General features: G+C 37.7%; 8 protein-coding genes and 2 long non-coding RNA genes across 12 annotated transcripts; 7 read left to right on the top strand and 3 right to left on the bottom strand.

Annotated features, from left to right (window-relative positions):
* Positions 1 to 6905: 6905 nt before the first annotated feature.
* LOC113358522 ((-)-alpha-terpineol synthase-like) lies at positions 6906 to 8515 on the bottom strand. Its single transcript, XM_026602119.1, has 5 exons — positions 8142 to 8515; positions 7841 to 8059; positions 7627 to 7765; positions 7277 to 7525; positions 6906 to 7190 (listed from the first exon to the last, which is right to left on the bottom strand). The coding sequence occupies exons 1-5, from the start codon at positions 8513 to 8515 to the stop codon at positions 6906 to 6908; spliced, it is 1266 nt and encodes a 421-aa protein (XP_026457904.1).
* Positions 8516 to 12059: 3544 nt separating this feature from the next.
* Positions 12060 to 14619, bottom strand: LOC113358526 ((-)-alpha-terpineol synthase-like). Its single transcript, XM_026602120.1, has 7 exons — positions 14476 to 14619; positions 14133 to 14394; positions 13302 to 13668; positions 13001 to 13219; positions 12787 to 12925; positions 12437 to 12685; positions 12060 to 12344 (listed from the first exon to the last, which is right to left on the bottom strand). The coding sequence occupies exons 1-7, from the start codon at positions 14617 to 14619 to the stop codon at positions 12060 to 12062; spliced, it is 1665 nt and encodes a 554-aa protein (XP_026457905.1).
* A 5725-nt stretch (positions 14620 to 20344) lies between these two features.
* LOC113312694 (E3 ubiquitin-protein ligase WAV3-like) lies at positions 20345 to 29286 on the top strand. The gene is made up of 13 exons (XM_026561435.1): positions 20345 to 20607; positions 23415 to 23517; positions 23947 to 23985; positions 24119 to 24220; positions 24414 to 24475; positions 24565 to 24660; positions 24780 to 24894; positions 25658 to 25782; positions 25967 to 26735; positions 27090 to 27183; positions 27293 to 27888; positions 27980 to 28320; positions 28407 to 29286. The coding sequence occupies exons 10-13, from the start codon at positions 27129 to 27131 to the stop codon at positions 29077 to 29079; spliced, it is 1665 nt and encodes a 554-aa protein (XP_026417220.1). The 5' UTR covers positions 20345 to 20607; positions 23415 to 23517; positions 23947 to 23985; positions 24119 to 24220; positions 24414 to 24475; positions 24565 to 24660; positions 24780 to 24894; positions 25658 to 25782; positions 25967 to 26735; positions 27090 to 27128; the 3' UTR covers positions 29080 to 29286.
* A 13282-nt stretch (positions 29287 to 42568) lies between these two features.
* LOC113335543 (E3 ubiquitin-protein ligase WAV3-like) lies at positions 42569 to 44649 on the top strand. Its single transcript, XM_026581583.1, has 4 exons — positions 42569 to 42707; positions 42866 to 43422; positions 43512 to 43852; positions 43942 to 44649. The coding sequence occupies exons 1-4, from the start codon at positions 42662 to 42664 to the stop codon at positions 44429 to 44431; spliced, it is 1434 nt and encodes a 477-aa protein (XP_026437368.1). The 5' UTR covers positions 42569 to 42661; the 3' UTR covers positions 44432 to 44649.
* Positions 44650 to 47362: 2713 nt separating this feature from the next.
* Positions 47363 to 50849, top strand: LOC113335553 (uncharacterized protein sll0103-like). The gene is made up of 4 exons (XM_026581589.1): positions 47363 to 47465; positions 47641 to 48194; positions 48283 to 48595; positions 48683 to 50849. The coding sequence occupies exons 1-3, from the start codon at positions 47420 to 47422 to the stop codon at positions 48526 to 48528; spliced, it is 846 nt and encodes a 281-aa protein (XP_026437374.1). The 5' UTR covers positions 47363 to 47419; the 3' UTR covers positions 48529 to 48595; positions 48683 to 50849.
* A 13496-nt stretch (positions 50850 to 64345) lies between these two features.
* On the top strand, positions 64346 to 66200 carry LOC113335560. Of its 3 annotated transcripts, XR_003353404.1 has the most exons (6): positions 64346 to 64682; positions 64899 to 65124; positions 65227 to 65325; positions 65723 to 65797; positions 65940 to 66038; positions 66174 to 66200. It is a non-coding gene; the product is annotated as an uncharacterized LOC113335560 (long non-coding RNA). The 3 variants fall into 3 exon arrangements; XR_003353403.1 differs by lacking the exon at positions 65723 to 65797; XR_003353405.1 differs by lacking the exon at positions 65723 to 65797 and having other exon boundaries at positions 65943 to 66038.
* A 16-nt stretch (positions 66201 to 66216) lies between these two features.
* Positions 66217 to 67968, top strand: LOC113335571. The gene is made up of 3 exons (XR_003353406.1): positions 66217 to 66360; positions 67100 to 67198; positions 67298 to 67968. It is a non-coding gene; the product is annotated as an uncharacterized LOC113335571 (long non-coding RNA).
* A 4805-nt stretch (positions 67969 to 72773) lies between these two features.
* Positions 72774 to 76233, bottom strand: LOC113312700. The gene is made up of 5 exons (XM_026561439.1): positions 75447 to 76233; positions 75045 to 75230; positions 74618 to 74887; positions 74023 to 74471; positions 72774 to 73541 (listed from the first exon to the last, which is right to left on the bottom strand). Exons 1-5 carry the CDS (start codon positions 76168 to 76170, stop codon positions 72888 to 72890), a joined length of 2283 nt encoding a protein of 760 aa, XP_026417224.1. The 5' UTR covers positions 76171 to 76233; the 3' UTR covers positions 72774 to 72887.
* A 16129-nt stretch (positions 76234 to 92362) lies between these two features.
* LOC113335576 (probable E3 ubiquitin-protein ligase WAVH2) lies at positions 92363 to 94500 on the top strand. The gene is made up of 4 exons (XM_026581606.1): positions 92363 to 92552; positions 92738 to 93294; positions 93387 to 93727; positions 93815 to 94500. Exons 1-4 carry the CDS (start codon positions 92432 to 92434, stop codon positions 94281 to 94283), a joined length of 1488 nt encoding a protein of 495 aa, XP_026437391.1. The 5' UTR covers positions 92363 to 92431; the 3' UTR covers positions 94284 to 94500.
* Positions 94501 to 134977: 40477 nt separating this feature from the next.
* On the top strand, positions 134978 to 137050 carry LOC113335582 (E3 ubiquitin-protein ligase WAVH1-like). The gene is made up of 4 exons (XM_026581609.1): positions 134978 to 135102; positions 135205 to 135767; positions 135863 to 136200; positions 136301 to 137050. Exons 1-4 carry the CDS (start codon positions 135042 to 135044, stop codon positions 136878 to 136880), a joined length of 1542 nt encoding a protein of 513 aa, XP_026437394.1. The 5' UTR covers positions 134978 to 135041; the 3' UTR covers positions 136881 to 137050.
* The last annotated feature ends 7129 nt before the right edge of the window (positions 137051 to 144179 follow it).

Here is a 144179-nt window from a genome sequence, read left to right on the forward strand (position 1 = left end):
TACTTGTTTATCCCTTCCCAATCAAATAGTCACTTAGACGGGTATACCACGTCTGCATGATTGTTTAAATCAATAAGTGAATGTTCTAGTGTAACTGCAAACACACTTTGTAGTTTAGAGTTATTCGACTTGGGAAGCAAAAGGCCATCATACACTTTTGCAAATATCTTCTATCTCTTGATTTTTTCAGAAATACGTAACAACCACATGCATATGCTGCATTTCAAGTCTTTTCTTAATTACCAAGCTAACTAAGTAGCGGAACACTATAATGTTCATTACAAGAGAACAATTCCAGGGATTTGTGAGAAACCTCGTGCCACAAGGCGAGTCTTTGTACTTTAAGACTGCTTTCTTCTCATTATGCTTTGTGACAAATTAATCATGTATGTCCCACATGCTTTATACTAGGTTGGTTAGCACTACCACACCAAATACCTGTATCTTTGTCAAAGAACTAAGTTCTACCTGGATTGCATAGGCTAAATACGCTATTTATTTGAAATTAATCAAAATAAAGCATGGTTCGATCTCATTGTGCTCTACTTCTGGAGCAACTATTTATGGATTATATCATCATTGTTCACGCATGATCCTTCCATTGAATCATGTGCATTCTCATAATCCATTAGGATTTCATTGTTCTCTAGAATCATTTAAAACTTCGGAGCGTCCTCCAGTATTGATTCGTGGACATAGTCAGAGACAATCAAATGAGATGATTTCATTAATGATACAAATTAGTTTGTGCCTTACTCATCTAATTCCTTTCTAAGTGAGCATTGATCGAACTTGGTGGTCTCTTCATATTCCTTTATGGAGCCACAGCAGGAACTACAGTTCCACCAAGTGTAATTGCAACACCTTAGTTTATGGTCTACCCCATACTGAGGATTTCTAACCTTGCAGGAATATTTGCAGCCAGTATGTGTGATCTTGTCATGTTGCCGATATCAGTGCACTTTTTAGCATCGATTATTCCTTGTCACTTCATATTTACATTTGTGGAGTACAACAATCAATATGAGACACAGTGGGAAAGCACCACGACAATTCCTGTCGTTCCCTTAGAATACGTTTTTTTATCTTCCCCTAACGACGTGAAGACTGTCTCATTAAAATGACAACCCGCAAATCTAGCGGTAATAGATCTCCTTCCAAAGGTTTTAAAAATGCGGATAATTGTTGGGAAGTCATTTCCAATATAACTACTTAACAGTTTTGAAGACCCATCATAGTACGATGTGGAATCGTAATGGCACATGTATAGTGCAACGAATAATGCGTAAGAACATAAATGTTAGTCTTAAATCCAGTTATCAAATGGTACGCAAAAAAATGTTGACTAATATTGGGGTCTAAAAATTATTTAAGTAAAGATGCGCGTAATATTGCATATCCCCAAAGCAATAAAGGTAGGTTAGTACGCATAACCTATTCCTTAGACATCATCTGTAACATTTGATGGTAGTCTGTGTGAGACCATTGGTTGTAAGGTGTTTTACAATGATTCTATTAAACATGCAATATTCATCAAATCCTTTTGATGTACACTCGCTAGCATTTACAATGGATGGTGAGCCCTTACATGTATTATAAGTGCTAGTAATTTTCCATACACAAAATTTCTTGGGAACTATAACTAGTTCAAAATGTCAAAACATTCACCAGAACCATAAGTCACTTTAATGGTCCGCATTCTGTATGAATATTTTTCTAAATTTCACCTTGTTTTCTTTGTAATATAGGTTGTTTACCATTTGCATCTTCGGACGGTCTCAATCCTTTTTACAATAGACTTTGTATAAATGAGTGATGTGCTTCCTTACTTAAAAACATAATGGTAAGGGGGGTTGTGCATCTAGTTCTTTAGAAAACACTTATTGAGAGATATGCCGTCATTTCGCATTCTACCAATCTTTTTCCCGTTTTCGTTCACTCAAACACAGTGATGTACGTATGAGTCCTTTCAAAACGAAACATCATGTCACAACCAAAGTTCCTTTATGGTTATGTCAAAGTTTGTATGAGTTAATTTCCAACATTTCATCGTCGGAGTCAATATGGATTAAATAATCCAAATTAATACTATAGTGATTTACATTTCATTAAATTGACTCCTTAGTTACTCTAAAGTATATTTCCTTCCAAATATATTAGAGACTATAAAAGATGCAATGAATTACATTCTCATCATTGTGAGGTTCCACATGATATCCAAGGTGTGATTATCTCTCGGTACATGTAGAGATTTTATGACTTTTAATCTTCGTTTCATATTGGAAACAAAGTTTGAAGCAATGTTTCGCCCAATGATCTAATCATCGTAGTCAAATTATAAAGAATTAGTTCAAAAACTAGTGTATATTCCTTAAATTAGTGGGAGAAAAGCCACAATCAGTTAGACATTGAGTCTTAAGAGATTTAATAAGTGGTGTGGCCTTATTAAGTAACAAAAATTGGATTCACCTCAATTACTTTAGAGTGAATATATGTTATGTTTCATCCAGAGATATCTTAAGTACTTTAGAGAATATATGTCTCGTGAAAATGATGTACTTTGAATTCCACAAGCGCAGACATATGATCTAGTTCAACTGAATAAGATAGTTAATTGGCCAGGGAAAGTTCTTGTTGCCATTAAAGTTGATGTGAAAATTGGTTGCTACTATGATACACATTACATTATATATATCAACACCAATGACCCGGTGCATTTCCAACTATTTCATTTATGATGGTAGCTAGAATTATATCTTAGCTTCATCCCATATTCAACTGATACTGGTACTTTGGTGTCATTAGTACTGGGAAAAATACATTTATGTCTCATGATATATTTGTCCCTTTTCACATGCTTTATATGAGTCATTACGTCTAACCCTTATCATTTCGGAGTTCTTTACGTTTTCAATGTTGCTTCATTTAGCTTAATTTGAGAAATTTCTTTATCTCAATTGGCCAAGAGAATCTCACTACACATGTCAACCACTTACTTTAGGTTGACTATATTATTAAAAATAGTTAATTCTCTTGTTGTCATACTTCAACATATACTATTTTGTTAGTATCATGGATGTAGTAGAGAAATGGAAATTTTCTGACTCATACCTGCTTTTCTGAGTTCTTCCACAAAAATTGGAATACATGTGATTTTATTTGAACGTACGTTTGAAACTACTGACAAATTAATAGTCCAGTATGTAAATTACATTCCACAAAACATTCAAATTTTAGGAAAAAATATCAAGTATGCAATAATGGTGCTCAAATACTTCTAAACCCCAAATACATATATTTGAAATCGAGTTGGTACAACCAATTGTACAAAAGACATCATTCATCTATAGCCAATATCATATTCAAGATTGAAATTGACCTTTTATATAATATGGACTTATCTAATAAACAAAATGTTCTCAAACAAATAAATAATCCCAATAAAAATGTTCCATTAATTACATACCTCAAACTTTGGTTCCCAACATACACGGAAAGAACTAGAACGGCATTGGTCGCGCATGGCCAAAAACCAGAGCAGAAGAGGATAGCAGCGGAATATGACAGGCTGGCCCAGATCGGATTAAGTGTGTTGGACCGGGTTAAGTGGGATGAACCGGACCAGGTTAGATGGGCTGAACCGAAGCGGGTTTGGTTTATCCTTCCTGACTTAATTTCCTCTTCCTCCTTCCCCGAGGATCCCACAGTTAATCAACCGCCGCACAGCACCAAAAAAAAAAAAAACGATGTACAACAGGCAAGCACAGATTGCAAGCAATCTTCACCCACAAACAAACAAAAATGAATAAATATATTATTTTATCTTTGTTTATGATCACGGTACAGAACAGGGAATTAAAAAAAACAAAACAATTCCAAATTAAATAATTCATCATCATTACTACATGCCCGGTATTGTACAAATGAATTCCTCATCATCAACGATTAATCAAAATAATTCCTAATTTTTTTCATGGTAGATTTAATGTATTCAAAATTGAAATCACAAAACAGGATAGATTTCAAAAATGAAATCAAAAATAGGGACAAAGGAGGAAGAAAAAAATATATACGGGACAAAACAGATCCAACTTATCTGATTTGACAATGACGATTCCATTGACTCCATCGCAGTGTATTTGATAGCAACCCAAAAGAAAAAAAGTCAAAATCCATTACATGGTAGAGCTGTGCCTGATAATGTTTTGCAGTAGTGGATTATGGAGAAGAAGATAAAGAGACAGATAAGGAGAAGGATTTCTTATTGATATGAGTAACCCTATTACGTATCTATAGTATTCTTTGTATACAATAGGAATAGAACCCTAGTTATTATATTGGGCTATACATCCGTGGGCTAAAACCTTACAACACTTAACATAAATTAATTATTTTTATTCCTTATAATCATACAACTAACACAGCAAACTCGTGCTGCCTATTAAAACCGGAGTGCACATTTCGGGTTGGATTTGTTGTTTATTAGTTTGGTATGTGCACTGGACACATAATATGGTGGTTTTGGCTTTTGAGTAAAAGTGGAGAGACACAACTGATCACTCAAAGGTATCAAATAAAAAAGAAAGAAAGATAAGATCCATTTTTATTTTCATCATCCTGTATATATGTATCCAAGTTCTGTAAACCCGTGCAAATGCACGGGCTAGTTCACCAACTTACGTAAAAGAAGAAGTGATAAATGTACGTAATCCACTGTCTTGGTTAATTTCATGCATGGTAACATAAAAAATGCTGAATAATTTAGCAGCCTACAAATTAGAATTGTGGCTGGTTACTTGCGCCTACAAAAATGCATATACCACATTACATTGCAAATGATTTGCTGAAAATTCACTGAAAGGTAAAAGTTAAACTACATACGAAAAGAAATGGAAAGAGAGACAATCATCAGTGCTCGTGAAAAGATTCTCATTGCACCTAACACTGGAAAGATGGTTTGTTGGTTATGATTTAACCATCATTGTCTATCCTGTGAACGTGCAACAAACATCATATTCTTACATTATAAATATCCAACAATACCTCTGTCTCTAGAATTTAAAACAGGCCGCAAAAAGATACGAGCCCGTAACTCCAGACCACCATTTTTTACTGTAGTTAACTTATAAGTCCAGAATTTTGTCATAAATTCTTCTACGAAATGCTAACCCAACTTAGATTTAGTTGGGAATTGTTGGAGAAAAAAGAATGCCGCATAACTGAATATTTACAGTGTAAGTTGATTCCAGTAGCTAAAAGTGATCTTATTCCCGTGAGAAACAGAACCTAGCAGCATCAAACAACAAAAAAAGGCGTTCTGCTTAAAAAAGAAAAAAAAATGCAATCAACAGTAATTTCATCTTAATTCACATGTGCCTTAATGTTTGAGTCAACAGTGAACACTATGTTTCCGCTAAATCATCTATCTTTAAGCTTCTCTAATGAACACCTTTAAAGAATTGTGCCATAAAAGATTACCGAAACTTAGGATAGAACGTCTTTGTGATATTTCACCAAACAATTAGCCTCCAGTCTTCTCTTCACAGCCCATATCCAAATGTTATAAATCCTGTTAACAGAAATCCAATAAGTGTTATCACCCTGCATAGGGAAGTAATGAGCCAAGTAACGTAACCAAGAATTCAGCAAACTAAGCCAAAGGTAAATGATGGGTACTTACTTTAGTGCTTGAACCTTTACCTTCCGCTTCTTGAGACTCCAAAACTATGACATAAATCCTTCCTTGGCGACTGAAAATCAATAAGTGTTACTATCCTGTAAAGGAAACATATGTATCCAAGTAATTAACCCAACCAAGAATTCAAAAACTAAGCCAAAAGAAGATACTACATTATCGTACATTACTTTATAATGTTTGAACACCTTCCACTTCTTGAGATTCCAATACTAGGTCACATCGACAAAGTGATTTCCATTACGTTGGCAATATGAGTGCAAATTGATGTTGCAATGAGAACAATAAAAAAGGACTAAATAGAGAAATTATTACAGTGAGTCCGAATTATTTCAGTTATTTTTGCTTAAAATTGCCATTTTCTCACTGTTGCTTTGAATTTTATATGGTAAAAGTATTAGTATGTAGTCCCTAGGACTACCATCAATTAAAGGCATGGTAAAAAGAATAGGCATCGTAGATGAACAGATGATATCAAAGGCATATGAGATATCTATACCATAAAGCAACCCAGCAGTTCGCTTACCAAACCTATTGGCGTTACGGTTTTTCCTTCTGCCTACCGAAAACAAAGAACAATTCTCCCTTCATGTTGATGCTACCAAACGAAGCATAAGTTTCTGGACATGGTCAATCTTTTTGGCCCCCGCTTGGTTAACCATACACAGGCAGGAAGAAGATAACGGAAAATAAGATTCTTACCTGTGCAATATGCGGATGGACTAAGACTCTCTCGAAGGATTGGAAAATTGCCCAGCTACCCAGAACTTTATCATGAAATTGCAACAAACTTTTGTTTCCTACTAATCACTGCAAGCGATACTGCATCATCCTTAGACATTAAAGTTCTCCTTGATAATTTTCAGATATTTTGCCGTGAATAAATACGGTTTCCAAAATAAAGAGTCGTAACTCTTCAAAAATCTCGTGATCGTTTTCAAGTGACTCTTGAAGAGGTCGTGTCTTTTCATGCGATTGTTTCTGATTTTTTGTTTAAATATAATTTTCCACGTGGCATCATAATTTGAGAGAGAATATCAAATTTAATCTGGTGCCGCCACATCAGCCTCAACATCCTCCTTTATATGAAGAAGTATTGATAGTAGCTAGTAAAAAAAACATGAATATAAGGGCAAATCATATTACGAGGACCGAGATCCTAAGACCAGTTTAAACTAAAGAAATTACTAAATGAACGCTAATGCCACCATTATATTGGATTAACAATCAAAGATAAAACATGATCTTTACTTTTACCGTCTTCAACTCCAAGCCCATCCCCATATTGATAGAAAAACATTGCTGTTCGTGCAAGATTTAAAGCTATGCGAATAAAAGGAAGATCGAATGTTGTGTCGATGATAGACTCGTTCATTTTCTTCCATGTATCCATGATAAGTCCACTTATATACAAACGTGCATCCTCTACGGAACTGCTCATTTCACGCATGTAACAATGTACTGATGAGGAGACATCACCTCTTTCTATCTCCGCCTGCATGACCATTTCAAAAACATTAAGATCACCCCATAAAATTAATCTTGTCAACAAAAATGTTACGCTAACTAGAATTTTCTTACCGACGAAGTTGCAAGATCATTGGAAAGTCGGAAAATCATGGAAGCGCAATACAAAAGATTATGATTGTCTTCTAGAGCTCGTAGAACATCAGTTGTGATTCGTTGTTTGGTTGCGAAAAATGCATGAACTAGAAACACCGAACCAGATGAGGAAAGCCAGCCGTTTGACAAATATTCCTCAACCGTCGGTGTATATCCCTTGTTACACCACCTCGCCTCTACTAGCATCGCTTTTATGAAATTTTCCCACTAAAGTATCACAATAGTTTTGTCTTAATCAGTACTTCTTGCATCCCTTAAAAAGTGATACTTTTATTATTCGAGAGTTGTGACATTAAGAAGCAACTTACTGATTTGGTTAAGTAAGGTAAGATGTCGTGGCCTTGGTCTTTCAGTACCTCAAAAGCCATTTCGTTAGTTGTATTGTAAAGCGCTAAGAAACATATTTTCATATAGATCGGTAGCTTTTCCATGTCCTTGGTATTCCACCTGAATGCAATATAAATTGATGATAAATTTGGGCGCATGATAAGGAAGTTTTAGACCTTCATAACATATTATTACCTTTCAACGACATCGGCAAATATCTCGAGTTCTTCTAATGAACCATGAACGTCGTATATATCATCAATAATTAGCACAAAATTCATGACTTTTGTGAGCCATTCTGTGCAACGTTGGCTCTTTGCCTCTGCTGAAATCCCAATGCTAAATAAGAAACTCCCAACTAGCCTGTCTCTTGCGAAATTCAGTTTGCTAGCGACACCGAGACTCCTCCACCACCTAGCCAAATAGCAATATTGTGTGCATAAGTAAATTTGGAAGCTATGTCCACAAAGAGACATCATCTGGAGTATAACAATACCTTGACATATTTCGAAGATCTTCCTGGTGTGTGGCTTGGTATATATTGAAATTTAATTCAGCCAATTTCAAGAAAACACGGTTCATATCTTGTGCATCTTTATATTCATTGATGGACCACCTAGCTTCTGATCTCTCCATCCTCCAATGCAATGGAATCTCCAGGGAGCTTTTTACTTGATTTCTAAGTTCTACATTGTTGTTGATCCCTTCAGAGAGTTTTCTTTTTGTGAATAGTATGGTCTCCTCTAGTATGCTTTCACCTTCTGAAGCTAAATGTGCAGCTTCATATAAGCTCAACATTCCCTTGACATCCTCACTCAGGTGTTCCTTAAAACCATTTGTGTCCATGTAGATAGTAAACACATCTGTCATAGAGTGATCCAAGGACTCAATGTTACTTACTATGACAATCTATCTATCAATTAATAATGCAAACTTTGAAACAATCCAATGCAAACACGTAGCACAATCCCTAAGTGTTACGAAACTGTTTTGTTACAGTTATTGCTAATGTTTTGAAACATATATACAACCGTTACTAAGTTTTTATCTTATGAATCAGCATCCCATTTTAGGCGTATTTTATCTTAATTTACGAGCTTAAAACCCCAAAGTCCAACCAAAAACGCTTAAAATTTTTAACGTCCTTCGGCCGCATAGACAGTTCAAAGTTGTCGCGTTAAATATATTGACGTATCTTCCCCTAAACTGAAAATATAATTCCGTCTTTGATTTGATAACCTATATAAAGGCCTCATATTTTAAGTTGCTTGGAGCACCCCAAAACGGTAATCAAGGACATCAGCTATTTTCCAAAGGGTCACCATGTTTGTTACTATTCAGCACACGTGTAGTTTTCTTCACGTGCTAATCACTTGCTAATGTGTAGTTTTCTTCACGGCACGTTACCATTGAAGAGATCTTGTAGTATTCAATCTAGTTTTGTGCGTGTCTATATCTTCTTCCTTTTACTCGTATATCTCAGCGATGGCAAGCAAGAAGATGACTGAAATTATTGTAAATGTTAATTTGTAGCATACTGCAACTAGGGGTAAGATGACTGAAATTATTGTAAATGTTAATTTGTAACATACTGCAACTAGGGGTGGTGCAGAAAACCACTTGGGTTTGATGGAGGCATCTTTTTGTGAATCCTTGTTATTATAGGGTTGAGGACCTTCTGGTTGTTGTTTAGATTAAATATGTAAAGAAAATTTTGAAACATACATCTTTAACTCAAATTCATAAGCAGATAGGATGTTGCAAGGCAGGATAAATTTGTCCATTACAGGAAACAGATATCATAAAAAGAAAAAACAAAAAAAAAAAAAAAACAATGGAAGATCAGTATTGCTATGCCAGACCCAGTAGGCAGTAACGATATATCATGGGAGCGGCGGTGGCTGCAGCAGTGGGTTTATAGTAAGTTGCTTTCATACGCAACAAGAGCAAAAATGATCAGTAAAATAGTCTAAACCGACGGCTTCAAGGAAACTACCACTGCACCGTGTGTCACTGAACCCACTGATAAGACCTCGTGAGACGTAGTCCTGGCAACTAGTCTCACAGTTATCACAGGTTGATACACCTATTTTGCGATTATCTTCGTTATTTTCATCGCAAAGCAAGACCCAAGCACTAACAGTTCTGCATAAAAGAGATTAAGTACGATAAGAAAATACAAATTGGGGTATCAGGAAAATGAGCTAATGTGTGACTTTTTATTCTATAATGCGGTAAATAATAAGTTAGCAAGTTAGCGGATGCGGAAGAGAACTATCAAAACAAGAAACTAAAGTGAAATGAAGAAAATGGTAGATTGATTATAAGTTACCCGAGATGAAGTGCCACTAGAACAATCACAAAACCGATGAAAGCAGGAGAAGAACTGAAATGAGCTTTTGCCATTTGTTTGAAATTCAGTTGATTGCTATACTTTTGATCCAGAAATTTCTTTTTATTTATAAGGAACCCAAGTTGATCTACAAAGTCTTCTAAAGGTATAAACAATCGAAACAACTCCATGTGATGCGCCGCTTGTTTGCGAAATTGGTGCCTTTCGCAAATGCAGTTATTTTAGTTGATGCTGCATTAAGCCCAGTCCATTAATCATGAATTCTTATAATTTAATTATTGATGATCAAGTTGAGATTTACTAATTCAAAAATCGCCATTATCAGATTAACTAATATAAAGATTATGTATAAAAAGTTTCATCTGTCATTTTCTTGGAATCCCGGAAGCAACCTGTTAATTTCACGGTAGGTGTTCAGAAACTTCGCATTAATGAGCACCCACATGGATATATATTATAGTGAAAAGTGGATCTACTACCTGTAATTTTATCTTAGTTCTATGATCTTTATACAAGTTAGACAGCAATTTATATTCGGTGATCTAAAGTTCCTGCTTGTCCCCTTTTTTTAATAGTTCTGATAGCCGGTAGCATGTGTTCATTGAGTGTGATTTTGCTGGCAGAATTTGAAATGATATTGACTCTGATTTATAGCAAATTGTGCAAAATGTTCATTTTGATACATGCTTGGTTAATTTCAATTTTATAGCATAATGCTTTAAAAAAAACAAAACAAAAAACTATTAGACAAATTGTAACAGTTATAATTGTACAGACACCATTTTGTAACAGTAATATAGTAATACTTACAATTGTTAGTAAAGTGTATGTATGAACTATAAATGTCACTAATATTTTAATTTTTCAAATTAGTAACTAATATTTGGGGGCTTATTTTATGACAAATAACAAATTTACAAACTAAAATCTAACCAATTGTATCCAATTTATCGCTTAGATACATAAATTCGTCCCTCAAAACTAAAATTCTAACCGTACCTTTGACTTAGTAAGAATAAGTCTCACGTTTGCCTAGAGCACCTAAAAATTGTAAGACTGCCCAGGCTTTGGGTGCTAAAATTGGATTTACTCTTTGTCAATATAGGAAAGACAAATGTATCGTATTGTTTGAATAGCTCCAAAATCAAACCCAACAGGTTAGAAAACTAATCAAAGATGGGTTTTAGTTTTACGCCGGAATGGAATTCTTCTGGTAACTCAGCAGCTAGGTCTACAAGCTTTGTACAATTTTTGTTTTTCCTAGGTCCTGTAATAGTGTGTAGATCATAAAACATGTACACCCTTAACAAAAGAAACCAATAAAAACTTCTTTTTCTAAGACCAATGCAAAATCAGATCAAACGTACACCCTTACTACTTATTTATATTTTGAATAAAAGAAAAGATCAACTCAGTGAGGGAACCAGGGGGTGGGGGACGATAACAAACAGCCCCCTAAAAATTTAGTGCTTAGCCCAACCTATTGTTTTAGCCACAAAGACTTTCAATATTGCTTTCGTCCATGGATTAACTACACCTACGCTAAGTGAATTTCAGTTAATTAATTATTTACGTACCTGGAATGAGACCCTACCAGTAAATTAGACCAATCTAGATTTTTTTTCCTTCATTTTTTGATGCTTAAATGGACGTCTGATTCGGTTCATATTTCTGACTTATTATTTTGAGTCCGATATAATTTTGTACTTGATTAGTTACCGATCCAAAATTAAATAACTCCTGAGAGATTTTTGTGCCAGACGATTTATATTATTTTATTTTATTGGCGCCAAATGATTTATCGTGTCATGCAGTTCTCGGATCTTAGAGTGCTTGAACGGTAGTGAATGGGCTAGATAGAGTAAGAGTAATAGAGGTTACAGACAACCTATATATAACAACCCCAACTGACACTCGATTCGACTTGACAAATAAGCCAACCACACGTATTATAGAAATGTGGTTGAGAAATGTAATCCAATGCCATAGATGTGCCGGCATAATACACTCAACAACCCTAGTCTTTAACTAGATACCGACTAAATGAACGGTCATACCACTCTATATCGGATTAACAATCAAAGATAAAACATGATCTTTACTTTTACCGTCTTCAACTCCAAGCCCATCCCCGTATTGATAGAAAAACATTGCTGTTCGTGCAAGATTTAAAGCTATGCGAATAAAAGGAAGATCGAATGTTGTGTCGATGATAGACTCGTTCATTTTCTTCCATGTATCCATGATAAGTCCACTTATATACAAACGTGCATCCTCTTCGGAACTGCTCATTTCACGCATGTAACAATGTACTGATGAGGAGACATCACCTCTTTCTAGCTCCGCCTGCATGACCATTTCAAAAACATTAAGATCACCCCATGAAAATAATCTTGTCAACAAAAATGTTACGCTAACTAGATGTATAATTTTCTTACCGACGAAGTTGCAAGATCATTGGAAAGTCGGAAAATCATGGAAGCGCAATACAAAAGATTATGATTGTCTTCTAGAGCTCGTAGAACATCAGTTGTGATTCGTTGTTTGGTTGCGAAAAATGCATGAACTAGAAACACCGAACCAGATGAGGAAAGCCAGCCGTTTGACAAATATTCCTTAACCGTCGGTGTATATCCCTTGTTACACCACCTCGCCTCTACTAGCATCGCTTTTATAAAATTTGCCCACTAAAGTATCACAATAGTTTTGTCTTAATCAGTACTTCTTGCATCCCTTAAAAAGTGATACTTTTATTATTCAAGAGTTGTGACATTAAGAAGCAACTTACTGATTTGGTTAAGTAAGGTAAGATGTCGTGGCCTTGCTCTTTCAGTACCTCAAAAGCCATTTCGTTAGTTGTATTGTAAAGCGCTAAGAAACATATTTTCATATAGATCGGTAGCTTTTCCATGTCCTTGGTATTCCACCTGAATGCAATATAAATTGATGATAAATTTGGGCGCATGATAAGGAAGTTTTAGACCTTCATAACATATTATTACCTTTCAACGACATCGGCAAATATCTCGAGTTCTTCTAATGAACCATGAACGTCGTATATATCATCAATAATTAGCACAAAATTCATGACTTTTGTGAGCCATTCTGTGCAACGTTGGCTCTTTGCCTCTGCTGAAATCCCAATGCTAAATAAGAAACTCCCAACTAGCCTGTCTCTTGCGAAATTCAGTTTGCTAGCGACACCGAGACTCCTCCACCACCTAGCCAAATAGCAATATTGTGTGCATAAGTAAATTTGGAAGCTATGTCCACAAAGAGACATCATCTGGAGTATAACAATACCTTGACATATTTCGAAGATCTTCCTGGTGTGTGGCTTGGTATATATTGAAATTTAATTCAGCCAATTTCAAGAAAACACGGTTCATATCTTGTGCATCTTTATATTCATTGATGTACCACCTAGCTTCTGATCTCTCCATCCTCCAATGCAATGGAATCTCCAGGGAGCGATTTACTTGATTTCTAAGTTCTACATTGTTGTTGATCCCTTCAGCGAGTTTTCTTTTTGTGAATAGTATGGCCTCCTCTAGTATGCTTTCACCTTCTGAAGCTAAATGTGCAGCTTCATATAAGCTCAACATTCCCTTGACATCCTCACTCAGGTGTTCCTTAAAACCGTTTGTGTCCATGTAGATAGCAAACACATCTGTCATAGAGTGATCCAAGGACTCAATGTTACTTACTATGACAATCTATCTATCAATTGATAATACAAACTTTGAAACAATCCAATGCAAACACGTAGCACAATCCCTAAGTTCTGTTCTAATTTAACCTTTTTTTTTTTTTTGCTTTTATTTGCACATTGTTTCAAACAATCTTTTTTATGGATCATTTTCATGTGACAAATTTAGGATCGGCAATCTAGAGAAGAAAAATTTGTAAGCTAATTATATTGTTGGAATTATTTCTTAAAGACTTATGAAATGAATATAAACTTTCCTAATCATATACATTTATTAGAGTAAAATTTAAGAACACTAAGTATAAAAAACAACTATATATTCATATACAAAAGAAAAATATCACTTAATTTAGAACAAAATTAAGAAACAAAAAGATCACTTTATTTTGGGACGAAGAGAGTATATTTGAAGTTTTATGTATTACCTTGAGAGACCTTAAAGCCATATTGTCTGAGGAGCATAAATCTGAGAGCACTAGCATGTAAGTTATATATTTCCCCACCGTTCGGTTTGTCCTTATATATGTTAACAAGCATTTCCTTGATCTCCTCCTCAAAGAGATACTTCATTCCTAGCCTTTGAATGACATTGATCATCTCAAGTTGCGCCAAGGGTGTCGCAGCCTTTTCAAGCATAGTGGTCGCCTCTTTCTTCAACTTCTCTATTTGGTTTATGTATCCGTGGCCCTGCACAATAAACATTATTTTAGTTGCTCGCGAAACTTGGCATGACCAATTAACCAGAATACTGATGTACCTAGTGTTTACCTTGTAGTTGCTTTGAAGCGACTCGACAAAAGTGTAATCCCAAATAGTGGGCTGGTAATAAACGTTTCCCTGTTGCTTACTAACAACCACCGGATTATACTTCGGAGAGATTAATGTACATTTGGTGTATAAACGGTAGTTCATCTGTGAAGTGTCCAGTCTATTTGTTTTTATCAAAGATTTGGAGGAAATGAAGCAGAATTGGGTTTGCAAATGGAGAGAAAAAGCCATTTCGGACTAGGTAACAATGATAGAACAATTAGAAGGAAAAAAAAAACAATAATACAACTTAGAAGAGATAAGAAGAAGATTGAATGGAGAAGTAGTACTAGCTAGTATTTGTGTTAAGGAAGTGGAAGTGGAGAAGAGAAAGGTAATCGGTTGCTTTAAATGGAGGAATATAGTAGTAACCTAGTAGGAATATTAAATAGAGAGAAGTTGAAGAAAGAGGCAGCACCCAAGTAGGAGTATTTGGTATTGGGGTTTGAAGTATTTGGTACTGGGGTTTGCAAGGTGTCTGGGTGGATTGCCTTCGTATTATAAAACTAGACCTATTTCTTGTCTCTAGCGTTTACTTTCAATTGTTTTAAATTTCACGTTAGGTGTTAAAGAGTGTCACTAGGCATTAATACGTACTAATAATCTAGAAAAAGAACTTAATACGTGACCACATGTAGAAAGATATACTACTAAATTCAAATCCATTACTTTTCATTTTGTCTTAGGCTAACCCTTATGGTAATCAATCTGCCCCCAACTCTTAGGTTTATTTTTAAGCATTTTGCACCAATTGTTTTGGCACGGAGAGTGGAGTCGTTGGATCATTAGTCAAATGCGCTAATCCGATGGCTTAGATTTTCTGCATCCAATGATTGGGCAGAAAAGTGGGAAACCATTGAATCACCAATATATAGTTGGACACGAAAATTAATTTGTTGGTTTAGCGCACCAGCCATAAATTCACCCACCATCATTTTGCCTGATATATGTCTGCATGTTGAGGTGATATCTTAAGGTAGCCATAAATGATAAAAAATACTGTAAGTAAATTGAGGAAATTTTATGTTTTCCCTCAATTCACTCAAAGTTAGATTTGCCGGCTTTCACTTCATGTGATGCCCGATTACGAAGTTAAACCTTTTCTGGAGATAGGTACAGAGGATATCGTCACGACTGTATTGGCGGTTTAAAATAACAATAAGCAAATTGCTATGTAGCTCAGCATTATGTCATTAGCTAGCCTTATCTTGTCAGGAGGTATGTAATGGGATTTAAATTGTTGTATTTCTATACTCCATTAAACTACTGCCACCTAGTCATTATTAGTTTTAAGTTACGTGCCAACCCACATGGATTCACTACTTCCTATTCAGTTTTTCTTAGTTTGGCATCTTATCTGATATATGCACTTCGTCACATCTGTCCGCAGATATAAGCCGGGTTTTTGCCCGCAAAATGTTGAGCAAGTCGAGCCGGGTTTTTCTCTTCTACGCATGAATATATTTCCTTTCCATGGTGGAGCTAGCAGGAAATTTTTTTGCTCTAGCACTGCTAGATCATATTCGATCTAGCAGCACCAAGGCCAAGCATGTGACCATTCTTGATGTCACCTAACCCATTCATTAACCTCAGTTATACCCAAACATAGTCAGCCGTATTTTAGATCACCCCCGACTTTTTAGCTTCCACAGATTTATTTCTTAACTGTTATTAGCTATCTCTTTCCCCTAACTGTTTTTTTAGTTTGTTTGACACCACCCATTCTTCTCTCGTTCTTAATTAAGATCAATATTTCAACCAAAATGTGGACAGTCTGTGCAAAGTTCTTATAACTGTTTTGTTATATAGCTAATCACCATCTTCTCTCTGTAATTCAAATTTTTTTCTCCTACCAGCTTCTCAAACCGATGAAGAGCTGGATATGTGTGGTTCAAGATTCATTCAATTTGCTATAGTGATAAAGATGAATCCTAGTGGGATATGATGCCGGGATAAAACAAACAATGAATGATCCTATTTTGACTGTACTGTATAACTAAAGCAAAAAAAAAAAGGTGTTTAGGTCGTTCTTCTTTGCAAAGCAACAGAATAAACGCCAACAATATTAAAACTTTGCCTTCCTATGAAGACTATTGTTTGCTTCACAGTTCGTAGATCATATATTACCAGCAGTCATTGGTTTTTCTTTTGATTTTTTCTTTGCCATTGCATGCTTCGTCCAGAGCTGTTTTTTCTGCTATTTCTTTCTCCACTGCAGGCTCGTGTTGGGCATTTCTCTTTCTGCTTGCCTATTGGCCGGCAGTTTAATTTAGGTGGATTTGTTCGCCGCCGGTTTATATTTGTAGGTGATCTTGAAGATTACTGGATATACTAATTAGGTGTCAGATGCAGTTAACGCTACTTTAGTCTTCAGTTTTGCCAAAATAAAATACTGGATCTCCTTAAAAATACGTTGAATGATTTTGGTAGCAAAAATTCGCTCACATATAACTGAGGTTAAAAGTGTTGCTTAGCTGACATCAGAAGTGGACGCATTCTTAGTCTTGGTGCTGCTAGATCAAATATGATCTAGCAGCGCTAGAGCAAAACTTTCTCCGAGCTAGCATCCATAAATCCAGATGTTACAATGCATTTATTTTTGAACCTGGCAGACCCAGAACTTCAACTTGAAGGGGCCTAAAGAAAATATTTACACTCAATATTTAAATTTGAGTTCCAAATTATGAATGATATTTTAGTTCCAAATTATGAATGATATTTTGGGGAACGTGGTTTTTTTTTTTTTTTTTGGATCATTAAGTTATTAGGCCAGCAATTGTTTAGGGATACGGATGTCCTAATAAGAGCAATGTCTAAATTGTCCTTTTACTCAACTAAATTTTTATTTTTTGTTTTTGTTTATTTTAATTTTCTTTTTTCTTTTCTTTAATTTTTCTTATTTTAACTTTTTTTTTAAATTTTTTCTATTAGGTATTATTTGGCTAGGTCTGTTTTTTTTTTCTTTTCCTCGACGAACTTCAATTTGTTCTTCATATGTGACTTTTTGTCTATAAAACCAATTGTTGTGTTCGGTTAAATCGAATTTTTTTTGTCGTAACCGAACTTCAGACCATAAGAAGAAAATGTTGAGTTCGATTCAAGTTGATTTTTTTTCCTCCTAACCGAAGTTTTCTCTGAAAACCGATGTATTGAATACTTTATGTCGCAATATCTTTCTCCTAACCAAAATTTTCTCCGAAAACCCATATATTGAGTTCGGTTACGTTCCATTTTTTCTCCTAACCGAGCTTCTCTCTGAAAAACTATATGTTGAGTTCGGTTACATTGCAAATTTTTTTCTCCTAAACAAACTTTTCTCTGAAAACAAATATATTGAGTTCTGTTACGTCACAATTTTTTTCTCTCAACCAAATTTTTCTCTAAATCCCTATATATTGAGTTCGGTTAAGTTGCAGTTTTTTCTCCTAACCAAAGTCGGTTGTGTCACAATTATTTCTTCTCACACTGCACTTAGTCAATATATTCGTTTACGTCGCATTTTTTTCTTTGAAGTGAACTTTCTTCGAATTACGTTCATAAAATTCGGTTAGAAAAATGGGGAAAAAAAAGCTAGGCGAACGCGACTAAGAAAAAAAAATTAGAACCTAACTAAACCTGATAAAAAAAATAAAATAAAAATAAAAAATAAATTAAAACAAATAAAATAAAGTCAATTTTTTTTTTAAAATTAACAACATTAAATAAGAAAATAATTAAAATAATATAAGGGTATTTTAATTATTATAATAAGCTACCAGAAATAAAAGAATGGTCTTCTTTAAAATCTCCATGGTTCCAAAAAATTCTATGAAATTAGTGGCATGGGACCTACAATTGGTATGTGGACTAGGGTTATTGAACTTTACTTCATAATGAGCTACCAGAAATAAAAGAATGGTCTCCTTTAAAATCTCCATGGTTCCAAAAATATGTGGACTAGGGTTATTGAACTTTATTTCATAATGAGCTACCAGAAATAAAAGAATGGTCTCCTTTAAAATCTCCATGGTTCCAAAATATTCTTTGAAATTAGTGGCATGGGACCTACAATTGGTGGGAAAAATTCTAGAAATCAGAAGATAATAAAGGACTTAGGCTTGCTTGCTTTAGTATCAATTGAAAAAGTGAGGGTCTAACAACCTCACCCAATATTTCGCTTAGCTATCTGTATGGACTAATTCCAATATACTTTTAAGAGAATAACTAGACAGTCAAACTCAATCTTAATAAAAAGTAGATCAAAGAGTTATATCTCAAATTCTCGATTCAATCCTCACTCAAATAAATAGGAATTTGCGAGCCTGATTGAATATAAGAGAAATCACTTGAACGGTATCAAAGACCAATGTTCAAGGATCAATCAATTTCAATAACAACCAAAGACTGGATTTACCAATTGATCGATTATACGCACAACCTGTGATATTTCAATTATATAACAAGCGGAAAAGAAATAACACAGGCACCAAAATTTTTGTTAACGAGGAAACCGCAAATTGCAGAAAAACCCCGGGACCTAGTCCAGATTGAACACACACTGTATTAAGCCGTTACAAACACTAGCATAGTACAAACTAACTTCGGTCTGGACTGTAGTTGAATCCCAATCAATCTCACATTGATCCAAGGTACAATTTCGCTCCTTATGTCTCTGATCCCAGCAGGATACTACGTACTTGATTCCCTTAGTTGATTAATCTGTCTCACATAGAAAAGTCTATAGGAATAGATAAATCTGTCTCCCATAGAAATACCTTCGAACAAAAACCAATTGATATACCGGACTTATATTTCCGAAGAACAACCTAGAAATATCAATCACCTCACAATAACCTTAATCGACTAGCGAAACAAGATATTGTGGAATCACAAACGATGAGACGAATGTGTTTGTGACTACTTTTCTATCTTGCCTATCAGAGATATAAATCTCAAGCCAATCTTACGATTGTACTCAATCACGATAGAAACAACAAGATCAGATCACACAACTACAGAGAAAATAGTTGGGTCCGGCTTCACAATCCCAATGAAGTCTTCAAGTCGTTAACATATAGGGTCTTGAGAGAAACCTAAGGTTAAAGGAGAATCAACTCTAGTTTATGAAACTAGTATCACACAATAAGTGTGGGGATTAGGTTTCCCAGTTGCTAGAGTTCTACTTTATATAGTCTCCAAATCGGGGTTTGCAATCTAAGTTACTTTGGTAACGAAGCATTCAATATTCACTGTTAGATGAAAAATTAACTTTCACATTTAACTCCTAAATTAACTTCTAAAAATTGCACATCTATTTCCTTTTTCACATTTTCATTTCTTTTTTTAATTTAAATTATCACATATCTATTTTACAACAACCTCGAATTTGGTTTCACAGAAAAAAGAAATATCCTTATGAGACGTTTTAAAAGATAGATTTATAGTGAAAAAAATTCAAGACAAGATTGAATTTTGCCGTGAGTTGAATGTTCGAATGGGTCAATTATTTATAAAAGGTAGAAACTAACCGTTGTATGATTCGACCATTGTCGCATCAATATGGACGGTCGTCCCACATTGACCTTCTCGGCTTAATTTGTCGTGAAGAACGTTTTCCCCGTTGTACAAAACTCAATTTGTGTATCCAGCTGGACAAGTAAACCGACAAATTTGATGGTGCCTATTAGAGTTGCTCTTAACGAAGCCGCCGTAGTAATTATTAGAAGTTGGGGCTGAAATATCCATTTGGGACTGAAATGTCCAAAAACGGTACATTTTCCCAATTTCGGTCCACTTCAAGTGTTTTACTCCTGTTTTTAGTTTCCTTCCCTCCCTCCCTCCCTCCCTCCCTCCAAGCTTGACAATCGATCTCCATCCACCACTGCTATTAGCTTCCAATCTCATCGAAATTTCATCAACCAAAATGAAGAGTGATATACCTGTTTCTATTATTCATTTCTGGTATCACATTTCTGAAATTTTGAGAGAAATTAAGTTTTTAGGGCTTTTAGGTCAAGTAGAAGACCTAATTTCAGGAAAAATTAGTCTTGTTTTTCGCCCAAACAGGAAATCTTCGAAGGCAATGACTGCTGTTACATTGAATTACTTTGCAAAGTAAGTAAGTGAAATACATACTTCATGTTTGTCCCCAAATTTTGATTCAAGTTAATGATTGTGATAGGTATATATTGTCAACTGAAATAACATGATCAGATTGAATCTGATATTTATAATTTGGAATTGACAATACACAGGCAGTTATTGATTTCATGTACAAGACTACATGCTCTGCAGTTTCTAAGATGAGTCCTTGGGCAATTTTCTAAAATTATAGGCATGAGATACATTCAACTGGTTTATAATTGCAGTATTGGTCTAGCTCCTTGTTGATTATGGTATATGGCGTTAGTATGTGAACTTCGTCTATTACATAGGGTCTGGCATTTTGAAACCGTGTATCTCAAAAACACTTGTACCCGTAAGTAAATTGGAAAACTGCTAATTTAGTCTCATTAGAAAAGCAGACCACCATCAGAAAGACTAAAGAGAAGATTATTAGTCATAAGAACAATTCTGTACAAGTTTCGAGTTCTAAGACTACTCATGCCTGTAAAACATTGATTTAATGGGTTTGAACTCTGGAATATGTTTTTCTGTCTGTTGACCGTATTAGTGATGTTATGATAAGAAAAAGATGAAAATCCTACATGTTTTAGTCTGTTAGGTAGACTTAGGCCGTTTGTGTTAGGTATTGGGGACACATCACCAAGAATTAGTATCCTTGTACTCGAGTATGCTTATCTGTTTTTTACATGAAAGTTTGGTACAAAGATATTATCTTGACTGTCTAAATCAACATAAGTCAACTCGCTGTCTGCTAACTGCTTAGCCTTGTATCAGCCTTGTCTAGTTGGGTATGGTGAAGGCACCATCTTTGTATTAAAAACTAGTCCTATTCTTTGTCTGGTGTTTACTGTAAAGCTTTCAAAGCAATCAATTTAAATTTGCGGCAGATGTTAAGAGACTTCAGGCTAATATTTGTTATCACCCACATGAGTAATACTGAAATGTGCTTCTAGTAAGTAATTTCTGTTTCCGTATATCATTTTTTCTTAAATTTACATCTCCTATAACAGAAAGCATGACATTAAACAAAACCCAAATCGTATGTTTCACCAATCAAACTTAAATCATGTCATAATAAGAGAAATCAAACTCATATCCATGTTTTAAGAGGCCATGAATCAACTAAACAAACACATAAAATTGCAAAATCTAGAGAGATTTGTTGACCAGAGAGAAATAACAAATAAGGAACTAGGTTAGAGTTTATACTTGAATATTAAATCTTCATGTATTCTTGCACAGGGACGAATTTTCTCATGCGATTTTCAAAGATAAGACTAGAAATTAAATATCTAGGATTTAAAAATTAAAAATGGGCATTTGAAGATCGCAGGAGAAGATTCGTCCCTGTGCAAAAATAAGTATAAACTCTAACATGGTTCCTTATTTGTTATTTCTCTCTGGTCAAATTACTGAATCAACAAATCTCTCTAGATTTTTGCAATTTTATGCGTTTGTTTAATTGATTCACGGTGTCTTAAAGCATAGGTATGTGTTTGATTTCTCTTATTATGACATGATTTAAGTTTGATTGGTGAAACATACAATTTGGGTTTTGTTCAGTGTCATCAGTGGCACTTTGAAACTATATATCTCACAAACACATGCACTGTGTGAGTACTGTTAATGGATTAGCCTAGTTAATCGCAAAATCCTAATAAATAAAAACCTGTTCATAATTCCATCAGGCTTAGGACCTATCCAATGTGTGACATAACACAATTCAAGGGAAAAGAATTCAACACTGCACCTGTCGAGAACTTGAGGAATCTGTTTTTTAGTATCAGGGCATGTGAATTTCTATATTCCTACTTGAATTATGAAATAGATTAAGACTTCTTTCCATAATAGACACCGGAAAAGATATTTGAGTTATCTCCTTTGGCAAAAATAGCTAATTTGAGTTATCTCCTCTCGGAATTGATTCCTTGTGTTTACTCAGTCACACTATATGCTTACCTTTTGGAGTATTTGGTGCCAAGGTTTGCATGTGTTGCATGTAGTAATAAGGATATGACGGCAACTTTGCTGTCACTGTCGTCATCAGCTGCTAGGGTCGGCATATGGGAATGTTTAGATATAGAACAATGGAACAATGTCTAGATTTTAATAGTGTGTTCAAGGTGTTGTAACTTTGTTTCAGTGGGAAAAGTTTATTATGTGGTATTTCTTACATGCCTCACTTTGTTTGTTGATGTTGGGAAGAATGGATTTTTTTTTATAAGCCTCTTAACTTAAATAAGAAGATAATTAGGTTGCATTATTGTGACAGAACGGAAGAATAGGACTGTATAAGGTGTGCAATGATTTCACTTCCATTTTTTAGTACGGTAAAGTTTTATGCCTATTTCATTTTTCCATGTCTACTTTGCGTGAGATTTTACAGTAGTCACCTGCTTGATTGGTGGTAATTGTAATGGAATAGGTCCAACCCATTGTTGATGATGTATGCAATAGAGGCGATGCAGCTGTTATAGAGTTGGTGTTTCTTTGATTCTTTGTTATATTGTGTGCTTTCTCTCTCATTTCTGAAGGATTTTCTTGTCTGAGTTGGTGTTTAATGTGTATGTTATCATGATTTGATCTGCCTGTTTTGTTCACTTTGTAGTCATACCACGAGGTTTGACAAAGCTTCCCTGGATAAAATTATTGAACGAGTCGCTAATCTTCCTGATACCCAGTTAGGCCAAATATCTATTTTAAGTTGTCTTCTGTTATTAATTAAGTGTATTATCAGTATTTTACTTTAGTTATATAATACTTTTGCTAAGCCTTGTTTTTGGTCGTGGGTACAGCTTGATCCAGCTGTTAAAGAAGCATTTGATGTTCCGTATGGAAACGTATATGCACTCCGTTTTTGCACAAAAGGCTCCCCCTGTGAAAGTTCAGAACATGAAAGTAAGTAAAATATCACTCCGTTTTTGTTTTTCTGGTTCACATTTTTTAGTATGGTTGGAAATCAAGAAATTTTATTTCAAACTGAACAAGGATTCTGAATTAGAAGAATGCTGATGGGTCTTGGTCTGAAGTTCACTGGCCGTCGTCCCTTTTTTATCTTTTATATTATTCTTCTCTCTTTAGCAAAAATTGAAATAGTTGTCTTCGATTCAAAGAGCCCTGAAGACCCTGGTTCATGTATACACAGGGATGATCCAAGGCCTAAGTTCTCCAGAGGATATTTTCCTCACATAACAACAGTCCATTCTAAAAAGTATAAAAGCACAGTCCCATCATGAAGTAGTAGAAAAATCAATAGTGAAATGGACATGTCTTTCACTTTTTCTTGAATGTATCTCATATCACTAGTTTGACCTTTTATTTGCTCAGGTTATTAGATGCAAGCGAGTATCAAGGTGCATTACTTCTGTGAGTTTTTCTGCGGTTTTACCTTCAACAGCACTCATGCTTGCAGTGCAAATTTTCTAATTTATGTTAACAGTGAAATTTCATATTCAGTGACTTATATGGTGTATGGTGACTTTCAATTTTCTGTAACCAGATGGGTTGACATTTTGTTTGTTCTGCACCAGCCTGCACAGATTGCAGGATGCGAAATTGTTTTTCTGGCTACTCCCCCAAAAAAGTTGGCAGCATCTGTGAGGTTATTAATTACCTACCAATCCACTCTTGTGAATCACGTCACTAATAGGAAATAAAATTGTAGGTTATGTCAAAGCTGTAAAAATGATTCTCCCAGTATTCTTGTCATCCCCTTTATTTAAGCACTGAGATTGTAGTTCTGCTTTTTCTTCTTACACCTAACGTTTTTGTCTTCATGTTTTAAATGTTCATAGTTGTCAAAGACTGAGGTTGATAGCCTCGCCCTCGTATTGATTTCTCTTCCATTTTTAGTACGGTAAGGTTCAATTTTTTTATTTCATTTTCCCATTTTTGTGAGAATTTAACTAATCACGTGCTTGATTTGTGGTGATTGAACTGGAATAGGTCTAACCCATTGTTGATGATGGATGCAATCGAGGCGATGCCACTGTTACAGAGTCTCATTTCTGAAAGCTTTTCTTGTCTATGTTGGAGTTCAATGTATGTGTTATCACAATTTGATCTGCCTGTTTTGTTCACTTTGTAGTTATACCACGAGGTTTGACAAAGTTTCCCTGGATAAAATCATTGAATTAGTTGCTGATCTTCTTGATCTCCAGGTTGGCTAAGTATATATTTTAGATTGTCGTTTGGTATGGGTGCAGCTCGATCCAGCCGTTAAAGAGGCATTTGATTTTCCCAAAAGGCTCTCCTGGTGAAAGTCAGGAACACGAAGTAAGTAAATATCACTCTGTTTTTTGTTTTTCTGGTTCTAGTAATTGTATCTCATACTAAATGATGATTCTGAATTAGAAGAATGCTGATGGGTTCTTGTCTGAAGTTCACTAGCCCTCGTCCCTTTTTTTTATCTCTTTGTTCTTCTCCCTTTAGCATAATTTGGAATAGTTGCCTCCGATTCAAAGAGCCCTGAAGACCCTTGTTCATGTATACACAGGGATGATCCAAGTCCTAAATTTTCCAGAGGATGTTCTCCTCACATAACCAGTCCATTCTAAAAAGTATAAAGTCGCAGTCCTATCATGAATTATTAGTAAAAAGAATCAATAGTTAAATGGATATGTCTTTCGTTTTTTTTCTAGAATGTAGCACATATCACTAGTTTAACCCTTTATTTGGTCAGGGTGGTTACATGCAAGTGAGTATCAAGGTGCATTACTTCTGTGAGTCTTTATGTTCCTTTAACAGCACTGTAATCTTTAGAGCCTAGACCAATTCAAGATTGCTTCTATTGTATCAAGTGGATTTTTGGCGCCCATGGGAGAATTGGATCTATAAATTGAAGCTTTTATTTAACTGTAACAGTAATTGATATATTGATCAGATGTCAATCCATAGATTGCAGATCGTGTTAAGAAAATTTCAGTAATTCGCTGGTGTTTGTATAAAATTAACGTGGTTTTGTCTGAATAAAGGAGTGAATGAATTATTTTTGTACTGAGTAATCTTTTAAGAGCCTAATAAACCTTGTGTGCTGCAGTTAACGTGCAATCTTTGTCTGGGTCCCCCGCCAATTTACAAGCCTACACAGCACTGTTGAAGCCCCATGAGAGAACTATGGCACTTGACCTTCCACATGGTGGGCATCTTTCCCATGGGTATCAGGTGCGTCTAGTTATTCTCACTCAATTGTTTCCAACTGAAATTGTTGTCGACCAGTATGAGAACTTGATCTAATACACGGGCCGAGGCTATCACATGCATGTTCAATCAAGCACAAGTCAGCAATATGTTCGTGGGAACACATAGTATTCTGAATTGATCTTTATGTTTTTATTTTGCTCTGCAGACTGACACCAAAGAGATATCTGCCGTATCTGTATTTTGTGAGAGCACTGGTTACATTGATTATGATCAGGTAATAAAATTTGAAAGCTATTGCTCAGCTTGTTCAAATATGATTATCGGTTTAATAGTTTCTTTTATTTGTTCTGGAGAAAATCGCTACACTCTTCAGGCCAAAACCGTTAGTTGCTGGTGCAAGTGCTTATTCACGCTTCTACGATTATGCACGCATTCTCCAGTACTTTAAGTATTTTATGAGAGCACTGTACCAGTTGATAATACTCGCTAATCCGCAGTGGTATCATTTTGTCGATGGGATAGAATAAGAATAATTTAAGGTCCAAGTTTTTATTTCCCTTTGCCTTACCTGTATATTTATGATCTGCCTCTTTTTAAGGTTTGTTTTCCCTTTCTCATCCTTCCTATTTTTACATTTTTGTCAATTTAAACAGTATCAAAATCTAACTGTGCATTTCATCCAGGAATTGTTGATTTTGGTCTTTTTAACCAATTTTGTGCTAATTTAACTACTTGTTCGCATTTGTTAGCACATTGTCATAAGTTGGATACCAGCTGTTAGACCATCCACAGCGGTGTGAATTCATATCTTTTACGCTATAATTCACGCTTACCAAATTTGACAATCAATATAGCATATGGTATAAGCAATGAACTGGATAAGACCATCTTTGTCAGCTACAGATTGTTGAATCTGTCTTGGAAAATTCAATGATCTCTGCTAATTAGGCCTTATGTCAGCCTTGTGTCGTCAGGTATGTTTATACTATAAACTAGACCCACTTGTCGCCTAGCGTTTACTTTGAAACTTCCATACAAATTCCAAATGGATGTATGGACACACATGGATATGAATGAAATGCGGCATCTTATGTGGATATGTTCTCATTTGTGAGCATATTATTACAGGCCGGCAATAATTATGCATTTAATAGTATAATATTTAGCGATAATGAGCTCGCAACCAAACGACATGGTCAGGATGGGACAACTAGCATAAAAAAAATGTTATTCAACGACTTCTCCCTCTATTAGTCGTCTCCCTATCTGTCTATAAACTCAAAGTTGCAAAAACTGAGAAATACATCAAAATTTTCTTAATTTATCAGAAAAAACAGTAAGGGTTGAGTTTCATTTCATTCACGAAAATGAGAAACGAGGTACATGACGATGATGAGCCAATTCTGAGATTGAACGGAGAAGGTATTATTGACACTACCTGTTTATGTTTATAGCTTGATTTGTTCTGTCTGTCCTTTCAATTTCTTGATGATGAATTGCATTTCGTGAATGATTAATTTCTTTATCTCAGAGGAGGAAGATGCAGATATTGATCTAGATGGTGGAAAAACGGAGGCGAGAATTTTTAACAAGCAGTTTGCACCATTGGAAGAGTGCCCATTTAAGGCGTTGCTGGAGCTCAAGGGTATTGGAGCTAACGAAGGCAGATTAGGCGTCGATCTTGTGACCATCTTAGATATCAGTGGTAGCATGAGTACACTAACTGAGGAGCAGAAAAAGAAGAATGAGGCACCTAAATTAGTAAAAATGCAACTTGCAATGCAGTTTTTGGTCAAGAAACTTAGCCGAGTTGATCGTTTGTCGGTCGTCACTTTCAATAGAAAGGCCGAGAAACTATGCCCACTACGCCAGATAACTGAAGATTCTAAAAAGGAAATTATAGATCAAGTCAATGATTTAAAAGCTAAATCCACCACAAACACTGAAGCTGGCCTTAAACTGGCCTTAAAAATACTGAAAGACCGCACTCGCACCAAAAACCGTAGTGTGGCTATCATGCTTATGACTGATGGGATAGAAGATGCGGAAAGTGAAGCTATCAGTGTCCCACTCGGCAATGTGCCCGTATACACATTCGCTTTTGGTGCTGATCAATGTGATCCCGAGGTAGTTTAAAGTTTGACATTAAATTTTTTACTCTGTTCCTATAACTTCACTTAACTAGGTGTATTTTTCTCATATGTGCTCCGTGTTGTAGGTGCTTAGTGCAATTGCCAAGAAAAGCAATGGAGGGACATTTTCACCTGTTCCAGACTTGGATGATCTGAGTGTTGCATTCTCCACTGCTTTGGCCGGGCTTCTCAACGTGTCTATTGAGGATCTGACTTTGACGGTCGCACCACTGAATAGGTCCCATCTCAACGAAGTGAATGCTGGAAATTACCCAAAAACAAAGCAGGCCACCGTAATGGAGCCTGTAACTGTTACATTCAGGTCATTATACGACAGAGAAACCCGCAAGGTCCTTGCGTTACTAACTCTCCCAAAGGTTGATGCAAGAAAGGGCATCCAAACTTACCGACTGGTTTACAAGTACAGGTAAATCCAATTTCAATTTACTCTAAATAATTGTTCTTATCGAATCTCATATAAAGAAAGTCTGATGGACATGTATGCCTACACAGGGTTAATGGGAAAAATGAATATGATTCTGATACGCGAGATATAAATGTGACCCGCACTGATAAACAAACAGATGAAGAGAGACCGGAGGTGCTAGCTGAAGAAAAGCGTATCAAAACTGCAAGTTCCATAACAGCAGCCAGAATATTGGCCGACAAAAAGAAGCTTGATGAGGCTAGGGCAGAGCTGATTGCTGCTGGTAAATCATTTACACAGATTGATGCCATACTTAAGTCTCAGGTGGACCACCTCATTCTTCTCATGGTGTCCCAAGAAACCTATGACGAACAAGGGAGTGCTTATGCACGTGCCCTTGAGGCTTCTCATGAATCCCAACGTGCCACAGCTCTCCCTGCTGGTGTTAAGAGTGGGTTCGAAATTCCCCTTGTCGGCGAATTCAACAAACAAGCTAAAGCTCATAGTTTGGATCCCGACAATTATGTAGTGCCCACACCGGAGGAAGATAAGAAAGCCGTCGCTCCTCCAACCGTAGAGGTGGATGAACCTATCCTTGATTTAGCACACCGCCTTGCCGAAATACTCAAAACTCTAGACTCACAGGCACCAACCAAACAGGTGGATCTTGCTAAGGTTCAGGAAATTTCTGCTTTGTCCCAAGGGCTTGCTGAAAAACTAAAAGAACTAGACTCACAGGCTCCATCATCGTCCAGCTAAATACATCAAAGTCCTTGTCTCACACATGGATCGGCTTCATTTTTTACAACTCTCTTTTATATTATGATATCTTCGTATTGTCGAGTGTTATTTAATAATTTATGCATTTATGTTCTTATCATTTCCGTCTGAATTGCTTTTATGTTTCCTTTAAAAAGTTGCTTTTAAGTTCGCAATAAAATGTGGAGATGTTGGGTCTCTTGGGATTTCGTTTCTTTTTTGCATTACGTGGTAAATTTATTTATTTCCTTGACGTGGTATATGGGCATTGAAATTTGAAAAACTATCGTATGAAGTGGACGAGAAATATTGACAAAGCTAAAATTGATGGAGGTTAGGGGTGAGCAATGGACGGACAGATACGGATTAGGAGTCGCCCACGTCCTATCCATCAAAATTGTAGATTTAGAAAATCCAACCGTGTCCGGTCCAATCATCCACGGATCAGCGGTTAATACGATCCAGATGCGGATTAACTGCGGATCCTTAAAAAGAAAAAAAAAATCTTTGATATCCTCGTTCTTGTTCTTGTTAATGGGGGAGATGGAAACCATACGGTTCATTACTTCTTTGTATTAAGAAGTGCCAATCTCATTCTCAGGTGACAGATTGAACTATGCTTACTAGTATTTTATTTAATATTACTTTGTATCGTCTTCAATTAATATTATTCTATCACTTAAAGTAAATGGTGAACTTTGAACTCTGCTTACTGGTATTTTATTTCCATACTGTTCTCGTCCCATTATTCTTTGATTCTCTCACTCTCACTATCTCTAGGTATAACTGCAAGACTCTTCTGCAAATCCCACATTAGATTTCTTAGTATCGTAAACAAACCTTAGATTCCTCTTCCGAAAGTTTCCAGTTATCCCGACTTCACCTTCTGATGATAGACTAGCAAGAGCTAAACAAACTTGAGAAGCATCATCTTTAACAAAATAAAACATACCTCGCATATCCACTTTTATTCCGACAGTATCTTCAAAATGCATATCCATAGTAGGAATGTTAAAATTTTCATACGCTGTTAAGTTAAAACAAGTGTCTAATATTGAAGATGATAGAGGGTGCCCTACGATGCGGATGAATCCGCGGATTTCAAAATTCAACCGCAACCAAACCGTGTAAACGTGCGGATTTGAAAATTTCATCCGTGTCCGGCCCATAAATCTTGCGGATTGGGTTTTACCCGTAATTTTGCGGACGGATACGAATGTAATGTACGATTCCGGTTTTTTTGCACAGCTCTAATAGAGGTACGGGCAGTGCAATTTCGGAAGGTGCTACCGTCCAAAAGAATTGGAAGACATCTCTGGGCTTGTTAATATGCCCATTAATAACTTAATGGGCAGTGAGCTTTTGGGCTTTCAAGACGGTATGGGATCAAGTTTGGAAAGTAAGGGGGTTTCAGGTTGGAAAATTTGTTGATTGGTCCAAAGCCCATATAGTTATTTATAGTAAGGTCCAATCAGAAGTTTTTTTATCCGGAGGTCCAAAATTAATAAAAAAATAGAAATGACCATAATATCCCCTACTACCAAACGTGTGTGTCTACACTGCTTACAAATTTGAGTACATATCTGGCACACTGCTCACAAATTCGAGTACATATATGCTAACAAATTTGAGTACATATATGCCGCACTGCTTACAAATCTGAGTACATATCTGTCGCACTGCTTACAAATTCGAGTATATATCCGTTGTTTACAATTAGAGTACATATCTGCTGCACCGCTTCCAGGTAAAGTACATATCTGTTAGAATCAATTATAAATAAATTAGCACATATTTCAGTATTGCGCATACGTACTCATGGATCAAACAAAAAAAAGTGACAAAACTATGAATAAAACAGAATCGAAAGAAGTTTCTATCAGTACGCCTTATACGTACTGCGTATTCATGAAATAAAAATCAACTGCCTGTAAAAAAGAATTGATGAATCCATGAATAATAAATATATAACATAACAAAGCACATATCTCAGTATTTCACATACGTACTCATGGATCAAACAAATAAAAATGTGGCAAAAATCTGAATAAAACATAACCAAAAGAAGTTTCTATCAGTACACCATATATGTACCGCGTATTCATGAACTAAAAAACAATGTAAATAAGAATTGATGATTTCATGAATCCTGGAAACTAAAATTCATAGCTACCAAACCATGTGCAAATGGATTTTTAAGAAAATCAATCTCCTAATTAGCAACTCACTTCTATGTTCTCAATGTTAGCAAAAATCTGAGTCTGACTAAGTTGACCCAGGGTAGACATGAACTCACGAGCCTACAATAAAAGAAGATAAACATGTTAGATACACACAGTAGATCAAAATTGTGCTTGAAATGGGTTAACACTTCAATCGTCAACCATAACTAGAGACTGATGAACCATGTTATACGGTATTAGTAACAAGAGAAATCAATTATTTAAAGTTCTTACTTGGCGAACATCCTCTGCATGTCGGGTATATGATAGGGAGAGAAAGTCAATTTCGTTTCTGACACCCCAGGTGCTTATCACCTAAAAGAAGGAAAAACTTATCATAAGAAAAATAACACAAAAGCGTATAAGAACATGAAGGCTTCTGTGATTATTGAGAAGTGTATAATCCCTCTGTTCATAAGATCAATGACACACGACATCAGTAACAACCATTTCACTACTATGAGATGCTAACAGATACTTTTGCAATTAGTTAGACATTGAAGCACATGAAAGAGAGAGATATCCAGACACTTGCAATTAAACAGATACGTACTGCAGCATTCTTAAATGTGAATTTGAGAGACGTGCAAAGTGAACAATGATCCAGACAGTACTGCAGCATTTTAAATGTGCAAACCACATCTACTTCTTTCACCGAGGATACCTAAAGTCAAATATCAAGATTCATATAAGATATCAATGGGGAATACCCAAAGAACTCCTCCAAATGTCAGAGTTCGGTGCCTTACCTCAAGCCAAACTGATGTAGTTTCACTTCTTGTGAACAGGTATTGACCTAGAAAGATGGTGTCTCCTTTCTTTACTGCCTGCACATAATCATATAGCTTAGGATAACATAGTCACACAGGTATCGCAAAGACAACAATTGGAAGGTTCAAGGGAACATCTACACTGTCATCCTTCTTCCTAATCATTGTTTTCCAATTTTACGATATACATCAACAGAACGCAAACATATTCGAATTATGTGACAAAAATTCCCAAGCCCAAACTGAAATTACACTATGATTTAACCAAAATTTCAGCACGCATTTGCTAATCCATCATAATTGATTGGCAATACATTTGAAGTTGCTTCTTTATCTTGATCCGGAGTCAAAACAACCGATGATTCAGCCTTCAGTGCAATCAATTTTTCACTTTTATTAAGAACTTGCAATTCAGGGCCTATTGTATCTAGCATAACTTGAAATAAGTGAACCACCAGATATGCACATTTATTATCAATTTTCACTCTATAATCCATAATAGCAATTCCAAAAAAACGATTCAAAAACTGCAACAACAACGAAGATCATGACAATTCCTAAAATAATCCAAATCAAATCAACAAAACTTACAGCACAGAGCTTCTTAGTACTCTTAATAAGTATGATTAGTATGATTTTGAGAAAATAAAGATAGAAAATAACTAGAAAATCAAATTGAGAGTTCAAATAAGCTAAAACCATCAAAATCTAACCAAAAAATCGAATAATTACGATCAAGATTCATAAAAACAGTACGTCATATACGTACTGATGTTTAATACACAAGCAAAAACTGAAACCAAACATATAGAAGCATAGTAAACACAGAAAAATCAGTACGTCATATACGTACCGATGGTTAATACATAAAACTAAACTGAAACCAAACCAAAAGCCAACAAAATGAAACTAAAATTCTAGATCTACAAACAAAACAAACGTAAAACCTGATTTGTATAACTAGATCTGGACTATTTTCATCAAAAACCTTCAGTACATCATATATGTATTGATGATTAATACACAAAAGCAAACTAAAAACAAACCAAAGACCAACAAAACCGAGTTAAAACATCAGATCTAATAATGAAATGAACATAAAACATCACTATCTATCTAAATCTAAAGTATTTTACCAAAATTGAAGTAAAAAATTAACGAATCAAGCATGAAGATCATAAACACAAAAAAACTGAATTTAATTCCTCTTTTCGGAACCTTAAAATCTGAATTTTGAATTCTTTTTCCCATGAAATCAAGAGATTTGGATCTCAGATTAAGATAGAATCAATAAAAAACTTACTATAAAGATCAGTATAGGTAAATCAACTTACGAAATACCTCAGAATCAAAACAAATATTTCAGTATTACATATACGTACTCATGGATCGAACCCAAAAATCAATTAAAAAACGCTGATAGAATCCAAAAACAATGACAAAACTTTGAATATAACCGAATCAACATCAGATCTAATACCTAAACATTAGATTTTGCTATAAACATAAAAATTTCTCTAATCCGAGAAGAAAAAAAACCTAAATTAAAATTAGCTTTTGAAGAAGAAAGGAAAAATGAAAACCTAAACTATACCAACAGTAAGGAAGTGAACCTACCGATTAATCTTATTTTGAATTCACGAATTGATCAACACCTCAGAAGATCTTCATAGCCGGAGCTTTTCACCGAACCACAAATGAGAAAATGAAGAAGAAGAAGAATAGATCGAGAAATGAAGAAGAAATGGATTTGGTTACTGCTTTATATACTTAAGGGTGTTTTCGGTATTTAAAAATACTTCCTCATATGTTCCACACGTGTACAGGACCTGGGCTTAAAAAATTTGGTCCATTTTCATGTTTTCTTTTAATTATGGACCTCTGATTAGTGGGCTTTAATGGGTGGACCTGCCACTAACTAAGAACACTATAATGGTACCTATTGGTAATTCCTAGTTTCAGGTTCTAATGGTGAACATAATTTTTTGCATGATGAAACTACCAGGAAAGAATTAGAAGGAAAAAATAATGATTTTGGTGCAAGATTGGATGCTATGAAGTCGCGTCGAGAAGCTTCACCCCTAGTCAAAGCCATGCTAGAAGGTCACACTGATTTGGTGTGGAATATCTTGGATGATAAATCTCCCGATATAAACAGTTTGAGCCGTAAAGTTCAAAAGGTCGATCTCCTAGACCTTCTCAGGATAAAGAAAAACGAGCTCACTCTCCAACTAAGCTTATACCTGATAATTTTGGTTCTGATGAGGATGAGGAGGGAGAATTTTATGAAGATTATGAGGGTTCCTATATTATGCATGTCGAAAGCAAAACCGTATACTAAGAGAAGATATAGAGGAAGTAAATAACTTGTTTTTTCTTTTCTTTTAGGAGATTTTTCTTTTTAGAGTTTTTTTATGAGACTATTTGATTCTTGTAGTTACGTTTTTTTTGCTTTAGTAAATTTTTGGACTTAGCAAAAAAAAGAAGAAGTAGAATATGAAGTGATGGTAAAAAGTAAATACTAAAAGAGTCCGTTCTAATCTTAGCCGGGGCATTATTGTATGCCTTCTCGGAGGTTAAAATTCAGGCTTCCCTTGTTTGAGATGTGTAATAATTGCAGGATTTCTATTCCTTTACTTTTAGGTTTCCCAAATATGGGGAATAGAAAACATACCTAGAAGGTGGGTTTAGGATTCCCGTCAGTTGGGAATCGATTATCTTTCAATATTTTTTTTATTTTGATAATTATTCTCTTACTTTTTGATCCTAATCCTGACTAAACAAAACAAGATTTAAAGAATCATATTCCAAGAAAATTATGTTCATGGAATCATATGTCCAGGTATCGCATTCCCTTCCCGTCAACCGAACACGACGTAAAAATTACCTAAGGAACTAATGATTGCTTATTACCTAGCAAAGTAAGTGAACTACGAATTTTTTTTCTCCCAATTCTTACACTTTTACTACTCTTTGATGCATCGAATATTTTAATAGTTCAAATGTTTGTCATTCAATCTAGTTGAATTATAATAGTTCCACTTACATAAATGTCCTCGGGAACCTTTAAAGGAATAGTTATGTTTTTTTCCAAAGAATAAGGTTATATTAAAAAAAAATAAACCTTTACACAAAGCAAACGGAGTTACACAATTGTAGGAGTCTCCCAATTGCTCCAAATATGACTAGGAGAGACAAACTTTTTTTTTTTTTGACGAAAAAAGGGAAAATTATATTAAAAAGTAGGAGGTCACAAAGGAGTGACGTCTTACAAAGAAAAAAAGCAGTAATCAACAATTGTCGATCGCAGCATCCCAGTTACAATACAGGCAAAAATCTTAATAAGCAGTGCCCAATTAAAAAGAGTGCACTTTACAGAAATTATGAGTTGATTAATATTTCTTCTTCTATTCTCGTAAATATATCGGTATCACAAGACCATACAACTATAAGTTGTTTAATAAGATCAGTTATCTCATCCGCCTTCTGTTTTCTAGATCCAAAGACTCTCCCGTTCATTTCCTTCTACAGTCTCCAACCAATTGCATAATGGATAATCCCTCAAACTGCTTTACATGTACCTCCCAAAATATTTCTAGTCCAAGCTTCATACAAATCAAAAAGTGACCCCGGCATTGGCCACGAAATCCGAAAAGCTTTAATGAAATAATTCCATACCTAAAACGAATAAGGACAATGCAATAACATATTATCTGTTGTTTCTCTTTCGAAATTAAAGAAAACACACAAATCATTTTCTATCTCCACTCCTGTATGCCTTAACATGTCCGCAGTTGGAAAAGAATTATGAAAAGAAGTCCAAATACTAAAACATACCTTGTGTGGATTATTGTTCTTCCATAAATGTTTCACGAAACTGCACGTCTCAAACTTCCCAGCTAGATCATAGCATTTCGTCGTACAAAATTCTCCATAACAGACATCTTGTCACCTCTTTCCAAAAGATTTGGGATACGGACATCACGCCTAAGAAGATCCCATTCAAGATACTCATTAGTATTCAAAGCTCTATTGAAAACACATTGTCATCCATTGCCTCTCATCTCTGCTACAATGACATCTTTATCATTCACTACCTTGAACATCTCCAGGAAAATGTCTTTTAGGCATCCTCCATCAATCCATTTATCCTTCCAAAATGTGATTTCGTTACCGTCATTAACTGTAAACTGATCCATGTTTTGAACCGTCGGAACCATATTCGCCACGATCTTCCATAAACTTCTGCATTGGGGATTAGAAACAACATCCGGCATTAGCAGATCACTTTTTCGCTTGGACTTCTCTTGCACTATATTCTTCCAAAGGGTACTTTTTCGTTTCGAGTACCTCCATATCCACTTAACCAACAACGTCCGATTGATTGTCCTTAGGTTTCTCATGCCTAACCATTATTATGGTTTTTTATAGCGTACACTTTACGCTTCGCTTTAATTTATTATTCAGAAACGGTCTGAAGCGTACCTATGAAGTGTTCTGACTGTGAAGTGTGTAGTCAATGATTATGACCAAAGTCAGAAACGCAAAATGGTCAAAATACAAGAAATAATGTTCTAAAAATTGAAAAATAACGGTGGAATTCAAACCTACCACCTCATGTGTCGTATGTGAATGTTGAACCACTGTTCTACATGGTTATTTAGGATAATATTTTGCTATATTATATATTTATAAATATTTTCATACCTATTTATAATATAATCAATTTTAAATTTTACGACTCACCGCCAACCATGAATCGCCACTTCACGCTTCAACCTACGCATCGTTTCTCAAAAATAGAAAACGGTTCATGCTCCGCTTCACGCTTTCAATACCTTGCCCATTATCCTAAGGAAAACATATCTTTGTCCAAGCTACCCAAACTAGGTTTCTTGGTCCTTCAACTTCTCTCCGAAAGAAATTGGGCATGATTCTCACCATTCTTTGTCTCCACAAAGGTACTGAAAGCATGAAGCGTTTTTCATTTTTAGGAAGCGCTGCGTAGCGTGAAGCGTCGCTTCATGGTTGATGTTTGAAAATGATGTTTTCTTATAAATAAATAGTCGCAACTAGAAATTATCAATTTCTTAGGAAGAGTATATCTATATAAATTTTATATAAGTCTAACTTTTATCAAAAATAAAGCGTGTGTACACCAGTTCAACCTACTCCAGACGAGTGGGAGGTGGGGTGTTCAATTCCCCCTTAAAACATGCCCTTCACATGACCGCTTCAGAGCTAAATGCTGAAATTTGAAGCGAAACGTACACTCTGAAGCGTGAAGCATACGCTTCATGAAAGATGCGCTTCACATGACCGCTTCGAAGCGAAATGCTGAAATTTAAAGCGAAGCGTACGCTCCGAAACGTGAAGCATAAGCTTTAAAATACCATGGTCTCCGCACTAGCCGTTAAGGGAAAGCAAGGGCGGAGCTAGGAATTACGAGATGAGGGTGCAAAAATTTTTTTTAGAGGCCGCAAAGAAGCAAGAATAGGCTTGTATATAAACAAAATAGATCTTGTTGGGCCTAGAATAGGCTTTGGAGCAAGTTGGGCCAGGGGTGCAATTGCACGCGTGAAAACTACAGAGAGACCCATTCTCCCTGATGTTTCTACTGTGAAACCCACGCTCCCAAAACTACAGGCGCGCACCCAAATTCTGGAAGAAAATTATTCTCAAACCCAAAATATATAAAATTTTGTTTTTGTCTTTTTTTTCTTCTTCTTCGTCTTTTTTTTTTCTTCTTCTTCTCCACTATGCCTAGATCTCAGAAAAAGGGAGAGATTCGATTGATTTCGAGAACAAATTCATGCCTAAATTCGATTGATCTCAACAGCAGCACCAAATCTTCTTCTTCTTCGAATTAACGACGAACCCTCTTACTACCGATTCTCTTCATTACAATTTCAATTCACTACTGTTATTAATGGTAGCACCAAAAATCCCTAAATGGGTTTGTAGAACACGGTTTGGTCATCATAGATTTATGATCAAAACTTGTTTTCAATGAAGATTTTGAAATGAATTTCAGATTTTTATGAAACTCTCAGCCGTGAATTGAGTTGGAGTAAGAATACCGGAAGAGTTGTGAAGAAGGTTTAATTGCAGATGATGGTGTAAATACATGAAAGAAGATGATTGTGTAAATACATGATTTTGACCAAGACCCCCCGAATAACTGAAAGATAATGGTTTGCGTGGGAGTTAATGAAACATGAAAGAAGATGATGATGTGGTTATGACTGCATAACATGTCATTCAGTCGAGAAACTGTCTGCATAACATGTTATGCATTCGTGAAAATGGATGCATAACCTGTTATGCATCTACAAAATTTGTTGCATAACATGTAATGCAGTCCAGAAAACCTGCATAACCTGTTATGCGTCCGAAAATATGGCTACATAATGCATTATGCATCGAGAAAATAGATGCATAACCTGATATGCATCCGTAAATTTGGATGCATACTGCATTATGCATCAATTTTTTATATGTACGACTAAAATCAACCAAAACAATGGTTACATAACTTGTTATAGATGCATAACTTTGTTATGCAGTCGAAAAAATGGTTGCATAATTCGTTATGCGTCCGCAGAATGTGTTATGCATCGTTTTTGGTGATTGCATAATGGTTAAGTATCAAGTTTTCAAAAAAAAAATCCTAAAATGAGGATCACCTCCGATTTTTTCGTTAAAAACAAAAATTTGATATTCTTGTTTGTACTCGTTGCGTAGCTCTTTTAAAAAGATTTCCAACGATGTAAAATTTGTAAAATTCTAAGGCGCGGATTTTTAGATATGTTATGTCCAAGTTGCACTGCCAATTATACCCTTGAAAAATTAGGCTGCGTAACGAGTTATGCCTGAAAAGATAGTATGCATAACCAGTTATGTATTGATTCATTTAATAATTTCATATAATTATGGGTGTCACGGTATACAAAATTAATTGTGGACCTGAGAATGAGAATACTTTTTTTTTTGGGTCTCCCCCTAATTTTCCCATTGCACGCCCATACAATTTGCTGGCTCCACCCCTGAATGAAAGACAAACAAATAATAAATTGGTAAACTAGCAAGACAACTCTTAATATTAGAATGAGTCTGTCTACTTGCTCTATTTAACTTATTCTTCTTCCAAATTGCAAACTTTTGCTCCATTCTTACCAAAACATACTCCCAAACTGAGGTACTAAGCCAATGTGCCCCTATGTACATACCGAGATAAGAAATGGAAGCTTTTCCGACTTACAACTAAGCTCTCTGGTTAGGACATCCATAATACTATCTGCACTCACACTAACCATCATGGATTCCTCCAAATTTTTATGCATGTAATCATTTAGAGAACCTCGAAAATTATTAAAAGTCTCCTAACTTCTTCTACATTTGCATCAATAAAAATCGCAGTTATACTGTATTAGTCTACACAATTGATTATCATGCAACGAGGAAGCAACTAGTTCATTGGCAACACAAAGTAAATAAGTCTATGTTGTGTGTGACTTAGGGTCTGGCATAGATATCGGTGATGTTGAATTTTGAAACTATCCTAGCACCAGCTAGTAAATTGAAGACATCGCCGATCTAATCTCATTAAAATGACACCCGGATCACAAAGATTAAAGAGAAGATCATGATTCATATACGCGAAATGACCTCTAAAGATGGGACTAGGCAGCCTAAATGTGCACTCTGTAATCTAAGACTATTCACTAAACACCAATTTATAGGTTTCACCCATGTCGATATGTATGCCAGTAAAGGAAAGTCGAATAGCCTTCATTTATTAATCTGTTAGACGCAGTTAGACAGTGGTTTTTTAGGTGTTGCGTAGACATAACCAAGTCTTGGTGGTATCCTTGTTAATTGAGCATGAATAGATGTCATATTCAAGGAAGCTAGCTGGTAGAGAAATATCATCACAACTGTCTAAGTCTGGGTTTGATAATGTTTTTATTTTTCCGAAAGCAATTTCAAAGCCTATATATGTTAATAATTTTTTAAATTAGTGTTTGGTAAAAAAAATCAAAATACTTTTTACCCAAAGCACTTCCCAAATTCCTCAATTTTTAAAAGCTGGGGAGGAGGGCTTTTAAAAGCTACAAAAACATAAGTTTTGGTCTCACCAAAATTTAATGTTTGATTTATCCATTTTGTCCCTATTTTATTTTGTAAATGATAAATATTACCATTAAATATATATACAATCAATTTTTATTTTTTATATAGTTTGTCACAAATAAAAATAAAAACAAATATGAAATGGAGATTGGGCGCAAATTGTTGCTAGGCTACCAACTAATTCCATCTAAAACTAATATAAAATTATTTTTATTTAATTTTAGCTTGATTTTTTTATAAAAAAAAATTATATAATAAAAAAAATTATTATATAATAAAATATTTATTTTATAACATAGTTGATAATAATATTAAATAATTACTTAATTTTAGTTTGATTTTTTGTTTGAAAATTATTTTACATATATATATTAAAAAGTTATTAAGTAAATTTAATATTATATATGTTTATATTTAATAGTAAAAATTTTAATTATTTTTAAACCCAATAAAATTGAAACAGAATTATTTTCAGATATATGTCTGTTTTTGTCATTTGCTACAACAACAATGGTTGATATTATATTTTACTAAACACACTTTGATTGCTTTTGTTAATCGGCTTTAACTTTAATTAATATTTTATCAAATGTCTAACTTTTTTTTTTCTCACAGCACAACACAGCAACGCACAGCAGAAAAGTGCTTTTGCAAGAGCCGCCGTTGTTAGGCCTGAATCAAAATATATCAACTCACTCTTTGCTCAGCCGGCCTTAGGTATTTTTTGTTTTTAGGGCCAGCCTTATGTATGCAATGTCTCGTTGGGTATATATTAGACCTACTCTCTGTCTGGCGTTTACTTTGGATTTTGCACGGCAATCATTTTAAATTTCGTGGTAGAAGTGAAGGACCTGGCACTATTACTTTTTATTGCACCCATATCTATAAATGAAATGCAGTTCTACTATCTATCTGCATATCATTTTGCATTGATTTGACATCTTACATATAAACTAGTGTTTGCTTGCATTTCTCAGCAGTTTCCGTAGGTCGACAATTATTTACATATAATTGATTAATCAGAAATTGTCCCTATGGCCTCCATAGACACTCTGCAAACAACATATTTAATATTCTTATATCCACAATAAATAGATGATTATTTTCTGCCAAAAGTCAGATCCAAGACCTATTCATCTTGATCTACCCATACTAACTCATGCGGCTAGCTAGCATCAAACAGTTACTCATTGGACAACAGCACACTGCCCCTTTTGCACAATGCTTCTTCTGTTCATATCAGAGCTGGTAATTAAAAGTTAAAACGTCATGGTTGCTCGGCCATTTTTTTTTTCATTGGACTAGTAACCCCCTCCCTCCGAGGTATGTGTATTGAAACTCACGTGAGAATGGATAGCTAGTTTGGAGATTTTTGCCTGAAAAGGACTTAAAAAATCACTCAAACCCGCGAATATGGTCAACATAATGTTGAATTCCAAAAGCAGAAATAACCAAAAGGGTAAAATATGATCAGAGAAAATGACGCATATGTCCTACCACATAATTTCATGATGAATGCAGTGGGATCATTTTTTTGGAGTAATAGTGCGTTCGAAATATTGACCAGTCAACTGGACTCATGTTCATGGTCAACAACACTCCACACTATTTAGTCAACGATCAATAGTACGTTTTCGAGTGTCCAGTAGGAGTGCATCCGAGTGCATGAGCCAGTCAACTGGAAAAGTCAACGGTCAATAGTACGTTCACGGGACTCAATGAGTCCTCGTTTGACAAAAACAGTTGCTAAAAGTCTATTTTCGAGGGTAAAAAAGGTATAAAACGGTTGCTAAAAGTCCAAAATGATACTTTTAATAGTGCGAGAATTTCATTTCTTTTGAAGTCATGTTCCCGCAAACAGCTCCCAAGTTTGTTGAGTATGATGTAGACATCGTATATCATTTTTTTCCTATCAGTAAAAAATTTGATACTAGCAAGTTTCGAATTCAGGTCACTGGTATCATCACCCAGCGTCTTTACCACTGTACTACAGTAATACCGGCACATTTACATCTTGTTTATGGCCTTATCTGTACAAAACGGAACCACTACTATTCTCAAAAATCTTTACACCAATATGTGGTAACTTTTGGTTGCAACCAATTGGCTCTTATTCCAACTTCTAAAATTCTACTACAACAATAATTACTTGTCATTGGGAATTTTTATCTTTAACTTATTTTTTATCATGATGCGGACGATTTCATTGCATGTTTCCAACAATCTAGTAAAAACACCAAGACTGACTGCTTGGGCCATGTGAATTTCAGTTATTTAGTTTTTGTACTTAAATGGATTTGAGACCCTTATTCATCACGATCGATCCTTAATAATATTAAAATGATTTCCGTCTCTCTCTGGCATTATATATTGAAAGCTGTATATAATGAGACGAACACAAAATATTTCTTTGTATCAATAACAGAAGATTAGAAGAGTATTCATTTTTTCACCAAAATGATGTACAACGATGATGAGCCGATTCTGAAACAGAATACGCCAGGTAATATCTGTTACACATCTCTCGACTTATCAATTAATCATCTGATTGTTTCTATCTTCTTTTTCCTTGTACGCTTCTAAATTATCTGTTAGTAACGAAATTCAAGTGTTAACATTGTACCTAATGAAACTATTATCCGTGGGTTATTAATTTTGCAGAGGAAGAAGCAGATATTGAACTAGGTGATGGACAGGCAGAGGCAAGAATCATCAAAAAGCAGGAAGCGCCATTGGCGGAAAGCCCGTTTAAAGTGTTGCTGGAGGTCAACGGGGTAGGATCTGATGAGGGAAGATTAGGCGTGGATCTTGTGATCATCTTAGATACCGGCGATACCATGGAGGGATCCCCGATAAAAAAGACGAAACTTGCCATTCAGTTCTTGCTGCAGAAACTTAGCAATGCAGATCGTTTGTCTATCGTCACTTTCAACAAGGAAGCTGACAAATTGTGCCCATTGCGCCAGATAACTGAAAGTTCTCGCATGGAGATTGCAAATCAGGTTAATTCTTTAGAAGCCGACTCTAGCACAAACATTTCTGCTGGCCTCAAAATGGCCTTAAAAATACTCAATGACCGCACTTACACCAAAAGGCGTCTCGTTGCCATCATGCTTATATCTAATGGAATAGAAGATGATGAGAGTAATGCTGCCAATATTCCTGTTGGTAAGGTGCCCATACACACATTCGGTCTTGGTAGTGACTGCGATCAAGAGGTAATTTGAATTTTTTACGAATCCGTATGTTTGCTCTTAATGTGATGTCACATCGGCGTTTCATTCATCATGCCTGCTCTTCCGTGTAGGTGCTGAGTATCATAGCTAAGAAAAGCAACGGAGGAACGTTTGCATTGGTACCTGACTTGGTCCCTCTGAGTGCTGTGTTTTCCACATCTTTGGCTGGCCTTTTCCATGTGGTTGTGGAGGACCTAACTCTGGCTATCACACCAGAAAATGGTTCCAAAATCACTGAGGTACATACCGTAAATTATCATCAACAGACGAAGGGTGTAGAGACCGACCCTGTTACTGTTGCATTTGGGACATTCTTCAAAAGAGAGACTTGCAGGGTCCTTCTGAAACTTGTTATACCAAAGGTTGACAAGAGGTGTAACTCTAAAATTTTCAAAATACATTACAAGTACAGGTATGTAAATACAATTTCATTTACTCTTTTCAATAATATAAAATCTCAACAAAACCCCAAAAGTATGATTTTTACGTATGTATACGCAGGATTGGTGGGGAGGAAACATTTATGTCCGACGAAAGAATCATAAATGTGACCCGCGATGCTATCTCAGGGGAGGATGAGATTGAGGAGGTGCTAGCTGAGGAGAGACGTATCAGAAGTACTTACAACATACAGGGGAGTGGTTTTGCACTTGCCCTTGAGGCTTCTCATGAATCACAACGTTCCGTAGCTCTTCCAGCTGGTATTCCAAGTGGTTATGATACTCCTCTTATGGCCGAATACAAGGAACAAGCTAAATCTTATACCTTGGATCAGGAGAGTTATGAAGTGCCCACGCCAGAGGAGGATAAGGATGTGGCGTCACCCATACCAGAGGCACCCAAACAGGAGGGTTGGGGATTTGGTAGGCTAAAGAAGGTAGTTGATTTGGGCTACAACATTGCTGCTGATAAATTAAAAGAACACGACCCACGGGCTGGGTTTAGCGGAAAAAATAAAAGCTTTAATTTGTCGGGTCACCCAACGATCTGATCTGGTAGATTGCACTGGCACCTTATTCATGGACTTCAGTACTTTTTTAGCTCTCGCTCTCTATAATGTATTGGTAGTACATGCTGATCATGTACTTCATAATCATGTTTTTATGTTCTTATTTCTGTTGAATTGTTTTTATGCTTTCTCTCTTTCCCAAGTTGGTTTTAATGTTACACGAGAATAAATACTACAAGAGTTTGCGTTGTTGTGTAAAATTAATTAACGGATTGATCAATCATAATATCCAATTCCCTTCAACAATCTTAGTATTTGATACGGGATTAATTAATCATTGAACTGTAATTCACTATTCTCTTTACTGGAGGGAAATAATAGTTCGATCCACTGTTTCTTCTTGACTTTAAATTATTTAAGTAATACAATAATTTAAGTAATACATATTTCATTTAGAGACACAAAGAGGATGTGACAAGGTTTGGGAACCTTTTCCGGATGGATTTTTCGAGACACAAAGAGGATGTGACAAGGTTTGGGAACCTTTTCCGAATGGATTTTTCCTGGGGAATTTATATGGTGAATTGGATGCGGATGGGGCGAAACCCATTGAATCCAATTCTGCTGCTCACCAATAGTTAGAAGACTCACCAATTTGGTATTGAAGCCTTAGAGATAGAAGGCTCATTCTGTGCACCTTGTCTTTTAAAGATATCCCACTACACACAAAACACTAATTTATCGGTTTTACATGCTATACGGTAATTTATCTGGCTGTTGAGGTAAATTCCTGTTTTGACACAAATGTTGGTCACGAGTTAAAGGTAGTTAAAACCACCATTTCTGCTGTTACAGAGATATTGTCACGGCTGTTTAAAATCGAATAATTTTAGTCTAATAGCTCTCTGATCAGCCTTATCTTGTCAGGTATGACGATCGGGTTTAGACACCATCATTGTTTTCTAAACTATACCTTATGCTCTGCCTAACGTTTACTTTCTATTGTTTTAAAATTTCACCGGTAGGAGGTGTATACTCTTTTTATTATTATACCCACAAGGATATGAATGAAATGTGGGTCCACATCCACTATTCATTTCTATATGTTCATATATGTCAGCATCTATTAGTATACGCTGTCATAGGCCGGTAGTAATATGCATTTTAATCAACTCTTATGGGTCATGCTTATGCAAGTTGAACAGTGGTAACAATAAATTCCCAGGTCAAACAATCATTCATGTCCACATCAATTACAAAAGGAAACATAAGGGACTGTCACATTGATGGCTAAGATCGATGATCATGTTAATAATATAGACTATTCTTCGGCGTTTACTTCCAAGTTCGGTGCATGTTCCGATGCTTTAAAAAGTAGTATATGAATTCAACTCGGACAATTCTACTGTCTAGACAGGTATGATCGATGTAGACACACCATCTAAATGGATATGATATATTAGAAGGCTTCATGGTTGTCTGCTGTTTACTTTGAAGCTTTCAAATCTGGCTAACACGCTATTGATGTACATCTATCATACATGAATGGATTGGTTTTATTAATGATTGAGTAAACAAAATGTATATTCAGTAAATTTGTATGAACTCGTTCTCTGCTCAGGCTTATGTAAGCCATGTCTTGTCGGATATCGTATTGGAGACACCGTCTATCATAAACGGAAAACGAGTCATTTGTCCAAATATTTTTAAATCACGGTTTGAAATGGACGGGTAAAAACTAGTTTGGGTGAAATGGCCAAAAAAAAGTAGTAAATAAATTTAAAAAATAGTAAGGATGAAACTGGATACATCCTGTTTAAATTAAATATAAGAAAAAATATTTGAAAATAGGCACGATGAAATTGGTTACATCCTGTCTATTTTTACATTTTTGGTCATTTAAACAGTATCAAAATCTAATTGTCCATTTCACCCAGGAATTCTTGATTTTGGTCTTTTTAACCAATTTTGTGTATCATAAACTATGCCTCTATTTATATCTACGGTTTATTTTCAATTGTTTTAAGTTTCACGGTATAGTTGTTTTTTTTTGGTCGAATACTTGTTAGACGTTTGGGAATATTAGTACTCACAAAACATGGATCCACTACTTGTCATTTGTCTTAGTTTCACGATCTGAACATAATAATACATTACATAAGATCTAATACATGTTCGCACCTGTTTGCACGTTATGATCATAAGTGAAGCAACAATTTACATTTGAGTGCCACGCCATATTTACAATGATGTGGATTTATAATTTTTACTATATACATGCATACGTGATGACAGCGTATATTATTACAAACCAATGTAGCATATATATGAAGTTTGGGACTTGATTTGAGCTCGAGTATTCTTCAAACTCAATGTGGGAATGTGCTTGGCCTCCTAACTCAAAACTCTCAAATTAACCCCAAATGTCCATCCTAGATTAGGTACTTCTCATGCTCCGTCTTAATTCTATCAACGGGTTCTTTCTTGGATAGATCTGGGTGAGACTTTATTGGAAATACAATCTACAGACTAGCTATCGATCAAATTTTTTTTAAAAAAACGTAAGTTATTAGATCAGACAAAGTGTAAAAACTGTTATTTTAAGCTAAGACACTATAGACAGACGACAGGGTTTTCACAAAGGGTGATCTATTCACAGTCCTTTTTTAATATAGACTCAGTTTAGCCTTATCATAGGTATATAAGTGTATAACCAGATTAATTTTACAATTTCATGATCAATATATGGTGAAGCTAAACTTAGAGCTAAATATACCACACAGATTTTTTGCAACACCGACATCACGATCTACCGACATGAACTCATGTGACTAACTAGGTAGCATCAAAAAGTAAATTGTTGGATGTCAAACAAATAAAATAAAGGTGATTTCTGTCCCTATGCCTCACTTTCTCTATGCTCTCAATGTCTTTATATACAGAAAGTTGTAAATGCTGAGATGAAATATGAAACAACTCCTTTGTGTCAAAACAAGACGATAAGAGTGTCTAGTTCTTTCACAAAAAATTATGCACAATGATGATGAGCCAATTCTATTTAGCCAGAATACCACAGGTTTCAGTAGTAGTTGTGTAAATATGTTTCTAAATTAGTGTTGTTTATCTGTTACGTTTCTCAGCTTATTAATCAAGCGATTATATATGGGATATTTCCTTCTTACGCCGGTAATGTAATTTGATCACTTCTAAGCATTGTGCCTAATCAAACTAATTTCCATGTCTTATTTCAGAGATAGAACCAGATCTTAAATTAGATGGATACATGGAGGCAAGAATCATCAACAAGCAGGAATCGCCAATGGAGGAAAGCCCGTTTGAGGTGCGGCTGAAGGTCCACGGAGCGGGATCCTCCGAGGGCAGATTACCTGTGGATCTTGTGACCATCTTAGATATCGGCGAAACCATGGAGGGATCCCCGATAAAAAAGGCGAAACTTGCCATTGGTTTCTTGCTCCAGAAACTTAGCCATGTCGATCGTATGTCTATCGTCACTTTCAACAAGGAAGCTAACAAGTTGTGCCCACTTCGCCAGATAACTGAAAGTTCTCGGATGGAGATTGCAAATCAGGTTAATGCTTTAGAAGCCGAGTCTAGCACAAACGTTGCTGCAGGCCTTAAAATGGCCTTAAAAATACTCGATGAACGCACCTATACCAGTGGGCGTCGTGCTGCTATTATCCTTATATCTAATGGTATAGAAGACTGTGAAAGTGATGCTGCCAATGTTTCTATTGGCAAGGTGCCGGTAAACACATTTGGACTTGGTAGTGACTGCGATGAAGAGGTAGTTTGAATTTTACTAAACTGTATATTTCCTCTTAATAAAACTTCACGTAGGCATATTCTTTATCATGTCTGCTAATTCCCTGCAGATGCTCCGAGCTATCGCCGAGTCAAGTGACGAGGGAAATTTTGAATTGGTTCCAGACAGGGTCTCTTTGATTTCTATAGTTTCTAAATCTTTGGCTGGCCTACTTGGAATGGTTATGGAGGACCTAACTCTGACTTTGGCACCAGAAAATGGTTCAAAAATCACTGAGGTAGAGAGCAAAACCTATCATGAACAAACAAAGAGCAAAACCTATTGTGTGACAGAGAGACTTGCGAAGTCCTTCTGAAGCTTACTCTTCCAAAGGTGGACAAGAGGTGTAACACCAATATTCTCAAAATAACTTACAAGTTCAGGTACATAAACGCGGCAGATTTATTTTAGTCATAAAATTTATATAGAATCTATAAAATGAAACGATCGATATGCATGAATGTGAACAGGGGTAGTGGGGAGAAAACATTTAAGTCCGAAGAGAGAATCATACATGTTGACCGTGATGCTCTGTCAAAGGAAGCAGAGATTAAAGAGGTGCTAGCTGAAGGGAGACGTTTCATGGCTCTCCCATCTGGTATCCCGAGTGGGTATGACGCGCCCCACATTGCACTTAAGACTGTTCATGCATCGCAACGTGCCATAACTCTCCTAGCTGGTGTTTCGAGTGGTTTTATACAAGGAACAAGTTAAAGCTCATAGTTCGGATCCAAACAATTATGTAGTGCCCGCCGCAGAGGAAGATAAGAAAACCACAGCTCCTCCAACCGTAGAGGTTGATGAACTTATCTGTGATAAGAAGGCCACCATTTCACATGAATCACCGCCTTCCACAGCTCTCCCTACTAGAGTTTCGGGTGAGTGTGACACTCCCATCAGCAACGATCGCGAAGGTTATATAGATCCAGCGAAGGAGGATGATAAGAAAGCCACCACTTTTCGTGAAACACTATGTTCTGTAGCTCTTCCAACTGGTATTCCTAGTGGGAATGGCGCATCTCGCGTTTCCCTTGAGGTTGTTCATGCATCGCAACGTGCCACAGCTCTCCCAGCTGGTGTTTCGAGTGGTTTTGAAACCCCCCTTAAGGATGTGTACGAGGAACAAGCTAAAGCTCTTATTTCGGATCCCGACAACTATGTAGTGCCGCTGCAAAAAAAGATAAGAAAGCCACGGATCCTCCAACCGTAGAGGTAGATGGACCTATCCGTGATAAGAAAGGCACCATTTCCCATGAAGCAACTGTGTCTCATGAATTACAACATTCCACAACTCCCCTAGCTGGTATTCTGAGTGGATATGATACTCCCATCAAGGGGGAACACATCAAACCAGCTGGGAATTTCAACAAGGATACCGAAGCACAAGATAACATTGCCACCTCTTCGGATGACTCGCAACGTTCCATAACTATCAAGGAGGAACACGAGAAACAAAATGAGACTTACAGCAAGGATCCCGAAGGGGATGGTCACACAGTACCCACAACGGAGAAAGATAAGAAAGCCACCACTTCAAAAGAATCACAACGTCCCACTGCTTTCCAAGATAGCATTCCGAGCGGGTATGACACCTCCAACATAGGGGAACACAAGAAACAAGCTGAGAGTCACAGACAGGATGTCGGGGGTTATTCATTGCAGACAATGAAGGAAGATAATAAAACCACTGATTCTCATAAATCACAACATTCTGAAGCACTCCCAGATGTTAGCGGAATGGAGGCGCCACCTATACATGAAGTTTTCAAACAAGAGGGTTGGGGATTTGGTAGATTAAAGCAAGTAGGTTATTTGGGCTACAACATTGTTAACAAACTAAAAAAACGAGACGCACGGGTAGATCCGGTAGATGTAACTACCATCATTGAGGAACATAAGAACCAAGCTGAGAATAACAACAAGGATTTCAGGGGCACTCCGAGTGGGTATCACATATCTTTCACGGCGAAACACAAGAAGCAAGCTGAAAGTGACAACAAATATCCCGAGGGTAATACAGTACCCACATCGGAGGAAGATAAGAATGCCATCGGTCTTCGTGAATCACATGGTCCTATAGCTTACCCAGACAGTTGGGGATTTGGTTGGCTAAAGAAGGTATTTGATTGGGGCTACAACATTGCTGCTGACAAAATGAAAAAACAGGAGCCACGTGTTGCGTTCACTGGAAACCCTATTCACCATAAGAAAGAAGCTGAGAATTACGAAAAGGATCTCGTAGGTTATCCAGTGCACAAAGAGGAGGAAGATAAGAAATCCACTGCTTCTCATGAATCACAATGTTCCACATCTATCTCATCAGCCATTATTCTAAGCGAGAATGGAATTCCCCCGACGGTGGATTACAATCAACAAGCTGTGATTTCTGACAGGAATCCCTCCAAAGAGGCCATAGCAGAGGCTCCCAAACGGGAAGGTTGGGGATTTGGTAGGTTGAAGCAGGTAGTTGATTTGGGCTACAGCAATATTGCTGACAAAATAAAAGAACACGATCCACGAGCTGAACTGGTAGTTGACATCGGCACCTTATTTATCTTGGACTTCAGTGCTTTTTTAGCTCTCGCTCTCTCTATGATAAGTTTGTATTGGTATTACATGCTGATCATTTACTTCATAATCAGGGTTTCATCATCTTATTTCTTTTGAGTTGTTTCTGTGTTTAAACTGGTTTTATTTTAACATGACAATAAGAGCTTCTCCAATGGCATGTGTGTGGAAATAAATGTCAAAATTCACCTAGGATGTACATTCATTTTCTCTAAAATCATTCTCCAACCCGGATGACATAAATTAATGTATGCATGACTTTAGGTAGAAAATGTCAAGGGGAATGTCTAGTTTTCCACATTCCCCTTGACATTGTCTACCATCCTAGTCAGCTTTTTTTAATTAAAAATATATTTTATTATTGAAATTAATTCTAATATAATAAATAACCATTTTTAGCTCTAATAAAATCTTAAAATTATTAAACATAAAATTTATATTTAATAAGAAAATGATCACAAACAACACCATTTGAGATGAATAAGTTTTTTCACCTAAACTTAAGGAAAATTCGGAATAAAAATGTCTTGTTTGTGTTGCCACTTAGGAAATACATACAACAACCATTGGAGAAGCTCTAAATGTTACAAGAGTTTGGTTTTCAGGTACTTCCTATTTTTACCTTTGTCTTTGTCTGTATTACCACTTTTCTTTATGAACTTTATTGTTGGGGCTTAAAAAGTCTTGGTCTTTTGGCGACTTTCTAGGGTCACCAAATAGTAATTGGGACACCCCCATCAAATATTTATATAAAGACTAATATGACTCCTTACTGATTTTAGATAATAAACTTGATTAATAGCACTAATCATGATTAGATAATTAATCAACACTAATTCATTTCTTTAAGTTAAGTGTTGAAGATGAAAATCAGAGGGAAGAAAAGAAGAAGAAGAAGAAGAAGAAGAAGAAGAAGAAGAAGAAGAAGAAGAAGAAGAAGAAGAAGAAGAAGAAGAAGAAGAAGAAGAAGAAGAAGAAGAAGAAAAATTGGGGAAAAAAATGAAAATCAGTGATTCAAGCAAAACTTTTGATGTAGGTGAACTCTCATCTTCAAAATACGATAACATATTATTACCCATCAACAACGATCAGTTCTTTGCTGATTTTTCAGAAAATCATGAAATTATTTCACAAACTCAAAATAACCCTTATGAACCTTACTAGGATTTCGAAGGACCAACCCAAGAAGAAGAAGAAATCGAAGAAACAATTGCTCAAGATTACCAGGTATACCTCTATTCTAACTCTTATTTCAGTTTTTAAGCTCAGAGTTGCAAGAACTTTCGATTTTTTCCTTCCGAAAACATTAGGTTTCCAGCCGCCAGGTCTAATCACGGCTTGGAAACCATGAACTCGCAGTCGTTATTCATTATAACGGCTCACTAGCGATGAACTCCTAGCCGTTATTATCATGTTACGGATGGGACGATAAATACTCATGGCCGTAATTTTTTAATTACGGCCAGGTTTTTTCTACGTGCATGGGAAGCATTTAATACTGTCGGCCGTGGTTAGGTTTCCTGTCCGAAAATATTAAATGTTATTTAATGTTGTGGGCGCCGCGGGTTGGGTTACCCAGCCGTAACTGGTTTTACGGCTCGTTTTTTAGGCTGTAAGCTTACTCATCCAGTTACAAGGAAATTTACGTCCTGGAGTTCCTTGACGTAACCCATTTACGGTTCGGAATAATTCTTTTCGACCCAGAAGTTTATGTTATGACGGCTGCAATATCACTTGTCGACCCAGTCTTTGTTGCTGTGACGGCTAAAATATCACTTGTCGACCCAGCCGTATACTATTTGTTGTGACGGCTGGAATATCACTGGTAGACCCATCCGTATACTCCTTATCGGCTGGAATATCATTTGTAGACCCAGCCGTTTCTGTGTGTTGAAATTTCTATTGTGAATAATTATGTTACATATGTCATTCTATTATAGATTGTACCGTACATTCCGGTGGAAGACCAAGAGGTGGTTATGGAAGATCACGAGGTGGTTATTGAAGAGCAAGATGAGATTATGCAAGATCAACCCCAACCTGTGCAAGTTTCCGAGGACACAAGTGCTCAGTATGCAAACAACGATGAGTGGAAAGATAAGGAAGATGCAAAGAAGTGGGCTCGATCACAAGGGATGAAAAAGATGTGCATCATAGTCCAGAATAAACAAGTTACATTCAACATATTTCAAATGGTTTGCGAGTGTAGTGAAAAGTATGATAGTCACTGGTAAAAGGGTAGTGAGTATAAACCAAAAACCGCGAGGAAGAAGGGAGTATATAATACGAAGAAGACCAGGTGCCCTTTTAAGCTTAAATTTAAATTTAATGACGACAAGAAAATGTGGTATATGGAAAAAGTCGTCTCGGGTTATCATAATCATCCTATTCCGGAGAGTTTTATCAACCATCCTTATTCGGCAAGGCTCAACCCTTTAGAAAAGGATTTAGTACGCGTGTTGAGTAAAAGACCCACAAGACCTATTGATATTCTCAGTAGCGTGAAGGTGTTAAACCCCAAAACTCATCCTCATTTATCAACTATCTATAACGAAAGAGAAAAATTTAGAAAAGAGTCATGGGAAGAGAGAGTGCTTATGCAACAATTATTTTTTTTGTTTGAGGAGGTAAAGTACTCTACCGCTTATGAAAGGAATGAATAAAATGAAGTGGAATATCTTTTCGTCGCGAATTTGGAATGTGTACAATTGGCAAGATGCTTTCGTCAAATTGTCTTTATGGATTGCACGTATAAAACTAACAAGTACAACATGCCGATATTGAACTTTGTTGGGCAAACATCTACCAAGTCGACGTTTACCGTTTCCTTTTCTTTCTTGAAAGACGAGACGAAGGAAAGTTATTTGTGGGCATTGCAAAAGGTGAAGTTATTGTATCAAGAAGGTTATACTCCACGGGTGTTGATTACGGATAAGGAGCAAGCATTGATGTGATCCATACCACGTGTTTTCCCCTACGCGCGTCATCATCTTTGCACGTCTCATCTACCGTGATGTGCAAACTAATTGCAAACTAATTGCAAGAGGTTTATATGGACAGCAAAGAAGACCGAGATGTAGAGGATTACAAATCTACCGTTGGAGATACAACAAGAAGATAAAGAAAAGTTTGAGATCAATGACAAGATAGCCTAGGTGCTTTGGGCGGATTTTCAAGGTGATTGGGAACAACTAATATGGTCACTCACGGAACCATTACATTTCCTAAGGGAGCGTTTTGTAATGAAAAATGGTCAACCTACCCGGATGTTATAAAATATTTGAAAAATTAGTTATTGGATCCCCACAAAGAAAAGTTTGTTAGTGCATGGGTAAACCGTTATAGACATTATGACAATCAAGCCACAAGCACGGTGGAGTCGGCTCACTATAGGTTCAAGAGTAACTTAAATGGTTGTGATGGTGGATTCGTTGTTGTTTTTGAAGCTATGGTTGAGTATTTCAAGCGTTATCACACATTGATAGTTCCTGGGGTTCTTTCTCCTTTTTAGGGTTCCTAAAAAGGATGAAAAACATATCAGAAGATAGGATTACAGATTGGAAATAAGAGATAAACCATTTGTTATAAACTTTATCGGCTGGAAAAAGTGAGACCTTATAACCGTAAAAATAGTCTTGGCTTAGAAATATGCGGACGACCGAAGCATAAACAAAGTATCGGCTAGAAAATACAAATAACGGTTTGGAAAATTTATTTACAGTTAGGAAACTCCCAACCGAAACACTCATAACTCAATTTTACTCTGTAAACACAAGACGAATTACGTCTAGGAAAATACCATCCGTAATGTATTTCACGGTTGGGTTATCAAATTTTCCTATCCGCAAGAGACATTAACAGTTGGGAGTTCTTGATGTCCCAACCGTTAGGTGAACATTACGGCCAGGACGATATGATATCCCGGCCGTAAACGCTTCAGACAACCATTTTTGGAAACCCTAAATCGATGATTGAACCTATTTTGTCAATCTAATGGTAAAATAACTGTTGGGTTTTTCAATTCTTCACTACAAAAAACCTGAGCATTGGCAACAAAACTAGTTTAGTTTCCTAAGATGAGATTTTAGTTGCCAAATAAAAAGGCAACTAATGGTAGTTGCGGAGGTTAAGTTGTCGTATGGGGTGTTTCCAAATGTAAAGGCAACTACTAAAAATTCCTTGTTGCTATTCTCACTTATGGAAACTTGAGTCATAGTTGCCAAATACATTATTTGTTAAATGCAATAAATTAGACCCACTAATTTTTGTAGTTGCCAAGTACTTGCCAAACATTTTAACAGCCAAAATTTATAGATGTCAGGTGGTTTCCAAACATTATAACAACTAAATTTATATCTTGTTGCGAATTTATTTAGAAATTAATTTGATAGCAGCCAAATATCTTTATTTATAATTGTTATAGGTTAAAACAATTAATTAGTAGTTGGCACATGGTTTCCGAATCATTCAACAATTAAAACTTGTAGATGTCGTATGGTCTCTAAGCCATATAACAACCAGTTCATGGGTAGTTGCCAAATGTTTACCTCGTTGAGCTAACTATATGCAATTAAAGTTGATATATTTAGACCAATGAATGTTTAGCTGCTCAAACGCTTGGAAATTGAAATTTCATCAGCTGCAGTGCCAGAAATTAAGTCTTTCTATAAACCAGCATTAATTACAAAATTAATTGGTCAAACGTTTACCAGTGGAAATTCCAGCATTAATTACAAAATTAATTGGTCACAGTGGAAATTTGTGTATTGATGTGCCAGACGTTGGGAATACGAACCAACATTTATACAAAATACTTTAAATTAGGTAAATGCAAAAAAAATAAAGCTAAACAGTAAAATACTTCCGAAAATAACTTTTTTTTTATAATTAATTATAATACATTTATTATTTCAGTTAACCATTTCATAAAAGAAAACAAAAAATAGAGCGTTGGACTGCTGCTCATGATCACAATCTGATGGTACAATGCTGCTTGCTCAACTCGAACAAATTGTCCTTCCTGAGAGATGTCAACTATCATCTGATATGTAGCTTCTATTACGCCTGACGTATTACATCATCACCATGATCACCAGTTGTATTTTCCTAAACTAAACTGCAATGAAGTGCTATCCAAGGGCAGAGTAGCCTTTCTAGAACTTGGTGGCCTGTAAAGCAGTGTCATATAGTATCCAAATCAACAAACTTAGAGTAAGCTTAATCAAATTGCACAAAGCTTAATGGGAACTGAATACAAGGTGACGAGTCTTTCATTCATTTAACCCACATAGAAACCATAAAGAATGGGATAGATGGACATAGTCTCCCTAGACATTCTAATCCTAAATGTGTAACAAAACTCTTGCTGTTACTATTACATAATTTTAATGACAAACCATAAAAAAATACAAGGAGAATTTTGCACCCTAGTAAGTTGAAAGATAGGTGAACTGTACATAGAGTGAATTACATGGCCATACACTGACTGAAACAAAGTCTTCAAAATGTAACTTACTTATCCAATTCGAATGAGTTAGGAACTAAGCAATTCAGACAGCTTTGATAAAAAAAATAAACTAAACCCCTCTTTTATCGGTCACAGGGAAAACAAATAATTCATCACGACTGGTATATGTAATCTTATTAAATCCTAAAGAAACTCAAGCATTTTCTCTCTAGATATCTGCATATATAGCCATATGTGCTTTAGATTTTCACTCCCACCATAGTACACATTCATGAAAGTTCTCTAGGTCCCTTCCAGGGCCAGGAATCATGTGCACATCTTTAAACTTAAGGGAAAAAAATCAACCTTAGGTGCAAACACTAGCACGACACGTTAGCTGCACAATACCACAACACATCGAGCTAATTAACCTCTACAATATACTTCTTAATTAGGGATTCATAAACAAAAAATAAAATAAAAAACATATTCAAACAAATACGAACAGACTAACAAAGATATGTGAACCAACAAACTCATGTACATTCACAGCAAAAATTAGAAACTAGAAACCCCTGAAATCATATGCAAAACAAATAAGATGTTAAACAAAATTATAGCAATTTCACCACTTCAAGTATGAACTTAAATAAAGAACGTCAAAATTTACCAGCACCACTTCTGGATTAACTCTCTTATCAACTTCTAGATCAGCGGATTGGACGAGAACAATAAATAATTAAATTCAGTTAGCAAGTCTGTGAACTAGCTAAAGAATTTGAGTCTAAAACTAAAAGTGAGGACGCCCTAAATCTTCAGGTACATAGTGATAAATGAGACAAGCATCGAAGCTAAACAATTAACCTCACAAAAGATGAAAAATCAAAAATTGATTAAATCTGCAGGTTAAAGAGACAAACATCAAAGCCAGATAATTAAAAAAATCAAAATCAAAGTAAAAATAAAAAAAAAAAATTGAGTACCAAAAATATGATATGACCTGAAAAAGATGATATAACCTGAATCATATACATTTTTGACTAATATAACGACTTTCCGATCCTAAATTAAATCTTATTTGTGATTGTACCTCGATAGATCCTCGAAACGACCTTGAGGGTCGCCAAATTTCTCGAGAGGATACATATGTATGTATACTTTGGTGCTCTAAGCATCAAATTGAATTCATCTCACTACAAAAAACTTGAGCATTGGCAACCAAGCTAGTTTGGTTGCCGAATATGAGTTTTTAGTTGCCAAACACATTGGCAAGTAATGGTAGTTGCGGAGCCTAAGTTGTCGTATGGGGTGTTTCCAAATGTAAAGGCAATTACTAAAAATACATAGTTGCCATGGTTTCATTTGGCAACTTATGTTACAGGAGCCAAATACGTTACTTAGTTAAATGCAATTAATTAAAACCACAAAATTTTGCAGTTGTTCTAGAGTTGCCAAACATATTAACAACATAATCATCGTAGTTGTCAGTAACTTTCCACATAATATGGCAACTAAATTAAAATCTTGTTGTGGATTTATTTAGCAATTAATTTGGTGGTAGCCAAATACTATGATTTCATAATTTCAATAGGTATAGACAATTAAATTGAAGTTGATTGATAGTTATCGAATCGTTAAACAATTAAATTTACTAGTTGGCATATGGTTCCCAAATCATTCCGCAACTGTGATATTGTAATTATAATTCCGCAACTATGATATTGTAATTATTTTGGGTGTATGCATGGATGATATTGTAATTAATATTGTAATTAATATCACAATTAATTATTATATTTATATGGTTTTATCTTGTAATTAATATCGTAATTAAACTCAAATAATTATCATAATTAATATGATAATGAAAATATCGTAATTAACCTCATAATTAGTTAATTACTATTTTTGATCATATCCTAATTAACAATTTTTTTTTGTATAATGTATGCATTGACAAAACAAATTAATAAAATATGCATTTCATTTCCAGAACCAAGAGTAAAAAGTCATAACACCTTGGATGCTCGTTATCATCCTCCCTACCCTAATATCCTAATACCTGAAAAAAAAACAAGAAAGAAAAAAAAACACAAAACAAAATAAAATAGAAATTCATGCATCACTCGCTGGCCCACTCCCAATTGGAATCCTCCACGTCAATCTTTCAAATAAAGAAAATAATTCATCATCCATGGCACCTTCCACATTTCGATCCTCCATATCAGGATAGTCACGGATGTAGTTTTCATCCTCTAGGTCATCATAGTCATCCTCATCATTTTGACCTTCCACATCAAGATCCTCATCTCGCCCACTGACCTCTGCATCATCCTCCATTTCATCATCTGATACATCTGGTACAACCATGGAAGGATAATGTTTAGAAAAAAAACTATTAATTAGATCAGTAAGCCGACGTGTTTCTCTTCTCTGTAGCATGTTTTCTGTCTGTAGAGACTCAATTCTTCAATTCAACAATTGTATTTCTTTTTCCCTTAAATCAGCCAAACTCTTGTGAGTGTGAGAAGCTTTGCGACCACGTTTGTTAAGACTCCCACGTTGTTCATTATAGACAGTTTCATATATGTCAGATGGAGTTTTACTAGATTCTCCTCGCAGTGTTGCTTCTTTCATGTCCTCCATTGTTTTCTACATAAATTACAGATAGCTATACATGATCATATACTGTTGCAGAGATATATTTAGACACAAAATTCTAAGTATATTTGTAGTATGTCTTACTTCATCTCCTGACATTTCGGTGGCAATTTTTTAGAACCATGGGTTTCTGAAAACAAAATCACTGCATCACAAGGCTTGTTCTCCGCAATCTTTGAAGCAGCAAGCAGTTGCAAACAAACCAAGTAAGTTAACACTACACGGTATATAAAACACGGATTCGAACCAACATCAGTAGACAAAGAATGAGATACAATTAATGCATACCAAATCATATTCTACGCTGGCAAAACTTCTGTTGCCCGCACTATGATTAATTTCCTTTGCTTTAGCAGCCGCAGTCCCACATTTGTTTATTGTAAACAGATTCTCCTCGCAGTGTTGCTTCTTTCATGTCCTCATTGTTTTCTACATAAATTACAGATCAGTACTGTTGCACAGATCAATTAACACACATAAAATTCGAAGTGTAATTGTACAGTATGTCTTACTTTCATCTCCTGACATTTGGGTGGTAGTTTTTTAGAACAATGGGTTTCCGGGAACAAAATCACCGCATCACAAGGCTTGTTCTCTGCAATCTTTGAAGCAGCAACAAGTCGCATACAAAAGAAGCTATGTTAAAATTACACCATATATACAACAAGGATTCAAAATAACATCAGTAGAAAAAGAATGAGATACAATGTAATACCAAATCTTATTCTACGCTGAAAAAACTACTGTTGCCTGCACTATGAGAAATTTCCTTCGCATTAGCTGTGACAATCCCTCGGTTTGATTTTTTCTTTCATTTAAACTCCACCATCTGTTAGCTTAAGCAACTCTGCACATCAAGAATCAGTTCAGAAAAAAAAACAATCAGCAAACCAAATTGAAGAACAAACATGAATCTGTTCTGACTCGCTCGAGTCACAGAACATTTTGTGGTTTTCAGAAATAAATCATACTTCCTATGTGTATTAATTAAGCTTATTAGCAAAGGGTATTTGTTATAAGAAAAAAAAAAAAGAAATCATATGAATCGGTTCAGAAAATAAACCCTAACTCGGCTAAGAAAACAAAACCCTAATCAGGAAATCAGTGACGAATTATTGCAGAAATTAACGAATTCAAACACAACGAAAATGAAAATCTAATTATATACAGGAAATCAGGTATCAAACAAACAGAACATGAAAAATAAATCTGTACATGTGAGATTTATACCAGAGTTTGATGTTGAGATGTAAATCGGCGTAGTTTAAGCTGAGATTTCTTGAGATGAAGTTGGGGTTTAAGGTGAAGTTAGGTTTGAGGTGATGTTGGGTTTGATGTTTATCAGATGACAGAGGGTTGCAGATAGAATTTTTAGAGAGATTTTTTGTAGATCAAGAGTTTTCTAATTTGACGGATACCATAAAATTGGGGTTTGAGGTGAAAAGAGTTTTTATCTTTCTGAGTAATTGATTAACTCTTTTGATTTGATTTTTTTAGATGAGAAAGAGTTAGGGTTTACATAGAGTTTTTCTCTTTCTGAGATGAGAAAGTGTGTGAGTTGAATGGAGAAAGAACCGAGGGAGACCAAACATGTGGTGGTCCTCAATTCTGAAACATGTGTGAAGAGTACGTGTGGTGGTTTTCGATTTTTTTATTATCCGAAAAATGGAAGAGGTGACACGTAGCTGTTTCTAGAAGAATGAGGAAAATTTTGACGGGATGTTTGAGCGGTATTGTGGTGGAATTTCCTCAATCCGCATGATAATAATAAGAGCCGTTAGATTAGTTTTTGTACAATATGATTGGTTAAGATAATAGGTTACGGATTGAGGAATGTGTTTGTTTTTGTCATACCAAACAAGGAATTGTGACCGTTAGATAATTTTTGTTTTTTTTTGCTTAATTTTAGATCGTCGGATTAGAAATTATAACTAAAATACCATCAAAAATATGTTACCTTTTCATAAAATTCGATACTGCACCTCGTCATCATTGAACAACTATGAGTCGGAAACTTCGAGAAATGAACCTGGCTCCTAAACCTCAAAGAGACCCCTTTTCGTCAACTTCAAGGGATGAACCTGGCTCCGAGTTCGAAACCTGAACGTGAGTGAACTACTATAAGTAGGAAACTTCATAAAAACGATAAATTTCCAGCCTCCTGTCTTGCTCTCTCTTCCTCCATTAAAAACACGAGACTAGTAGACACGTTCAAAACATGGCACTTTTTATGTAAATGTATACATTTATCAAAAATAAGAAATATGTAAATGCATACGAACTTGGATGTTAAAATGAGCACAAACCATCATTTAAAAAAATGGTCCACGAAACTAATCATTTGGTAGCATATACTAGCGTGTAAAATGTATCCTTCAAAAAAAAATACATATAGTCCATTGGAATGTGACACGTTAAATCTAGTCGTTCTAAAATTGTCAATGATGCTTTGGTTATTACTCATTTCATAAAGCTTTAATAACGGCTTAACCAGCTTTTCTGTGATGCTTTCATCTTATTGATTTCCATTAATGGATGCAAACAAAATTTACACTTGTCAATTTAAAATAAAAATACGTATCTTTTAGAATTTGTGTGACTGTGAAATACGAATAGCAGAACCAGAAAACTTTTTCCTCCTCTCTCTTTTATCCATTCTAGACATCAACGATTTCCGTCGAGGGGAAAATATTTCCGGCGAGCTCTAAACTACTCAGATTTCCTGGAGAAAATCTGAGCAGTATAAGTATCTAGATTTTATTATTTATTGGTTTCTTTTGGATTGGAAGGTAGGGTTTAGATTTGTGAAGGTTTTTATCGTTTTCCGACGATATATTCTTCCAGTCATCTGTAGTTTGGTTGCATCTTTATGGCATTTCTATTTACACTTTTAAGTGTTTCTCCTCTAGCTTTATTAGTTATTGTACTTTAGTTACTAGAATTTTGAAGATCATCAATATGGAGCTCCAGTCGCCGGATTATGCCTTTTTTTGGTCAAAATTTGTGCAAACTACTCCATTGAAGATGGAGCATATCTTTCTCGAGAAGAAAATACATCAAATGGTAGGGTTTTGTCCTAATATCACCCGTCATCTGATTTCATCGGATCTTTTGTATTCATAATTAGTTAATTTTCAATATTCCTTTTCTCTCTAGTCGTAATATTTGCCCATGTACTCCTTACAATTTGTTCTTCTTGATACTCAAAGGTTCTTCATGTTTAAAAATTCTATGTATCCTTGGATTTGACATTAATGAAATTGGAGCTTTTTATAAATAAATAGAAAAAAACAAACAAAAGCAAAACCATAACAAAAAAAAAAAAAATTTGCCCACATGATGCAAATGAATGACCGCTAAATAAATATCAACTATATAATCTCGTTGGTAATACAATAGGGTGAGATCTATCGATTCTAATAGATTTCACATGTTATCTATCAATCATGTCTAATATTGCATGATCTCACTCAATTTTAACATGTTGGGTAGCAATATTATCCAATACCGCTCTAGCTCACTAACTTCTTTTAGATTCGATAGGTTTATCTATATGGTTACTTACCTACCAATTAAAACTGAATTACAATAAACTTCACTTAATTTTGGTTTCTACACCTTAATCAATGTGGTTAGGTCTCACTGAGTTTTTCTCGAATTACGTCGGTTTATCCAATTATCCATCATTTAAACCTCATGTCCACCCATGTTAGGAAATTTCACTCGTTTTTGATCATTTTTATCCAATATCACTCAACCTCATTATATTTCTCAAGTATTCCATGGGTTTATATGGTCACCTAGTGACACAAACGAATTTCCATCGTCTTCACATGGTTTCGCTTGTTAACTATCAAACTTACCCAATATTGGTCAACACAACCCAATTACTCCTTGATTTCACTGATTCGTCCAATTATCTATCATATTAATTGAAAGTCCATGAACCTTAGTCAATTTCATGTTATTCATCAATGTGTTTTATATCACCTGACCTCACGCAACTTTTTTCTAATTCCATGGGTTTATATGGGTATTTATCAATTCAAATCCAATTTTGATCAACTTCAATTAATTTCACTTGTCATCCATCATCTTATGATTAGATAACATCCATCCTTACTCTTTATCCCAGTTCTACTGGTTTCTTCAGTTATCAGAAATTTATCACCAAATGTTCATCAACCTTAGTTAATTTCGCGCGTTTAAATCAATCATATCCAATACCGCTCAACTCACTAGATTTCCCATAGATTTCATAGGTTTATATGGTTACATATCAATTCAAACTAAATTTTCGGTCGACTTTACTCGATTTTGCTTGTTATCCGTCAATCTTATTCAATATCGGTAGATTTCTTCTCTCGGATTCTGTAGGTTTCTCCATTTATCCATGATTTTAATCGAATGTCCATCGACCTTACCCAATTTCATATGTTATATATCCTCAATCTTATCGAATATCGCTTGATTTTATTGGAATTAGCTTGGACTCCATGGGGTTTTACCCATTCAAACCAAAATTTCACCAGTCTTACCTAATGTCGGTCGACCTCACTCATTTTCTCACGGATTGCACTAATTTTCTCCAATTATATATTATTTTAACTTAGTGTTCGTTTGTAAAAACGTTTTACCGGTTAAAGAGTAAAATGGTGGAGTAAGCAGATGCCAGATTAAGCAAATTCTATTAACCTTTAAACAAATGTATTGCACGGGAGTATTTTGAGTTCGAGACGCCAATTTGTAAGACTTCGGCCTATACCAAGAAATAACCGCTCCAAATGCATGTGAACTAAAAATACAAATGATTGTCTTGGAATCAACTGCATTAGATTTTACACATTTGTCCACCAATTTTACTCGATTTTTAATTTGGTCATGTTTAGTTTACACAAATTCCAATACCAAACTCATAATGAGAATAATATATGAAATTTGAGATAGAACAATTTGAAGTTTGAGAGAATGAATCGACAGTGAATAAGATTCTGACATTAAAATCGAATATTTTTCTAAAAATATATTTTTAAATTATGAGGATTTTATCAGGTTAACCCTTTTTCCTCAAACTCAACTCGCTCCTCATTATCCACCCATTTCTTGTTATCTATTGATAGTCGCATACAATTAAGATCCCAATATTTAGCAATGCAAATTTCGGGTTACACACAAGACACCACACCAATACACCATAGCTAAATATACGCGATCCAGCCTGATATATATCCAACCAATAGAAAATTAGATTTTTTAATCCTACGGCTATCTACTAAAACACAAAAGGTATAAGGATTGCCATCTTATTCAACGGTGGCAAAAGAATTTCAACCATAATTTTTATGTGGCGGGAAAACATTTTGGGGAAAATGATTTGGCGGGAATGCTGGCGCCTTTTTTTGGGTGAAATCTAAAATTTCAATGAATTTTTCTAGAATTCTCGACTAGAAATTTTTTCACAGCTCCTATCTCACCCTTTCTCTTTCATTCTCAGTATCAATTATTCTAAAAAAACATTGATCTCTCCCCTATCTCTAAGAAACTAAAACAAAAAGCAAAACTTGTTTCCAGAATTGAAACTCAGATCCCCCACATCTCTAGCTCACAGTTTAAAAGAAACTCTCATCCTTCTTTTTTTCTCTCAGAAATTCCAAATTGACCTTTTCCGGCCAAACCAAATCCAAATCAGTTAACCAAACATTTTCACCAAGGGAAAATCAAGGCTAAAAATAAACTTTAAAACCACGAGTTTATGTGGTGCGAGAAAGGGAATGAAGTGGCTGTTAACGTTTGAGGTTTGTTGTGATTTCTCTCTGTATTCTTCGAGAAAGTTGCAGTCGATGCTATATGTTGTTCAGATCTTAATTTTTTTTTTAAATCTTTGAGTCAATTATCTTTCCCTGTCATTTCCAGGGTTTTGTAAGTGTGGGATTCGTTTGATTTTGGGGTTTCTTGACCGATTTCATTTCTTTTGGGGGGTTTAATCAATTTGTTATTTCGATTTTGTGCAGTTAGTGTTGACAATTGATTGATTGAAAAAAAAATTCAAGAAAAATTGTTAAGGAAGCAAGCTGAACTCATGGTGATTGAAAGTTGTTCTTGTCATAATCTTGCAACATTTTCTCCAACAGATCTTTTTCTGATTGGCATTAATGGGCTTGCTTCTGTTATAGAAGCGAGTTTTTGATTTGCAGTACTGTTGAGAAAGGTGGTGATAGAGGTTTCCCTTACTCAAAGGTAAAATTGAGTTGCATCTTTGTTTTTCAAGTTTCTTATGATTCACATTAGTTTCTCAGAGTCTTTTGTTGATATAAAGAAAAAATATTGATTTCTTAATAGGGTTTTCATTTTGTTGGAGTTGGGTATTGGTTTTGGTTTGTGTCGGGGATTTAGATGTTTGGGTATCATTTAGCACCTGAAATTAATCATCAGTTCGAGGTAATTTTCTTCTTGTCTTTCTTTTCCCCTTCATTTGAGCTAATCTTAGTCATCATTTTGATATGTATTACCTGTTTGAGATATTGTCTCACTTGCCAATGTTATGGATTGCATTCTCAACAGTAGTTATAGTGGTGAAGAAGAGGGTGCTCTGGTTTGAACTATGAAATCTCTGTAACTAGAAGATTCTTTTCTCCAAGCTAGTTCAAAAATGAGATAAGAGTCCAATATTAATTTGCCTTAGCTACGCTTCCTATTTCTTGGCTTTATCTCTTTTTACTCATTTATGAAAACCCTTTTTTGGAATGGTATTAGTTTTCCACAATTTTAATTTGTAGTGGGTTTATTATTTATGATTAAAGAGTGTGTTCATTGGGTGTTTTCTTGGGTGATTTAGGTTGGGTCGTATAGGCTTGATAATGATCTAATGCATCAGCAATTTGCTCTAGTTTACGTTTTGCCGACACGGATGGTAAAGACCATTTACTCTTGGCTTCTTAGGGTTATGTTAGTTTGGATTCGAGGCTTTTCTTTGTGAATTGGTGTGTGTTTTCTTGGTATTTTACCTTCAGCAGCACTAATTGCAAACCCTCTTGAATCTGCATCCCCTTCAGCAGCACCAATTGCAGACCCTCTCATGTCATCAACACTAGAACCAGCACCAATTACCTGGCTTTGGGAGAAATGGAATGAAGTGGCCGTTGCTTCATGAGGTTTATTATACCTGTTGATCTTTGTGTTTGCCTACAATAGGGTGTTTTCTGAAGTCTGTTCTGTGTTGAATTTTTTCAATACATTTAGCTTGGACCCCAAAGGTAAAAACTGATTTCCACCACTTCATTTTGCAGGAGAAAAGAATTCAAGATGAAATTCAGAGCTTAACCCGTTAATTGCAAATTCAGGAGGTTACAGTCATCCATAATACAATCGGCTTGGCGGAAGCATTCCAGGTTCATTTCAGAAGCTAATTTCCCAAACATATCGAGGAACGTCAGATAACAGATTTACTCCAAGAATTACTAACATCATCAATTGGTAAGACTTCACTCCAAGAATTACCAATTCATGAAAACATGTTAATAGGAAATTTACCTGTAAGTATGGGAGAGCTCACAAGTCTTGAACGTTTGCACTTAGAAAAAAACCGGGTAAAACTCCTTCAAAGTTTTGGAGATCTTATGAATCTTTTTGAAGCTGATCTCTCTAGAAACAGCTTGTCTGGTCCCAGTCCTGCTCAACTAGTTAAGTTAACCTCAATGTTAGTACACCTAAAATGTGGTCAGGAAATACACCAATATCTTGGTTATTAAAAATGAACCAATTTTTCACTTATGTTTAGCTGTAACAGGGTTAACAACTTAACAGTGGCTTTAAGTCAATATATCCGTTTCTGGCAGGGGTAGGGGCACAGAGTTTTGTTTCTTCTTTCTTCTGGCTTCTTTGTAATGAAGAATTAGTCTTCGAACCACCATGTAAGAAAAGTGGAAATGGAGTAGACTGTTGTATATTTGCTGTATATTGCTTCTGGATAATGCGTAAACTGTCCCAAGCATGTTCAATTTGTGAATTGTCACCTGAGATGAACTTTAGTTGTTCTGTTGCAGTGATTTCTGAATTGTCATTCTTATGGGGGTGAACTTTAGTTTCCACGAGAAATATGCTTGTTCTTCTGACTATTACTGTATCTATTTGGTGTACCTTTCTGTGGATACATTCTCATTCTACTCCATAACTCTTATTGTGTATTTCCTATTTTCTTGTTGGAAACAAATAGGAGCATATGCCTTGTGTACTTGGATCACGCAGTTACTCCTGGTTGCCAGCAAAGGATTGAGTGCTCATTGATATCCCCAAATTTTATTTACAAACCCTGGTAGGTAACTCCTTCCAATTACTTCAATTTAAGCTTTGGTAAACTTTCTTTTGTGTTCCTATGCACTTTTTCTCATTGCTTCTTCGGTTTACTTTTCAGGTACATTGCGGATGAGTGAACTTCCGTTCGTCCTTCTGCAGTTTCTTCAAGCAACTACTTGAAATGTTTTCTCTGCAGTTGGCTCACAAGTTTTAATTTCATGACTTGTGCTTTAGCTAGATTTTATCCAATCAATCATGGTTTTGGTTTAGTACAAGTGTCATCTGGTTGCTTCCGAAAGCAATTAAGCAGCCATATACTCCGTAGGATAATTATCATTGCATCCCCCTATCATGTTTAAAATATTTTGACTTTTTCTGCTAAAATTCATATATCTTATACATGTATAGGAACTCCTGAATACCATGATGCATTTACTAATTTCATAGATACAGTCAATGGGAAACTTGGAAATCCTGAAATCATATTTAGTTGTCCTTGTGGTGATAGTAAGAATCTCGCTGTGCGAATTCATGGGGAGCCGGCTAGCTGCTAGCATTTCTAATTATGTTCACCAAGAGAGAGCAACACCCAGTGTATATCAGGTGGATCTTTCATGTTGCAGATGATGCTCTTATTGATCAGGTTCATGAAATTAGACACGCTCGATGGGGATTCGCAAAGCTGGTGGAAGATACTGACAGCACTAGTTGATCTTCTTATCTATTTGAGTTTAAGTATTGATTTTAACTGTACATTTGTGATAGCAATTTGCACTACTTCTTCCATAATTTACAAGTTAAGGTCAGTGAAAAAGTGATCTAATATTGTTAAAAAGACTGCACAAAGCTTACAAATCGGAACATTATTGAGGATGGTTGATGACTTAGACTTAAACCCGCAATGCTGGAGTTCAAGTCGCCACATAATCTACTTGGTTTTGTGTTTAGAAACTAATGGAAACAGTAGTTGTGATTAAACTGTTGCCGGAGTACTTAAGAACTAGCAGTTCTAGTAGTTGTGTCTGCTTTGTTTCAAAAGCATTAGGCTACAAGCGTATGTTTTGTAGTTGGCCTACATTAGTTGGCCTACATTTGTTAATTTTTTTGGAAACTAACGAAAACTGGAGTTGCGATCAACATGTTGCCGAAGTATATAGGAACTACAAGTTTCCTTTGCCTAGTTATGGAAGCATTAGGTTACTAGCGTATATCATGTTGTTGGCATATGTTTGTTGCTAAAGAGTTTAGAAACTAATAAAAACAATAGTTGCGATCAATTTATTGCCAAAGTATATAAGAACTACTAGTTGCAGTTGACTAGTTCCGAAAGGCTTTGGAAACTAATTTTTTTGTGCAGTTGCCAGATTTTAGTGGCCTTTTCTCGGGTTTTTTGTAGTGTCTTTCTTCCGGGTCTAAGTTTCCTTATTTGTTCTATGAGTTTATACAGGGAAAAAATAATGACGAATTAGGGTTTTTTATTACTCATTTTTGGTTTTCTCCGAGTGAGGCTAAGGGAGAAACATATACCAGGATGAGAGGATAAGAGAGACAGAAATAAAGATAACTACTTAGATTTTCTCTTTCTTTTCGAATCATATGATGGGTATTTTAGTGGGGCATCTCAAGGAACTAATTAACAAATTCTAGATTCTTATATTTGTCTTAAACAGATTATAAATCTTTCTCGAAATTTTATGTTCAGCACTCCATGTATGGATGAATTCATGAAATCAGCCGTGATATCTAACCAGGCTCCAGCTGTTGCAAGTATGTTCAGCACTCCCTGTATGGACGAATCCATGAAATCAGCGGCGGTATATGACCAGGATCCAGCTGTTGCAACTATGTTCAGCACTCCACGTATGGATAAATATATGTTGGGTTAATAACAATTAAAAATTAATCAATCAACTAATAATATAAGAGGCAGTTATCTGTTTTTTTGTGTGTTCTCCTTAGTCAACTGTTAATGTCTTGAACATCCTGTTAAACACCATAGAAACAAGGAAACGGTAATGGTAGATTGAGGCGCATGTTCAACATACTGTCCTTAAGACAAGAATGCCCGGCTACACTCTTAAAAAGATGATGTTATATCCCTACGGGTACATCTGCCTCCAAGATACAACAATCTTAACAAGCTTGAATAGCACATTCAAACTTGTCCTTCTAGAACTTGGCAGCGGAAAAACTCACGAACCGTTAGCACTTAAAACCCTCGTATCAAACATCGAAAAACGAAGAAGAAGTACTCAAAAACACACGGGGATATATGAAAGGTTTTTCTATATATAACAGCAATAAAAAGAGGTTATACATATATAAAACCCTAACCCAAATCCAAAAAATATATAGTAAACTTATCCCGTAAAAAACTAAGAGATAAATTTGGAAGGTGTTTTTTTTTTTTTGGAAAAACCTTTTTATTAGTAATTTTTATTCACATAAAACTGTATTTTTTTCAACAATATATCCAGGATTCAGCAATATAATTGGTTGATACCAAGAAACTAGAGCAGCCTAAGAAAAAATTAGCCAAAATGGGTTTATTTTACATCTATTTTATTTTTTTAGAAGTCACTTAGAAGGTGGAATTACATGTGGAAGGAGTGTCAGTGTTGTGTAATAAGTTCCTGTTTTCTTTCTTAAAAGTTTGAAAATGCATGTGATTTTAGTTCTTGTGTATGATATTTTCTCGCTGCTTGCTTAATAGCATGATCTTGATGGAGATTTTGGACAGGGAAAGACCCTAAAGAGTAAAGACACTTGTGGAAGGTCAACAGCCCATTGCAGCCCAGGAACCATTATAATTAGTAAATAAAGTGATGATTAATACGTGTTAACCACGTCGTGCTGTGTTGTGTGTAGCAACTTGATCACGACCCAACAACTAAGTTGTTTTTTAATCGATTTACAGTGTCATGACGATGTTCATACCTACCCTAGGGAAGCTTCAATGTAAATGCCAGATAATGATAATCTAGCCTGTAATCCTTTACAATCTATAATATAATCGTGAAATTATCACGCATCGACCACGTTGTAGGTCATACTGGATACGACTTCCATGCATTACAGAGTACGGAAAATGGGTCATTTGTCCAAATATTTTTAAATCACGGTTCAAATGGACGAGTAAAAAATAGTTTAGGTGAAATGGCCAAAAAAGAAAATAGTAAGGATGAAACTGGATACATTTTGTGTAAATTAAAAATAAGAAAAAATATTTGAAAATGGGCACGATGAAACTGGTTACATCCTGCCTATTTTTACATTTTTGTCCATTTAAACAGTACCAAAATCTAACTGTCCATTTCACTCACGAATTATTGATTTTGGTCTTTTTAACAAATTTTGTGTATAGAATATAGATTTCTATATGGCGAAAACTGAGATTATATATAGAGAATTTATACATGTATCAGAGAATTAATAAAGAGAAGAAGATGCGAGTGGGTCTCTCATGAACTAGCGAAGAATTGAGATCTTGAAAATTTCGAGATTGTCAAGGAGATAAAAAGGAATTTTCACATCCTTCATTTCTTCCAAAACTTCTTCACAACTTTTCAAGACTCCTCCTCTTTCACTTCAACTCCATTTTTTTTTCTCACAGCAATTAATTAATTATGTGTTGGTTTACAGATCCAGAGTTGTATCTGGGTATTACACTTGAAGGCGAAATCTGTTACTGGAGGCTTCAGAAAATTTTCGGTAGTCCTCTTGTATCACCAGACTCCCGTGACATGGTACATGTCAACGATTATCTGAGTTTGATCGATCATGCTTTTGAATGGAAGGAGAGCGATTACAAGGCTTTCACAAATTTCATACGTGATAAAGATTTATTAGTGAACTGTCATGGTTTGGCGTGTCGCATTGCTTACCCTCGAGATAGAAAAAATGATCACCAACCGAATATGTATAGAGGAGTTTATTTCTGGTCACATGAGGTTGTAGACTTGTACAAATTCGGTCTACCTGTTCAACCGGGGCCTGTTGATCCTGTGGAACCAAGTCCAAAGGAAAATGAATTAGCTAGACAACTGGCTTTGTGTGCCACTGAACGAGATCGAGAAAAGGCTAATAATCAAGCTTTGATGGAAAAAGTTTCCGTGTTAGAGGCTGCGATCGTCACACTAAGGGGAAAAGTTCCCGAGTCAAATGGAAAGAAGAAACTGGAACACGGTACCAGCAGCAACTTTTTATCCAGCCACAAAGACATATGATGAGTCTACAGGAATGTCATCAGGTTGTGGCACTTGAAGCATCTTTGTATATTGTCAAATCTGCAATGGTTAAAGCTAGTGAGCTTTGTGTCAAGTTTTACTGGTCTTTTTGGATTTATGTTTGGTTTGATGTTAGTAGCAATAAATCAAATCTGTTGGTCAGAAGTCTGGTTTAGCAGCCATTAAAAGAGTTGATCATGCCATATTCTTGGGGCACAACGTGATGATCTTTCCTGCACCAGTCTACATGATTCTTGTTGTTTTTTCTTGTGTATTTTCTATTGTTTTTCAATAGATTTGCCTTAGTGGGAGACCTGTTCTATGAAAGATAATATGCTAAAACTTTAATCCACTCATTCCAAAGCCTTCAAGACTTGTTTCTCCGTTTGCCAAAACAAAAAGAAAAGAAAATGATGACAAAGTAAAATCGAAATCCAAAAAAAAATACGAACTAGCAATTTATGTCGAGAAAAGTCTAGGTAGCCTAAATTCTTCGGATTTGTGAAATGTGTATGCCTTGGTCAACCCTAAGCTGGTAAGCTGGTTTTGAAGGTGAGATAGGTTCCCACTTAAAAGGGATTTTAATATGATAATATAAGTTTGACAACAGGTTTTTTAGTAGTTTCAGGCTTGAAGATGCCGTACAGGTGTAAATTGGGCCTAGCCAGCACCAGCACAACCCAACACAGCATCCAATTTGTAATGAAAGGGGTTTCACTACCCAACACAGCATCCAATTTGTAATGAAAGGGGTTTCACCAACTTTATCTCTGCAAGGGAGATAACTCAAATTATGATCTCTCCTCGAGGAGGTAATGCAAATTATAATTACTCATTCTCACTCATTAGTACTCTGGGAAATGATTTACAGACTGGTCAAACAGTAATTTTCGAGCCATAATTAAAATTATGTGTCGGTTAGTAGTTATCGTCTTTCTTTTGCTGTGTTATCTCGTAGTCATGACTGAGCTCACAATGATGCCATTTTTTATTTTGAGCTGCTTGCGGTGTCTCTCGCACATGGCATTACAGGCGATAACTCAAAATGACATTAATTTGATTTTAATAGTTATGTAGTCTAAGACGATAAGTCGATAACAACTTGGCCCATTAAATGAAATTGTTAAAATTTTGATTCTACTGGCGGTATAATTTGAGTGTCCATGTAGTTGCTATTACAAGATGGAAATATTTTTCTTTTTAACTTCTTTTCGAAAGAGGTAAATTCTAATACAGAAATATAAAAAAATCTTGCATATACACACCATTGCAGTGTTCATATATCCCACAAATAATCCTCAGAAGAGGACCAAACACATAGAGAACGAACACTAGTATTAAATTCCTTGCAGCAAACTAATCAAATGGTTTACACAAAGATCTTTCAATTACACCTCCCAATCTAACATCCAGCAAATAAATTATGCAACTTACTTAAAGAACATATAAAATGTTATCGAACAATTATTTCTCCGTTCAATTCTATTCCTCTTTCTCATTTTTTTGCTGGCAGGGTCGGACATACCTGTGTTTCCGGAAGAGGCTATGGAAATATGTGGAATGAACCATTTCTACAAACAGCGGTAACTGCAGCGATGCAAACAAGATAAAAGGAAGACAACTGAACACTGCTATAGGGTACGGAGCCCAAGCAAATTTATTTCGAAGCATAATAAACAATGAAGCACCAAAAGCTATCATTATGGTGGCCATGGATATAAAGAGAGTTGTGAGACCAATTATTAGTTTTTGTGGCAGGGACCTGTAAAAATCTTGTTCCGCATGTCGAGATGTATAAATTGCTAGGAACATGAGCACAGATGAGATTGAAGAGAATAGTGCTAAGGCATCTGCTATAGCAAAGGTAGTAAATGATTTAGTTCCCAAGAAAATTGGGGTACCATTCTTAGGGCTACTACTATCACTAATGTTCCCTCCGGGTACAGTAAAAACGGCTGCAAATGCTACCGTGGCAATCAATGCAGCAACAACCATGCACGCTTCGGATATATTTTTCATCCATTCCCCTCCTTGTACTACCAAATCCTTGTGTGCCTCTGTAAATATATAGTGTGCTGTATTTCCTTCTTTATTTCTCCTGACCTTGTCAGCCTCTGGTAGAATACTTTCAACTCCCTAAACAAAACGTTTATAGCAATGAGGTGAAAAATAAAGAAAAAGATACATGAATTTCTCCTATAAGATTTCTAAGAAATTAAAGCAAAGGTCACTACACCAGCAAGATGATTATCAACCGTGTATAGGTATTGTAGAGGATAATAGTCTCACACTGTTAATGACCCTTTAATAAACTTAAATTATAATATGGAAGGGCCTCTCCACTCATTGCCAATTGGTTTTGAGTTGGATGCCCGCAGATTTTAATTTGGTATCAGAGCTAGGTCCGTGCATGAGTAGGTCCAACGGTCACCACACAACGTAGATCCACGTGTTAGACCCAACGAGGCTACACGTGAGGGGACGTGTTGAGGATAATAGTCCCACACTGTTAATGTCCCTTTTAATAAACTTTAAATATAATATGGAAGGGCCTCTCCATTCAAAACCAATTGGTTTGAATTGATGCCCGCTGACTTTAATTGTATCAATCCCTTACCTTAAACCACTGTATTTCTCGTTGCAACTGAAGAGCTGTACCACATACTAAATTGAGTTGAATAGGAGGTGCTAACTTTGCAACATGATGCAGAAGAGTGTTGCCTGTTGTATCTTTTCTGGAAACTAGATCCATTTTATCTTTTCCACTATACTTACATATGAGATCTAGAATCTTCTCATTGCGTACGGCAACAGCCATTTGTATCATTGTTTGACCCCCTAAATCATTCCAAATAAGATATGGGAACTTCTTAAGGCACTCCTCTACGATCTCTATAGTCCCATTCGTTATAGCGTTCTTGATCATCTTAGAACCGTTATCGAAAAATACTAATACCTGAGGCTTTGTCATTGTTTTATGGAGCTGGTCGAACATTTCTTTTATCAAGGCAAGGGCTTGTTTGTGCATCAACTTCTGTTTGTATATGGACTGCTTGATATGAAGCACTGAAATAACAACAAATACAAAATCTTGCTTTAAGTTTGATCCTTCGTTGGAGCCATTCACCGTGATCTTGATTAAGTACTAAAACTTTTAAAATACACTAAGAAACTCAAAAATGAAAAATGAAAATATGATGTCTAGAAAATACCTTGTGTTATGCCGGACATGCGACAGGCTAAGATCTTCAAAGGATTATTTTCACAAAGTTGGTTGGCTTCTGAGCTCGGTTGAGGGTTCTCTTCATCTCTTTCAGTACCATTCACCGCCTCAGTTTTTAATTGGAGGGGATACCAAAGGCCTGTGCAGTTCCAATATCCCTTGGGTAGACAGGGAGAACAGAGATTTTGGTTTTTCGAATCATGTTGTTCATCTGCCTGGGCGTCATTGACACATGCTGAATCCATATCCACGCTAATCACTGCACCGCATACCGTGTTGGCATTTACATAGAAAACAATAATAAGATTTTTTTTCTTCTTATTTTTTCTTTTGCAGTCATGATCGATGAATAACAAACTGATTAATGTCAGACAGATTTTGCAGCCTAATTAAAGTTATGGAGATGATTTACTTACATGAATAAATTTTGCGTTGCCACCATGTCAGCTTTGCTCCACTATAAAAGGCTAATGGCCTCTGAATCATCGTCGCTAATGCACATGGATTATGTACCGGTAGTTTTGATGGACCGGTGTTTTCAGTTATCGTCTGTTTTTTAGTAATCAACTCCGGAATTCTTTTGACAATTAAGAGTGCTATATCTACAAACAGAATATTAGGCTATATTAATGACAAAAATTAGGAAAATCACGCAAGTAAACCTGTTCTTTTGACAATCAAAAGTGCTATATCTACAAACAAAACATTAAGCTAGCTTTATTAATGACAAGAATTAGGCATATCACACAGGTAAACCTGTTCTTCATATTAGTGAGATAAAGGAAAGAAACATGTGAACAGTTTATAAATTTGCTTACCATAGAAATTGGCATCAATGGCACTGCACAATAACTTAGCACCATCATCACCGGAAAACGGACTTGATGGCTCCACGTCTTTGGTTTCAGAGAAGAGATACTTAACCGTCGCCTTTTGTCCTGCTGTAACAGCTTGAATAGCAAGTTGGAGAGGTACCCTTCCTTTCTTATCGCGTATCTGAGTTAGATTTGGGTACTTGTTTACCAACACCTTTGCAATTTCAGTGTATCCATAAGCTGCAGCAGTATGAAGTGATGTGAAACCGTTGTCTTTTAATTCATGTGAAAGTGCTGCTTGTGGCAAAAGTTCCACAAATTTCTTCACAAACGGCAACCGATCGTTAAGTACAGCTATACGCAGAGCGATTTTGCAATTCTCATCAGTCATCTCCACTAGTGGATTGTTCTTGAAAAATTCAAGAGCCTCAGACCAGTTACCAGATTCTGCTGCCTTGAATAGAGATTCAAATATATTTTGACCATCCTGTTCAGGTGCCTCTGCATCATCATCAGCATACTTACTACGGCTCTGAATCTCCTCTTTATGTAGAGGTTTGTCGAGTATTTCCCGAAGCATCTTCTCAAGCCTGCAGAACATCTCGTCATGAGATTTCTCAAGTCTATGAAACATCTCATCTTGAGATTTAATTATAAGCCTACTGATCATCGTTTCTTGTGGAGATAGATGATCTTCACCTTCCCATGATTCCTTAGCAGTAGACATGGTTCCTGATATTCTAGAGATGGATCGTATAAGGCAAACGATAGATATTTAGATAGAGAAATTATATATGATATAGGTCTTGTGATTATGTAGCATACAAGATGCATATATATAATTCATGGATTTTGACTCTTGAGTAATAGTATAATTATGTTTCTATCTAAAATGTCAGATTTTATGTCTGCATCTCTATAAAAGCAAATCTGACGGTTACAACTGCACGTTCATTGTGCAGTGATAGAAATCTATCAAAACATACTAAGACAGACCGTTTTTCACCAAAATCACTTCTCGTCGGCGTTGGTAAAGCGTAAATCAGTTATTTTTACTTGGATAGGCTAGTCCTGTGGTTTAAAGGTATAGAGCAAGCACTGTAGTGAGCTACGGCTACGCCAAAAATCCAAAGTGTACAAATACGAGTCTTAGCTGTACTTGGCCTGAGTCTGAGTATTAAGAAGTTTTCAGGTGGACCCTAATAGTTGTTTGCCGGATATTGAGACCCCGCCCAGGGTGGGTTCTGAGTTTCCCCCAAGCTTCCTCTATAAGATGCTGCGCATCTCTAGCATCATATAGAGAAATCTATTCTATTCAATTAATTGCTCTACATTTGACTACCATAGTAATTGGATTCTCTCCATTGTTGAGACATATAACCAAGGTAAAAAAAAAAAAAAACACCCTAATGGCTAAATCTGTTTTGGGGAAAGCAGACTAAAATGACTTGAAGGTAAATAAATGAGTTGGAAATCTGTCACTCTTCCTGTCTACGACCATTTGATATTTCCCTGTGGAATGTCAGATCAATTTTCCTATCAATAATTTTTATTCCGACTCATTAGTTTTTTTATTTTTCTTTTATGAGAAATCTTTTCGAATCTATATGGTGGCATGATATTGCGGACTGTTTGCCACGATCATGCCCAAATCATTAATAATTTATGTTGAGAAGGATCACGTAAAGAACCTAGTTGTTGAATATCATTATCTACAATAACAATGATTGATTGACGTTGTTAGAACATGCGGACCAGGGGCCCACCTGTCACTGGGCTAAAGGGGGCTTTAGCCCCGATAGCTTTGTCAGTCCACAAGCCAAAATAAAAAATTATGCAGACCATTAATAATCGAGATTCTTATCCTATTGAGTGTGTGTACATGACTGGTCATACTCTCGGATGGGACATTGACTGTATGTACACCTTCCTGGTAACAAATGTCCACTCTGAAAACATCCTCCAATTCACATGGCCTTTCATTGGTGATGAGGACCAAGTGATATGTAACCTATATATTATTCTGGAGTCTGGCACCTGACATCATATCGATTACACCCACACTACCAACTAATTATTGGAGCAATCTGACGATAGCAATGAGCAGTTTTTATATCAACTTGTTCACATCTTCCATGGGGTGCGGGAGCTTCAGAAAGAATGTTAATGAAACGCATGTTATAGACCTTTAGTTTAGGATGCCTTTTGGTATAGCATAACTTGGATTAAATTGTAGCTAACTTGACATGTTGTCTCTTTCTGGACGTATTAATAACTAAATCAGTTGCAGTTATAACGGAGAAAGTTTTAGAATTTTCCTCCTCCAAATGCATTTCGTTGCTCAACTTTCAACCTCTCAAAGATAGAGGTCTTATGGATATTGTTCTAACTTTTTTGTCGTAATCTTTTAGCTTTTCATTCTATAAAATTGGGAATTAGCAACAAAAAAAACAAAAACAAAAAAAAAACAACTTGATATTTCAACGTTGATCATCCATTATTTGTTAATGGTAAAACAGAAGACATGATTAAGACGAATAACAATGTTAATTAGCATAATTGCATTTCCTATTATGCAGGTGGCATGCACGTAGGTACACTGATTCAAATTAATTAACTTAATTCTTTTTCAACTTGAATAAATAATAGCTCAAGTTGAGTAGCCTCTACCTGCACATGTTTACATCCTAGCACGATATTTTTCTCCCAACACGTACATGTTCATACATGTCTGGTAAGGAGCGGTTGTTTGGGTCTGAATGCACCTTCGTCTGAAGGGAACAATAAAACATTTATTTTACTATCATGTAAGGACAATAATACAACGTTTATTTAAGGATCATTACTCGGTATCTATTAATTAATGTTTGTTGACTTAAGGAAGTAATGAACTGGCCATTTTGTCATGACGATCGAAACCAGATGATTATTTATTGGCTAGATCAGATGAACATCATCCTGAAGATTATGTAGAATCTTGTAAAGATTACATAATCTTTTTGGTGATTTCATTTGATTTTTCTACTTAATTTTTTGTTTTTGATTTGATATTCATTTTACGAGCACAGACTGCATTGTCGCTTCGGTGACTGCTCTTCACGTTCACCTTAACTTTTGTAATGGATCTGCAAAAATGGGTCTGCAGATAGTGTTCATCATGTTCCTAAAACTAAAATGAATTCTTTATTTATTTCTAAACTCACAATATCTGATTATGATCTCGTTATTACTTTTCAAAAACATAGTTTTCTTGAGTACGGATCACGAAAGCAAGGCTGTATCTTGTTTTCGACTCCTATTGTTCAGTATCTACTCATATTGATCGTCGAGTACCTTCTTTAGTTTGGCATCAACGAATAGGTAACTCACAAACACCAAGTTCTTAATCATTTAGTCTCCAATAAAATAGTGTTTTCACCCCGTGGTACCTTTCGTTTTAGTATCCGTGATAGTTGTTCCCAGTCAAATCATCATTAACTTTCTTAGTTAAATACGACATTAAAACACAACAATCCGATCAAAAAGTCATGTTGAGTTCTGGTGTCCTTTTCCTAAAGGTTTTACATCCTAGTTTAATTGGGGGCCGTAACTTCCAATTGGGCCATGGAATTTTGTTTGCCCCCAAAATTTTCAGGAGGTAAATATCGCAATATGAATATACTATTTTACCCTTCACTAATTGAAAATCAGTTCTACTAATTAACTACCCTAATTAAGGCCCCTAATCTATACACCCTAATTAAATCAAAGAGAAAATCAGTTTCTATTTTATCTTCATCTTAACGACTCCACTTCCACCTCCATCATTAACGACTCCACCTCCACCGAGGAAAATTCTTCGAACCAATTCATCGCGTAAAGGTCAATTGGAGTAACAGATTCCTGATCACTATGCCTATATGTGTCAAATTCTTCATCAGCACTATCCTCATCATAATCATCATAATAACATGAAAATGGTTGAACCTCATCTAAAAAAGTAGTGTTACCAATTCTAACCTCAGCATCTTGATTATGCAAATAACTATCCTCATTTTCAAGGGTACTATTGGAAACACTATATTGGAAATTAAGACTATCTTGAGCAGTTCTGTTCTGGGTCTCTAATAAAAGCTTTTGAATCGACTCACATGACTTCCTTATGGTATCGTGTATAGAAGGTTCACTCATGGGTGCATTTTGTTTATTCATTTCTAACACAAACCTATTTGTATTCTCAGTTAATTATTTGAGAGACTCTTCTAGAGGAAGAACAGGTTCAGAAGGATCATAATAGGGACTAGTTTTCAATAGTTTGATTGTATCCTCTAGAGACGAAGAACTAGTACTATAATCTTCTTGCTCGTAAGACTGATGCATGTGTGGATAGTAATTGGGATCACCATGGTATGACCCATATCCTTCCAAAGGATGGCGTTCCCAACCACTATTCCCAACATGGTCATAAAAAAGATGATGTCCATATTCAAATTCAGGTCGTTAATCATTATATTGGCTTCTATCATACCAGTTCGACATTCTTAATTGCAAGGGAATTCTACACAATCACAAACAAGGCTGACTCGACTCCACCAAAACAAACCTAAAGATTTCTAGCAAACAAAAAGCATGATGGCTCCACTTATATTGTTTCTAGACCAGCTTCTATCTTTCGAAAGGGAATCCGTTGCAATTTGAGCAAACCCCTCTGGAATCAATCCGAGTCAAAGTAAGTTGAATTGAGGCGAGTGAAGCTCAGTGGAGCTTTGGTACCCAAGGCCTCACCGCTATCATAAGGCGGCGCAGTCACGCATTCAACTCACAGAAACCATCATGAACTTTGGAGTGTTCTTAAAGAGCAACCAATATTTTTCGAACGAGTTTCATATTAAGCTCGTTACCCTATCGGTCTCGTTCTATTCCAAATTTTAAGCTTGGGTTCGCGTTAGGTTTCGTTTTCCTAAGGCGGGCAAGAAGGGAGCGGTGATGAAATCCAAACCCTTATCTTGTATTGGCCAGGCCTTGCCCTTTACTAGGAATTTAAAAACAGTCCAAATTCGTCCTCAATCAATGAATCACCTTAAGGAATACAGTAACTCGCTTACAGGAGATTCACGAGTGTTTCAATGGACTTACCTCCCATACCAGACGGGGGATGAACCGTTGAAGTCGATTCGGGCCACGACTCCTATGTCATGTACGAACCAGAGGGGCCCAGACGATATAGTAATCGTCGTCCTTCCCTGCACACAGTTTATATAATTTTTTTTTTAATAATACCCTTCTGTAGGGTTAAAAAAAATAAAGTCCAATTGTTTAAAGTCCAAAATAAATAAATAAATAAATAAAAAACAGTTTTCCTCACACACTCTAAAAAAATTAAGAATTAAAAATTAATAATTAAATCCTAAAATTGTCCTTTTTTCTTCTCTTTTCGCTTTAAGCTTTTTCCTCTCCAAATCCTTAGTGCTCCACTTCGAACCTGTAAATAAAAGAAAAAACAAAGTAAAAAGGAACAAATAATAAAAAAAAAACCTAATAAATAAATCTATATACAAGTCCGCGTCGGCGGCGCCATTTTGTTATAGTTTTGAAAGTGGTAGTAAAAGTTCGTTGCTCGGACTTGAAAAGATTTTTAAAACAAAAATATATACACAATATTTGTCACTGGATCAAGAGACACTAGGACACAGGATTCCACCATTAATCATTCACACAATTCATATATTTATTCGAAACAATTATAGCTCAAATCATAAGGACTCTCATTCTTGCCAAGGTAGATTCTTAGAATATTTATTGTATATCACTAGCATGATGCATCAAAAGCACTATGACCAAGCATACTTCATCATACGATATCACAACCAATTAAGAAAAATCATAAATCGATACAAGTAGTCAAAAAAAGAATTAATATAATTATCATATGCGTAAAGAACGACTTCCTCCATCATCCCAGTGTTGGGGTTTAGTTAATCATAATAATCATGTTCTCAAAATATATATTAGATGCTCAAAGTATGATTAAAAGAGTCAAAAGTTATAAAACAGTGGTTCTGAGACTCACAAAACGCGTCCACAAATAAACGATACCAGAAAACTGCCGCTAAACTGCGACACTTCTCCTCTGCTGCTGGAACTGTTGAAAAACGACAGTCTTTGGCCGTCCGTTCTTCGTGTTCTTGAGCTCCTCCTTCTTCTACAGCAGCAGCAGGTTAACAATCCTGCAAGTCCCGATTTCTCGCTCCTCTCGGCTCTGGCTCAACCCCAAACTCTTGAACACTCTCCCAAACTGTTTTTCCTTGTATTTATAGTGTTTTGGGACCAAAAATCCCAACATTACTTGCGTATATTCTACATTTAATCTGATTATTCTCCGCTGCCAATAATAACGATAATTTCCAAAATTAACTCTGTCACACGTTAGAATTGGATCTGCACACTTCAATTCATCTCTCACACGCTTAGTAAGTCGTCGAACGTCCCTTAATCACTTCCATGCATAGCCAAAACACACTACAAGAAAAACTGGATTAAGCAACCAGGCAGTTTTGGTTGCAAAAGCCCATATTAAGTCGCACTAACCCTTAGAGCGACTTAATTTGGCTCTCGCTCTTGAGTTGCAAAAGGTGGGATCTCTATAGGTCTAGAGCAGCTAGGCACTCGCTCTAAGAATGTTTCAACTACCATCAGCGATTAATTGATATGCTTGCTTTCAGTTTATTCCAATTATCCTAGAATGAGTTGCTCTAAATTTATTTCAACCATCTTAGCGAGTAATATGTTACGTTGACAAAGGTTTAGAGCAACTTAAATGACTAATAATAATTTGCTCAAGGGTATTGGATGTACAAGATTTTAGTCGGTACAAACTTTCAACTTGTCTTAAATTAGTTGCTATAACCTTTGAGTTTGTCTAAAATTAGTCGTTCATTACACAGAATGTTCCGGTTCGTTTAAAGGCTTCCGACCAATTTTGACTCGGCTGAATAAAAAATGAAATCATAATTAACACAAAAAGAAAATACAGAACAAACTAAATGCAAAATTAATTTAATTTATTATCATTAAATTCAATTTACAACATCAATTGTTAATCAGGAAAATTACAATCTCATTTTACAAAAATTAAATAAAAATACAATCTCATTTCTTTAAACAAAAAAACAAATTACAAGCTCTTTAACATACTTTAAGTTCGAAGGCTACATCATGCTTCTTCTTACCAAATACTTAAAGCTTTGAAGGATACATCATGCTTCTTCTTAAACTCACTAAGATTCATACTGTTGCGACCTGATACCGTATTTTCTAGATCTGGTTTTGTTGTCAAAGTTTAGGCTGCAAAAGTAGAAGGATACCGAACAATCCTAGCTACTGCAGAATCAGCACCAACAATCCTCAGCTGCTCAGCACGCCATCATCTTCTCTTGTTGTGAGTCTCTAGATGCAACTTATTCAGCCATTCCACCTATGCAAAGCTCTCAGCAATTCAGTGCAATAACCTCAAACCAAAAGCCTACAACATACACAACCAGCACCCATCATGTCATCCATTTCTTCATCACCAAAAGTACCATGAACATAACATCAACAACAAATCTTCCCCTGCAATAGAAGACCCATTGAATTCCTTCTGTTGTGCTATTTGAGAAGCAATATTGTGGTCAAAAAAATATAGAGCAGCTACCATCACAGCTGGTATAATGGCAGCAAAAAGTACATGGGTGGGACTTCTCCATCACTAATAACAATCATTAAACAGAAAATCAAACAAAGAACTTAGCAATTTTCACCTGGCATTTGCATCCATTTATAAAAGTAGCCAAGATTGCCGCCACTGGAGTCTAGTTAGAACCTGATCAAGGGATAATTGGAAGCTTGAAATGTAAAGTACATTATTGAAGTAGTGCTTCATATGTTCCTCAAAACAAGTTTAGGTGGCTAGCACATATGATACATAACTAAAGCTTAATTTAGAGTGATATCTTAATTAGATGGTTACATACAAGAAATAGACTAGACTGCAATAATCAGTTCACCCTCGCCAACCACTAGGAGGTCGAAACACCGTTTAAGAACACTGAGACAGTTACGACCCAGCTTTAGATGATTAACAAGACACACATGTACATTTTACCTCAGCTATCATGTTCCTGCGGAGAAGCCAAATAAGATGCTAAATAAACAGACTAGACGTCTAGTAGTGGTGGGTGTTTCCGTGTTTGTATGTTGTGACTTATTTCACTGAATATCAATGGACATCAAATGCCGCAATATCCAAACATTTGATATAAAAAAATCCTAGTATGAATTGAAACAATTCATAGTTCAAAATCTACAGATATATTTAGTTTAAGGAAAGCCCAGAACTCAACTTCATTATTGAAACTGAAAATATAGGATTTAGAGTTGTACTAATATTTTTTCTTACCTTAAACAGCAGTTTGGTGTTTCGATTAAGTTAACCAACTTGTATTTGGCTTATGACATTAAAGGATTCTAGACTCTGTACTCAATCACTTTACTACCACCATCCATTCCACCACCACCACGACCTTCTTCTTTGCTGCCTCCTCTGCCTCTACCACCACCACGACCTCAAATTTTTCAAATCAAACATTCCCATCTCTAATCTTTCCCCTAAAACCTCAATTTCAGTTTCAGTCACTTGATTCAATTACATCCAAGAACCCTAATATCTATATTGGGAAAGAACAGAAACCCTAGCTTCTCTAATCTTCATTAAAACTCACACATCAATCACTAATTCTTCCTCATCATACTGTGTTCACCAAACCCACTTTAATTTCTCAATTTCTAACTCAATTACCGATTCACTGAGGAAACCCTAGTTCTCGATTCATAACAGGACTCAATCCTATTCTTCATAATTAGCAGAAACACCAACTCCTGCTTCTTTTATATATCCTCACGATATAAATTTCTTCAAGCCATACCTCAATTTGACCTCTCGATTTTCAACTGAAGAAGAGCAGAAAAGAAGAAAGAAAAAGAAGAAAGAAAAAGAGAGAATAAGAAGAGAAAATGAGTTTCAAAGAAGCAGGTGAAGAGGGGGAGAGGAGACGGCGATGACGAGTAAAAGATGGGTTGAGTGAATTAGATTTTCTCAAGTAATGCCGCCGGTCATCAATCTATGAAGGAGACGAGGAGCAGAGAAAATGAAGATAGAGCAAAACAGATAGAGTTCGAGTGGTTGGGTGGGTTTGGTGGGTGAATGAAAGTGATGTACGGAGTTCGTTGGATCCATCCATACGGATTGAGAAAACAATCTGACGGTTGAGATTTTATTTGTGATGCTCATACGGATTGAGACACATTTGTGTTTCTTTTGTGTTAATACGAACTCATGTTTTCGGTTTAATTATCAACCTTTAACATGAAAAAAATCTAAAAAATATATAAATAAATTTAGAACATTTTTTTCGACATTCTGATATAAAAAAATACAAAAAATGTATAAGAATGAATCGGGAAAATGAAAAATGAATTCGATAATTGGTGTATTTCTTTGTGCTTTCTCTTTGTGTTTTTGTGCTTTCTCTTTGTGCTTCGGGTTTGAATTTCGACTAGTCATGAAGTAATTTTTACAAGTCATATAGGTCATTAAGTAGCTTTAGTTAAGTAATTTTTACAAGTCATATAGGTCATTAAGTAAACTCAGGTTATAAGATTACTAGAGATGGACCACGAAATTCATGATGGTTCAGACCTCAAACTTAGCTGGATACATTGTAAAAATCGATAAATATGAAGCTCAGTGTTGATGTGAACTCCAAATGTGGTATAACAACATACAAACTATGAGCCAAGAACCTCCGGGAGGGTTTCCGACTTCAAACTTAGCATGATACATCATCGAAATCGATAAATATGAAGTTCAGTTTTGATTCGAACTTCAAATGTGGTATAACAACATATAAACTATGATCCAAGAAGCTCTGGGAGAGTTCTGACTTCAAACTTATCATGATACATCATCTAAATCGATAAATATGAAGCTCAGTGTTGATTCGAACTTCAAATGTGGTATACGAAATACAAACTGTGAACCAAGAAGCTTCGACAAGGTTCTGACATATTGTACGCATACGATCATAACCTGACCGTGAGTGGACTACTATAAGTCCATCTACTTCGTACGAACGATGAATTCATCCATTTACAGGTAAGATTCCTTCGGAATATACCTGAAACGTTAAATAAACCATGTTCTGGCATATTGTACGCATACCTTGGCTCCGAGATCGTAACCTTGTCGTGAGTGGACTACTATAAGTGCATCTACTTCGTACGAACGATGAATTCATCAATTTACAGATAATATTCCTTAGGAATATACCCTGAAACGTCAAACAAACCATGTTCTGGCATATTGTACGCATACCTTGGTTCTGAGATCGTAACCTGGCCGTGAGTGGACTACTATAAGTCCATCTACTTCGTACGAACGATGAATTCATCCATTTACAGGTAAGATTCCTTCGGAATATACCCTGAAACGTTAAATAAAATATGTTCTGGCATACAATTTTTCTTAGAAGTGTGTGTGAGACATATAGCAAAAGTGAACTATATCCAATTATCCATGGTCAAGGTTTGCACAACAAGTATGATTAACCTTAGGTACTTCATGTACTTTTGCCTTTGCACTTACGCTTCCGAACTATGTCAGGTCAACCAGGTATGCGTACCGAGTATGGTTACCTTTGACAGTTGTGAAATCATATCCAAAAAGTGCTTGAATGTTCGCGAAGTCATATCAAAATAGTATGTATACCGTGTATACATATATCGCCAGTAAGTCCCGAACTCAGATAAAAAGGGCATGCATACTAATGGTAACAGTTGGTTATGCATACCGTGTATACCTATCATCAAGAAGTATTGAAGTAATATCATGTTCAGGCATATTGTACACTGGTACGTTCTTACATAGTTTCCGACTTATAGTAGTCCACTCCCGTCCAGGTTTCAATCTTGAAGCCACTTTCTTTTTCAAAGTCGTCGGAAAAAGGTTTCATCCGTTATATATTAATGTTATCCAATCTCTCTCGGCCTTACTCAATTTCTCTTAGATTCCCATTGGTTTAATTATAAGGTTACCAATTAATTCAAATCAAATTTCCATCAACTTCATTTAATTTTATTTGTTATCGGTCAATCTTACCAAATTTGGTTGTCGCATTCATTTTCAATTAGATATATCGGTTTTCTTCTAATTATTCATCATTTTAACCGTATGCGCCGATTGACTATAGTCAATTTCACAAGTTATCAATCAATTTTATTCAATATCACTCGACATCACTCGATTGCTCCTGGAGTCAATGGGTTTATATGATTAACTATTAAATCAAATCTAATTTTCATTTAGTACACTTAATTTCTTTTTTTATCTGTCAGTTTTACTTTATGTCGGTTGACCTCACCCACTTTCTCTTGGATTATATCTGCTTCTCATGTTATTGATAATTTTAGCCGAATGTCCATACTCTTTAGTCAATTTCACCTGTTATATATTAACCTTATCCAACATCGCTCGCTCCACACGATTTTTCTTGGATTCCATGCGTTTATATGGTTGACTATTAAGTCAACTCAGATATCCATTTATTTCACTTAATTTATCCGAGACCAAAAATTTCACCTTGGCCAAGCCGATTTCTATTTTTCACCGAGATGAGAACTGATGCGTTAATCGGCATAATTGACCAAGTTCCACAGATTTTTTGACCGGAGGAATTATCGATATAGTTTTAAATTTTCAAGGTTTCAGTAAAGCTCCGAGATCTATTTCATGTTGTCGGATAGTTTTTTGGTTTCTTTTGTTTGTTTTTTTTTTCTCATTTGGAACCAAGTTAAAACAGTAGTAGCCAGAAAAATGACCGAGCGGACTGGGATCGGTTTCAAACGCAACCGATCCATCAACAATTCAGTGGCAGTTTTTAAATTAAAAACCGAGGTGTTTACGGTTTGATCAATGGTTTTGCCTAAAAAACGGACCGACAGACCATTGTGCACCCCTAATAGTAAACTAAGATAACAACCATGATCCGTATGAAACTAATCTAACCAATAAGAAACTAAAATGAGATCATTATCGGTTTCAAATGCCTACTTCCAAATTGACTTCTCTTTTGAACATGTGGTGGCCGCTTAAACTTGGTTGCTCAGAGAGGTTGTACCAACCGATTCATTTTTGAGTTGCTAGGAGTCGGTGCCTCAAAGTGAATAGCAACCTGAGCACTTTTCAAGCTGCTATAGATGACCTGAAAGAGTGATGTAGCTAGCAAACACATTCGGTCGTGGCTATATATTAGATGACACAGGTTTGTAGCCACCAAACTTTATGGAAGTTGCAACTTTGGATGCTTAAACCCTTAAAGTGACTAAAATTATGGGCTCTTGCTGAGATTTTGGTCGCTTAAGCCAGGTTTTCTTGTAGTGACACACACAACAACGTGTACAGGGTGTGTTCAGTCCGTGTAGCTCTGTTTTGAGCTCGGGAATCAAATCGATATTTCCAGCCAATTCCGATCGTATTCGACACCCAAACTATCTTCCTTAGGCTAAATCATAACTTCCTACCAAGTTTGAGCGATTGAATCGCACTCTAACCCATTCATTTTGACGATCACAATTCTGCCAGTTGAAAACTTCGTTTCCCGCCAAAACACAAATTCAAATTGTTGAAGAAGGTGCCCCTTATCCAGAGTGCTGGGGTGCGAATAGTAGTTTGGGTGGAAATAGTAATTTTGGGGTGGAAATAGTAATTTTTCTGGGATCCTCCGGTACATTTCTGGGACGTTTCCGGTGCATTTCTGGGTTGCCTTTCGTAATTTTCTCCGGGGTGTAAAACATTGCTTTTCGAGCTGATTTCGCCAAAAATGTTTATTTTTCAAAGGTGCCTACAAACACATAAAACACCAAAATTAGTACAAACTCGAGTGCCCACAATATATAGTATTGAGATCAAATTAAACACAAAAATGTGTCTATCAATAGACTGCATAAATATGAGCGATTTTTGGGGACCATGGTTTTTTTTTTGGGACCATGGTTTTATTTTGGGTAAAGACATTAGAAGTAAATCTAGGTCACCCCTTATCTACATATTTATATTAATACCTAAATTACCTTCCTGATTAATTTTGGGTGATGATTATTTAGTGTTAATAATAGTTAGTGTAATGATTAGTGAGATGACTAAGATAAAGATAATTAGTGAGATTAAAAAATCAGATGTTTTTTTTAAAGAAGTAGAATTATTGAGAGAGTAAAGTTAGAGAAGATGAAGAAAGAAAACATGAAAAACGATGGATTTTACCAACCACAACCGGAGGAAGGGTATTTGGGTACCCAGGTATGCTTCAAACTTAGATAATGTTGGTTGAATTGCTCCAAACTTTCAAAAAAATGAAATTTTTTATGTAGATTTGGGCCAGTTCGGTTACCATATGTCAAGAACATGTAACCGAACACACCTGAAAGTGTAGGTCGGTTACGTTTTCCAAACACGCAGGTTACCAAACTCGCTCGTTAATGGAGGTTTTGGTTGTACAGTGTAATATTCGGTTACCTAGGATAAAATGGTAAGTAACCGAACATTGAACTTAACAATTTATTTGGGTACATCTTGTGTGTTCGGTTAGTTCGCAAACTTCAACACAACCAAGTTCGCAACTGAACTGAAGGTTAAAAGTAACTTAGTGTTAGAAGTTCTGTTGGTTCGCAAACTTCAACATATTTTGCGAATCAACCGAACTGGGCTTATATATGCATATATGCAATTAGGCAAACGTTCGGTTACTACGAAATTTATTTCTTGGCGAATTAGGTAGAGTTCGGTTAGAAAGAAAACTTAACATTTTTGCGAACGAAACGAACTTGTGGACTTCTCATTATTTTCGTAAACTAAAGTTCGGTGATATCCTTATTTTGCGAAGAAACCGAACTTATGGACTTGTGTTGTTCTAATACAAGGAGTTCGGTCAAAAGTATTGTTTTGCGAATCAATCGAACTCTGAGTTCGGTTAAGAAAAATTTAATTCTTGATAACCGAACTTTTATCTGAAAAAAACCCTCCATTAAACCTCTCTGCAACTTCCATTTTCAACTCATTTTAATGATTACTTCTCATTTATTCAACCAAAAACGAATGACAAGTATTGGGTTTGTGAGAATATCTTTGTTAATGTTTTAAATTAAACAATATATATATATATATATAGTGGTGGTGGTGGTGGTTGGTGGTGGTGGGAATCGGAGGTGGTGGTGGTAATCGGTGGTTGGTGGTGGTGATAATTGGAGGTGGTAGTGGTGGTAATCGGCGGTGGTGGGCGGTGGTGGTGGTGGTAATCGGTGGTTGGTGGTGATGATAATCGGAGATGGTGGTGGTGGTAATCGGCGATGGTGGGAGGTGATGGTGGCGATATATATATATAGGTGGTTATTGGATTGGTTTTAAATTAAATTAGATTAAAGATAGGTTAGTCATTTCAATATTTTAGGACACCCCTTATAACTATAAGGAAGGTGACCTAATAAAATCATGATCCTCTCAAAAAAATCGTGGTCCCTAAAAAATCGTTCATAAATATGACACGATAATTGGCTTGGGCTATATAGACTGCATGAATAATGCGATTAACTCAAACCAATCTATTGTGAGAGTTTGTTGATCATTCGGTGACATTTTTGGTGCCTGATAATAGATCCCGATTTTAGTCACCTTAGAGCAACTGCAGTGGACGACTAAACCCAAATTTGGTGTCGAGTGGGCTGGCGTAATGGGACGGACCATCGATCAAAATTTGATCAAAGAGTAAAACTCGGACCAAATTTGGTCGGCGATTAAGACCAAATCCAAATATAGTCGGGCGTTTATATAATGTCCGCCTACCCGACGGGCGTTGGTATAATGTCCGCCTGTAGCCGCGCGTTCGTAAAGTTAACGCCTGATGCAGGGCGTTGGTATAATGTCCGCCTGGATGGGGCGTTGGTATAAGGTCCGCCTGGATGGGGCGTTGGTATAATCAACGCCTGGCATGGGGCGTTGGTATAATGTCCTCCTGGATGGGGCGTTGGTATAATCAACGCCGGACACCAAATTTGAATGGGGCGTTGATATAGTCATGAACCCAAATTTGAAAAGTTTACAAAACTTTGGTTGGGGCGTTGTCTTTATCAACGCCCCATTTTTTTTTTTTTTTTTTTTTTTGAACCCGGGCGAACGTATAATCTCCGTCCCACACACCAGGCGTTGCTATAGTCAACGCCCCATACAGGCGTTGTCTTTATCAACGCCCCATACCAGGCGTTATCTTTATCAACGCCCCATGCCAGGCGTAATCTTTATCTACGCTGGACGATGAAGCGGACTTTATATCAACGCGCGACCAAATTTACTCGTCACCCGCTACGTCACAGGACGGACTAAACCCAAATTTGATCTTTTTTTTTAGTCTTTGGTCTTTAGTTATGCTCGCACCACTGTGGACGCTCTTAGATATCAATTTGGTTTAAAGTTTTCCTTGTGGATTGTATTTCATCCAATGAATATCTCATAGACCTACTATTTGTTGAATTTGGATTAGAATTATCGAGTTATGGATATTTGAGGTTAACTCGATCGTTAAAACCAAAATAGTAAAAGGAAATCATCTGTCACCATCTTTGATGATTTTAGATAGGCTGGAGATAAGAGTTTGATGTAAAAAAATAACTAGTGAGTTAGTAGGGCCGTTTTTGAGAAAAATATTTATGATATTTTTTCTTTGCCCCGATACACAGATATTTAATTATATTCACATGATTTGCAGTGTCGGCTGATTGTCTTTTGAAATCAGTTTCTTATAAATAGAAGAAGCCAGAAATTCGACATACAGAGAATCAATTTGTGTATACAAGGTTGAGACCTAGATCAGATTACGCGGCTGAAGGGCGCCGCCCAAATTCTTTACTTTTTTTTTGTTTTGTTAACGATGAATATTAGTTACATACTGTTAGGTAATTTCGTATTTTGTAGGCCTAAATCTTTAACTAATTACACAAAAAAACCTAATTTTTAAAAATTCATCGAAAGACCGTATATTTTAACAAAAGAATATTATCCAACACATGAAATATGAATGTATATGTTTTTCTGTAAGTAAATTTAATTTATTTACCAGATTAAATCTTTAATTCCTTAATATCAATCGACTAATAAGAAGAAAAAATACCGAAAGGGATCAAACAAAAATAATATAATTAGAAAGTAGGAAGCTTTTCAAATCCTAATTAATACCATTAAACTTCTATCGTTAAATTTTATATAAATTATAGTCCACTGCAAGGGGTTGGACTTGCACACCTTCCCAGCTGGCTCCAAAGCCCGTTTTAGACCTCATAAGAAAATTTTTTTAACAAATAAGCCCATTTTTGCACTTGTGCACCTCCTAGGATTTTTGGTTGCACCCATAGTAAATTTTTGCACCGCTTCTCATGATTCTAGGCTCCGCCCCTGGCTCACCCCTAGACGGAGCCACATGGAGAGGTGGCTGTGCAATTGCACCCCCTCAAATGTGTGCTCTTAAGCTCAATTTGAACTAATTTATCCCATTTTTAGTTATTTCTAGTCATTTTAATCCTTTTACACCCCTAAAATATGTGTTGATCGGTGCCCACTTATTTTTCGAATCCGGGCTCCGCCCCTGGTAAAATTGTCACAACTGTCGATCTTTCTTACTATGAAAAGTCTAATTAGTAACTATTTGAACCAGGTGAATTCAGTTACTAAATATTTGTTCATAAATGTTGGATTTGAGATCCCTATCCATCACGATCTACCCACGTTAATTAACTCAGTCATGTGGCTTAGTGGCTGCTAGCATTAAAAACACTGAGAAATATTAACTCACAGTCTCCTTAATTTCTCTCTCCCTCTCTTTCTCAATGCTCTCAATATCTTTATAAAGTTGTAATTTAGCAGTGAACTCAACATGATAGTAGAAGATAAGAGTATTCATTCAGTTAAAAGGAAGAAAATAAGAGAATCCAGTTCTTTCACAAAAATGATGTACAACGATGATGAGCAAATTCTGAAACAGATCAATACCACAGGTTTTTCGTTGTTGTTTATATATGTTTGTAAATTAGTGTTCTTCATAAATCTGTGACATTAATTAGCTTATTGTTAATCATATCAATCTATCTTCTGCTTCCTTCTACGGTTCTTAATTAACTGATAATGAAATTCGCTTCTTATCATTGTATCTAATGGAACTATTAATCTTGGCTTATTGCAGAGGAAGAGGCATATATTGAACTAGATGATGGATTGGCGGAGGTAAGAATCATTAACAAGCAGGTAGCGCCGTTGGAGGAAAGCCCTTTCAAGGTGTTGCTGGAGGTCAACGGGCTAGGATCCTACGAGGGTAGATTACCTGTGGATCTAGTGACGGTCTTAGACATAGGAGACAGCATGAAGGGATCCCAGATAGCAAAGGCAAAACTTTCCATTATGTTCTTGCTACATAAACTCAGCTATGTAGATCGTTTGTCTATCGTCACTTTCAGCAAGGAAGCTGACAGGTTGTGCCCACTGCGCCAGATAACTGAAAGTTCTCGGATGGAAATTGCAAATCAGGTTAATGCTTTAGAAACAGGGTCTAGCACAAACGTTGGCGCTGGCTTTAAAATGGCCTTAAAAATACTCAGCGACCGCACCTGCACTAAAAGTCGTCGTGCTGCCATCATTCTTATATCTAATGGCATAGAAGATGATGACAGTGATGCTGCAAATGTTCCTGTTGGCAAGTTCCCCGTACACACATTCGGTCTAGGTAGTGACTGCGATAGTGAGGTAATTTTAATTCTTAATTAATTGTAATTAAGTATGCTCTTAATGTTACTTCACTTGAGCGTTACAATCTTCATGCCTGGGCTTCCCTCTAGGTGCTCGCTGCCATTGCTAGGAAAAGTGACGGTGGAATATTTGCAATGGTTCCAGACTTGGTCCCTCTGAGTGCTGTATTTTCGAAATCTTTGGCTGATCTTCTAGATGTTGTTATGGAGGACCTAACTCTTATTATTACACCAGAAAATGGTTACAATATCACTGAGGTGGGTTCCGTAAACTATCATCAACAAACAAAGGGCGGAGAGACTGACCCTGTTATTGTTGCCTTTGGGTCATTCTGCAACAGAGAGACTTGCAGGGTCATTCTGAAACTTACTCTCCCGAAGGTTGAGAAGAGGTGTAGCACCAACATTTTTAAAATTTGTTACATGTTCAGGTATATAATCCAATTTTTTCATTTACTCTTTCGATAAAAAATAAATGAAAATCGATGATGGATGTGTATATATATGTATATATGCAGGGTCGTTGGGGAGGAAACATCCAAGTCTGACGAGAGAACCATAGATGTGGTTCGCGATGCTATATCAGGGGAGGATGAGATTGAGGAGGTGCTGGCTGAGGAGAAACGTATCGGAAGTACCTACAACATACGTGGTTTTGCACTTGTTGTTGAACCTTCTCCTAAACCAGAACGAGATCTCCCAGTTGGTATTCCAAGTGGATATGACATTCCCCTTATGGTTGAATACAAGGAACAAGCTGCGACGTATAGCAGGGATCCTTCCGAAGAAGCAATAGAGGATAGGGTAATGGAGGCGTCACCAATACCAGAGGATCCCAAAAAAGAGGGTTGGAGATTTGGTAGGCTCAAGCAGGTGGTTGATTTGGGATACAACATTGCCGATAAATTAAAAGAACACGACCCCCGGGCAACGTTCTCTGGTAAAAAAATAAAAGCCTTGGCATACACGAGCCGATCCGGTAACTAGAGACACCTGCACCTTCACGATGGAATTCAGTACTTTTATAGCTCTGTGGCGCTCTCTGTGACATATCTTTGCGGTGGTATTACTTGATGATCATATGCATAGTAATATGGTTTCAAATTCTTAATTCTGTTGAAATGTTTTTATGTTTTATCTTTCTTCTAAAGTTGGTTTTGATTTTTCATGAAAATGAATGTGACGAGAGTTTGCGTTGCTGGGTGCACTCTAATTTTTAGCGGTGGTTTTAGCAAATCCCAATATAACCTTCAAAGATTATAATCTCAATTACCTCAAAATTTTAGAGAATTGGGTCATTTGTCCAAATATTTTTAAAACATGTACAAATAGACGAGTAGTACGAGTGAAATGGACACGAAAAACAATAGCAAGGATGAATCCAGATTCATCCTAGTTTAAACTTAAAAAATAGCAAGGATGGAACTGAATGCATCCTGATATAAATTTAAAATAAAAAAAAAATATTTGAAAATGGATACGATGAAACTGTTTACAATCCGGCTATTTTACATTCAAAATCCATTCGGTATCATAGTTTACATTCTTTTTCATCCTGAAATTATCATTATTTGGTTAATTGACCAATTTTATGAAAATTTTATGAAAATACCAGCTAAAATGAGGATTGGATATCTCTATTTGGTGGAAAGGGGTGATTTTTATTTTTATAGTCGGAAGGCGCATTATTATTATTGGTCGACCTAAGGGAAACTTTTGTGACTTATATGTAGTTAAATACTATTAAGTAGATCAGAACACAAATTCGATGCCGTAAAATTCAACCCGAAAACCTTGAAAAATCATAGTCTAATAATTTATTGCTATAATCTCCTTCAATTAAATCCAATTGGATCATCTTTTTTCAAAAATTTATTAGGTAACCAACTTTTTTTTAATATTTGGACACCTTTCAATCGAATTAATCCAACCGGTTTCACTTTTAATTGCTTCAAACTAATAATATACTAATAATTAAGAAAGGGTATATAGGTTCCTATTTATTTTACTATTTATTTTTGTATGTCGCAAAATAAAAGATATTAGTTAATAAAACGTCAACAATTAGGAATTGGTATATCTGTTCTGATTTATTTTTCGTCGCAAAATTGGTAGTTTTAGCTAAAGTTCATAAGTTTCGGCCACACTACTGTCCTCCAGGTATTATGTTTTACCACCAAATTTCTGTTGGCTCACCAAAGGGAGGTCTTTTGCAGAGTCACTTATATAATAGATATTACATAAAATTGGTTAAAAAGACCAAAATCAATAATTTTTGGGTGAAAATGATATTTAGATTTTGATACTGTTTAAATGGATAAAAATGTAAAAATAGCCAGGATGTAAACATTTTCATCCTACCCATTTTCAAATATTTTTTCTTATTTTTAATTTACATCAGGATGCATCCAGTTTCATCTTTACTATTTTTTAAGTTTAAGTCAGGACGAATACAGTTTCATCCTTGCTATTTTCTTGGTGTCCATTTCACCCATAATAATTTTTACTCGTCCATTTGAACCATGTTTTAAAAATATTTGGACAAATGACCCATTTTCAGTAGATATTAGCATAATTTCCATTCTCCGTTCTCCATTTTTTTTTCTTTTCAATATCATCAAATTGAAATATTGTTTCATTCCGAAATTGACTTTATAAGTAAAGATTTATAGTTTCCAAATGTTGTTAGATACCATCAATTTAATCAAGTTAGAGCACTCACCAAATCCATATACGACAAACTAATCCTTATCACTATATCCACTTGATTGGTAATCCCCATGAAATTTGGTAACTTCTTGTATGGGGTTCGATATTTAGAACACTCACCAAAATTGTCTGTAGAAGTTAGAGATAAGAAGGCTTATTATGTACACCTTATCTTTTTAAGAACACCAAAATTGTCTGTAGAGTATGGTTGAACCTGGTTTTACTTTGGATGAAGATTTGTGTATTTGCCGCAACTATGTACTATGCTATCTAAAAAGAGGAGAAGAACGACGTCAAGGTGGTTTTGTGAGTACAAGTTATTGGAGAACCATTTACGAAAAACTTTTGCTCTGAAACCGATAACCTTTATAACCGTGATGGAATTAAGTTGTATTGTCGGTTACGAAACGATAAAGGATCAAGTTAAAGAATTTATGGAATTAGTTCGTATTATTGGTTAAATAAGACTTAGAGGTGAAACTAATGAACAAGTTTTAGAGTGTGCTATTAAGGAATAAAGAAGGTGGAAAAGGTCAAATTTCCAATGCTTACCTCATTTTAACATCCTAAAGGACTTCTATCGCACTCGTAGACCCGAATATTAGTCATTTTGTAATGAAATTTCTATGTAATGTCATGTCGTTTAATAGGTTGTAATTTCTATGTAATGTCATGTGGTTTGACGGGTTGTAATATGGGGTTAGTAATGAAACAAGAAAAAAACAAATTCAACAAAATACTTAAGAGAATATCTTCAAAATACATATATTATTGTCACATCTAGACAAAATACCAAAATACATATGACTCAATTATCACTTCTAGACAAAATCTTTTATTCCTAGTGAGGCATTCAAAATATTTGCACCACCCTTCACGAACGTTTAGTCATCCTCATCATCGCTCATCAATGCAAATGAGATATTACTCCTTGACATTTGTAATGCCTTCCAAAATTCAATACTCTCCTCGAATCTAAAACACCAAGACTTGGACCATTCGTTACAATTGAATAATGGAGGTAATGGCCATCCTTCACTCATTTGGAGTCCGATTAAATGATTTCCGCATACGTAACGCATCACCACTCTTCTTGTTTTATCTGATTCTTCGTTAAATGGTATCCTTGTCGGTGCAAATGTGAAACTCAATGCATTTGAGATATAATGGACAACGCAATTGAATGCATTGGCGAGTAGTTGGTCGTTTATTGGCATGGACATCCAATACTCACTTGTCAAACATTTATTTCCGAGTAACCGCTTTTCCCATGCGACAAACCTTTCGTTTAACACCGTATCAGACTCATCTTTTTCAAATTTCATCATTGGTATGTAATAATCTCGGTGCACACGTAGTTCCAATAAATATTTTTGCCTTACATAGTCAACTTGTGAGCAATCCCAATCTTTCACGTCTTCAAAGGGTCACGAACAAAGTCCGAGGAAAAAGACGTGGTAACCACAATTCCCATCTACATCTACCTCATCCGTGGCCTTAATATAGTCAGGAACAAAGTCCGAGAAAAAAGGAAGGTAATTTTCATATATGATATATAAATTCCGGAAATATCGACCCTCCTCATCTTTATGGGGTGGTTTGTAAGTTGCGTTTGGAATACGAACCTTACCGTTCCTTTCACTTGAAGAAAATATTCCAACAATCGGACTTTTTCATATATTTTTTGCTAATTGTTTAACGCCGGCTTTACCGCTAAGTTTTTTTCTTTTCCTTCCTTGGGAGGGAACTTCGCAACCTTTTCCTTCAACTTCCCCATCTTTTGTTCCACATGCTTTGGAATATTTTCCTTTAACTTCTCCAATTTTTATTCCGCATTATTTGGAACTCTTTCCTTTAACTCCCCCAACTTTTGCTAGTTGTTTGGAATGAAATACTGGACCTTTTCCTTTAAAATCATCTTTGCTTGTTGAACTTTCTTGAGAGGGAGGCTCAAGATCTTTTTCTTGTACATTACGATAACTTGGTTCTCCTTTTTCCATTTGACATTTTCTTCGTTTATTTCTACCTTGAACATCCTCTTCCATCTCATCCTCCGCTTCATAGGCTTTTTGCAACAACTCATAACCCGAAGGATCTCTTTTCTTTGATTCTTTCAACAATTCCCTTGTCGTTTTCCTTACTACACTCCACTTTTGTTTCGTAGAAGGCCTCCCCTTTCTCTTCCTTTTGTTCCTTCATATTGTTCCTAGTTTGTGGGTATACGAAGTTACTCAAGTTACTCAACCATATTTGCCTTTTCCCCTGTGTTAATGTATCATATTTCGCGGCTAGCTCTTTTCCGATGTCGGTATCGGCAAATGTTCCTCCAAAATATTGATCGACTATTGTTTCATGGAACTATAATTGCTGCCAAAAGGGATCAACATCTTGTATCGGAATAACATTGTCATTGTAATTGGCTATGACATGCCGACATGGGAGGCCCAAATTTGTCATGTTAGGTCAAACACACTATCTTCCGTCATAGTTGCCCTCCTCAAATTGTATCACTTCTTTCATGATCAAATCAATTTGACGATGCGACACTTTATGATTAATTCCATGAAGCCAAGCATTGTCTTTCCATTTAGTGTGTCTATTAGATCGGGTTTTTTTTTTCAAAATACTCCCTAACTCTATCGAGATCACGGAGGAAATAGGTGTGCATGGCTTGGAATACCGTAACAAATCCACCATCACCACTATGAAGCTTATTCTTCAACCGGTTGTTGGTAGGCTTCTAAAAGGTCCTAAAAATTATCCCCGGCCAAAAACTTGGTAGGCTTGGAAAAGGGTATAGAAATTATGCGCAGAAAAACGGGGGGGGGGGGGGGCCTACAGTAATACCGCAAGTGCACGGTCGTCAGTTGTAGCTCGTGCAAGTACGGGTCGATCCACAGAGATCGGGTGTGTTTCGGAAGTGTTTTAGCCAATTGGGTTCCTAGTTTGCTATTGGGCTTTGAATACCAAAGGGTCTTGAAGTGCACTAGGCTTTGGCCTTAAACTTAGGCTTGGGCTGAACTGGGCCTCAGAGTTGAGTTTAGGCTTTTGGATTAAGCCTACAGTTGAATGGTTTGGGCTTTGGTTTGAGCTGGGCCTGTGGTCTTTCAACAATTTACAATGGGCTTTGAGCCTTGGGTTGAGCTGGGCTTTCACAGTGAATTGGGCTCAATGTAACAATGAATTGGGCTTGCCTTAACCTAAACTGTGGCTGGGCCTTAGTCTTTTTGGAATGAGCTGAGCTTTGAGCTCAGTTGGATTTTGGACTCAGTAGGCTGCAGGAGCTGGACTTGGCAGGAGAAGGAAGAGCAATGCAGCAGTGGTGGTCTGATGCAGGAGCTGCAGCAGGGAAGCAATGCAGCAACAGGAGAAAGAGCTGCACAGCAACAGAGGAAAGCAAGCCAAAAGAAGTAACAAGAAAACAGCAGCAGCAACAAAGTTGCAGCAGCAGCTGCAGACAACTGCAATGGAAGAGAAATGCAACAGGGTTGCAGCAAACCAAGAAAAGTGGAGTGGCAGCAACAGGGAAGGCAGTGCTGCACAGCAGCTGCAGGACAAAAACAACACAACAGCAACTGCAGCAGAACAAGCAACAGCAGCTACAGCAGCAGTGCAGCAAAGGCAACAGCAGCTGCAGTTGAACAAGCCAAAAGAAACATGACAGTGAAAACAGTGCAAGTAAAGATGAACAAAAGCAACAGAAAACAACACAGGAATGAACCAAGGCCTAAGGCCAAGGGCAGGGGAGATAGGAAGGTTAACAGTGATGACATTACAAGGCCAAGGCAGTGGCTCTAGGCATACCAATGGAATGGGAGGAGAATTATCTTGCTATGAGCACTAATTCCTCCCATTGCTCAATCATAACAATGCAATAGAGTTAAGCATACAAATGGAGTGGGAAGAAAACTAGCTTGCTCATTGTCACTAGTGAGCACTAGTTTCTCCCCACTGCTCAATCAAAACAGTGTATTGAAAACTCTAACCTAGCATACCATCACTTCCTGACAATGAATTAAACATGAAAGTGAATTAAACATGGATGACAGTGAATTAAACATGGATAACAGTGAATTAAAATGGCAGCAAGAAATTAACAGAACAAAGCAAACAATTAACAATGAATAACAGTTAACAGAACATTTAACATTTAACAAAACAAAGTAAGCAATTAACAGAACAAAACAACTACAGGCACATTTAACTGAAACATGAAAGTTTAACAGGACATGAGAGTCCTGGATGCAGGCTAATCCTGGCATGCTTTCTAACACAACCCATAGTCCCAATTTATACCCATAACACAATTTCCCTAAATTACAAAATTAGGGTTATTCCCCAAAAGTCAGTTAAATTAGGTTTACCTAATTTCTTTGAAATTGATGCCTGAAATCGTCGACCCATGCTTTGTAATTGCTCCTACTCCATTCCCATGCTCTAATTTGTTCTCTAGACTCATCTGTTTTAATGATTTATCACCTAGGGTTATGGTGTGAAAACATTAAAATAGAGGGCTAGAGAGAGTGAAAGGAAAGGGGGAAGTGTGGAGGTGATGTTTAGGGTGGTAGGGTGATGATGGTTTTCGTTGTGGTGATTGAGGTGGAGAAGGTGGTAGTGTACGGTGGAAGGGGAAGGTGATGGTGGTTCTCTGCTGTGGAGAAGTGAGGGAGGAGAGGTCGACTGTGTTTGGGGTAGGGGGCGTGTTTGGTTAGGTGGTAGGGCTCGGGTGCTAGGGTGTTAGACGGGTCCATCGAGTTCGATGTTTCGTGAGATGGGCCGCGAGATGCGAAGCTGGTAGGTGGATCGGATGGTGATTCGGAGTGAAGCTTGTAGCGACCGTCAGATTATATGATACAACAAAATCAACGATGCCAGATGGAGTTAGGTGTTGTAGTGTTAGTCGGAGATATCAAACTTTGATGCACAGCAAGGGAGCGACCGTTGGATTCAACTACCATCTAATCTGAAGGCTTGGAATTTCAGCGCTGTGGTGCTCGGCAGAGACTTCAGATTTTGATGCTCTATGAAGGAGCGACCGTCGGATGCTTCTGAGAACTGATCTGATGGCTGAGAACGGAGGCGCTTTTGTGTGTAGAAAATGAGGTTGTGCGCACCATTCTTCGCGGTTTCCTTGTGTAATTTCTCCCGGCTTTTCACTACTTTTCTGCTCTTTTCGCTCCGCGACTCATCCGAACTTTATTTATTACCTAAAAATGCAAAATTAATTAATAAAAATATTTATTCTTGAAAACAATGAAAATACAGAATATGGGATAAAATGTAGAATTAATGCATAAAAGATGAGTTAAATGCCAACAAAAAGGGATAGATATATACATTATTTGGCACTCATCAAATACCCCCAAACCTGAATTTTACTTGTCCTCAAGTAAAACAAAACTAAGGAAATCCTAACTATACCACTGTCGCTGGTCTCTCGAATGCATTTAGCGTATGCACTAAGCCTTTTAAACCACTAAGTGTCCCTAGTGGACGAGTGAAGTCTCGTGAAGGTTTACCAGAGGTGTGCCTACAAAACCTAAGGACAAAATATAAGCTCATATTCCATGAAATGTGACATGTGCAAAACAGTTTAAGCTCACAGCAAAATGGAGATGTCAATCTAGCTATCGAAGGCACAATCCTAGCACTGATAACAAAAAAAAACATGTGATAAGAGTGTAAAGTGTATCTACACATGTGTAAAGAAAGATCTGAAGTTATGACTACTAATCACCAAGAGATAGTTTCTCAGGCTAAGAACTGAGGTCGAAATCTAGCTAGCTGTCCGGACTTTACGAGAATTGTGAATGAGTTGGAGGTATTTCACAATTACTCGCGTTGTACATCAATGGCATACACCCTCCTTGCTTATTATAATGAAACAAAAAAAATGACTATTTACATGACTCTTATTTACATTGACTATTCTCTTTTATTTTTGGAACAAGAGAGGATGGAATTGATAAATACTTGATTTTTTGTATTTTTCTGATATTTTTTTCTCTTTTTTTTTTTTTTTTTTTTTCTGAATATATACATCTTTTTTTTTTTTTTTTTTTTTTTTTTTTTTTTTGAATAAGGAAACACTTTTGATACATAATACAAAAGGAAACAAAAATTACATGACACTTTGCAAGAGGTAGCCCTTTTTGATGCACCCAGTTAAATTCGATGGTTGTCTTTCTTAATGTAACCTCCACCTTCTATCCCAACCAACCAAAGAACAAGCTAGTCAAGTTTCGTTCAGTATTCTAAAGTGATTGGCAATCGTAACTTCCTATCAAACACCTTGAAGATCGAGGCCATACATGTATTGGTAGATCGTGCGCGTGCAAATTTCTTATCACTATGTGAATTGTGCTAGAATCAGGGTGCCTAAATATCTAGACTAAGACTCCTAATAAAAATACATATTTGCACAAGAGTCGACATTTCAAGGTAAATGAGCTCCATTTTTATGATTTTTTCATTTTTTAATTTTTTTGGAATTTTGATTTTTTAATTTTTTTTGGAATTTTTCAATTTTTTTCAAAAAGAAGAAGGAGTTCGTTTTCAATTATAGCATATTATCGTGGCATCTACTCTATACCCCCAAACCTAAACTAAACATTGTCCTCAATGTTTCAAAATATGGAAAGAATTAAAATGCAACATATGGAAAGGGACATGCTGAGTAGAGTAAAAGGAGAGAGAATACCCGATTTCGGCGAAAGCAGAATTAAAACTCCGTTATTCAAGGCAAAAATCCAACATATTTCAGCCGAGATCATATTGGATAGCAAAATATATACAAAAGGAACAAAAAGGTTTTTTTTTTTTTTTTTTTTTTTTTTTTTTTTTTTTTTTTAGAAAAAGAAGATAAAATTTGGTTTTTGAATGGGAGCAAAATAAATTTTTTTTTTTTTTTTTTTTTTTTTTAAAAAATAAAATAAAATTTGGTTTTTTGTATGGGAGCAAGCCCACTGTTGGTCCTCTAATGAAGGCTGCGGCCTACGAAACACTAAGTTTTAATTTTGAAAGTTTAATTTGGCCCAGTTGGTTAAGGCCCGACGTTTGTTTTAAAACTTTGGTTTCGAGGTCCACTCTTGAGTGGAAACAAGCCCACAATCAGTTATACGCTCAGCTGGGTTTAAACCCAGAGTCCAAATTACAAGTCCAATGGAAGAATTTAAACAAGCCCACACAAAATAAACAAGCCCACAAATAAATTATTACAAACCCAAAATAGAGAAATAAAAAGCCCAAAAAATTGGCTTTAATATTACAGCCCACAATTAAAAAATTGGAAGCCCACAGGTTGGGTTCTCTCAATGGAATGGGTTTAGGCTTACCTTTTTAGCACAGCCCAGCTGCTCTGATATTGTTGCAAAAACCCAGTTGGGTTTTGGTTCTTTTCCTTGGTGGCGTCCCAGCAGAGGAAAAACAGGTTCAGAACAGCAGGTCCAACAGCAAATGAAGTGAAGCAGATGCAGATGCAAATGCTATGCAGTGAAATGCAAAAATAGCTAAGAAAAACACAGATAAAACACAGCACCAATCCCCGGCAGCGGCGCCAAAAACTTGGTGTCCCCGGCAGCGGCGCCAAAAACTTGATAGGCTTTTAAAAGATGTGAAAATTAAAGCGAAATGAAAACGGGGGGGGGGGGGGGGCCTACAGTAATACCGCAAGTGCACGGTCGTCAGTTGTAGCTCGTGCAAGTACGGGTCGATCCACAGAGATCGGGTGTGTTTCGGAAGTGTTTTAGCCAATTGGGTTCCTAGTTTGCTATTGGGCTTTGAATACCAAAGGGTCTTGAAGTGCACTAGGCTTTGGCCTTAAACTTAGGCTTGGGCTGAACTGGGCCTCAGAGTTGAGTTTAGGCTTTTGGATTAAGCCTACAGTTGAATGGTTTGGGCTTTGGTTTGAGCTGGGCCTGTGGTCTTTCAACAATTTACAATGGGCTTTGAGCCTTGGGTTGAGCTGGGCTTTCACAGTGAATTGGGCTCAATGTAACAATGAATTGGGCTTGCCTTAACCTAAACTGTGGCTGGGCCTTAGTCTTTTTGGAATGAGCTGAGCTTTGAGCTCAGTTGGATTTTGGACTCAGTAGGCTGCAGGAGCTGGACTTGGCAGGAGAAGGAAGAGCAATGCAGCAGTGGTGGTCTGATGCAGGAGCTGCAGCAGGGAAGCAATGCAGCAACAGGAGAAAGAGCTGCACAGCAACAGAGGAAAGCAAGCCAAAAGAAGTAACAAGAAAACAGCAGCAGCAACAAAGTTGCAGCAGCAGCTGCAGACAACTGCAATGGAAGAGAAATGCAACAGGGTTGCAGCAAACCAAGAAAAGTGGAGTGGCAGCAACAGGGAAGGCAGTGCAGCAGCAGCACAAGTGCTGCACAGCAGCTGCAGGACAAAAACAACAGCAACAGCAACTGCAGCAGAACAAGCAACAGCAGCTACAGCAGCAGTGCAGCAAAGGCAACAGCAGCTGCAGTTGAACAAGCCAAAAGAAACATGACAGTGAAAACAGTGCAAGTAAAGATGAACAAAAGCAACAGAAAACAACACAGGAATGAACCAAGGCCTAAGGCCAAGGGCAGGGGAGATAGGAAGGTTAACAGTGATGACATTACAAGGCCAAGGCAGTGGCTCTAGGCATACCAATGGAATGGGAGGAGAATTAGCTTGCTATGAGCACTAATTCCTCCCATTGCTCAATCATAACAATGCAATAGAGTTAAGCATACAAATGGAGTGGGAAGAAAACTAGCTTGCTCATTGTCACTAGTGAGCACTAGTTTCTCCCCACTGCTCAATCAAAACAAGTGTATTGAAAACTCTAACCTAGCATACCATCACTTCCTGACAATGAATTAAACATGAAAGTGAATTAAACATGGATGACAGTGAATTAAACATGGATAACAGTGAATTAAAATAGGGCTAGAGAGTGAAAGGAAAGGGGGAAGTGTGGAGGTGATGTTTAGGGTGGTAGGGTGATGATGGTTTTCGTTGTGTGATTGAGGTGGAGAAGGTGGTAGTGTACGGTGGAAGGGGAAGGTGATGGTGGTTCTCTGCTGTGGAGAAGTGAGGGAGGAGAGGTCGACTGTGTTTGGGGTAGGGGGCGTGTTTGGTTAGGTGGTAGGGCTCGGGTGCTAGGGTGTTAGACGGGTCCATCGAGTTCGATGTTTCGTGAGATGGGCCGCGAGATGCGAAGCTGGTAGGTGGATCGGATGGTGATTCGGAGTGAAGCTTGTAGCGACCGTCAGATTATATGATACAACAAAATCAACGATGCCAGATGGAGTTAGGTGTTGTAGTGTTAGTCGGAGATATCAAACTTTGATGCACAGCAAGGGAGCGACCGTTGGATTCAACTACCATCTAATCTGAAGGCTTGGAATTTCAGCGCTGTGGTGCTCGGCAGAGACTTCAGATTTTGATGCTCTATGAAGGAGCGACCGTCGGATGCTTCTGAGAACTGATCTGATGGCTGAGAACGGAGGCGCTTTTGTGTGTAGAAAATGAGGTTGTGCGCACCATTCTTCGCGGTTTCCTTGTGTAATTTCTCCCGGCTTTTCACTACTTTTCTGCTCTTTTCGCTCCGCGACTCATCCGAACTTTATTTATTACCTAAAAATGCAAAATTAATTAATAAAAATATTTATTCTTGAAAACAATGAAAATACAGAATATGGGATAAAATGTAGAATTAATGCATAAAAGATGAGTTAAATGCCAACAAAAAGGGATAGATATATACATTATTTGGCACTCATCAGTTGTGAGATGATTCCACCGTACTTGTAGATTGGTTGCCGAAGTGTATATATTGGTTTGTGAATGCGGCTACGAACTTCTCTTTGTGCGGATCCAACCAATTGTCCACCAAGTATTTCACCATAGTTGGATAACTTCTCAAACTAGCCAATACCATACGAGATCGTTGTTCATAGTCTTCCACGATGAGAGAATATGCTATGGCTTCCCAATCCTTTTGGAAACTAGCCCATCTTAGTTCCTCCAACCCGTCATCCTTCTTAAATTTCTCTTTAGCTTCCTTTTGTTTATCAACCGGTAGTTTCTTTATTTTTTCCATTTAACTTTTCTTTGTTGGACAAATGATGGTCTTACATTTAGTCTCAATGTTATTCCATAGGTGGAACGTGCAAAGAAGGTGATGAGCATCCGGGAAAACCCTATGTATTGCATTCAACAATGCTTGTTCCTTGTCGGTGACAATCACCTTTGGAGTATATCCCTCCACGTAGAATAAATTCACTTGTTGTAGTTCCCACACATAACTCTCTTCAAGCTCATTTTCCAAGAAGAAAAACGCGACACTAAACGGGGAGTTGGTGGAAGTTTGTCCAACAATGTTCAACACCGGCATCTCATACTTGTTGGTCTTGTACGTGCAATCCATTAAAAGTACTTGATTGGAGCACCGCGCCAATTGTCTATACTCGGGATGAGCCAATATGAGATTCTGTATTTGTTCATCCTCATCTTCATTATGGAAAACCGAGTAATTATACTTCTCTCCCATATGCCTTAATTGTTGCATTTGATTTCTATTTTACCATTGTTGATTTTTCAATTTTGTTTTGGCATTGTAGATGGTTGGCAAAGTAGAGACATTCTTTGGGTTGACGAGCTTTACATGACCAAGTATATCAAGAGGTTTCATACGGTTTTCCGTCATGGAACTTACAATGAGTTTTTCTTCATCATTAAGCCGCGCCGCATAAGGATGAGATAGCAAAGTATGACGACCGCATACAACTTTCTCCAAATACCAATACCACTCCTCACTTTTCTTGTTGTGCTTGAATTGAAGCTTAAACGGGCATTTATTCTTCTTAGTTAAATTAGTACTCTTCCTATTCGTCTTTGGTTCATATACTTTCTCCACTACACTCGCAAACCATTTGAAAGTGGCGGTCATTTGTTGATCCATTACAAACTATAACACACATAATTAACTTGTCACGTTCTCTAGCCCATTTCTTTGCATCTTCTTTATCTTTCCATCTCTACATGTTCCAAAAACTCAAAGTTAGTAAAAAAGCAAAAACATAGTGAATGAGCAACATATCTTTCCATTAGTTTCAAAAAACAAAAAAAAAACACTTACCAAGTCATTCAAATAGTGATGGGATGAATCTTCGGTTAGAATTTCATTTGCATTAGGTTGAGAAGGCATTGGGCTAGGTGGAAGCACAATCTATAAACCAAAATATCACAATATTAGTCAAAAAAAAGAAATAAAACTAGAATTACGTCCAAGTTATAAGGTACACGGACCCAGACGTTTTAGGCATAGGAAAGGTTACGGTTGAAAAATTCAACCTCTAACCTACACGTTTTCAATTACGGTTGGGAACGATGAAAATATAACCTAGACGTTTTCACTTACATTTGGAAATCCAAAATCCTAACCAAGACGTAAAACAAGTAATAAATACCCATGCAAAAACTATTTACGTTTGGGTTTTGGATGAATTTAACCTAGGCGTAATTCTCAAGTTTTGTCCTATTGGAAACCAGTTACGTTCCGAATTCTTCTAAAGCTAGGCGTAAACAAAACTTATGGTTGGAAACGAAGCAAAACCCTCTTCCAAACCCAGACGTAAAACTGAATTACGGTTGGAACGAAGCTCAACCCAACCGTAATTTTCCATGAAAGACTAAAAATATCAAACTTTTTATCATACTTAACTAGTTTTGTGCGAAATTGAACCCATGAGAGATAGTTTAGAGGTGTACCTGTTGATTTTCAACCATTAGTTCTTCACTTTGTTGATTTATTTCTTCAATTGGTGGAGATTTATTATCACTTTGTGTTAAACCCTCTCTAACATCTAACAAATCATCAATCTCTTGGTCTCCAATATTGGGAATGTAAAACTTGTTTTCTCTATCATACAAAGATTCACCCACCTCGAATTTGTAACTTGTTTCATCCATTTTTGTTGAGTGAATCAAACAATTTAGGTTTTGAGAAAAATCTCTAATTTTTTCTTTTTCCTCTTCTCTCTGGTTTTTTTCCCACATAAACTTTGTCTCAGAATTTACAAATATATATCAAAATTCATCTTCTTAATTTAATTAGATAATAATTAAATTTAATTTAAATTATCTAAATAAATAAGGGTTGTTTGGTCATTACACAATTATTTGAGATAAGGGGTGATGAGTGCCAAATATTGTATATATTTATCCCTTTTTTGTTGGCATTTAACTCATCTTTTGTGCAGTAATTCTACATTTTATCCCATATTCTGTATTTTCATTGTTTTCAAGAATAAATATTTTTATTAATTAATTTTACATTTTTAGGTAATAAATAAAGTTCGGATGAGTCGTGGAGCGAAAAGAGCAGAAAAGTAGTGAAAAGCCGGGAGAAATCACGCAAGGAAGCCGCGAAGAATGGTGCGCACAACCTCATTTTCTACACACAAAAGCGCCTCCGTTCTCAGCCATCAGATCAGTTCTCAGAAGCATCCGACGGTCGCTCCTTCATAGAGCATCAAAATCTGAAGTCTCTGCCGAGCACCACAGCGCTGAAATTCCAAGCCTTCAGATTAGATGGTAGTTGAATCCAACGGTCGCTCCCTTGCTGTTCATCAACGTTTGATATCTCCGCCTTACACTACAACACCTAACCCCATCTAGAGCCGTTAACTTCGTTGTATCAAAAAATCTGACGGTCGCTACCAACCTCATCAGGAGGAACCATCCGATCCACCTACCAGCTTCGCATCCAGTGACTCAGCGTCGCAGAACATCAAACTCGATACACCCGCCTCACACCTTAGCGACCGAGACCTACCACCTAACCAAACACCCCCCTTCTCCCATTCTATCGAACCCATCTCCACCATCACCCCCCCTCTGCAGAACCACCTACTTCCCTGCCGCACCACCATCATCACCACCACTCCCTGACGCCACCAAACACCACCAACTCTCCACAACAACCACAACCCATCACTACTATCATCACCCCCCTCTTTCTAGCCCCCTATTTGATTGATTTTTCTTCTCACCCTTTCTCTGAAACCCTAGAAGAAAAATCAATCGATTAGGCGAGTCTAGAGTAGCAATTGGCGCGTGGGAATGGAGCAGGAGAGTCAGAGGAAGGATGGGTCGACGTCAATTTGAAGATTAGGTGAGTTAATTTCACTGTTGGAATTTGGGGATTTTTTCTATAAACCCTAATTGTATAATTTAGGGATTTGGGGGTATAAATATGTATTGTGGGGTGGACACTGTATACATATCTGGGCTAGCCAGTGACACATGTTTTAGTTTTCATTTCACTTCATATATCAGTAACATTTTTCAGTTCATGTGGAATGTTGGTTTTGCACAAAAATTGACTGTGAAGTGTGCTGTTATCATGTGGAGCATGTGCGTATGTGATAATATCATGATTATAAGCATGTTCATGTTCTAATTCTTTTGCTAGGGCTTAGAGGAAGCTCTTGATCATATGCTAGGATAGTAAATGTATATGTATTGTCTTGGAATGCTTTAACTGCCTTAGGATTAATGAAATGCCATTTGAGTTACTTCACTTGTGATCAGCTGTGCTGTTAAAAGACAGCTGATGCTAGGAGTGCAGCTAGGTCAGTGTATGAGAATTTAATCCATTAGAGAGACTGCATTAAGCTCAGTTAGCTAGTTGAGCTAAATACTTGTGATCAGTTGTGCTGTTGAAAGACAGCTGATGCTAGGGGTCATTTAGCTAGGTTAGTTACTCTAATCTTCATTGTAATCTTTCATGAAAGAACAAGACATACATTGCATCACAATTTCCTTAGCTTAGGGTCAAGTAGTGGAATCAAAAGCCTTAGTACCCTCCCTTGTACTCAGATAACTTTAGAAACTCCCCAAAGAGAACTTAAGCAAATCCTCCAAGTCCCTGTGGACAAACCCCTATTTACCCCTTTCTTGTTTCAACTTCCCTGTATACTTGCAGGTTAGTTTGTAGGCTATTTTCCCTTCACACCAAGTTTTTGGCGCCGCTGCCGGGGACTCGGTAGCGGTTTGCTTGTTTTCTGCTTGTTTCCTGTTTTCTGCCTTGTTTTTGCTTCACTAAGTGCATTGCCTTGCACTACCTTTGCACTGCTGCAAGTTCTGCTGCTGCAACTGCAAGTGTTGCTGAAGCTGCTGTGAAGCTGCTGTTGAGAAGCTGCAGATTTTGCTGGTGCTGCTGCAAGTGCAAGTGCTGCTGCTGTTGGTGTGCAAGTGTTGGTTTCTGCTGCTTGTTTTCTGCTGTTGGTGTGCAAGTGTTGCTGCTGTTGCTGTGGTGCTGCTGCTCTGCTGCTGCAAGTGCTGCTACTGGTGCTGTTGTTGTGTAGCTGCTGCTGTTGCTGCTGCTGCCAAAGCCAAAGCCAAAGCCTGCTTTCTCTGCTGCTGGGCTTGTGCCAACTCTCTGCTGCTTGGCTCTGAACCAACTAAGCTGGGCTTGAACCAACTGAGCTGGGCTTAGTACTTACTGCTCCTGGGCTCTGCTCCACCTTTGCTGCTGGGCTTGGACGTGAGCTGCTTAGGACGATCCTAAAGCCCAACTGGGCCTGTGCAACTAAAAAGGGATAAAAAGCCCCAAATTTGGGCTCCCTCCAAAAATCAGGTAAGCCTAACCCATGAGCTAACCCAACTGGGCCTCATTAAATTTATCTGGGCTTGTATTTAAGTGTTTATATTTGGGCCTGTAATAATTTTTTTTTTCTTTTTTTTTTCTTTATTATCTATTTGGGCTTGTAATAATTTTTTCTTTTTTCTTTTTTTCTTTTTCTTTTATATGCTTGTAATTATTTGTTGTTATTTTTCTTTTCTTTTGTGGGCTTGCATTTTATTTTGGACTGTAGGTTTATACCCCAATCATTGGGCTCCTACCTTACAAAAAAAAAAAAAACAATAACCAAAAGCCTTTTTTTTTAGTGTTTGGGCTTTGTCCCAATAATCCAAAATTTCTCTAAACCCATTGTGAAACCAAAACCCAACAAAAACCAAATTTTAGGTCGTGTTTTTCATTGACTGTGGGCTTGTTAGATGTTAGTTCATCGATCAATGATCTTGTTAGGATATGGTTGTGACCTTTAGAGACCAATCAAACCGACTAATTAGAGTCAATCCAATAGACCCAATTGACATACCCACCTCCGAGGAAAACACACCGACCAACCTGAGATAATGGAAGAACCCCGTAGCCTCAAGGATTACATGTACCCCACAAGGACAAGCCAACCCTCGTGCATTGTTTTGCCAGAAGCTACTGGTCATTATGAGCTAAAATCGAGCACAATACAAATGCTTCCCGTGTTTAGAGGAATTGAAAATGAAAACCCTTACCATCACGTGAGAGAATTTGAGGAGATTTGTGGAACTATACGTTTCACTCAGATGTCTGACGAAACCCTAAAATTGAGACTATTCCCTTTTTCTTTGAAGGAAAAGGCCAAGTCATGGCTGTATGGCCTTACATCCACAGTCAATTAGGACATGGGACAACCTCAAAAGAGTTTTTCAAAAAGTTCTTCCCTAATCACAAGACTGCGACAATTCGTCAAAATCTGAACAGCTTTGTACAATTAGAAGGTGAAACCTTAGCTAGATATCTTGAGAGATTCAATGAATTGTTGCTTAAGTGTCCCCATCATGGTTTTGAGAAATGGAGACTTGTGCATTTTGTATGAAGGTTTAGATGTCTCCACCCGAACAATTGTAGAGTCTATGTGCAATGGACTCTTCACAGATAAAAGTGCTGATGACTCTTGGGCTTTCCTAATTGAAGTTGCTGAAAAAACTCAACAATGGGATCCATTCGTGAACCTAGAAAGACTACACCTGTAGATAAGGTCCATAGAATTGAGTCTAAATTTGAGGAAAATGCAAAAATGGCAGCACTAGCAAGAAGAATAGAAGCATTAGAACTTCAGAAAAAACGTAAAACCTTCTACCACTGCTTTCTGTGAACATGTCGAAATGGCTATCTGTGATATATGTAACGGTTCTGACCATCAGGTCAGTGATTGTCCGGAAATGCATGCATTCCAAGAATCTAGGCTAGAACAGGCACATGCTATGTTTCAAAAACAAGAGCATAACCCTTATTCTCAGACTACAACCCAGGATGGAGGAACCACCCCAATTTTTCATGGTCTAAAGGACCCATTCAAGGAGGACCATCTCAACCCACTCAAGCTATCAAAACAATCAAGGCTATCAATACCCTAAAAATCCTCAACAGCAGTCGTACCCTCAATACACTGCTGACAAGAAATTGTCTAGCATTGAAGAGAGTATCAATCAATTGACCCAACATCTGATGAAGAATGAGAAAGCAACTGATCAACGAGTCTCCGCTCTAGAACTACAGATGGGTCAAATTTGCGATGCACTGAATACAAGAGAAAAGGGTAAACTTCCTAGCCAGCCCCAACAAAATCCAAAGAGGATATTTCAAGCAGGAACATCATCTTGCAATGAAACCTCACCCGATCAAGCCCATTCCATCACCACTCTCCGAAGTGGTAAGATTGTTGAGAACAATGTAGGCATACCACAATCAAATGAGTCTGAGCCAAGCATATCATTGCCTACACCACCAAAGAACACCTCCAACTTAGAAAAGGAACCTGAGTACATTAGCAAAGCCGACAATCCCACTGTTGTGAATACCCCTCTAACTCCTAATGTTGATGTTGCTCCATATCCTCAGAGGTTAGTTCGCCAACAGATAAGCACCCACTACAATGAGATGTTAGAACTGTTCAAAAGAGTCAACATCAACATTCCTTTTCTTGAGGCAATTAAGCAAATCCCTGCATATGCCAAATTCCTCAAAGACTTGTGCACTCAAAAGCGCAAGATTAATGTGCACAAACGTGCTTTCTTAGCTGAACAGGTGAGTTCCATCATTCTGAACAAAACTCCACCTAAGTTTAGGGACCCAGGTTGTCCAACAATTTCTTGCACTATAGGAAACCACATGGTCAGTAAAGCTTTATTAGATCTAGGTGCAAGTGTGAACCTCCTGCCATATTCTGTTTATGCGCAGTTAGGTCTTGGAGAATTGAAGCCAACACCCATAACTCTCCAATTGGCGGACCGATCCGTCAAAGTCCCTCGAGGTGTAGTTGAGGATGTCTTAATTAAGGTTGATAAGTTCTACTTTCCTGTAGACTTTATTGTCTTAGACACTCAACCTGTACAAAACCCGGATAGTCACATTCCTGTCATTTTAGGACGTCCTTTCTTGGCGACATCTAATGCGATCATCAATTGTCGTAATGGAGTGTTGAAGCTGTCTTTTGGGAACATGACTGTCGAGCTGAATGTGTTTAATGTTAGTCAACAGCATGTGAATCTTGATGATGAGGATGTACATGAGGTCAATATGATTGAGAGTTTGATACAAGATTCATTGACTGGCATTATGTCAAAAGATCCCTGGCAAGCATGTTTGGAAGATGTTAACTTGGAGTTGTATGATGATGAATACATTGGTGAAGTCCAATCTTTGCTCGAATCTGTACCTCAAATGGACATCACTAAATGGCAGACTACAGTGGAACAACTCCCACTTTCTGAGAAGTCTGTTATATCTTCGGATGAGTCTCCTAAGGCCAAACAGGAATTGAAACCATTACCTGATACTTTGAAGTATGCATTTCTAGGTCCTTCTGATACTTTACCTGTTATCATTTCTTCACGATTAAACATAGAACAGGAAAACAAGCTTTTAGGAGTACTTGAGGAGCAGAAAGAAGCCTTAGGATGGACCATCTCAGATCTCAAAGGGATAAGCCCCACCATTTGCATGCATCACATTAATCTGAAGAGAATGCCAAACCATCTAGGGAAATGCAAAGGAGACTTAATCCTAACATGAGAGACGTTGTTAAGAGTGAGATCTTGAAGCTACTTGATGCGGGTATCATATATCCGATTTCAGATAGTAAATGGGTTAGTCCCATTCAAGTTGTGCCTAAGAAGTCAGGCATTACTGTAGTTCGGAACGAAAAGAACGAGTTAGTCCCTTCACGTACAACCACAGGATGGCGAGTATGTATCGACTACAGGAAGTTGAACACAGTAACAAGAAAAGATCACTTCCCCCTTCCCTTCATAGACCAAATGCTAGAACGTGTGTCTGGACACAGTCACTACTGTTTTCTAGATGGCTTTTCCGGTTATAACCAAATTCACATTGCACCGGAAGATCAGGAAAAAACTACATTCACGTGTCCATTTGGGACATTTGCTTTTAGACGTATGCCCTTCGGGCTGTGTAATGCACCTGCTACTTTCCAGCGTTGCATGATGAGCATTTTTTCAGACATGATAGATAGTTTTCTCGAGATCTTTATGGATGATTTCTCTGTGTTTGGCTCTTCTTTTGACGAATGTTTGGACCATCTAGTCCTTGTGCTATCAAGATGTAAGCAAAAGAATCTGATTTTAAACTGGGAAAAATGCCACTTCATGGTGAAATCCGGCATAGTTCTAGGACACATCGTATCGGAAAAAGGAATTGAAGTAGATAAAGCTAAAGTCGACTCATTCAACATTTACCCCAACCCCACTCTGTGAAGGGGATTCGATCATTTTTAGGTCACGCCGGATTCTACCGGAGATTCATCAAAAACTTTAGCCAAATCTCTCGCCCTTTGTGTAACCTACTTGCCAAAGATGTTGTCTTTAACTTTGATGCTGCGTGTGTGAAGGCGTGGGAAGAACTCAAGACTCTCCTCACCTCAGCTCCTATTGTCCAACCACCCGACTGGGAACTACCGTTCGAACTCATGTGTGATGCCTCTGATTACGCCGTTGGCGCTGTTTTAGGACAGCGTGTTGATAGACTACCATATGTGATATACTATGCTAGTAAAACTCTTAATGATGCTCAACTCAACTATTCGACTACCGAGAAGGAGTTACTTGCCGTGGTATTTGCATTAGACAAGTTTAGATCTTATTTGATAGGATCTAAGATCATCATATACACTGACCATGCGGCTTTGAAGTATCTTCTTTCTAAGAAGGATGCTAAAGCTCGCCTTATTCGATGGATACTCTTATTACAGGAATTCGACATCGAAATCCGTGATAAGAAAGGTTGTGAGAATGTGGTTGCTGATCACTTGTCCCGATTAACTAGTGAGTCTATTGATGAATCTGAGCTGATTAGAGAATCATTCCCTGATGAACAATGATGTCTGTGACAAACCTTCCTTGGTTTGCCGACATTGTTAACTACCTTGCTACAGGTAGAATGCCCTCACATTGGTCGAGACAAGACCGCTCCAAGTTCTTGGCTGAAGTTAAACATTTCCTTTGGGACGACCCATATTTGTTTAAGTACTGCCGAGACCAAATCATTAGGAGATGTGTACCCGACATGGAACAGAAAGATGTGATATCTTTCTGTCATGACCAAGCATGTGGAGGCCATTTCAGTGCCAAGAAAACCGCTGCAAAGATCTTGCAGTGTGGATTCTATTGGCCATCATTGTTCAAGGATTGCCATGATTATTGTGTTGCTTGAACGCTGTCAAAAGCTAGGAAGCATTTCAGGAGAAACATGATGCCATTGAACCCCATTTTGATTGTGGAGATTTTTGATGTTTGGGGGATAGACTTCATGGGTCCATTTCCCATGTCTGACAGCAAGTTGTACATCCTAGTTGCAGTTGATTACGTTTCTAAGTGGGTAGAAGCCATAGCAACCAGAACAAATGACCACAAGGTGGTACTTTCATTTCTAAAGGAGAACATATTTTCACGTTTTGGTACCCCTAGAGCTATCATCAGTGACGGCGGTTCACATTTTCGTAACAAGTACTTTGAGTCTTTAGTACGCAAGTATGGCATAACTCACAAGGTTGCTACTCCGTACCACCCTCAGACTAGTGGACAAGTGGAAGTGTCTAATAGGGAGATTAAGCACATTCTGGAAAAGACGGTCAACCCGTCCAGGAAAGATTGGTCATTGAGATTGAATGATGCTTTGTGGGCCTATAGAACAGCTTATAAGACACCAATTGGCATGTCCCCCTATCGTCTAGTGTATGGAAAGCCGTGCCATCTACCTGTGGAATTAGAACATCGTGCCTACTGGGCAATCAAAGAGCTGAACTTCTCTCTGGACGAAGCTGGAATTCAACGGAAACTTCAACTCAACGAGTTGGATGAATTGAGAAATGAGGCTTATGACAGTGCCAAGCTGTACAAGCAAAAGATGAAGATGTTTCATGATAAGCGTATTCTACGCAAATCCTTCACTCCTGGTCAGAAAGTCTTGTTGTATGACTCCCGATTACATCTTTTTCCGGGAAAACTGCGTTCCAGATGGAAGGGTCCGTACCTAGTACGCACAGTTTTTCCTCATGGAGCTGTAGAGTTGGAGGATGTCTCCAACAAGAACGTTTTCAAAGTCAACGGGCAGAGATTAAAGCCATTCCTTGAGCCATTTCCACCCGACATTGAAACAACCAACCTGGAGGACCCAGTCTATGTGGACTAAACTGGTCCACTCTTTCCCTAAATAACCAAACAGTTTTCCAAATGTTTCCCTAAAAACCAAAAATTTTCGTTTTCCCATCAAAACCAAATGTATCCCAACAAAACCAAAATTTTCCAAAAAAGTCCAATCCCATTAAAAACCAAACTTTCTTGTAGATAATGTGTTAGTTAAATTTCCTTTTGTATATATTTTGTGCTCATCCATTGTGACTGCTAATATGATGGATTTTTGCCTTGAAATAACGGAGTTTTAATCGAGCTACCACCGTACAATCGGGTATTCTCTCTCCTTTTACTCTACTCAGCATGTTCCTCTTCATATATTGTTTTATAATTCTTTCCATGTTTTGAAACATTGAGGACAATGTTTAGTTTAGGTTTGGGGGTATAGAGTAGATGCCACGATAATATGCTATAATTGAAAACGAACTCCTTCTTTTTTTGAAAAAATTGAAAAATTCCAAAAAAATTAAAAAATCAAAATTAAAAAAAAAAAAAAAAAAAAAAAAAAAAAAAAAAAAAAAAAAATTAAAAAATTGAAAAAAATCATAAAAATGGAGCTCATTTACCTTGAAATGCTGACTCTTGTGCAAATATGTATTTTTATTAGGAGTCTTAGTCTAGATATTTAGGCACCCTGATTCTAGCACAATTCACTTCGTGATAAGAAATTTGCACGCGCACGATCTACCAATACATGTATGGCCTCGATCTTCAAGGTGTTTGATAGGAAGTTACGGTTGCCAATCACTTTAGAATACTGAACGAAACTGGACTAGCTTGTTCTTTGGTTGGTTGGGATAGAAGGTGGAGGTTACATTAAGAAAGACAACCATCGAATTTAACTGGGTGCATCAAAAAGGGCTACCTCTTGCAAAGTGTCATGTAATCTTTTGTTTCTTTTTGTTATGTATCAAAAGTGTTTCCAGTTGGAAAAAAAAAAATCAAGTATTTATCAATTCCATCATCTCTTGTTCCAAAAATAAAAAGAGAATAGTCAATGTAAATAAGAGTCATGTAAATAGTCATCTTTTGTTGTTTCGTTGTAATAAGCAAGGAGGGTGTATGCCATTGATGTACAACGCGAGAAATTGTGAAATACCTCCAACTCATTCACAATTCTCGTAAAGTCCGGACAGCTAGCTAGATTTCGACCTCAGTTCTTAGCCTGAGAAACTATCTCTTGGTGATTAGTAGTCATAACTTCAGATGTTTCTTTACACATGTGTAGATACACTTTACACTCTTATCACATGTCCTTATTTGTTATCAGTGCTAGGATTGTTCCTTCGATAGCTAGATTGACATCTCCATTTTGCTGTGAGCTTAAACTGTTTTGCACATGTCACGTTTGATGGAATCTGAGCTTATATTTTGACCTAGAACTTTGTAGGTACGTTCTAAGCAAACCTTCACGAGACTTCAACTCGTCCACTAGGGACACTTAGTGGTTTAAAAGGCTTAGTGCATACGCTAAATGCATTCGAGAGACCAGCGACAGTGGTATAGTTAGGATTTCCTTAGTTTTGTTTTACTTGAGGACAAGTAAAATTCAGGTTTGGGGGTATTTGATGAGTGCCAAATATTGTATATATTTATCCCTTTTTTGTTGGCATTTAACTCATCTTTTGTGCAGTAATTCTACATTTTATCCCATATTCTGTATTTTCATTGTTTTCAAGAATAAATATTTTTATTAATTAATTTTACATTTTTAGGTAATAAATAAAGTTCGGATGAGTCGCGGAGCGAAAAGAGCAGAAAAGTAGTGAAAATCCGGGAGAAATCACGCAAGGAAGCCGCGAAGAATGGTGCGCACAACCTCATTTTCTACACACAAAAGCGCCTCCGTTCTCAGCCATCAGATCAGTTCTCAGAAGCATCCGACGGTCGCTCCTTCATAGAGCATCAAAATCTGAAGTCTCTGCCGAGCACCACAGCGCTGAAATTCCAAGCCTTCAGATTAGATGGTAGTTGAATCCAACGGTCGCTCCCTTTCTGTTCATCAACGTTTGATATCTCCGCCTTACACTACAACACCTAACCCCATCTAGAGCCGTTAACTTCGTTGTATCAAAAAATCTGACGGTCGCTACCAACCTCATCAGGAGGAACCATCCGATCCACCTACCAGCTTCGCATCCAGTGACTCAGCGCAGAACATCAAACTCGATACACCCGCCTCACACCTTAGCGACCGAGCCCTACCACCTAACCAAACACCCCCCTTCTCCCATTCTATCGAACCCATCTCCACCATCACCCCCCCTCTGCAGAACCACCTACTTCCTTGCCGCACCACCATCATCACCACCACTCCCTGACGCCACCAAACACCACCAACTCTCCACAACAACCACAACCCATCACTACTATCATCACCCCCCTCTTTCTAGCCCCCTATTTGATTGATTTTTCTTCTCACCCTTTCTCTGAAACCCTAGAAGAAAAATCAATCGATTAGGCGAGTCTAGAGTAGCAATTGGCGCGTGGGAATGGAGCAGGAGAGTCAGAGGAAGGATGGGTCGACGTCAATTTGAAGATGAGGGGAGTTAATTTCACTGTTGGAATTTGGGGATTTTTTCTATAAACCCTAATTGTATAATTTAGGGATTTGGGGGTATAAATATGTATTGTGGGATGGACACTGTATACATATCTGGGCTAGCCAGTGACACATGTTTTAGTTTTCATTTCACTTCATATATCAGTAACATTTTTCAGTTCATGTGGAATGTTGGTTTTGCACAAAAATTGACTGTGAAGTGTGCTGTTATCATGTGGAGCATGTGCATATGTGATAATATCATGATTATAAGCATGTTCATGTTCTAATTCTTTTGCTAGGGCTTAGAGGAAGCTCTTGATCATATGCTAGGATAGTAAATGTATATGTATTGTCTTGGAATGCTTTAACTGCCTTAGGATTAATGAAATGCCATTTGAGTTACTTCACTTGTGATCAGCTGTGCTGTTAAAAGACAGCTGATGCTAGGAGTGCAGCTAGGTCAGTGTATGAGAATTTAATCCATTAGAGAGACTGCATTAAGCTCAGTTAGCTAGTTGAGCTAAATACTTGTGATCAGTTGTGCTGTTGAAAGACAGCTGATGCTAGGGGTCATTTAGCTAGGTTAGTTACTCTAATCTTCATTGTAATCTTTCATGAAAGAACAAGACATACATTGCATCACAATTTCCTTAGCTTAGGGTCAAGTAGTGGAATCAAAAGCCTTAGTACCCTCCCTTGTACTCAGATAACTTTAGAAACTCCCCAAAGAGAACTTAAGCAAATCCTCCAAGTCCCTGTGGACAAACCCCTATTTACCCCTTTCTTGTTTCAACTTCCCTGTATACTTGCAGGTTAGTTTGTAAGCTATTTTCCCTTCACACCAAGGGGTTTTTGAAATTACTTACAAATGACCGTTTTTGTCCAATTAAATGACGCTCCTCTAATGGAATGTGACGCTTCAATAATAGACTTCATTTTATCAGTGTTGGTTGTTATATGGTAATTATTAAGCTGTCTAGGTGAGTTCCTGTATATTCTTTTGTGAAGGAAATTTTATGAGACTTACTGTGTTGGTCAGCTAGAGGAAGTTAAACACTGAAACCCAGATTTTCTGCCGATACGGAGATATCATCAACACATTTTAAAATAATTTTAACCTTAAATCACCAGCCTTATATTGTCGGGTATGTATGGTTTAGAGATTCTCTCTGCATTTATAATCTGAATTAGAACTCATGCCCTGTACAGCGTTTACTTTCAATTGTTTTAATATTTTTTATCACGTACCCACATGGATATCAATGAAATGTGGATCCACATCCATATGTTCACATTTGTCAGCAATTATAATTGAGGTGTAAGACGTGTCAAGTTGTGCTGGCACGGCACATGATGAAGCTTCCTTGACGTGATGTGTGTCGTGCCATGAATTTATAGCTCCATGCGCATGTACGTTCCTTCCCCATCGATCATCAGCATTCCTTTGATAAAAATAAATAAATATTTAAACTCCCCATTGTTGTTTATTAGTCGGGTTTGAAGTGGACACTGAACTTACGTATGGGATATATGATGTATCAGACTTGGTTTTCTGCAGGCGTTTACTTTGAAGCAGCTTAGATCTACCTCTTGCAATTAATGTAGATGTGTACACATATATCTCACTATCAGACACGTGTATATAAAGAGGTACGTGGAAAGCATGCAGGCCAAAAATATCAAAACATGATGGGTCACGAAACACCAAATAAAGTCCGAGGAGTTACTTTATCTCATCCCCAAAAGAGAAGCCAAGATCAACGGTGGAGAGATAGTTAGCTGACACGGACTGACAGGGGCAGAAGACACTTGTCTGACACGAGCAGACCCCTCAACTACCCACATTAAACACTCCGAGCAGTGTACGTGTCGACCAACTTGTGGAACGAGCGAGGATGCCTCTGCGGGATCAAGGGGGAAACGCAGACCTCCGCGCGATGGACGCAAGGACACAAGAAGATAAGGTTCCAACGGTCTTCAGAGATGGGTCCCACGTTCTAACCTTATAAATACCCAATCTCCACCAAGAGGAAGGGGGATCGAAAACATCAGGAAGGGAAGGAGAGAGAGAGATAAAAATAGCAAAGGTAAGTTAATCCCTGAGAGGAGAGAAACATGTAAACCCCAAAAATCATTCAACTATTCGTGTAACCGTGAAGAACATAGTAGAACAACAAATCCCGTGGATATAGGCCTTAGTGCCGAACCACGTAAACCATGGTCTTATTTACATTTCAGCACTTTACATTCGTTTGGGTCCGCACGTGTTTGCTTATATGTTTTGTTTTCCTAAATACTTATATCCCATGCACAAACGCCACGCCTGGAGTGGTTGGATGAGGCCATGATAAACCCGAAGGTTTTGAGCCTATGAATCAACACCAGGGTACCATCATCATAATCTCCCTAGATGTTAAAGATTGATTGTGAGCGTTCGGACACGCGCGTGGTTCGTGTGCCCACAATTTGGCGCTAGAAACAGGGACTTCGTCCCGGTAAAAGATTTATCTTGTCCTGTGATTTCATTTTAATTTGGCATATGATTGCTCTGAATTTATCAGCTCGAACCGTATAGATCATTCGTCAACTGTATTAAGTTCAAAAATCCACCTTTGGTCTTCGATAAGAGTTATTGTTCTAAGCGGGTTATTGTTCTAATCCATCGGATTTACAATTTTCGTAGTTTTTATACTAAGGATCTCTTTTAATAAAACTCTAACCCGTAGTTTATAGCCTGCGGGTATTAATTCCCTCTTGAAAAATTGTATTTCGCCAACTAACCCGCTTCACGCGGATATTCCCGTTTCTGTTGTTTGAAATAACTTATGCAGAGAGAATGTGTTGCGAGTAAAGAGGGCAATTTTACGCGAGATTTCAGTATCAACAAAAGGGCACGTGATGGAAAAGACGCAGGAAGCAGGAAAATCCAAAGCTTTGTCAAAAGAAACGACCAGGACAACCCCGATCATCACCCGAAGCAAGCAGAAAGGAGATAAAGCTAAAGTGACCAATCGAAGGCAAGATACTGCAGAAATCACTTCACCCATGAACGCTAATTCAGTTGCAGCGGAGGCTCTCAGAGCAGCAACGATAAAGTACGGGGAGGCTGCGGTAGTCCGAAGGCTGCGGAGGCTAGCAATACCTTCGCCATGAGTCAACTTAATCAACCAAGAGAAAGGGTGGATGAATCCAGAACATTCCAACCCGCTCACCTGCTAACCTTTGGAATGCCACTAATAAATAATCAGAATCAAACCATACCGGCGGCTCTGGCACCGCAGAGGGGCACTCGCTCCAATTTGGAAACACCAGCAACCGAAGCTGAACCCCTTCCACCTTTAGTACAGACCATGGAGGAGGGAGGCACCACGGCTGTAGCGGCACGCGCTGGGACTCCCAATCAGGGGTCCAACCAATCACACCGACTAATGTCTGAGCTAGAGGAACTGAGGAAGAACCAGCAGGTTTACGCAGAAGATGTAGCTCTGTTGGCCAGAGAAAATCAAGATTTAAAGGAGCGGATTGCTCTAAGCATGAAGACCAGCCAACAACTTGATGAAGCAAGCTCCAAAGCACCAGAGCCAAACCAAGACTGTAGAGTCGTCCTAGCGGCCAATGAAGACGTGACAAGGAGACGTAGCGTATCCGACCCGGATTATGACGATGGAGAGTCAGACGGTGATGAGCTGAAGAATTTAGAGCACCAACGCGCAATGGAGGAACTACGAGATGAGATGATGGCAGAGATCATGCAATTAAAAAATAAACAAGGTGGGGGAAGGTTAGAGGAGGTCATGAGAGAAGCTAACTCCACGCCCCTAACGCATCGCTTGGCCAACACCCCTATTCCACTGAAATGCCCTGTCCCGACGTTCGAATGCTATGATGGATCCAGCGACCCTGCTGCACATGTTCGGTACTACAACCGTGTCTTAGCTAGATGGGGTCAGAACGACGCCGTACTCTGTAGATACTTCCCGTCAAGCTTGAAGGGATCGGCGTTATCATGGTTTGATAATCTGCCACCAAACTCCATCCACTCATATGACCAACTCGCAGAGAAATTCTTAAGAACATACATGTACAACAAGACTGTAAACACCGGGATGGATAAGCTCTTTTCACTAGCAATTGGCTACAAGGAAACCACGAGGGAGTACACAAACAGATGGCATAAGATCTGCCAAGCCATAGGGAGCGTGGACCCAGTGGTAAGCATCAACTGCTATAAATGGGGCTTAGACCGAATGAGTCCCCTATTTGTTGAAATTCACGGGAGCGTGCCCAAGACAGAAGGAGATCTCCGAATAATTATCGAGAAACACGCTCGACTTGAAGAAATTCAACGGGAAAACCCGAGGGCATATCCGCAGAGGTCTCACCGCACCAATTCAGCGGAACAAACCAATGGGGCCAAAAGGGGTTACTAGGATGAGAGACCTCACGAAGATAGGAAGGAACGGAGGGTTGAACGAAGTACAGGCGACCGAAAATTCGAAGATCAGGTTTACACGAAACTCAACGCTAGCTATGCTCGTATCCTACGAGACATCAAAGGGAGGGAAAACTTAGAGTGGCCATGGTCTAAGGGAAAGCAGCCCCCGAGATCCGAGAAGTCTAAAGATTACTGTGAGTATCACTGTTTCAACGGACACCAGACCGAAAAATGCAAGAACCTTAAAATAATGATCCAAAAATTAATTGATGCGGGAGAACTCAAACATTACATACGAAAGGAGGTTACCGAGGACAGATCCAAACGAACCAAACTAGTCCAACTTCCGGAAGAAAACCGAACAATCAACACCATCTCGTGTTCCGAAGCCACAGGACCCTCACTCATAGCGCAGATTGGAAAAAGGTTACGGAAGCAATTCGAAGACCGCTGCGAGTTATATAAGGTCGATGGGATAGCGGTGGACGAACACGAAGAATGGATGGAATCTCCTATCATCTTCGATGCCGAGGATATCGAAGAACATATGGAAGACCATAACGATCCCTTGGTCCTAACATTACCAGTAGCTGGATGTAACCTCAAAAAGATCCTCATAGACGGGGAAGCTCTGTAAATGTCCTATTCTATGATGCATTCAAACGGATGAAGCTCCAGGATGAACAGTTGATGACCTCTTATCACACCATCTACGGATTCAATGGAGCAGCCACGAAGCCCTTGGGAGACATCGTGTTACAGGTCAACGCAGGGCCCATGAAACTGGATACCCGATTCAGTGTGGTGGACACCCCTTCCCCCTACAACGCCATTATTGGACGACAATGGGTGCAGAAGCTCAAAGGAGTTGCGGCAACATACCACCAATATCTCAGATTTCCAACACCTGAGGGAGTAATGGAAATCAAGGGAGATCGGATCACTACGCGAGAGTGCCAGGCCACTCAGGATCATATCAACAATGAGCAAGAAGAGCAGCGAAAAATCCGAAGAGTAAAAAATCAAGAAACCGCGAAAGAGAAGGCCATAAACATGTTCCTCAAGGAAACTACATGGAAGGGCTTGACAAAAGATGATAATGTCCTAAGCACAGAAACAAGTACTTCAACAACCAGCGAAGAACAGAAACACGCTAAATAGCAATTAAAGAACGTCCCAGTCCTCGGAAACCCGAAGCCTGTGTTCACACCAGTGGATCCCGTAAAGGAAATCAACATAGGAACGGAAGAAAACCCGGAGATGATCAAAATCGGGACCATAATGGACGAAGGAAGGGAACATTCCTTAACCAAATTACTTGAGGAATACGCGGATGTGTTCGCCTGGAAGCTAGGAGATATGCCGGGGATTGACCCAAAAGTAATCTAACATGAACTACGCATCAAACCGGGCACACCCCCGTTCAGGCAGAAAATACGAAAAGTGGCTCCAGAATATCATGAGGCGGGAGAAACAGAACTTCGGAAGCTACTAGACGCAGGATTTATCAAGGAAGTCAAGTACCCTACCTGGATCTCCAACATGGTCATTGTTCCTAAGAAAAATGGAGGGGTTAGAATATGCATCGACTTTACTAATCTCAACAAGGCATGTCCAAAGGACAGCTATCCCCTGCCGAGCATAGATCAACTGGTTGAAGCAGTTGAAGGTACGAAGAGCTGTCATTCATGGACGGATATTCTGGTTACAACCAAGTAGCCCTGGCAGAAGAAGATCAGCCACACACAGCGTTCTATACCCCACATGGCCTTTATTGCTATACCAGAATGCCTTTCGGGCTCCGAAACGCAGGGGCAACATACCAAAGGATGGTCGATGCTATCTTCAAGCCATGGATTGGAGGAACCCTAGAAGTCTACGTGGACGACATGCTCGTCAAAAGCAAGCTGCGTAAAAATCACCACCAGGACCTGAGGAATATCTTCGAAGCAATGAGACAGCATCACATGAAAGTGAATCCGGAGAAATGTACTTTCGGTGTCACCTCGGGGAAGTTCCTCGGGTATCTGGTGACGAAAAGGGGCATCGAGGTAGACCCAGCTAAGATTCAAGCCATAGTAGAGATGCCGTCCCAAAGAATCTAAGGAAGTGCAGAAGCTCAATGGGTCCATAGCAGCGTTGGGCAGATTTATTGCACGGTCTTCGGACAAATGCAAACATTTCTTCAATATTCTTAAAAAAGGGAGCAGGTTCGAATGGACCGCTGAATGCGAGGAAGCATTCCAAAAAATCAAAGAACATCTAGCTTCAATCCCATCCTGCAGAAGCCAGACCCTGATGAAGTTTTGGCACTGTACATAGCAGCAACAGGACGCAGTCAGCGCGGTATTAGTCAAAACCAATACAAAGGTAGAACAGCCTATCTATTACGTCAGCAAGACACTCAATTCCGCGGAAAGAAATTATACTAAGATTGAACAACTCATCCTCGCACTGGTATGGGCTACCCAAAAACTGAGAACCTACTTCCTAACTCACCTTCAGGGTACCATGCAAAGCACCATTGGAAGCAGTCCTCAAAAGCACGGGAAAAGTGGGCCGAATAGCCAAATGGAACACCCATCTGGACCAATTCAACATCATTCATGAAATTCAACATTCTCAGAAGTCCCAAGTTCTGGCAGATTTCTTAGCAGACCTCCCCCTACAACGACGAAGAGATTAAGGGAATACCAGAAGCCGAGGAAGAAATCAAGGATCCAATGGATATCCTCGAACCTGCGAGTCAAGACAATGGGAAGTCTTTCGACGGATCTAAAAATAAGGAAGGAGCAGGAATAGGTATTGTCATTATCACCCCAACTGGAGAAAGGATTATACAGGCACTTAGATTGGAATTCAAAGAGCATACCAATAACATTGTTGAATACGAAGCTGTCGTACATGCCCTACGTATAATAATAGAGATGGGGGTAACCGATGTAAGGCTGACAAGTGATTCGCAGCTTGTCATACGGCAAATAGGGCTCGAGTATAATGTGTACGATGACACCTTTCAGCTTACATGGCCTTGGTCCAAACATTGGCATCACAAATCCCGAACATTAAGTTCCGGCACTTATGCAGAAGGGACCTCAGGCACGCGGATGCCCTAGCATATATATCATCCATGCTGAGGGATAAAAATGCCGAAGGTATTAAAATAGCAAGGGTATACGAGCCTTCGATTGCATCTCAATTCTCCTTCGCTACCAATCAAGATGTGATGGAAGAAATATCGAAGACCAGGTAGGAGAAGACATCCATAATGACTTTGATGAAGAGACATCCTGTCAAGAGCAAATCAAGACGAAGACTTCAGCAACGAAGATGACTGGAGGGTGACAATACATGCCTTTCTCGAAAAGGAAGCTTACCTGCGGATCGAAACAAGCTAGGAAGATGCTCTCCAAAGTGGGAAGATATGATCTTCGGGAGGGGTCCTGTATAAAAATCCTTCCTTGGACCATTACTACGCTGCTTGTCCCGGAAAGAGGGGCATCGAATTCTAAATGATATCCATTATGGTGACGCGGGGAATCATAGCGGCATGAGATCACTAGCTGACAAGCAAAAACGCAAGGATATTACTGGCCGACATGATACAAGATGCCGCGAGGATGTCCCGACGATGTGAAGAATGTCAGCGCTTCGCGAAAAAATCCACGCGCCGGCAACAATGTTAAACTCTGTCGATAGCCCGTGGCCATTTGCAAAATGGGGCGTAGACATCGTCGGGCCTTTCATCGAAGGATCAGGGAAGAACGATTTTTGATAGTAGCCACGGACTACTTCAGTAAATGGGTGGAGGCTAAGGCCTTGGCCAGGATCAGAGACGCGGATGTGTTCACTTTCATATTCCAGAACATCATTTGCAGATTTGGTATACCTGCTGAAATTGTATCTGATAACGGCAAGCAATTACAGGGAAAAAATATAGACATGCTCTTCGACACTTTCAAAATAAGAAAGAACAAGTCCACCCCCTTATACCCTCAAAGCAACGGACAAGCGGAAGCTACCAACAAGACCCTCGCCCTTATACTCAAAAAACAATTAGACGAGCATAAGGGAAGATGGTGCGAACAACTGCACAATGTCTTATGGGCATACAGGACAACACGAAGATCCGCTACCGGGGAATCCCCGTTTCTTCTAACTTATGGAGCTGAAGCAGTCATACCTACGGAAATCCTCATGCCAACCACGAAGACCGAAGCTTGGGAGAAAAACCTCACAACAGATATGATGTTAGAAAGGTTGGACGACTTGGAAGGAAGAAGGGAAGTAGCATTGCAAAAGATGGAAAATTATCAACGAAGACTAGCAAGGGAGTACAACAAAAAGGTAAAGCTACGGAATTTTGTAGAGGGACAGTATGTGTTGAGAACAATCCCACGGTATCAGCAAGAAAAGAAATGGGGAAAGTTAGCACCTACATGGGGAGGACCTTTATGATCCACGACATTGCGGGTAACGGTTCCTACTACCTTCGTAATCTAAAAGGCGAGGTCCTCCGGCATCCTTGGAATGCTAAATGGCTCAAACCATACTTCCCATAGAAGCAACGCAGATTTGAATCTGCTTGGAGTGTACCAGAAGAAGAAGGGAGCCTGACCGCCCACATGTTTCTATCTCTGGAAGAGGAATTGCAGACCTCAACTTATCAATCAAACAAGCTTTCAAATTATCAAGTCAGTGGAATCTACCTACAATATTGGGGAAAGTAGTTAATCTACAATCTCTCAGGGCTCCCCCATCAGTGTCCATAAGTGTAGGACCAGGGGGAAGGCACCCAGCAGAAAGAGATACCCAACCAATCTTAAGGCAACGGGTCGACGGAATGGGTGCGTAAATATTTTAATCCCATATCCTAGAACGTTGCCCCGGCCCCCACCGTCTGGGAATCCTCTGGCCCAGGATTCGCCAGCGGGGTGACAGGTCTCAAGACGATCACGAAGGTACCTTCCTTCAGTATCGCACTCAAAAACACTTAAAAACTTTTGTTTTGATTTTTCACAAATACTTAAAATAAAAACAAAACAACATTGTAGGTATATCAAGAAGAGGATTCATTTCATAAAGGTGATTACAAGAAGTGAAAGGCCAAAGTCAAGGATACACAATCAAAAAATTCCTTTTACAGGATCATCAGCAAAAAATATCCTTGTTACATGATTACAAAAAGTAAAATGCCGCGGACCTACAAAACGCTGCGATCTCTACCTAGTGGCGGCCCCATCGGCAGGATTATTCCGAAGACTTGATGGGACGCTCCCACCAGAAGAGGGCCCGAGGAGCTGGGCAAGGCAGAAGGAACGGGACGACGAGGATAGTTCTTCACGAGACCATGTTCATTCCTTAGGCCAAGTTCTATCCTCTCCAGCATCTTGTTCGTCTCCTCAGCCAATTGACAACGAGCCTTGTGTTAATAACTGTTGTCCGCTGTTGGGCTTGGGATAATAACGAAGATAGCCGATTCACTTCTCTAGAAGCAGCACCAACGGCCTCCTCGCGGGTTGCTGCTAAATTCTTGAAGTGATTGGTCTGTTCTTCCTGCTGCGCTAAGGAAGATTGAGCCTTTTCAAGTTTTTCATTTGTGACGCGAAGGCGTCCCTCGAGCTCTGAAAAAGACAACACCACGGAGTTAGCGTAGAAAAAAACAAGGTCACACTCGATGAAATGGGATTATACCTTCGACACAAGCCGAAGCCTCTTCATACTCATTAACAACCGCATCTCGCGCTTCATCAAGATGATCATATTCCGCGGATAATTTCTTATAGTCTAGTTGAAGGTTGGTGAGAGTAAATTGACAGGCATCTAATTCTACCTGCTTCATCGAGTCCATATGACGAAGGTGGTCGACCTCTTTATTTATCTCTGAGACCCCTTTGCTGAGTCTGTACATGCACACTTCAAGATTCCTCTCAGACTCAGCATGACGAGCTACGTCGGACGAGACGCGGAAAGAGCATTGCTGAGAGCGTAGACTTCAGCACGAGCATCATCTCTTTCCTGGCAAGACAGAGCATATTATCCTGGACCCCTGAAAGAGGAATGGATCGAGCCGTCTGTAATTCTTCTTCCAAGCTGAATCCTAGATTCCAACAAGGAAGTACGCTCACGGGCTTCCCGCAGATTATCACGGTCCACAGCAGTGTGCCATTAAATAAAGCACGATCATGGTTGTACAGATTTTGCATGTCGACCATCTGAACATGCCGCGCGCGCCATACCTCAGCCCGAGCATCCCATTTCTTAGCTTCACTCTTAATTTTCTCAACCAAATCTCTAATACGAGATTTTTGCCGAGCTCTTTCGTTTCGAAGCCATATCAGCTCGGGGACGCCACCCACTGGAGATAGGGTGGGGAGACTCAGACAGAACAACTAAGAGATAAAGAATGACGACATACGGCGAGGGAAAAAACCAAACCTGTGAAAGTGGAAACTTGGCTACGAGTTTGCTCTAACTCCGCGCACTGCAACAAGTTCTGAACGAAGATCAGCCTCTGCTTCACCCAGCTTTTCTTTCTCCTTAAGGCTTTTCTTCAGCTCTTCATTTCCACCTCAGCCGCAGATAATTCCTTTTCTCGATGACGAAGCTTAGCCTCGAGCTTCAGAGATTTCGCTTTGAAGAACTGATACAGCACGTGGTTACAATGCTCGCTCCTCATCATCTACACATCAAGATGACAAAACATTATTTCACCGAAGCGTCTGATCGTCACGTAGAAGTGTACGAAAATTTACCTCAGCACACGCTGCTGCGGAAAGCCATATTGATACCCGTCGGCGATGCCATCATATCGGCAACGGAAGTAGGAGGCTCCGGCACGAGGGTAGCTTCGGGAACAGTCAACCTTTTTCCCCAGGCTTCAGACACCTGCGCCTTTGAAGACATCTCCATCATGCGACGGGTATACGCGTGATTCCTTTTCCCCAGCACAACAGGAGCGGGATGAGAGACAAACAGAAGATTCTTTTCCTTAAACCAATCCATGATGGCGTCCTCACCCTCAGACGTCGGCGACTGGGGAAGACTATCGGCGGGCGCGTCAACGACAGATTTTCCTTTCTCTGACTCGACCCCCTCAGCATGCTCCTCCGCGCCTACACAGCAGGCTCCTCCGCACCAACATCTTCTACAGTAGCATCCCCATTACCATCACCACCAAGAACATCCCAATCATCATTGGGGGAAAGTAAAGAGAAGTCCTCGGGAAAATCGAGGGCTTCGTCAAAGAACTCCCCCGTGGAATACATCCGATCAAAAGAAAATTCTTGAGAAGTGGGAAGGGTATCCGCGACATCACCAGCAGGGACGGAAACATCCCCGATGACAACGTCATCAGCCATCACAACTTTATTCCTTCCTTCATCACCAGCGTGAACAGCGAAGACCTCTTCTCCGACATTGATAGGGGAGGTACCAGTACGTTCCTCCCCATCTGTAATCTCGTCCTCAGCAAACTCTTCGTTCACTGGACTAGTAACCTCTTCTTGGGCCTCAACCTCGCCCATCACCGTAGTAGAAGACTGCTTCGGCCTAATCTTTTTCTTCTTCAATACCTGAAACCAACACCACAAAAAGAATTATTTTTCCCGTCTGATGGAAGTTCTAAAAAAGAAGCGCAGCTAGAATCTGCGTACCTGAGCAGCTGAGATATTCTTCGGTGGGAGTATAGCACCGGAACCATCCTCCTCGTCTCCATCTATGACGTCCAGGGCATAAGGAAAATTCATGCCCGCGAAGTTCAGACGCCAGGGGCAGAAATCTCCATAGCGAACAGGAGGAGATTCGCGCGCTTACTATTCTCGGTAGGCCGCCAACGGCGGGGACCGGGAATCCAACCGTAAGCCCACGGACCAACTATCTCGATAACGGTGGCGTGCCACTCGTAATCATGATCGCGCTTGATCCTCTCTCGCGCGGGGAAGAGTTTCCGACGACTGGACGCCTCCGTGCCAGGAACATACTTCAGCTTGGCATCGCTGACCTCATTTAACAGACGAATCTCGCCTCGAGGAGCAGGGAGATTCCGAAGGCTGACACTCCACGGCTTGCGATTCATACTATTGACGTAATCCCCAAAGGAGTTATTGAAATTCTCAGGAGTATACCATTCCTTATCCATGGGATTAGGAACGTAACAAGTCATCGACGTTTCCCCCTTACTCCGCAGATAGCATTCCTTCAGGGCGCGGAGATAATTCCCCGATAGTTGGGATACGGAACGGCTATGAGTATTGGTGGAAGAACCCTCACAACTAGCGAGCACGTCGTAGTAGAAGGAATCACCGGATTTGTACAACGGCAGCATCAGACCAGCCTCGAATGCCCCAACCGTCGTTAACAAATGAAACTCATCGAATTCGTACTTGGAGATAAGCTCATACGTAATATCATCCTCAGGGGCATAGAAACGAACCCCGAAGGCTTGAAGCTCATGCTTTTCCTTGAATATTTCAAGATCGATATGCTTGAAGGTTACTTTTTTCCTTCTAACAGAGACACTGCGTATCAAGGGAGCAGCCTCATCCTCCTCGGCGGGGCCGGATGAACTAACGAACGCTTCCGAAGCTTTTCTCTTCACGGGGGGATTTTTTGAAGATTCAACCCTAGGAGCTACGCTCTTCGTATTATTCCCTTTAAAAGTTGGAGAAGACCGTAGATGATGCTCGGGCACTAACGAATGTAGAGGAGGAATGTCAAAAGCAACAGCGCGGGGCGGAGCCTGCGTACTCCTAGTATCATCACGAAGACAAGACACTGAGCGATCAAAGACTCTTCGATAACCAGACGGATTTATCGGGGGAATATCTTCCCTAGAGGACGAGGCTTTCGCTCCATAAGAAACTCGACTCCGACGAACATCATCTTGAGCATCTCGACGCGGAAGAGATCTCGATAACCCAGAATCAGGAGTCTGATAAGTAGGCCGCGGACGGTCAGACATGGCTGCGGAAAGAATAAAATCAAGAACAAGTTATCACCAAAATCAAAAAACACATCCATAGCAGAAACAAGGAACAACAGTAGCAGAAAATTCACAAGTCAACACAGCATAAAACGGTGGAAATAAAGAAAAGGAAAACTTACCGGAAAAAACAGCAGTATAAGAAACAAACAGGAGAAGCGGGCGTGGTTAATGCTAAGGTGGAGAGAATTTAAGATCACAGGTGCAATGAAGACTGACAAAAAATTCAAAATCACAAGTGCAATGAAGACTGACAGAGAATTTAAGGTCACAGGTTCAATGAAGACAGACAGAAAATTTAAAGGAAGAATGAAAACTGAGAGAGTGTTTAGGAAGAATGAAATTAAATTTTCTTTCTATCCTTAAAATACCCGAAAGAAAGAGAAGGAAATTAAGGGAGGAATGGGAAAACGTGCCCGTTACATAAGCAGTTAATGCACGAATAAAAGACGTGCCCGTTACATAAGCAGTTAATGCACGAATAAAAGACGTGCCCAAGTATCTAGGAGAAGTTATCAGGAGTGAGAAGAATATGCGACGATAGTTTTTCTTCAAGGCACCCATTAGTCATTCAAGCCCGAAGAAAAGGGGCAAATTGTGTACACATATATCTCACTATCAGACACGTGTATATAAAGAGGTACGTGGAAAGCATGCAGGCCAAAAACATCAAAACATGATGGGTCACGAAACACCAAATAAAGTCCGAGGAGTTACTTTATCTCATCCCCAAAAGAGAAGCCAAGATCAACGGTGGAGAGATAGTTAGCTGACACGGACTGACAGGGGCAGAAGACACTTGTCTGACACGAGCAGACCCCTCAACTACCCACATTAAACACTCCGAGCAGTGTACGTGTCGACCAACCTGTGGAACGAGCGAGGATGCCTCTGCGGGATCAAGGGGGAAACGCAGACCTCCGCGCGATGGACGCAAGGACACAAGAAGATAAGGTTCCAACGGTCTTCAGAGATGGGTCCCACGTTCTAACCTTATAAATACCCAATCTCCACCAAGAGGAAGGGGGATCGAAAACATCAGGAAGGGAAGGAGAGAGAGAGAGAAATAGCAAAGGTAAGTTAATCCCTTAGAGGAGAGAAACATGTAAACCCCAAAAATCATTCAACTATTCGTGTAACCGTGAAGAACATAGTAGAACAACAAATCTCGTGGATGTAGGCCTTAGTGCCGAACCACGTAAACCATGGTCTTATTTACATTTCAGCACTTTACATTCGTTTGGCTCCGCACGTGTTTGCTTATATGTTTTGTTTTCCTTAATACTTATATCCCATGCACAAACGCCACGCCTGGAGTGGTTGGATGAGGCCATGATAAACCCGAAGGTTTTGAGCCTATGAATCAACACCAGGGTACCATCATCATAATCTCCCTAGATGTTAAAGATTGATTGTGAGCGTTCGGACACGCGCGTGGTTCGTGTGCCCATAGTAGATCTAAGCCAAAAATAATACCCATATTATTGGTTCCAAATTCAATTAATCCTTAAATTTTGTAAGGAATGTTGCATTATTATGTTTAATAATTACGTACTCACATGGGTTATGCACGTAAATCTGCCCATCGGTTCCACCATTTTGTCTTAGAAAAATAGGGAACTGATCACATGTGTCAGCCTAGGTGCGTAATCATAAACCCTAATTTTATTTTTGATAGGTAAATGAAGATTTTATTATGAAAGAAAGCAAATCATATTCACAAACTGTGAACACCTAATTTGACGATGGAAGGGAGTCCCACAGGGTGAATTGATTGTCTGTTGTAGTAGCACTTTTGGCCACGGTTATTTTTAATTCGATCAAATTTGAAGGGATCTTCAAAACTGATTTAATGATCAAAGATTTCCATTCCCCAATTGTTTTTAAACCCCATAAAATAGATCTAATCAGATCGACTTCGTTGATGCCTTCATATTAAATAATGTGTAGACTACTGATCTTAGCCACGGTTTTCTCTAAGAAAATTTCAATATCTATTCAATAACTAAATTCTAAATATTAGAAGTCTTCAATTGTTTTCTACCAAGCAACTTTACATAAACAGATTCATTTTGTCTTCAATTGCTTCAAATTATAACAAACTCGAAAATGTGTGGTGTAAAACAGAAACAGTTAGGAACAATTATATCTACTCCAGAATGATAAACATCGTGAAATATAATAATTTCAATTAAAATTTGTTCGGGTCGAATTTGTTCGAGTTTCCACGATCCTTCTCATGACAGTTTGTGTTATTCTACAAAGTCAGATTATAATGAGACACATTATTACTCGAGTTGAATTTAATAATGTTATCTGTTTCAGTTTGTTCATTTAATTCATCATCAATTAATATAAATTATATGCAACCAATACAACATGGTCACGATGGCACAACTAACCTCAAAAAAATGTAATTTAATGAGTTACTCAGCTCTCAATCGCTCTATAAATGGGAGGTTGCAACAACTGCAGATATAACATCTAAATTTCTTTTTCTAGTTTCAAACCCAAACATACATACAAAAAGAATATCATTTCAATAACCGAATATGAAAAACGAAATCCACGACGATGATGAGCCAATTCTCAGATTGAATGCCGATGGAGAAGGTAGCAACTATTAACAGTACTTGTTTATATTTATAACTTTGTTTCGTAATTTTTCTGTTCAATTTTCTTAATTTTGTAATGAATTTCCATGACTTATCTCAGATGAGGAAGACGCGGACATCGAACTTGATGGTGGAAAAACGGAGGCCAAAATTTTTAACAAGCAGGAGGCGCCATTGGAACAAAGCCCATTTAAGGTGCTGCTGGAGCTCGAGGGTGTAGGAGCAGATGAGGGTAGATTGGGTGTCGATCTTGTCACCATCTTAGATATCAGTGGTAGCATGAAGGGACCCAGATTACTAAAAATGAAACTTGCAATGCAATTTTTGGTCCAGAAACTAAGCAGAACTGATCGTTTATCTGTTGTCACTTTCAATAGAAAGGCCGAAAAGTTATGCCCACTCCGCCAGGTAACTGAAAAATCTCAAACGGAGATTACAGAACAAGTCAATGACTTGGTAGCTAAATCCACCACAAACACAGAAGCTGGCCTTAAATTGGCCATAAGAATACTGAACGACCGAACTCGCACCAAAAACCGAAGTGTGGCTGTCATGCTTATGTCTGATGGGGAAGAAGATGCAGAGAGTCGGGCTATCTCTATTCCGGTTAGCGAGGTGCCTGTTTACACGTTCGCTTTTGGTGATGGATGCGATCATCATGAGGTAGTTTTCAGATTTAACGTTTAAACGTTTACTTACTCTGTATGATAACTTCACTTGGTTAGGTGCATTTTTCTCATGTATGCTCCGTCCTGTAGGTGCTCAGAGAAATTGCCAAGAACAGCAAAGGAGGAACGTTCTCACCTGTTCAAGACTCGGATGATTTGAGTGTTGCATTCTCAACGGCTTTGGCTGGGCTTCTTAACGTGTCTATTGAGGACCTTTCTCTAACCGTATCACCACTGAACCGTTCAGAACTCAATAAGGTGAATGCCGGAAATTACCCACAAAAGAAGGGCACGGTAATGGAGCCTGTAACAGTTATATTCAGGTCATTGTACGATCGAGAGAAACGTAAGGTCCTTGCCTTACTAACTCTCCCAAAGGTTGATAAAAGATTTGGCGTGCAAATTTTCAAAGTGGAATTTAAGTACAGGTATACCCAATTTGAAATTACTACGTACCCCTAAATGTTTGTAATTCGTATCTTCTAAAAAGAAAGCATAATGGATATGTAATTATGTATGCCTAAACAGGGTTAATGGGAAGGATGCATTTGATTCTGATGAGAGAACCATAAACGTGACCCGCACACCTACACCAAAAGAGGGAGAGGTACCACAAGTGCTAGCTGAAGAAACACGTCTCGGAACTGCAAGTTCCATAAAAGACGCTAGAATATTGGCTGACAAAAAAGAGCTGGCCGAAGCTAGGAAAAAGTTGGAAGATGCGGGTAAATCACTTACAGAGATTGATGCCGTACTTAAGGCTCAGGTGGAGCACCTCCATCTACTCATGGCATCCCAAGAAACCTATGACAACCAAGGGAAAGCTTTTGCACTTGCCCTTGAGGCTTCACATGAATCACAACGTTCCGTAGCTCTCCCTGCTGGTATTCCTAGTGGGTATGACACTCCCCTTATGGCCGAATACAAAGAGCAAGCTAAGAAGTATACTGAGGATCCCAAGGGTTATAAAGTGCCCACAGCGGCGGAAGATAAGAAAGCCACCGCTCCTGCACCTCCTCCAACTCTACAGGTGGATCGTGCTAAGATTCAGGCTATCCTTGATTTAGCCGACCAGCTTGCCAAACTACTAAAAGATCTAGACTCATAAGCTCCAGCATCGTTCGACTGAATTACACTGGGTCTTCTGCGTTGGACTTAATTCTTACAGCTTTCTCTCAATAAGACATGTTTGTATTTCATGTTATTTCTGTTGAATTGCTTTTTATGTTTCGTCTTTCAAAAACTTACTTTGAAATAAATGTGTGCACACGGCATTTTTAATTCCAAACATCTTCTTTTTAATTTGGGAATCCATTTCATTTTCCCATCATCAGCAATACTCTCTGAAAGAAGCCAAAGCCTTTCCTAAACTTTGAATCCATCATTTGGTGGGCCCGTGACACCCAGGCCTTATAAGCAGGACATTCCAATGAGACAAAAGTAACACAAAACCTTGCAACAAGTTCAAATGAGGTTGCTTTGACAACTGCTTGACAGAAAAAACTCTCGATATCGACATCACTAATTGCATTTGTAGGAGTTCAGACAAATGTGAATTTAGACAATGACTAAGTAAGTTAATCTGCCACATTTTCATCAGGCTTAATTTTGCAACTCCAAATGTTCTCTTTGAATTAGCCGCAAGTTGTTTTAAAACTACAAAGTAACCGAACTTAGCCAATAGATGCTGGAACTTCACATTTTTTTTGTTTGTTATGTTCGGTTGGTTAGTTGTTAGGTTCAAGTTACGAAAGAACCGAACTTTGTAAACTTATATACTCTTATATTACGTAAAGTTCGGTTAGATCAAAAGTGCATGCAGTTTGCGAACCAACCGAACATAACGCTGTAACTTCTAGAAATTATTAGAGAGTTCGGTAACATGCGTGTTTGGAACAAGTAACCGAACTACACTTTCAGATGAGTTCGGTTACTTGTTCATCTCACGGGGCAACCGAACTACAACTTCAGATGAGTTCGGTTACTTATTCTTCATATAAAGTAACCGAACTGTTCAAAATCCACTTCAAATCCTGATCATTTTGAAGATTAACAAATATTCTAGGAGAGGATGGAGATGAAGAATCAGATGAATTTTCATCATTTGAATACTCAAACTTAGTGAATTGGAAAAAAAAATTATTTTCCATGTTTTTCTCCTTCATCTTCTCTAACTCTACTCTCTCAATAATTCTACTCAACTAATAATAAACCCATCTTTTAATTTAATCTCACTAATTGTTTTTAACTAAATCATTCACTAATCATAACCTAAAAATAATTAAGAGGGTCGATTAGGTATTAAATAAATAACTAGATATGAGGTGACCTAGAATTACTTCTAATGCTTTTACCCAAAATAAAACCATGGTCCCCAAAATAATAAACCCATCTTTTAATTTATTTCCTTCATCTTCTCCCCCTATATGGGCTATCAGCTAAACAAGGAATTGGATGCTCAAAACTAATAGCCCTATATGGGCTATCATCCAAGCCTTAGAGACAGGATACTCCACTGAGGCCCACTTGTTTATTTATTTCCTTGATATTGGATTATGAGTCGTACTTTTTGCACACTCCTTATCGAGTGTCCATGTAACATTGCATCATTGATTTAATTTAGGGGTCATGTAATGAGGATTTAAACATTAAAATGGAAGGTAATTGGATCATAGTTAACTAATCAACTAATCAAATGAATGAAACACAAATCTAATGTATTATCTACTTGCATTACTATTTGTACCCCATTAAGATGGTGTATGTGCGTACCGCACAAGCTAAGCTATTTCATATCCGTGATCTCGGTTTATTGGAGAAACTCATTTGGTTTATTAAAGAAAGTGGGAATGTTATATATGCCCCTACTATCCATGGGCTTAGCACAAATACCCTTATCCATTATGTATATACTCCTTACCTTCCATAAGTAAATAAAAAAATATTTTTATTCCAGTTTTACCTATTAAACCAGATTAAATTTATTTTGGTTTTCATTTCAGATCTCAAAACTCCGCCTTTCTTATGTTTCAGCCACCTCTTCCCATCCCTTCGCCGCTTCCAATATCACCGCCACAAAAATCGATCGAACAAAACTCCACCACCATCATCTCCATCGCCGCCACCAGCACCAAAACCATTTCGAAGAGAACAACCAGTTCTATTATCTTAGGAGATGCAAAAATCAATATCAGTTGAAGATTTAGGAGATGAATCTGGTTTAGATCCCAATTTCTGGTAATTTTCGGTTTAGATTTGTTTTTAAGATGGGTTCCGATGATTGAGTCTCGCTGTTGATGAAGGGGATCTGAGATTGTGGCCGGGAATCGATGGCGAGAAGAAATTGTGAATCTGTAATGGAAATGGAAACCAGGGTTTGAGTTGTTATTTGAGCTCATGGAAGAGATGGATGCGGTCGTTGTTAGAAATGGAATTCGAATTTATGAATATCTAGGGTTGGATTCTGATGCCGAGAAGTCAATTGAATTGAACAGTGGAAATTGGAATTGAGGTGTTGTTTATGGATGTAAAGGAGAAGCTGAAGGCTCGGAGCAGATGACATTGGATTTTGACAGTCAGTGTTGGTGAAACTGGGAAGCTGAAGGTTGTTGATTGATTGAAGGGGGAATTTGTGTTTGCTGTTATAGATGGCTAGGTCAAGAATGCAACAGTGGAGGATCTGGTGGTACTAATGGAATTGAAATGTTTATGCAGTGGATGTATGGGAGATTGCAGGTGGTTGTTGGTGGTGCCGTAATTGGAATCTGATGGTTGTGTAACATAGGAGAATGGGTGTTGCAGGAACAGAAGATGGTTGTAGATTGTTGGAGCTGCAATGGGTTGTATAAAGTGCAGTGAGATTGGCTTAAGGCTATGTTGGTGTTGCAGTTACATTGGTTGAGTGCTGAGTGGGGAGAGCTAATGCTGCTGCTATTGATTAAGGTACTGACATGGGTTCCATTTAACTTCCAAGGAAGAGTGATGCATCGGTTGCACTGTGTATGTGTTGCAGTTGTGCACTTGAAGAAAAGGTGCAGTTGGCTAATAGTGGTTCAAGGAATGTATTGCTTGAAGATAACTTCATGTCGTTGGACACAACTTCTGCTAGTTTCCTCCTAATTTGGAGACAACTTGAACTAGTTGCCTCCATATACAGAGACAACTTTGGCCAGTTACCTCCATATACCTACATATAAGGAGATAACTATGGAGCTGGTACAGTTACAGATGAGCTGATGGAAGGAGTTTTTTGTGCTATGTTGATGTTGAATGGAATGATGATGCCATGGAGATTAGAAGTCATAATATAATAAGACAATGAATAAGATGGTTGTGCTGATGCTTATGCTTTGAATCAAGAGAATAGATGAATGCTTAGGAAGTTTGAACAGGAACTGAATATGTATCCAGTGAATGAAGAGCAAAACAAGAATTTGTTGCTGCTTGTGTGTTGTTGATGTGTTTGGGTAAGGGCATGAAAGTGACTGCATCTGTTTGGCTCATGTTGCAAGTGTACATTGATGGTTCTGGTCGTGAAGCTGTTGCAGGAAGAGTTGTGGTCGTGAAGCTGTTGCAGTAGCATAGATGGAGGATGTGATACTGCCTGGTGGTGGTTCGAATTGTTGGTTGTGCAGTGAAAAGAGATATGAAGTGGCAGGTGCTTGTATGTGATTTTGATATGTGACTTTGTATTGACGAATATGTGGTGCAATGGTAGCACAACTGGCTATATGTCAGAAGATGTGTGTTCGACTCACACTAGGTTCACTCATTTGTGTATATGTTTTAATTTTTGGAGACAACTTGTGATAGTTGCCTCCATATATGAAGATAACTTGTGCTAGTTGTTTTCACTTTTGAAAACAACTTTGTACTAGTTGCCTTCACTTTTGAAGACAACTTGAGCTAGTTGGCTCCATTTTGTTTTGCAACTTGTTTCTGTGCACTATTTGTTGGAGACAACTTGAGCTAGTTTCCTATGATATGGACACAACTTCAGCAAGTTGACTCAACATGACGGTGGTAGTTAGCGGCGGTGATGGTGGTTGACGGTGGCGGTGGGTGGTGGATACGAGGAAAGTGGTGGTGGTCTGCAGTGGTGGTGGCTGATGGTCGGTTGTGGTGGTGGCTGATGGTCGGCGGTGGCGGAAAGTGGTGGTTAGCGGTGGCGATTGGCGGTGGCGGAAAATGGTGGTTTTCCGCGGCGGCGGCGTTGGACGGTGGTGGTGGTCGGCGCCGGCGGTGGTGCACGATGGTGGTGGCGGAAAGTGGTGGTGGTTTGTGGACTACGGCGGCGATGGATAGTGTTGGTGGTGGTTGACGGTGGTAGACAATAGTGGTGAGCAGTAGAGTGTTCTTTTTTCTTTTTTTTTTAATAGTGTAGTGGTAGTGATTTTGTATAATCATATAAAAAAGGGTATTTTAGTAATGTATTGAGCTTAGGGGTATTTGTATAAGTTGATAAGGGTATTTTGGAAGGGGACCTGTAGTAAGGGTATTTAAAAAATCTTCCCTTAAAGAAACCCACATAACTTATTATAGAAGCCCAATTTGCTTATTTTGAATGCCCATTCGGTTTATTAATGGTTTATTAAAGAAGCACAGTCGGTTTATTAAATAAACCCAAGGCTTAATAAAGAAGCCGGGTTGGCTTATTACAGATCCCCGGACGATTTTTATAAAACACCAACAAACTTTTTTGAAAGTCTTTTTAAGATAGGCACAAATCTTGGAAGATAGATATGGATCTTCCAAGATAGATACAAATCTTGAGTTCAAATTAGAGACAAATGTAGTGGAGATAGACACAAATTTTGTGAAGATAGACAAGGATGTTCGAAGATATATTCAAATCTCGGGAAGATATACAAGGATATTTCAAGATAAACAACTTCGCTTTGGCTTGCTAATTGACTTGGAGGAACCACATTATCTTCATCCTCACTTTCCTCTTCATCTTGCTCATCTTGATCATCGTGATTACGGATTACAGCTCGACTACGGTCACCACCACTCTCCCAAATTATCCCTGTTGTCTCAGCCCCCAAACGCTTTTTACGACTTTCATCTTTCCCTCGAGGAGGGAGAGATTGAGGAGTATCAAGATCGTCCTTCCTTCTTCTCTTAGTGACAACATCTTTAGTTTTTCTTTTTTTAGCCTCCTTGGCTTTTGACCTATATCATAAAATCACACGAAATGAATGTGAGACAACTCACTTTCAGTTTTTCCACCGGCATTGACTTACTGAAACAAAGCATGTCGGTTGTCTGTTCCGGCATTAAACAATGATTGTCGACAATGCCGGTAATCATATGTAATTCTCCTATATATTTTTAGTCCACTACCGGCATTCTCGAAATAAATCAATTTCATGTCGTAACCTGGTGCCGGCATTCAAATCAACCTAAAAATGTATGCCGGTACTGGTGATAAATTCATAAACTCTCCTGTATGGTTTAAGTCCACTACCGGCATGCTCGAATTTTCACAAAAAAATGTCGGTACTACAAACCGGCATACAATGGAACCAAATGTCTATGCCGGTACTGGTGACAAATTCATAAACTCTCCTGTATGTTTTTAGACCACTACCGGCATACACAAATAGTTATAAATGACTGCCGGTACCAAGAACCGGCAGGGAATTCGACCCAAATTCTATGCCGTTATCTAAAATTCAGTTTCTGGTGAATCTGTAGAGTGAAACCGGCATTGCATTCATCCTAGATTGAATGCCGAAAGGTAAAACCGGCACTGTATTCATACATATTTCAGTGCCGGTAATCACTGAAACTCAACTGTTTCAGTTAGGGTTTGCGATTCTAACCTAAACCCATTGCTATAAATTGATTAAAACACTCATAAAGTAGTTTAAAATCACTTCCTTCTCACAGAAGCCATGGTTGCGAGAGATTGATTGTCCGAATCCGCTGCTTGTTCTTCTTCTTGCTCTTGAGCAATCTTAGCAATTCTTTGTTCCTGTTTTTGGTGAGCAATCGATTTTGAGTTCGATTGGGCATTCATTTTCTTTCATGGAGGCATTGTTTATGATTCGGGTAGGTTAATCGACGAAGAAATTTTTAAATCGACAATTAATCGACGAAGAACGGATGAAGAACGATGAATTTTTTTTTTCAAAAACCTAAACCTAGATCAGTGCCGGTATTGAATTCAGAAAATGGGGGATATGTTTTGGTTATTTGATGTTTATGTTTTAGAAGAAAGGATATAATAGTCTTTTCATAATGTTTTTTAATTAATCAAAGGGTATTTTAGTATTTTCATATCTAAAAATCACCCCTTAGCACACACGATTGGGGGAAGTAATCAATATCCCCGATTAATTGTTCTAAACAAATTAAAGTTTTGCCTATTTAATACAAAGAACAAAGCTATAAAGGATTTAGAAAGAACAAAGCTATAAAGGATTTTCGACAGTATGCAAAAAAAAAAAAAAAAAAAAAAAAAAAAAAAGAAAAAAAAAAGAAAAAAGATTAAGTAGCTGGCCGTCCCAACGTTCGCTATGTAGTCCACATTAACTGCTCGTACGATTGCAAAACAAGATTTACCATCGTATAGATACACCGGCAAGTAACTTAAGATCTCTTTAACTCATTTTCTTTTTGACACGGCCATCTCGGGGTTCGACCACCTATCAACAAGGTTTGTTTTCAATAAGAGACAATCATCTAGGGATTCGAACCCCTCTATTTAACCTTTAATAATTAATTATTATATATATTTGTTTTTCACACGATCAGCTCGGGTCGAACTCCTAACCCTATAATTTGGAAGCTGGATTCCGGCCAACTGGGTAATCCTCGTTGGTTAGTCGATTAATAGTTACACCCAACTCTTCTACACGTACCGCCCCTAAAGACAATGCAGAAATCACCCTCTCACAAGAGGGCGGGCCCACTCCCAGAAATTGACTAGGGGGACTCTCATTATTGGGCCTTTAAGCCCAGAAACAATCTCCTCTCACATTCTAAATATAGTGGGTCCCAATAATGAGACCCTTGCTAAATTTCTAGGATATGGGCTTGTGAGAGGCGGTTTCTTCATTGTGTATAGGGGTAGGGGTGTGCAGAAAAACCGAAACCGCGGTTTTCACTCGCAACCGTCCGCAAAATTGCGGGTAAAAACCAATCCGCAAGAGTCTATGGATCGGACACGGTTGAGTTTTCAAATCCGCAAGATTTAGCGGTTTGGTTGCGGTTGGACTTTGAAATCCGCGGATTCACCCGCACCCGCAAAAATTGAGTTTCAGATTTTAGATTAGATATCTCTAATTTAATTTACTTGGAATAAGAGGTTCGTCCTCTTCAGAGAACATTTCAAGATCTGCACAATCTTCTTGAAGAAACTGAAGGTTTTGAAGTTTCTCGATGCTTGCATGTGATCCAC

Source organism: Papaver somniferum, chromosome 1 (assembly GCF_003573695.1).
Source record: "Papaver somniferum cultivar HN1 chromosome 1, ASM357369v1, whole genome shotgun sequence".
Taxonomy (NCBI): Eukaryota; Viridiplantae; Streptophyta; class Magnoliopsida; order Ranunculales; family Papaveraceae; genus Papaver; species Papaver somniferum.

Coding starts and splice junctions, on each gene's coding strand:
- LOC113358522 (XM_026602119.1), bottom strand. CDS start 8,515: ATGACAGATGTGTTTACTATCTACATGGACACAAATGGTTTTAAGGAA. Junction 7,766..7,840: donor TTTGCCGATGTCGTTGAAAG/GTAATAATATGT, acceptor TATTGCATTCAG/GTGGAATACCAAGGACATGG. Junction 7,191..7,276: donor ATGATCTTGCAACTTCGTCG/GTAAGAAAATTC, acceptor ATGGTCATGCAG/GCGGAGATAGAAAGAGGTGA.
- LOC113358526 (XM_026602120.1), bottom strand. CDS start 14,619: ATGAACTACCGTTTATACACCAAATGTACATTAATCTCTCCGAAGTAT. Junction 13,669..14,132: donor TGGCTTTAAGGTCTCTCAAG/GTAATACATAAA, acceptor ACTCTATGACAG/ATGTGTTTGCTATCTACATG. Junction 13,220..13,301: donor GATCTTCGAAATATGTCAAG/GTATTGTTATAC, acceptor CTATTTGGCTAG/GTGGTGGAGGAGTCTCGGTG.
- LOC113312694 (XM_026561435.1), top strand. CDS start 27,129: ATGAGAAACGAGGTACATGACGATGATGAGCCAATTCTGAGATTGAAC. Junction 27,184..27,292: donor TCTGAGATTGAACGGAGAAG/GTATTATTGACA, acceptor TCTTTATCTCAG/AGGAGGAAGATGCAGATATT. Junction 27,889..27,979: donor CTGATCAATGTGATCCCGAG/GTAGTTTAAAGT, acceptor TCCGTGTTGTAG/GTGCTTAGTGCAATTGCCAA.
- LOC113335543 (XM_026581583.1), top strand. CDS start 42,662: ATGATGTACAACGATGATGAGCCGATTCTGAAACAGAATACGCCAG. Junction 42,708..42,865: donor TCTGAAACAGAATACGCCAG/GTAATATCTGTT, acceptor TTAATTTTGCAG/AGGAAGAAGCAGATATTGAA. Junction 43,853..43,941: donor AAAATACATTACAAGTACAG/GTATGTAAATAC, acceptor ATGTATACGCAG/GATTGGTGGGGAGGAAACAT.
- LOC113335553 (XM_026581589.1), top strand. CDS start 47,420: ATGCACAATGATGATGAGCCAATTCTATTTAGCCAGAATACCACAG. Junction 47,466..47,640: donor ATTTAGCCAGAATACCACAG/GTTTCAGTAGTA, acceptor GTCTTATTTCAG/AGATAGAACCAGATCTTAAA. Junction 48,195..48,282: donor GTAGTGACTGCGATGAAGAG/GTAGTTTGAATT, acceptor AATTCCCTGCAG/ATGCTCCGAGCTATCGCCGA.
- LOC113312700 (XM_026561439.1), bottom strand. CDS start 76,170: ATGTCTACTGCTAAGGAATCATGGGAAGGTGAAGATCATCTATCTCCA. Junction 75,231..75,446: donor CATTGATGCCAATTTCTATG/GTAAGCAAATTT, acceptor TTCTGTTTGTAG/ATATAGCACTCTTAATTGTC. Junction 74,472..74,617: donor CATGTCCGGCATAACACAAG/GTATTTTCTAGA, acceptor TTGTTATTTCAG/TGCTTCATATCAAGCAGTCC.
- LOC113335576 (XM_026581606.1), top strand. CDS start 92,432: ATGATAGTAGAAGATAAGAGTATTCATTCAGTTAAAAGGAAGAAAATA. Junction 92,553..92,737: donor GAAACAGATCAATACCACAG/GTTTTTCGTTGT, acceptor GGCTTATTGCAG/AGGAAGAGGCATATATTGAA. Junction 93,295..93,386: donor GTAGTGACTGCGATAGTGAG/GTAATTTTAATT, acceptor GCTTCCCTCTAG/GTGCTCGCTGCCATTGCTAG.
- LOC113335582 (XM_026581609.1), top strand. CDS start 135,042: ATGAAAAACGAAATCCACGACGATGATGAGCCAATTCTCAGATTGAAT. Junction 135,103..135,204: donor ATTGAATGCCGATGGAGAAG/GTAGCAACTATT, acceptor GACTTATCTCAG/ATGAGGAAGACGCGGACATC. Junction 136,201..136,300: donor AAAGTGGAATTTAAGTACAG/GTATACCCAATT, acceptor ATGCCTAAACAG/GGTTAATGGGAAGGATGCAT.